Raw genomic sequence first — 144,179 nt, 5'->3', positions numbered from 1 at the left:
CCAATAGCATCCTCACCTACTGATGGATTCACATAAAACTCCTTATCCCAATTAGGAGCTTGCATAGCAGGAAGAGAACCAAGAACCTCTTTGATACCTTGAAAAACCTCTTCACATTCATTTGTCCATTGTAGAGGATCCAGCCTTGCTACTTGTTGTAGAGGATAAAGAAGTTGAGAGGACAAAGGAATGAACCTTGCCATATACTTCACCTTTTGAATAAAAGGAGAAAGTTTCTTTGTATCTTTAGGTGATGGGAGGAGCACCAAAGCCTTCACTTTGTCAAGATCCGCTTCAATCCCATTCTCTGAGATCATATGCCCCAAAAACTTCACTCTTGGTTGAGCAAGATGACATTTCTTTGGGTTGAATTGACCTCCACTTTCATCATATTGCTTAAATGCCATCCCAAGCTTTGCACAATGATCCTTTCTAGAGCTATAAACAAAAAAGTCATCAATAAGATCCTTCACAAACTTGCCAAGAAAGGGAGAGAACGCCTTGTTGACGCGCTTTTGATACCACGCACAGCCATTCATAAGACCAAAAGGAAGTACACAATAACAAAAGCATCCCCATGGCGTGATAAATGTGGTCTTCTTTAGATCTTCCAAAGCCAAGGTGAGCTGAAAATATCCAGAGAATCCATCACATACGCTATACCTCTCATGCCCTGCAATAGAATCAAGTATGTCATCTATGAAAGGAAGAGGGTATGGATCCCTCTTCATGGCTGCGTTTAGAGGCTTAAAATCAACACATATCCTCCACTTTCCATCCTTCTTGGGTGTGACCACAACAGGACTCACCCATTCTGCAGTGCTCACAGGACATATGAAACCTGCTTCAAGAAGCTTGTCTACCTCTTCCTTTAAAGCATTAAGTTGTACCTATCCCATTCTCCTTAGCTTTTGGCGTACGGGCTGAGCTCCTTCCTTGATTGGAATGTGGATTTCCTCTCCCTTAAAGCCTCTAATTTCCTCATAAGAAGTGATGAATAAATGGGAAAATTGTTGTATCATATGTAGGTACTCACCCTTCTCATGACTAGTCAAGTCGGAAGACAACATACCTTGTATCAGCTCCTGTTTGACATTAGGTTGAACTTTGGGTTGCATCAGCTCTTCAATTTTCTCATAAGGACCAGAGATATCCTCATTCTCCATAAGGCCAATAAATCTTTGTTTCTCATCATGCTCTTCTTCAAGAAACAAGGAGGAAACATCTAGATCACTATCGCTGCTATCTTCCACTTCACTGCCCTCATCCCCATTGTCTTCTTCTTCACTTGAGTACTCTTCTTCATCACTTTTCTCATCAAAATCAGCATCCAAAGGTTGCTTGCTATCCATGTCAAAACTCTTCTTATCACCCCTTCTATTGTAGAGAGTGATGGTACCATGTCCCCAATCCTGTATAGCTTTGGTTGCCTATAACCATGGTCTTCCAAGGATGAGAGGGAAAGCACCAATACCCGCGGGCATAACATGGAAATTGACCAGCACTTTAACATCAAATACATCCACCTCCAAGTCCTTTACAACTCCCAAGCACCTCACCCTTGATTGGTTGGCAAGCTTTATGCAAAAACCTGAAGTCTTCACCATGTTGAGTCCCAACTTTGATACACAAGCTTGAGTAATAACACATACCTGTGCACCTCCATCAATATAAGCCTCTCCAATGCACTTCCTCTTATGCCATGCATCCATAGTAGGACATATATCAAGTAGCTCATTCAAAGACAAGACTCTCACTAACCCCCTTGCAGGCTCCTTCTTCATGGGGTTGACTACGTGCTTCCATTGCCTCTTTAACTTGGGACACATCTCCATGAGTTGCCCAAATGTAACATCAGCCTTTCTACCCACCAAATCAGCCCTTAAACTATAATTTGGTTGCCCTTCCCCCAAAGGAAAGTCAGATGCATTGTAATGTTTCCTGGGCTTTCTCTTCTTCTTCTCTTTACCTGTACCTGTTTCAACCTGTTTCCCTCTTTTATGGCTGGGACTTGCATCACTCATGTCATGATCTCTTGTAACCCTCGTACCTACAGGCATGACCATAGCTCCCAAATCATCCTCTTTCTTCTCCAAACGGATTATGCTTACCACTTTTGTTTTTCCCTTCTCTTCTGCTGTCAATCCACTTGGTCCTGCTTCCCCTTTAATCTCAATACCATAATCTTGAGCTCGAGAAGGAATTTGTGGAGGAAGAGGAAGCATGTCGCCACCCATTCTCTTTGGCTTGTCACATTGAGGGCTTTTATGACCCCATTCACCACAATTGTAGCATTGAAACATATCCCCTCTTCCAGCCATGCCTCTTCCTCTACCACTGGTATAACCCTCATTGCTTCCATAACCACGTCCATATCCATAACTTTGACCTCTTCCACCTCCCATCATATGCACACTAATATTCTTCATAAGACCTACCACCTCTTGCATCTCCTTGCGAAAGGCATTCACATCATGAGAAGCTTGTTGATCATAACCTGGCTCCCTGATGAGGACCCTTGGTTGCTCTACCGCTTTCACTTCAAGCTTTGGCTCCACATTGATTCCAAGTTGATGAAGACGCTCTGCTTTCCACTCTTTATTCTTTGCAATTTCAACTGCCTCCTCAAAGGTCCTTGGCTGCTTAAGCTCTACCTTCAAGCGTAGGTTACTCCTCAAGCTTGCAAGAAACCTGTCCTTCTTCAACATGGCTGGAGGAATTTCAGCCCCCAAAGATGTACACCACTTTGCCCATAACGCAATGAATTCCTTGACAAAGTCTTCTATGGTTTGGCCTACATCTTGTACTAAGCCTTGAATAGACTGCCATACCTTTTGTGGGTCTTCCACCTGTTGAAAGTGTGTAAGAAAATCATGCCTTACCATTTCATAAGTCATAACTTGAGGAGGTTGGGCTGATTGTAGATCCTTTTCGTAGCCTTCCAACCATTCCCTAGCATCTCCTTTCAAACAGAAGTAGAAGATTCGTAGCACCAACGCTAGGTCTTGCTTGTCAGCAAGAAGGCAAGAAAACTCCATTCTCTCAATGAAAGCTTTGGAACTTTCATTTAATTTCCCACTAAACTCCGGAAAATTAAACACCATGTCTTCAAAACCTGTAAACTGAAGGTAACTTGAAGCGATTCCTCGGTGGCGGGCACCAAAACACTGTTGGGAAACAAACAAACTGAAACACCTCCATAGTGATGTCACCCAAGAGCGTTGAAAGAGAACTACAAGACACCAAAAGCTTCTCAAAATCCTTATGAAACACCACAAGTCCAATAGGAGTAGACCCTTGGGAATTTACTAGCCATCGCCCACCCAAGAGACTATGTCACATAGGAGCAAAACCCTGCCAAAGCATGGATTTACAACACACGCCGACCAATGCATATGAATACAAGAGCCTCTCCTTTCACAATCAAACATCACAAACCCACAACTTCAACATCAATTCCACAATTCATAGATACATGCCCTCTGAATCTGTCTACACACAATTTGCCACTAGGCTGCCATAGCCATAACCCTGCAGAGAACTAGTCGTAACCTGATGAGAACAACTCCAATTGGGGCACTTTAAAGCTTGAGAGAAAGCTTGAAAAATGACTGGTGATAAATATGAAGATGAATAAAATTGATTCCATACGCCCCCATGAGCAAAATTGACGCGAACAGAGAGCTGTCCCAGCACGACTACACGTAGAGAAGGCTAGTCGGGGCAAAAAACTGCATCCAAGAGCACCAAGGAGACAGAACGAGCTAAAACCTGCAAATTTCTGATCTTTGGCCGAACGTGTTTTAGTTTGTACATGAGTTTATGTTATATACAAGGCTCACTTCAAAAAACTCACTCACGGGCACTTACAGTAGCCCGAGAGCTGTCACTAGACTAGCGACTTGCAGTGCATGTACATGTGCTTGCTAAAGCAAGCTAAAAAACCCACAAAAAGAAAGCCCACACGCCCTTTTGACATCGGGCGTCATGTCCGTATGTACAAATTTACAAAAAACAGGGTGTCAGAAATGCGCCCAACAACGCATGTGCTCAATAGAAGGCTTTCTATCATGCCATGCTTCATATGGAGTCATAAACTTCAAAGCTTTTGTAGGATACCTATTAAGTACATAAGTGGCACACATGATGGTCTCAAGCCAAAATGAATGTGGCAAAGCTTGACTTTTGACCATACATCGTGTCATTTTCATAAGTGACCTGTTTTTTCTCTCAGCAACACCATTTTGTTGAGGCGTATAAGGCACTCTACATTGGTGTTTTGTCCCACGACTAGCCAAAAATGCATTAAATTCATGAGACATATACTCCCCCCTCGATCGGAACAGAGTGTGCCCATAGTACATTTTGAGACATTTTTAGCCATAGCCAGAAATGGTTTGAAGCACATAAATACTTCGGACTTTTCTTTAAGCAAAAATACCCATGCTTTCCTGGAGTAATTATTAATGAAATTCAAGAAGTAAAGGTAATTACCCAAGGACGGAGTTTGCATGGACCCACAAACATCACTATGCACAAGCTGCAACCTGCATGTTGCCGTAATTGAACCATCCTTTGAAAACTTTGAACGTTGCATCTTACCCAAAATATAGCCTTCACAGACATGTTTGACAGGTGATTCAAGAGGCGGCAAAGAAGCAACCATATTAGATTTTTGCAAACGCAGCAAACTAGCAAAATTCAGATGACCAAAACGTGCATGCCAAAGTTTTGCATGTGAAATAGCCTTTGAATCCACAACTGCATTTGCAAAATTCTACCCACACTTGTCATACAAAGTGAGCTTATACAGCCAATGACATAAAATGCCAGATGCAACAATTTCATCACCAAAACTGAGATCATGTATTGTACATTTGTCATCCACAAATTTGACTACAAGACCAAGTCTAGCAAGTGCAGATACAGACAAAAAATTATTCTTGATCTCAGGTACATAAAGTGATCCCAGGGACATAAAGTGCATCAACAAGTGTGAAGAAACTACCATTTACACCAGTACGCACAATCTTCTTGATCCCAGGTACATAAAGTGTATCAACAAGTGTGAAGAAACTACCATTTACACCAGTAAGCACAATCTTTCCAACTCCCTGAACCAAATAAGAGGCATTGTTGGCACAAGTAACTGAATTACCATGAGGGACAGATTCAGGAGAGGTAAACAAATCACGATGTGAGGTAATGTGCTTGTAGCACCACTATCAAAATACCACAAGTGAATTTGCAACAACTAACATACATGCATCATGGATAATAGGATTATAAGTACACTCTGCACTAAAAGCTCATTTTGCATCAACATCAGCATCACAGTCTCCTTCCCAGAATACTCAACACTAGTTGTAGTGGAACCAGCATTAGTAGTGGAACCAAAATCTTTGGCCTTCAACTTAGGACACTGCTTGATCAGGTGATCATTAGTTTTACCATAATGACAACGCATCTTATTTTTGCCCTTATTACGAGAATTTCCAAATGAATTGCTGACAGTTAAAGCATTAGGAACATGTGATTTTCCACTCACAGAAGAACCATGAGAAGTGGCTGCATTACAATTATCACCTTTTCTTTGAGCAACAATAAAGGCATGTTCAATTGCACACTGTCGTGAAGTTTGCAGTCTTGCCAGGAAAGCACCGGGCTTTTGGCTGTGAGAGTTTGTGAGAGAACTCCAAAAACTATATGAAGGAGTTATACCATAGATGCCATGAAGTCTAGGGTTTGGAAGAAAGTGTAATCAAAGAAACCCTACTCTTTCTCTCTTACACTCACACACACAAAGAAAGAACACAAAAGAGAATATCAAAACAACACAAAAATGAAAATATCAAGGCTATGGTCATACCTTATCATGGGTAATATGAAAGGGTTAATAGATGAGTTAATGGCGTTCAATCTTTGCCGACCAAACAGGCTACGAATTGTTCTTTGGAATCGTAACTTGTGCTTATCATAATATATATGTTTTGTCTAGTGATTGGGATTAATTGTGTGTACAAATTCTCTAGGTTCATAGCAAGATAACTACACTTATGTCAAAAGAAAAGTTATAGTCTATAAGGGGTAGTATGATGGGATCCGGTGAAATAAGTATTTCATTGAGCCTTTCTGGGCCAAAGAGAAACACTATACGTTGTTGAAAGTGTATTTTATGGCTAATCCAAATTTTAATTTCAATAGATAGCACAAAGAAAAAGAGATATAAATTCACATCGTGTGGATTATTCATCTAGGCTAACTCTAGTATGTGTAAAATGTAGATATGAGAGAAGAAAAGAGAAGAGAATTTTCCCTCCCAAGCCCTATTCTTGCTCGTAGGCAATAAGGATACTACGGGGAGAGATATACCTGTACCAAGGAGAACCTAGAATTTATAGAGAAAATGACTTTCTAAGAGTGAGAGAAATAGATATGGTTAGGGAGATGAAATTAGATATATATGTTGGATTAGAGATGAAAAAGAAAACAACAGGAAACCAACAAAGTATCAAAGTAAAACACATCTTGCTTGACAAACTCTTTGAGAATTATTCATCATTTTGATGGAGAGAGAAGAAGAGGGAAGACTTCAAGCCTTGATTGATGCACCAAGTTCAAGACCTTCTTTGATTAGATTGGCTAGTCTTCCTCTAGGAGCAAGTGTAGGCTTACACTTATGTTTATGGCTAAGTACACTTAGGCATCAATCCTCTCACTCCCTCATGAATGGTTTTCAAGGAAGAAGAGATCACCTTCTATAGGTGAAGGGAACCCCTAAGGGTTACACAAGAAAGAGAAGAGCCAATGTGAACATGAACATACAAAGTTTGAAATGAGGTATCCATGCATGATGTGGGCAAACTGTGGTCCACCATTTTGATCATATCTCCTCAACCGTAGCTCCAAATCAAAAACTAAAAATAGGGGCAAAAACTTAAGGTCATAAGCTATGACTCCCATTTTATATAGTTTTTCCAATTTGGATTGGAACCTTGTGTTAAAAAATCATCAAAGTAGGGTACATTTCTATCAATAAAAGTCTTCTTGTGGTCCCCTTAGGCTAAACTTTCATATTGCATGGATATCTCATGCAATTTGAAAGCATGACATTGCTCCTTGACAAAGTTTTGTAATCATCCTTGCAATAATGCATTAAAATAGGTGTATCTTTGAAAATCATGCAAGCTAGTGTCCCACTAGGATTTGATTCCTTCTTAGTAGCTATTAAAAAGAAATATTATAAAATATATTAAATACATAGAATATATAGAAGCGAAGCTATTGATGTTTGTTTCCATAGTACTTTCTAATGGCGGTAAAGTAAGAATATGTTACCCTTGAGATAAATATTAGGATGATATAGAAAGCTTATTATTTTTCTTAGATATGCATATGTATGTACATTATAGGAAATATACGTATGTATCTAAAATAATTTGTTATGGATGACCATAAACTCATTAAGTAAATGCTCAGTTACCTCATTGAGAAAATGAGTTCCCCGATCACTGAAAATTTCTATTGGCAGTCCATATCTCGTGAATACATACTCATATAAGAATGCAACAGTGGTTCGGGCATCATTCTTTTGAGTTGCTTTAGCTTCGGTCCACTTGGTCAAATAGTCCATACAGCTACAATGATATATTGAGCTTGGGTTCTATAAGCAGGTGGCTGTATTGGCCCAACAAAATCTATACCCCATTTTGCGAAAGCTCTAGCCCCCATCATTGGTCTTAAGGGCATGCTATCTACACGTGTGGGCATTTTTGCTCGTTGACAAGCATCACACCTTCGAACATATTCTTCGGCATCTTCAAAAAGTGTTGGCCACCGTATGCCTGCCATCAAGATTGCTCTTGCAATGGTCTCACTAGAAAAGTGGCCTCCAACTAATCCAGCATGTGCCTGTTCTATAATCGGAATGTATTCGTCTTCATTTGCACAAAGACACAAATGTTGATCTTTACCTCTTCGATACAATTGGTTCCCCAATAAGAGCATAGTCTCTTGCTTAAGTTTCAATTGCTCTTTGACAACGTTTACTCATATCCTCAGGAAATGTTCGGCTTGATAAGTAAGTAACTAGATAGTTACTCCACCTTGGAACAGGTGACATTTGAAACAATGTTACATGAGATATGGGTGTTTGTTTTTGACATTGAGAACAATCCTTTACAAAGATCGAACATCACTCCTTATAGTTGGCCAAAATACTCCAAGTCTCAAGATTCGTTGCATAGTTTGGCCTTCGCAAAGTGAAGTCCTACTATGGTAACATGTGCTTGACTTAGGTACTTTTTTTTTCTTCAGGATTAATGCATAAGAGCAATATTTCATCTCGATTTCTTTTGTATAGCCTACCAGCTAGTAATTGATACATAGCCGATGCTCGATTAATTCGATCGTAATAGGAAGTGGTATTTGTAAATCCACTTGAGCTATTGTCATCAATGATACCATGTTTTCTGACCATCAAGGTATTATTTCCACGGAGAACAAATAGGCATCTGGTAGATCATCGTCTACCCCTTTAGGTGATTCTCTTGAAACAATCCTTGACAAATGATCTGCTCGTTGATGTGTAGTGCCCTTTTTTACAACCACTGTGAAATCAAAATCCAGAAGAATGATGAACCATCTCACTATTCTTCTTGTGTTGCATTGCTTGTTGACCAAGTACAACAAGTATACAACCGATAGCAAAATTGGAAGCATCTACATGTATGTGGAATATCTTATTCCAATCTGGTGCTTTCAATATTGGAGCAGAGGTGAGAGCTTGCTTAAGCTTCATCAAGGATTCTTCACATGCCTCGGTCCACTCAAAGTGTGTAATCAAGCTATCCATGGGTTTTGCAATTATAGTGTACATGTAGATGAACTGTCTGTAATATCCACAATGCCCCATGAAGGCTTATACCCCCTTGATTGTTGTTGGTCTAGGCAAATCAGCAATGATATGAATTTTTTCAATATCAGTAGCTATGCCATTTTTAGACACTATATGTCCAAGAATTTTTCATTGTCTACCCATGAATGTACACTTTTCAGGATTTAAGTAAATCCTATAAAGTCTTTTTTTTTTTAATACTTTTTTGAGGTGTTCAAAATGATCAACTCGGATTGATGAATGTATGCATAGATCATCCATATATACTTCTAAGAATTTCCTAAGATATTCTTTAAAAGCATGGCTCATCAACCTTTGAAATGTGGCTGGAGCATTAGTTAACCCAAAAGGCATAACCCGATAGGCAAAAATATCCCATTCTGTTGCGAAAGCAATTTTACGCTGATCTTTTAGGTCAACCAAAAGTTGATTGTATCCCGAAAAGCCATCTAAGAAGTTGTAAGCTTCTTTTCTTGCAACTCGTTCTAAAATATGCTCAGTGATTGGAAGAGGAAAGTTGTCTCTAATGGTAGTTGCATTCATTTTTTTGAGATTAACACACACTCGTAATTTTCCATTCTTCTTGGGTACTACCACAATTGGACACACCCAATCTGTGTGTTCAATTTTGTAAATGAATTCGGCTTCCTTTAGTTTTTCAATTGCTTCTTTTATCTTTTTGGAAAATGTTTCATTATACGTGTATGGCCTTTGTCTACTTGGTTTCGTATCATCTCTCATGGGTATGGTATGTTGACAGATTTCTGGATCAACACCCTTGAGATCCTTGTAAGACCAAGCGAAGATATCTCAGTATTCTTTTAGCAAGCTCAGCAAGAGCTCTTCTTCTTTCTCTGTTAGGTCGTTTGCAATGTAAGCAGGTCTAGGCTCTTCTCCTTGTTCAGCCAGGTCTATCTTTTTAGCATTTTCAGGCCCTTCGTAGGACTCGCTCTGTTTTCGTAGTTCCCTAACAGGTTGTTTGACTATGATTTTTCGATCCTGGAGAGTATACTTTTTGTAATGGGATGGAACACTCATTACATCCTTACCATCCTCTTCCGTGGTTTCCATTTCGATCGTATATAACTCCTTTAGAGATTTTTTCAGCTCTTGATTTCTTTTTCCGTTCAACTCGTGTCATGATTGGCTTCTTATCCTGTTGGTTTGCTTGAGTATTCTTCCTTGTTTTTCTCGATGTGTTTTAAACATTTTTGGATTTTTGTTTGAAGGATATCTGCCAGTGATTTTGTCCTTGACATAATCATTTGCATCTATCTGCATCAGGAATTGTGCTCTACTGGAGACTGATTGCATAGGTTGTGTTTTCGCGTTTCTGGTATCTCTTTTTCATTTATACCATTTTCGTCTTCTTGATTTCTGGTTGGGAAAGTCAAAAAACTTTTCCTCTCCTCCTTTCAAGAGTAACTTAGCTCTCACATATTCTTTTTCTGACCCCGAATCTTCTGAGGTAGCTGATTGTTCATCTAACTCATCTGTTGCATGGTAGTAGAGGTCTAAAAATATTTGTTGAGCTTTCATCAAGTCCTTGGGTTCCTCATCTTTATCTTCAATGTTGAGGGTTGAAATCATTTGGATGGGAATTATGTCGTAGCCATCCTCATTGCAAAATTGAGTAGGCATACACATATTCACACATACATCCATTGTCGCTAAAATTTGAGTCCACTCAAATGGCTCAAAAAAATGCTCTGGAAAGGGTTTAATTACATAGGCTTCGTCTGTGCAATCCCTTTCTAAGATACATTCTTCTCGTTTAAAGCTTTCGTTTTTTGAAGCTCCGCACATCCAAATAGGAGTGTCTTTGTTTAACCAGGATGGAAGCTTAGTTTCAGCCGATGATACTGAATCAAACTCTTGTATGGGTGTTTTCAAGATATCTCTATAAGTGTGATCTTTTAGATTTACCCTTGTTATAGATCCCACTTGCTTCAAGTACAGATAATTGTTTCCGCAATCTTGGATAAGTTGTACCTGTCGCATGAAAGGTCTTCCCAATAGGATTTCATAATTGAGTTTTTTTCCAAAGTCTACTATGGCAAAAGTGTGTTGATATTCAATTCCACAAGAATTGACTATCACTTTTTCAAGCAGCCCTAATGATCTCTCAATGTGTCTGTCAGCCAATTGCAATTCCATTCGAGTTTGTCTAATGGTTGGTTGTCCCCAGGATTCCCATACTGCTTTCGTGGCTATGGCTATGTCTGCTCCACTATCCAGTATTGCCATGGTTTCAATGTCATTATATTTCATTGGGAGGGAGTTTCCTTCTTCCCCTTCGTAATATTCTCCGACTTTTTCATTGGAACAGATCGAATCTCTTTGTTGTCCATTTCGTTTTTCAAATTTTCCAATTTTTTTGAGATTAGCCCCATTATCCCCACCTTCTCTAGGGTTTTTTGTAGATCATTCCATAAATATAGTCTGAGTTTTAACAGTTCTCCCAAGGTAAGAGTGCATTGGATGGGTGTAGACATGATTTAATGAATGTTGTCTACTTCTAGGGTCTACTCAGCTCTTTTTACTTGAGTGGTCTTACGCACTATGGATTCATCTTCGTTATCTCCCAAGTAAGAGGGTAATGTTTTCAAGGTTAATGGTTTTGACATTCCCGAAGCTTCAGATCCGCAATCCCCATACAAGGATTGTACATCCATGTTCATATCAGAAGGTAGGTTATCCAACCAAACTTCCTCTATAGGAGCTGACTTTAGAGTTAAGCTCCCATCATTGATCTCTCTAACTTTTTCCCATAAGTGTCCTGGCCAGTCTTCCTCTACGAATGGAATTCTGTCTAAGGCATCTTCGCTGTCCGGCACTATAAGTTCTGGTTCTTTTGTTTAAAAAAGTGGGGTTCTGCCACCACATCGGGTTTTTCTTTAGTGTCTCTTACCATAAGCTCTTCTGGTTTTGCGATACTTTCAAGGTTGGGTTTTTGTTTTTCTAGCATTTCTTACATGATTCCTACCAAATTTTGATAAGCTTCCAGCTTAGCTGCTTCCATGTCTGGAGAAGGATAGTTTTTCCATTTGTTTTCCATGTTTTGCCCCGCTTTAAGTCTTGCTTGGTAGGCTTCCAAGGCTGCATTAATAGGCTCAAAAATATTATCAACCAAAATGGATCCTCCAGATTTCACGGTTGTTTTTTTTATTTCACTTCCAGTTTCTTTCACCTTTTCCTGGAATAGCTTTTTTGCTTCCTCCTCGATTTCAATTCATTGTTTTTGTTTTCTCATCTCATATCTTTTGCTTCTGCTTCTTTTGATCCTTTGAGAGGAAACTTTCGTACTTTTCGAATCATCAGAGGAGTTGTGTTTCTTTTTCTTGGTGTGGGCTCTAGTGATTACCTTGATTGGAACAATCGGTTCACCCTCTGATGAGCTACTAGGTATCACTTGGACTACGTTTACTACTGTTTTACCCTTGTTTAAAGGAATCTTAGGACAATCTTTTGGAAAGTGTCCTCCCTTTTTGCAACATTGTATGCAATAGGCTTCAACTAGCTTGAGGTTTTTGTCAGGCTCTGGACATTCATTTTTCCAATGGTCATCTGCACCACAATTGTGACAGTTTGTTGTTCTTGGCTTAATCATGGGTCTTACCATGGGAGGTCTGACACCTGGATTAGCCACATAATACATTGGTGCGAGCTCTGGTGGAGCATAAGTCACGGTTTCTTCCATTGGTGGTGGATGTGAATTATACCAATCTCCTTCTACCATTACTGTAGATGGACTAGGCTCCGCATAGGGTGTAATAAGCACTAATGCTTGTTCATCTATGACTCCTTCAGAGTGCATGTACGTTACAGGCACTACATTATATCCTGGGTAAGGAGGTACTTGACCCAACACAGGTTGAGGTCTTTCCATACCCATTGGTGGTCTTTGAGCTTGGGCCATTGAGCTTGGGCCATATTAGGCTGATATCTGTACATGGGTTGTCCTTGTGGCCTCATAGGCACGTACTGAACATTCCCATCATACTTTGGTCTGAAGTAGCACTCATGGGTCTCATGGTTGGTTCATTTACCCTCAATTGCACACCATTTTTGTGGCCTAATTGGTTGTCCCTGTTGAGGTATCCCTTGTCCTGGTCCTCTCATAGGTGCTTTTTGCATGTTGTTCATCATGTCGTTTATCCTTTTGAGCATATCTTCTATGGCTGAAAGTGGTGCTGCAGCAGCCATTCCCACTTGTGCTGGTAGTGGAAGTTGTTTTCTCACTTTGGTTATCCTTAGGGACATCTTCTTCGTTAAAAATATCACAATTGTCTCCTAAGTCAATAGCATCTGACACACACTCTTCTAGGGTTGTATGTTTTTTACTATAGAGTAAAGCATGAAGTTCTTTGTTTAGGAGTCCCTCTAGAAACAAGGATACGAGTCGTTCTTCTGCAGCTATCTCTAGCCCTAGGCATCTAGCAATGTATTGTTTCATTCGAGTTGCACAATCCCTAACAGACTCACCATGTTTCTGTTTAAAGCTCTAGATTTGAGCTACCGTATTATGTTTGATCCCCGTTTTGGAACAAGTAGCTACAAATCTTTGAGCTAATGTGTTCAAGTCCATCATCGACCTTGGTGGAATGTTTTGGAACCATGTCTATGCTTTTCCTTCTAATGTCATTCCAAACTCCTCGAATCGAGTATGGAAATCGAATATACGTTCTGCTCTTAGCACTTGCTTAAAGCTCGCTAAGTGGTATTACCATATACTTGTGGTAGTGATGTGTGTGAACATACTAGGACCGTCGGGGCATTTTTTCCCTCTTTAGGAGGTTTTTTCCCCCGAGCATTGTATATACGCCCATCACTCTAGGGCTATCTATCTTTCCATTGCACACTAAGTAACACACTCTCTATTGTGTGCCTTGAGCTTCCTTCGTCTTCTCCAAGCTGTGTGTGTCTCTATGCAACCCTAATTCCAACAATTGGTATCAAAGCAGGTTACGTCCTCCCGGGCTTAGTCGCCACCTGCTCCAGTACACGCCTGCTCACTTTCTCCGATTTCAGTGAGCTTTGGCAAGCGTTCGCAGATCGACAAAAATTTCGGGATAGCTCGTAGAGCTAAGTCTGCTCAGATTTTCGATTCGGGCTCATTTCGGCCTCCGTTTCCACTACAGGCAGTACTGCACAAGCTGTTTCGTCATTTTGTGCAGAATTTTTGTCAATGCCGTTTTTTGCATAATAGGTGCTTTATAGTCTTCTACGGTTTGTGCTATATAGCACAAGTTGTTCCCGCTCCATTTCTCCTATTTTCGGGCAGTTTTCACATCAGGTGCAACATTTACTATGGCTGACAACAACAACACAGATGTGTTCAAGATGTTTGTTGCTGAGGACAGGTTGGATGGGGACAATTATCCTATGTGGGCTTATATGATGCAACATGTTCTTGTGTCAAAGGGCATCTGGAATATTGTGCAGGGCATTGATGTACGTCCTGGTTCTGAGGATGTAGGCGATGTTGAGGATGTTAGAGGTCTTGCTGCAAGGATTGAAGCTATAAGAGTTGTTTTGCCTATGGCAGAACAAGCTCGTTGGGATGTAAAGGATGTGCAGGCTCATGCATTGATTGTGTTGTCTATGAAGCATACTATTGTTCCTCACATCCGTTCAACAAAATCTGAAAATCAAGCTTGGGATATTTTGGCTAGTCTTTATACAAGTCGTAATGAGGCTAAAATTGCTTTGCTGCGTAAAAAGCTGGAGTCGAAGATTATGCATGAGGAAGATGATATGGAAACTTTCCTTGCTAGTGTCAAGGATATCAATGCGCAACTTATTTCTGCAGGTGAAGTCATTTCAGACAGTTCCCTTGTGCAGACTATTCTTGATGTCTTACTAGATTCTTACCAGACTTTTGCGAGTACTTGGAGACTTATGACCCAAGGAAATCCTGAAGTTGTCAAGTTTGATGCATTATGAACATTGCTGTTGCAAGAGTCACTTTCCAAAAAAAACAGGACTAGGCAACGTGCAATTGAATAGGCTTTTATTGCTTCTCAAAGAAAGGGTGGTATAACAGCAATGTAGCCACTTCTTATGGTTCTGCTGCGAGTGGCAAAACTTCTGTTCCTAATGCTTTTGCTAGCAGCAATTCGTCTGGAAATTCTAGTGATAAGGGCAAAAAGAAGATGTGTTGCCATTATTGTAAAGCTAATGATCACTTGATCAAGTCGTGTCCTAAGTTGAAGGCCAAAGAGGCTAAGAAGAAAGAGGGTGGTTCCACTGCAAATGCTGGTTCCACTACAAATGCAGCCATTGTTGAGTCTTCTGTAAAAGGAGACTGTAATGCTGATGTTGATGCAGAATGGGCTTTTAGCGCAGAGTGCACTTACAATCCTGCTGTCCATGATGCATGCTTGTCAATTGCTGCAGATTCACATGTGTGGTATTTCGACAGTGGTGCTACAAAGCACATTACCTCACATCGTGAATTGTTCACCTCTCTCGAGTCTATCCCTCATGGGAATTCAGTCGCTTGTGCCAACAATGCCTCTTATCCGGTTCAGGGAGTTGGAAAGATTGTGCTTACTACTGCAAATGGCAGTTCCTTTATACTTGTTGATGCACTGTATGTACCTGGGATCAAGAAGAATCTCTTGTCTGTATCCGCACTTGCTAGACTTGGACTTGTAGTCAAATTTGTGGATGACAGATGTACAGTTCGTGATCTCAGTTTCGGTGATGAAATTGTTGCATCTGGCCTTTTGTGTCGTGGGCTGTATAAGCTCACTTTGTATGACAAGTGTGGACAAAATTTTTCAAATGCTGTTGCAAATTCAAGGGCTCTTTCAGATGCAAAACTTTGGCATGCACGTTTTGGTCATCTGAATTTTGCCAGTTTGCTGCGTTTGCAGAAATCTGATATGGTTGCTTCTTTGCCGCCTCTTGAAGCACCTGTCAAACATGTTTGTGAAGGCTGTATTTTGGGTAAGATGCAGCGTTCTAAGTTTCCAAAGGATGGTTCAGTTTGGGCCACATGTAGGTTGCAGCTTGTGCATAGTAATGTTTGTGGGCCCATGCAAACTCCGTCCTTGGGCAATTACCTGTACTTCGTGACTTTCATTGATGATTACTCCAGGCATGCATGGGTATTTCCGCTTAAAGCGAAGTTCAAAGTTTTTATTTGGCATATGATTTCAATGGAATTGTATGTTGGCATATCGATGGATCAACTCCTTTGAGGTCTTTGTAGGACCATGCAAACACATCTTTATACTTCTTGAGAAGTTGTGTTAGCAGTTCTTCTTCTTCAGACTCTAAATCAGTTGCGATATAGACCGGCTGAGGCTTTTCGCCTGGCTTAGCGAGGTCTATCGGTTTTGCATTTTTCGGCCCGTCATAAGATTCCTGGTTTGTTCTTTCCCTGACTGGTGGTGTCATTATGATTTTTCTGTCCTGGATGGTGAATTTTCGATAGTGGGATGGTACATTCATGTTTCCTTTTTCTAACTCCTCCTTACCATCACTTTCTCCCTCATTAGTCCATACCTCTCGTAATGACCGTTTTAGTTCTTGAGATTTCTTTTTACGCTCTAATTTGGTCCACTCTGGGTCTTTTGCTTTTTCTTGTTTTGATTGTTGAGATTTTTTTGATTTTGTTTCTGTTTTAGCCTCCCGTACTTGTCTTATTTCCTCTTGCGTTCTTTCCCTTCGAACTTTTGAGAAAATGCCTGATATTTGGTCTTTTACACAATCCTCTGCTTTGACAAGCATCAGATAGTGAGTTTTACTTTTTATACTGGGCATAGGGTTCTCTCTCGTTTTGTTTTCTGCTCGTTTTTTCCTATAGCATTCTTAGCGTCTAGGGTGCTAATTGGCAAAATCATAAAACTTGATATTCGTTGTTTTCTCCCCACGCTCGCTTGAGCTGTCTGAACACTCGTTGTCTGCATCGTTATTTACCTCCAGATGCTCATAGGAGTTATAAAACTCTTCTTGTTCTGGTGGTTCTACACTCTCATCTCTTGCTGGTATAAGGCTTACCATGTAATAGGGTAGCACATCATAGCCATCCTTATCGCAAAATTTTATCGTTGGGCTATCTGTAATGGTACAGACATCCAATGTTGCTAGTATGTGTTCCCATTCCAGAGGTTCTAGGGCATCTTCAGAAAAGGTTCCGGAATATAATCCTTGTCCTCAATAGCTCTTTCTAAGACGCATTCCTCTCTTTTTAAGCTCCCACAATGTGAAGCTCCGCACATCCATAGCTCTTTTTTTTGTCCTAACCATGCTGGGAGTTTTGACCCTGCCAATGTAGCTGAATCAAACTCTTCCACTGGTGTCTGGTTAACATCCTTGTAACTATGGTCTTTTAGGTGTATTTTGGTTGTAGTCTTACCATGTCTGAGGTATATGTGGTCGTAACCCCAATCCTGTACCATCTTTAATTGTCTCATGAATGGTCTTCCCAAGATGATCTCGTAATTGTTCTTTTTGTCAAAATCGACTATTGCAAACGTATGCTCATACTCGATTCCGCACGAGGTGACAATTAGTTTTTCTAAGAGTCCTAGAGGCTTTTCCATGAACCAATCTTCCAGTTGCAATTTCATTCTGGTAGCTCTCAAAGCTGGTTTTCCCCATTTTTTCCAGATTTCCTTGGTGGCGATAGCGACTCCTGCTCCACTGTCAAGAATAGATTTGGAAACTACTCCTTGGAATTCTACTGGTAGCGTGGTGTTTCCATCTTCTCCCTTGCAATATTCTCCAACCTTGTTTAAAGGTACTGGCCTAGTGTTTAGTTGAGGCTTGTCCAATTCTCTGATCCCTTCTTGAAGCTTCGAGGTGGGGTCTTTTACTCCAAATTTTTCTAAGAACTTGCTTACGGTGGTCCACATGTTTGGTCGTAACCTCAGGAGTTCGGCTAATGTGATTGTGCATGCCACAGGAGTGGACAATAACTCAATTAACCCTTGTGAATCCATCACTCTGTTAGAAGAAAGTCTTTGAGATGGGATTGTTCTCACCTTAGACTTGGCTTCATACTCCCCTAGGTAAGAGGGTAGAGTTTTCAGTGAGTCTGGTTGGTTGTGCCCCGAACTAATCGATCCCCGGTCTCCCCCTTGTGAATGCATATCAAAGTTCATTTGTGATCTTGCCTCAAATTCTTCAATAGGAGGTAAGATCTCATTTTTCTCTTTTCTCGTGCTATTCATTTGGTAGCTCACCCTGTTAGCTTCGATGGCATCACGGATTTGCTTCCACAGGTCATCTAGACCGTTACAATCCTTACCCATTTCTACCAATGTTTTAGGCTGAAAACCATCAATTGTCCCATCTATTGTATTTGGCACTCAGATAGGTTCTCCCCTAGACTCAAAGGCAGTTGTGAGTCTCTCCTTCGTTTCTACTTGTTTCTCTAAAGTTGGTTTGATAAGGGTTGGAGCTGGTACTTCATGCCAACTTGCAGGTTTACCAAGCGGATTTTCTATCAAGGATTGAGTTGTTTCAATCATCTTTCGACACATTTCCAACCTCTGTTCTTCTATTTCGGCATATGGATAAGTCATCCATCTTTGCTCTTGGGTTTGGTTGTTTTTGAGTCTGGCTTCGTAGACTTTTAAAAGTGCGTCTAACTGCTCATTTATCTTTTCTGCCAACACTGATCCTCCTGATCCTGCACTTTTGGGTTCTGCTATTTCCTTGGGTGTTATGGTTGCCACAGTGTGTAAGCTTAGACTAGCTAGATCCTCTAACCGCTCTAATCTATCCTTTGTGTGTTTTAACTCCTTGGATAGAGCCATTTGCTCTCGTTCTCTCTTGGCTTTCATACGCGCCTTTCTAGCTTTCCAAGTGCTTCTCTGATTTTTCATTTCTGAACTTGGGGCATCGGTTTTTGGCTCTTCAATTATGGGTTCGTTCGTCATTCTTTGAGCTTGGGCTGTGTCACTGCCTGAATAGGTATTACTGTCTCGTTTTCTGACCCTCCACTGGAAGGCACTACTTCCAGCATGTTCAGGGTAGTTTTTGCTCCTTGCTCGGGTTCTTAGGGAAATCGGTATTTAAATGAGTAACTCCACACTCGGCACAATATGCGTTGACTCTAATGATTTCATCATGAGGACAGTCTCTTAGCCAATGGTCTCAACCACACTTGTAGCAGGGTCCCTTAGGCTGTTGAGGTGCTCCTTGAGCTCCTCTTTGTTGGTATGTATGTCTCTGCCCGCCCATGCCTCCGTTGGCTATGAACAACAATGTTCGTTCATCCAAGCTATATCTTCCTTCTCCTGCTGCCTGTGCAGCTGTTGGTGGTCCTGCACTTCCCATCATGCTCCATGGTTCTGGCGTTGGGGGTTCTTTCGGTGGATAATAGACAAGATTTGCAGCATATCCATTGGGATCTTCATAATATGCATGCATAGGCACCAAAGCCTTCTCTTCTGGTTCTGGTGTGTATCTTATGCCGATTGGTCGTAATCCTGGTAGGGGTGGTTGCTGCCCCAACACTGGTTGTGGTCTTTCTACACCTACAGGTTCTGGTGGGTTGCCTACTTGATACCTAGGCATCGGTGGAAGTTGAGGAGATGCTACCTAAGTCTGGGAAGCATAAGGTCGTTCTCTCACATATCCCTTGTTATAATAACATTCCTACGTCCCATGGTTTATCCATTTTTGTTCAATAGCACACCACTTTGGTTGTTTAGCCTGAGGTTTCGCGTATAGGTTAATCTTTTTCAGCACTTCCTCTACAAGCTGCTCCTGGCTTACAGCTACTTCTCCTTTCGGTGTTGTCTTAGCGGACTTGCTTCCACTTTGTTGTGAGGATGAATCGTCATCAAGATCCTTGAATTCACCCTCCTTGTAGACCGCACAATTGTCTACAAGGTAAAGAGCCTCCTTAGTTAACTCATTTAACATCGTGCACCTCTTCATATGTAAGTCCTTCTGGAGATCTGCATTCCTTAGTCCTGGGATAAATATAAGCATAAGTCTGGATTGAGTTGGCAATTCTTCCACAGGGCAGAACTTAACATATCTTTTTAATCTTAGGGCTGCCTTTCGCACAGACTCCCCTTCTTTCTGTTTGAATTTATGGATTTGTGAGACTATATTATGAGCTATTCCCCTTTGTGAGAATTCCTCAATAAACTCATCAAACACCTCCTCCATAGACTCAAAGTCTCTATGTTCCACAGAGTCAAACCAAGTAGCAGCATCCTCCTCTAGGGTTAGTCCAAACCTTGCAAATTGGGTAGGGAAGTCTAACACCTCTTCAGCTCTAATTACACGCACAAAGGTTGCTACATGATCCCTAGGATCTTTGTTTCCCGTGTATTTCTTGTTTACCCATTTTTGCACTTGAGAAGGTCTAATTGTACGATGGTCTACAAATCTCATCATTGGATCTCCTTGTCCCAATCTATATACCTCCTCTGGCCTTTGGTAGTGGGCAGGTTCCTCTCCCAATGGTGCTCCTAAGCCATAATTTCTGACGGTTTTTGCAAGAGATGGTTCATCTCGTCGAACTCGTTCTATGGGTGGTCTTCTAGGCTCTGTTGACCCTTGAGTTTTTGGCTTACTCTCGCCTTGATACCATGAATAGAGTGGTGGTTCTTGTAAATCCCGTAGCCCTCATGCGGTTGGATAACCATCTCGATTTCGTTCTTGTTCTAATGTTGCACTCTGTCGAAGCCATGCCTACAACGATGGCTGAGTTGCTGGTTGGTTTTGGTAGTTGAACGTCTGTTGTCGGGTAGAATGTGAGGTCGCCTCATACTCTTCTAAAACTGGATTTTTTGATTTGCTAGGGGTGTAGGAAACCCTTGACACTTCCTCGGGGGCATATGTTGATGCTTCTGGAACTGTTGCCTTTTCTACCTCCTCTTGGAGAATACATTTGTATTCTCGCCCGTACCTATCAACAAAAACAATATCCTTCCCCATAGAAATTTCATAAGAGAATAAGTAAAGAACCTTGTCTTTGCTTAATTCGTTTGGGTAGGGTTCTTTGCATCGAAAGTAAGAGACTATTCCCTCGCTCTCATGCTTGTAAATCCCCACATTCTCATTATAGGTTGAGACCCTGGTTGTTTTCTTATCATACATAAAAAGAGCTCCGGGTCGATCAATGTTTGGAGGTGATTCTTGAGTTTCTGAAACCATTTTTTCCTTTTGCCACGTTATCTCCATATCTATTGTAATCCTCAAGGTTACTAACTATCAGATAGTGGTTTCCCTTTTCGTCTCGGAATCTATCTCCATCATCATAGACTCGAATTATCTCCAATCTCTGCGCAGGTCTTTCCTCTATACAAATACACTTGCGTCCTCGATAGTCAGAATAAACTAGGTCTCCCCTCGAGTTTGTTCCTTCTAAGAAGATTATAGTGAACTTGGAGTCGTTCAAAGGGTTTAGGGAGGTGCTTCCTCCTAGCATTGGTCCTTCATTGGAGAAACCTCGTGGCTGTTGACTACCCATCATGAAGAAGGATTTATTTGATGAAGTGTCAGTATCACTACCCTCCTCAAGGATCGGTGCTAGTGGATCTAGCCTTGCCTGATCAGTTACACTCTCTTTGGTGGACACTAAGCTACCTGATCACCTGCCACCTTTTGGTCTCTAAGAATGTGTCTTCCTGATCTTAAATTCATCAAACTTAGCAATGCAACTTAACACAAATCCAACCACTCACCTCGTAAAGGATCAGTTTCCGCACAACTTCTTGCTTTCTGAATATACATGTACACAAGCGTTTAATTTCGGCAATCGAATCAAAGCATTTAACCGCTAGAGGTGGTCTTAGTAATGATTGGTATAACTGGAGGGTTAACCTCAACCACTATTGTATTTTATACACTTCTAATGTTCTGGATTAGGTATGCTAATCTGGAACTGTACTTCCCTCGGATGTTGGTCAATTTACATGGAAAGTCTTAATTCTGTCTTTGCTTCGTCAAAAGGTCAAACAAGGTCCAAATTCACTTCTGAAAGAAGTTCTGGAACTCTTAAGTCAACTGGAACATCACCCCATCTCCTCAGTCAATTTTTCACTTTATTAATCCTCAATAGACATCCTATGCGTAGGATGTCTCCTGCTCTGTTTTGCCTGGTTTTTGCACTATGGATTCCCCCTGATGTGCTGAGTCCACAGCTGTTTTTACTTTTTGATTTTGTCACCTACAAGCTGGTCAATGGATCAGAAATCTATTCCAGCAGCCTAATGTTGGTCTGACCAGTCAAATCAACTCCAATTTGGACCAAAATTGACTAGGAGGCTTGCCTCAGGCTATACAACACCCTACTATGCCTACAGTCAGTTTCTGGCTTCAATTTCATGCATTAGACATTCTACACGTAGCATATCTAACTGATCAAAATAGCTTCAAATGCAAGGAATAGACTCCTCTTAAGGTGCTGATCACTTTGGTATGCTCAAAGTTGGGTTTGGAGTGCCAAATCACACAGAACACATCCTACGCGTAGGATGTCTATTTGGCCTGTTTGACCCCAGACTTGAGCCACAACTTCCCCTTGATGTCAGCAACTCGGTGCTATGCTTAGATTTTAGTTTGGATTTCAAAAGACCCCAATTTTAGCTATTCTAGCCTTTTTCAGTCAAAAATGCTAAAGTTTGCTTAAAACCCAATTTTCTCACCCAATTGAGATGGAACCTTTCTCAGTCACTCAATATATCATGCAGATCATGCCCATATATCCATCCTATGTTTTGGTCTTAAAATAATGCCTTGGCACAATTTAGGTAGGATGTCTGGCAATTTCTGTCTATCTGGCCTCATCCTGTCAAGGTATGGTCAAATTTCCACTTTCCATGTGAAAATAGGGTAAAACCTACCTTCTGAACACACTGGTCAACTCAAAATTTCAAAATTTCCACCAGATCACCTTGTAGACATCCTACGCGAAGGATGTCTCCTGGCTTAAAATTTATTTCTTTCCTGGCAGAAATGCTCCCAATGCTCTGCAGCTCTCTTAGAAACACTCACAGAAACTTTTGAACTTCACTTCAGCTTTCAAACACTCTTTTGCGTCTTTTACAACCTTGTGATGAACCTTACAGCAAGTATAACATGCATGAAGTGCTCCAGATCATAAATCATGATGTCCTACTTACCCTACTCCTATTTATCATGTGAAATGGTGATAATGGTGTCTTGGTTGCTTCCTGGCCTCTCCGGACTCTCAAGCTCTCCTCCCACTGCTTCTACCACTCAAACTCCTACTCTCTACACCACAACTCAACTAATACCTAAAACTACCTAAGTCTAAGGATCTAGACCAGACACTCGCTCCCTAGACTCCTCCTAAGACCTAGAGAGTCCTCCACCCTCTAATCCTATCTAAATTTAAAACGAGACTCTAGCAAGCCAGAGAATCCCTATCCTCAAGGACTAGTCTCAGTCACCTACCTAGGGTTTTCGTCCCCGGCAACGGCGCCAATGTTGGCAGATACGCCGCGACGGACGTCAGAACAGCGAGAACTCACCTAACAAGATTTGTCAGCTAAGGACGAAGCTCGACCCGCAGGCACGTGGAAGCAAGCATAGGGTGTCGATCTACACTCGATCGACTCTCGACTAATTCCTACAGAGGTCTCTACCCAATGTCTAAGCTACAGCCTTCAGGAGTGCATAAGAGGAGATTTCCTACAATACTTCCAAGAGCCAAATACCCATCAAACGTTCTCGAAACGCCACAGAACTTGAAGGAGACCCTACTAACACCAATAGGTCGCTCTCCCTAAGGTCCATGAACCAAAATCCCAACCCTAAACACCTCGTGAAAAATCACGTAGGATGTATGGCCAAAATTTGTAGGTCATCGTTTCCGAAAACTAAAGTGCCTAATGTGTAGCTCTACTCAATGCGAACGCGTGGATATGCTGAAATGCAAAAACGGATAACGTATGCTCATGAATCACCAGATGAATCTTGTAGGTCGAGCTCGCAAAACCAAACCGTACACTCGCAATGTAGGTATCGGCGCGTAGCTCTCGTCGGAGGAAACACGCTGCACTTCTCCGCACTCGATTCCGACCACCGATGCGCGCGTAGCGTCAAGATGAAACTCTCACTCTCTCTCGTACACAGTACGCTCACTCACAGACAGAACTCTTTTAAAAATGACAAAGGTTTTTTCATTAAGGTCAAAAGTGGTATAAATACCTTGCAATATCAAACCCTAATGTTCCAATTTAACCATCTACTCAATCTAAATGTCAAAAATGGGATACAATCTGGAAACTTCTGTAAGCCCCAATATTTACAAAGGTGAAATGTCGGTTTTTCTCAAAGAATAGTTACAAAAAATAATATTCCGCTGAGCTCCATAGGGTGTGTCCAGCTGCTAACATAAGCTCACAGGACATTTATGACACTTTGTTGCCTCTTTTTGGTGGTGGAAATACAAATGTAAGTTCCAATGAGGCAAATGTACAGCCTATGGGGGTTTTTGAAAATGTTGTAGATCAGCCTATTACTGATGCAGATGTACATGATGTACTTGATGAGGAAAGGGCTGAAAATGAGCAGGCTAGAGGTATGCCAAAATGGCTGGTGCACACTTTGCGTGACAGTAAATTGGATGCACCTTTGTCTAGTCGTACTCGTTCAGGCTCTCGCCATGCATCTTATGCATCAGATTGTTATGCTTTGGCTGTGTCTAGCTTACATGATGTTGAGGAGCCTCTTTCTTTTAATGAAGCACAAAATTCAAAAAATTGGATGGCTGCCATGCAATCAGAATATGATGCACTTATAGAAAATGACACATGGACTTTATGTGATTTGCCTCCTGGAAAAAAGGCCATTGGTATGAAGTGGGTTTACAAGTTGAAACGCAAGCCGGATGGTGAGATCGATCGCCATAAGGCTTGACTTGTTGCAAAGGGTTATGCACAACAAAAAGGCATAGATTATGAAGAGACTTTTTCTCCCACTTATCGTATGACTACTGTGCATTTTCTATGTGCATTGGCAGCTCATTTTGGTTGGGATGTACATCAATCAGACATTGTTACTGCTTTCTTGAATGGTGACATATTTAAAGAAGTTTATGTAACGCAGCCTCGCGGTTTTGTCATAAAAGGACAAGAGGACAAAGTGTGTAGATGTAAGAAGGCTTTGTATGGGTTGAAGCAATCTCCTTGTGCTTGGTATGATAAAGCTGACACTCATTTGGTCAAACGAGGCTTTCGTAACAGTCCAACAGAAAGCACATTGTATGTAAAGCGTGAGGGTGATGTACTTCTCATTGTGGTTCTTTATGTCGATGATTTGCTGATCACTAGACCAAATGAGAGACATATTGCTGAATTTAAGGCTGATTTGAATGCTACTTTCAAGATGAAAGATTTGGGGCTGTTGCATCATTACTTGGGTATATAGTTTAAGCAGTGTGATGGTGGTATTGCCTTGTGTCAGAAAAGTTACATAGAGACATTGCTATGTAAGTTTGGACTTGAGGATTGCAAACCTATTGCCACTCCCATGAAAACAGGTTTGAAGTTGAGTCTACATGATGCTGGGGATCCTGCTGATGTCGCTCTTTATCAAACTGTTGTTGGCTGCCTCATTTATGTATGCAACACGAGGCCGGATATTCAGTTTGCAGTCTCACAGGTCAGTAGATTTATGCATAGCCCAGGGTCTAAGCATTAACAGGTTGTCAAGAGGATTTTCTGCTACCTTAGTGGCACTTTACATCTTGGATTGTTTTATCCCAAGGGGGGATCATTGCCACCAGACTTACATGCTTTTTTAGACTTAGATTGGGCTGGTTGTTTTAACACGTGAGTGTCCACAAGTGGTTTTTGTTTCATGCTTGGCAGTTCATGTATATCATGGTTGAGCAAGAAGCAACCTACTATGGCCACTTCGAGTTGTGAGACTAAGTACAAGGTAGTCTTCACAGCTACGGTTGAGTGTGTATGGCTCAGACGCCTTATGGCTGATTTGGGTGTTGGACAGGACACTGCCAACACTATCTACACTGACAGTCCAAGTGCATTGGTAGTTGCGAGGAACCCATTTTTTCATGCTCACACAAAGCACATTGAGGTGCATTACCACTATGTCAGGGAGAGGCTCTCAGCAGGAGAGATCAGCTTGGCTTATGTGCCAACACAGGACAACCTTGCAAATCTTTTCACAAAGGCATTGTCTCGTGAGAAGCTTGAAGCTTTCGGCAAAGCTTTGGGCTTACTCCCCTTTGTGGACTGATCATGTCCTCAGGGCATGGCACTTCCCTTTACTCATGTTCCAGCTCTCGTTCACCGCATCACTCCATGGGGGATTTATTACCATATACATGTGGTAGTAATGTGTGTGAACATATTAGGACCGCCGGGGCATTTTTTCCCTCTTTAGGAGGTTTTTTTCCCCGAGAATTGTATACGCCCATCACTCTAGGGCTATCTATCTTTCCATTGCACACTAAGTAACACACTCTCTATTGTGTGCCTTGAGCTTCCTTCATCTTCTCCAAGCTATGTGTGTCTCTCTACAACCCTAATTCCAACAACTGGTCGTATGGATCCCCTGATCCACTGTATTTTCTGACCCATTCTTGAAAACCAGCTGGTCTAACGCGTGTGTTTGGTTCAACTCCCAGTCTCCTAGCAGTTGGTCCTGTTCCGAGTCCTTCAAACTAGTCTGTTGGAAATAGCGACTCATGTAGCCCTGGACTGGCCTTAGTGTCACCCGGTTTTCTTCGTGATGAGGTGGTTTCTGGTTTCTTAACATTACTCTCAGATGATCTCTCACGGTGTTCATCTCTTGGAATTATTTATGGTCCTTGTCCCAATATCCAATCCCTTATGGAATACCCTTGGTATTTGGTTTGTTCTACCTCCTCACGAGTCATCATAACAAAGTTGTTGTTATAACAATCCCTAAACAAGTAGGTTCGTAAATCTTTTGATCCCTTGTCTTTGATCTTGAAGATATAGATGATCTTCATGGTCGTTAGTTGTCCTGATTTGGCATGCGAAGTCCACATAAGATCTTTTACATTTCTATCCTCCCAACAATAGACTCCGATCCTAGTATTATCTGTACTAAGCCATTTCAAAGGTTTGAAATCTACTTAAATTCTAAAGTTGGTGGTCCTTCTTTTGCTGACATATTTGGGATTATGGTGTTTACTTCTAACCCCCATTTGTCTATCACATCAGGTTTTTCGGCTTGTACATACTAAGTTCCGTTTCTGTCCATGTACATTTTTCCTTGTTTGTTTGCCCTAATCTCTTCTTCGAACTCAATACCATGGTCATCAATGCAAATAGCATACTCCTCGTTAGGGTCTAGGTAAACATGAGCTCCATGGCAGCTAGTCTTATAAAAAGACAGTATATACTTATAGCGTATTGTCGTTCCGATTTCCGAGTGAGTCGAGTAAGAAGACATTTCAGATGTTGAGTCTGAAAAAGTGTACGAGACTTCTTCAAGGATTGTGTGCCAGGAATTTCCTTGATTCACGCTGTCTTCGGTGGACACTCTACTAGAGGTTTCTCCAAGTATGCCCTGATTTCCTAGTACACGACCAGATCTAAGGTTCATAAAGACTGGTGAAGCCCTGGATAGAGTACTTACCTTTGAATTGACTTGTCGTCAATTTTCACTTGACTTGATTGCAACCTCTGCTGAATTGCCGATTCCTCATCTGCAACCTGATTCCTGTACAAATTTGATCAAGTTAGCTATTCTTCTATAAAGACAGTAGAGTTTTTGCTAACTCTCGTGATTGGTCTATGTGTATCACTTCAAATCGAGCTATGGGAGTAAGCAATTGACTTTTAGATTTGACTTTAGCAAAAAATCAAAGTTTAATTTGCAACCTGGAAACTAAGTGATCATGTACCAATTTGGATCCGATTGAACCCAAAATTGCCCGGTGGCTTTGTATTATGCTAGTCTAGCACTTTACCAGTTCAAAAGTCAAAATTGATGTCCCTGGGTAGCAATAGTAAATAATCGCGATTATTTACACTTGCTAGTTTTTTGCACTTTTTGGCTTGGTTTGGCAAGTATACAACCTGTTAAAGTCCCTGGACAAGTTTCAACAAGTTTGGACAAAATCTGATCAAGTTTATCAACTGTTTTATGTCCACAGACTTTGATTTCAAGAATCTGGCTTAGGTCTCACTTTTGTGATCCAAATTTCACCAAAATTTATTTGTGGGGTCTCCTTGATATGCCTGACCTTGTGGTATACTCAAATTTGCAAATTTTCCAAGTTTTGAAGCATAAATAAATAATCGCAAATATTTACTTCAGCTAAATTTTTGTAAATTTTTGTCCCAACTTTGACACGTATTTGTTAAGCACCTGAAGTTAAGGTCCCTAGCCAAGTTTCATCAAGTTTGGACAATTTTTTGTCAAATGGTCATCAATTTTCTGTCCGCAGACTAACTTTGCAAATTTAGTCACAATTTTCAATCCAATGATCCAAATCTTACCAAATTTGGTTTGTGGGATTATTACAACATGGTAAAATTAGTGGAATGCTGACTTGGTCAAAATAGTTGAAAAATGGGACATATGTAAATAATCGCAATTATTTACAACTGATAACTTTTTGCATCTTTTTTGTCAACTGAGCATGTACACATGTTTATCACATCAATATAAGCCTATGAATCAAATTCCAACAAGTTTGGATAAATCTTTCATCAATTTACACTCAAGATTCAGAAAGTCAGTACAAACTTTAGTTTTTACCCAGCTTTTTGCCAGTTTGGTGATCCAAATCTTTTGTGCCTTTACAAAAGTTGTTTGTACACATGCAATGAGTCAATGGTATGAACCTTGGTCAAATCTGAGCTAAAATTTAATAATCGCGATTATTAACTTCAGGCTTGAAATGAACCAATTTTTGTAATTTTTCAATGGACAGTCTTTTTATGAGCTATTTTAAGCCTATGAATCAAGTCAAAACTTACTTTGGCCTTAAATGTCAAGAAAAAGTAAATAATCTGAGTTTTGGTCAACTCTTGAAATTTTTACCTCGAAGTGTCCTTGAGCTTACCCACTGGTTCATACAACTTTTAAGCTTTCTCTCTAGTCGGATTGAGTGGTTTCGAGTCTTTTGGTGCTATTTCTAGCTGTAGACACGAAATTCTGCAACTTCCAATAACAACTCACAATGATTCTTTCAAAGAGAGCAATGTTCTAAAATCCACCTCGGATTCTACTTACCCTACTCCTAGATTCTCATGCAATTGGGGTTGAGGAAAGTGTTCACAAACACCCGTTTTCTTGTCTTTTATGGTTTTCTGAGCATTGATCTTAAGACTTATCTTTTCTATCAATCATCCTCAAAATTCTAATATATTTCTACAATCCTACAATCCTAAACGCACTCAACAAGTACGATTACTTCCAAGATACCTCTACACAGCAAAAGACGACAATCTTAAGCTATGCGGTTTCTTAAAGAAAGTTTTGAACTCTACGTGATCCTAGAGGAAGTTAAAGGATAACTTCACAAGATGCTCATGTTTTTTCCTATTTTAGGTCTCTTCGATCCTCGGCAACGGCGCCAAATGTGGGACGCATGTCTAACCTCACCATCCTATCTTATTGCAGTATTAGCGAGAACCACGATTAAATTGTCAATCCATGGGACGAAGCTAACTCGACTAGTGCATAGAGGCTACAAGAGGTTGTCAATCTCTCGGAAAACAACTAACAACTCGTATCTAACTCAATCTACACTCAAGTGATTGAAATCGCCAAAAGCCAATCGCTCATTGGCAAATAAATCACATCCGTTACAGCATCAAATGATATCCAAACGTAACAAAACTTCTAGGACATGTTTATAAGACCTAAGCATACATGCTTAAGGTCTCAAACCCCACTTCAGGTCAAGTTCCAAAATCGCGATTATTAACAGCAGTGGATTTTTGACCTCGTCGTTTTCGACCCAGAATGCATCTAAATGCTTAGCAATGATGCCCCAATAGCCCGGCTATGCTTAGTTTTTTAGTTGAAAGTGTCAATTCCTAGTTATGATGAATTAGGTCGTAGATCGGCGACGCCAAAAGCTACGAAATACTATGATGTGTTTACGTCAATGCGTAGAGCTCTTACATGCGGTTGCAATGCAACAAACGCGACTGCAATGTGACAATCGAGGAGGGAGTAAGAAGCGCGAGAAAGAGAGGAGTTAGCGTCGTTAGCTCACGCTGTATATTTAATTCATTATTCAAAACTTAATAATAACTTACAAAAATTGGCTCTTATACCTTAGCCAAGGTTTTTGGTGGTCAAAACTAATAATTTGGGAGTTCTACCAAGGATGGATAATGATAGGTTGATACAATCTGGAAACTTATAGCCCCGACTCATTAATTATAGAGTTTATCCGAGAAAATAGGAGTTACAATATTCTCGATTTATCAAAATAATAAGTGTTTTACAATGAGAACTCCGAAAAATGGTATCCGTGTTAGCTTGCTGCTAACAATAGGCTCTCCAAGTGTTTGCTTCTTTCTCTTGATGATGTCAATAATTTCTTCATGGAATTCACGCTTGGCTATGCCTCCAAGTACCTCCCCCAAAGTCAACTCACCCTTGCTATTCAAAATCCTCTCCTCTAGAAATTTCTTCAAGTGTGTAGCAAGCTCAATGTCAGATTGTAGTTTGTAAGCTGGTCCTTTTGGTTTACCTTTTGTTGACTCCTTTTTCTTCCCTTTTGTAAATTGCTCCATGGTCACTTCTAGTGAAGGTGCCTCATGTGTTGGTGGTGCTCGCAAAGGTGCTGCATCATTCCTCCCTCCACTTCTTGTAGCTCTTTTTGAAGGCCCTTCATCACCATCTTCACACCTACGCTTTTTTTCTACAATGGCTTCATGGCTTTGGCAGTTTGTAATGTAGGCATGGACAGACATTGAATCCACTGGATCACTCCACCCTATTTCTAGACGTATGCAATCACCTGATTCATGTAGAATCTCTTTTGTAAGCTTTCCCTTTTTAGCTAATTGCATGACATTTGGCCAAAGTTGACCCTGATGGTCACTCATCTCTTCATCGCTAAGATCCTCAATTTTGACTCCATAAGTAGCTACCTCAACTGAAGAGGTGGCATGGTTAGTTTCCATATCTTCAACTAAGGTTTGCATTCCTCACTTCCCAAATTTAGTTCTCAAGGGTAGACGTGGATTTTACCATCCTTAGAAAAGCCAACATCTTTTGTCAAAGCATCATTAAAACTATCACAATCCCTTCTTACATGGTATGTACTATCACATCAAATACATCTATTAACAAAACCTTCTTTGGGTTGTTGTCTTTGCCTAGAAAGTGGCCTTGATGGTTGACCTTTTTCTTCAAGCTTTGCAAGCTTCACCTTCAAATCACGCATTCCCTTCACAAGATCATTTAGCATAGATTCATCAAACTTAGGAGCTTTAAAAGTAGTCTTTATCATTTTGTTAGAAGTTGAGGTGGAAGGACTTGTAGTGTTTACTATCATCTTGTCTCTTCTTCTTTGTCGTTTGGCAAGCAGTGAGACAACACCTTCAACCTCATTCTAGTCGGTTTTTAGTCCTTGCTCATTATCTTTATCTTCAAGAAGAAGCTCCAAATTTTATTGAAACTCTTTACCTGCAGCTTGTAAGAAAAGATTTATCTTCTCTGCCATCTAGTGTGGCCTTTTCTGTCCTTGTGAGTTGTGCATAGCGTCGCTCAAATTTCCTAAGTAGCTATGTTATTGATAGTCCTTGCTTTGGCTTGACTACCTATTCTAAGAATGTCCTTTTGGTCACTCTCTCAGAGTCCTCCATGAAATATTCCTCCTTTAAAGATACTTTGAGTTCTTCCCAATTTCTTCCATGCCATCTTTAATTGCACTAACATGTTCCCTAATTTCTGGAGCAACAACTAGTTCAAAGCTTTGAATAATCTCACCTTCTAACACACGATGCAGCTCCATCTCCTTCACATACTCACGTGTGTGCTTGGTTACATCTTTGCCATTGAACTGATCCATTTTGTTGACGACCGCTTGTATGGCTTTGGTTGCTGAAATCTCCATTCTTCCAGTGGAATGTTGTTGCTACATGAACATTGCAAATGCTTGAAACAATTGCATTGTGCTGGGTCAAAATGCATACCATGTTGCTCCGCATAATCACCCATGGTTACCCACAAACTCTCACCCTGGCAGTTTCACGTCGGGTTCACCAAAAATGTGTTGAGAAGTTTGCGGTCTTGCCAGGAAAGCATCAGGCTTTTGGCTGTGAGAGTTTGTGAGACAAATCCAAAAACTATATGCAGGAGTTATACCATAGATACCATGAAGTCTAAGGTTTGGAAAGAAGTGCAATTAAAGAAGCTCCACTCTTTCTCTCTTGCACTCACACACACAAAGAAAGAACACAAAAGAGAATATCAAAACAACAGAAAGATGAAAGCATCAAGGCTATGGTCGTATCGTATCATGGGTAATATGAAAGGGTTAATAGATGAGTTAATGGAGTTCAATTTTTGCAGAACAAACAGGCTACGAATTGTTCTTTGGAATTTAAATTTTGTGCTTACCATAATATATATGTTTTATCTAGTGATTGGGATTAATTGTATGTACAAATTTTCTTGGTTCATAGCAAGATAATTACACTTATGTCAAAAGAAAAGTTATAGTCTATAAAGGGTAGTATGATGGGATCCGATGAAAGAAGTATTTCATTGAGCTTTTATGGGCCAAAGAGAAACACTATACGTTGTTGAAAGTGTATTTTATGGCTAATCCAAATTTTAATTGCAATAGATAGCACAAAGCAAAAACGATATAAATTCACATCATGTGGATTATTCATCTAGGCTAACTCTAGTATGTGCAAAATGTAGATATGAGGGAAGAGAAGAAAAGAGAATTTTCCCTCCCAAGCCCTACTCTTGCCCACAAGCAGCAAGGATACTTTAAAGAGAAAATGACTTTCTAAGAGTGAGAGAAATAGATATGGTTAGGGAGATGAAATTAGATATATATGTTGGATTAGAGATGAAAAAGAAAACAACAAGAAACCAACAAAATATCAAAGTAAAACACATCTTACTTGACAAACTCTTTAGGAGTTATTCACAATTTTGATGGAGAGAGAAGAAGAGGGAAGAATTCAATCCTTGATTGATGCACCAAGTTAAAGACCTTCTTTGATTAGAGTTAATCTTCCAAGGATAGCTTACAAGATTGACTAGCCTTCCTCTAGGAGCAGGTGTAGGCTTATATATATATATATATATATATATATATATGGCTAACTACAATTAGGCATCAATCCTCTCACTCCCTCATGAATGGTTTTCAAGGAAGAAGAGGTCACCTTTTATAGGTGAAGGGAACCCCCAAGGGTTACACATGAAAGAGAAGAGCCAGTGTGAACAGGAGCAAGTTTAAAATGAGCTGTCCCTGCATAATGTGGGCAAACTGTGGTCCACCATTTTGATCATATCTACTCAACCGTGGCTCCAAATAAAAAAGCAAAAATAGGAGCAAAAAAATTAAGCGCTTAAGTTATGACCCCCATTTTATATACTTTTTCTAATTAGTATTGGAACCTTGTGTAAAAAAATCATCAAAATAGGGTACATTTCTGGTAGCAAAAGTCTTCTTGTGGTCCCCTTAGCCTAGACTTTCATTTGATTCCAATGGACACCTCATGCAAGATGAAAGCATGACATTTTCCTTGACAAAGTTTTGTAATCATCCTTGAAATAATGCATTAGAATAGGTGTATATTTGAAAATCATGCAAGCTAGTGTCCCCCTAGGATTTGATTTCTTCTTAGTAGTTATTAAAAAGAAATACAAGAAAAATACGAAACATACATAGAATATATATATATATTGGAAGTTACCCTAGATATAGGATCTAGCTAGGGTGTGAGATGATAATGAGATAGTAAAAAGAAAGAACCAATGCTTTTTGCCCCAAGTTAAAGAAGCGGAGCGATTGATGCTTTTCGCCGTAGTACTTTCTAACGATAAATTAAGAATATGTTACCCTTGCGATAAATATTAGGAGGATATAGAAAGCTTATTATTATTCATAGATATGCATATGTACATTATAGGAAATATACTTATGTATCTAAAATGTTGCAAGATAGATCTTGTAGCATTCATTCTCACTATGTACGTGTCACATCACGACAACGTTGTCTAATCCTATTTTTTTTGGAAAGCGACTCTTCCAACAACAATGTGCACAATGCATCAAACTTGACAACTTCAGGATTTCCTTGGGTCATAAGTCTCCAAGTACTAGCAAAAGTCTGGTAAGAATCTGGCAAGGCATCAAGAACAGTTTGCACAAGGGAATTGTTTGAAATGAATTCTCCGACAGAAATAAGTTGCTCATTGATATCCTTGACACCAGCAAGGAAAGTGTCCATGTCATCTTCCTCATGCATAATCTTCGACTCCAGCTCTTTACTCAGTAATTCAATTTTTGCCTCATTGCGACTTGCATAAAGACCAACTAGAATATCCCAAGCCTGTTTTGTAGATTTTGCTAAACAAATGTGAGGAGTAATAGTACGCTTCATAGAAAACTCAATCAATGCATGAGCCTACGTATCTTTTACATCCCAATGAGCTTGTTCTACCGTAGGCAAAACAACTTTAACAACAGTAATCCTTGCACCAAGACCTGCAACATCCTCAACATCGCCTACATCCTCAGAACCAGGACGTACATCAATGCCTTGCACAATATTTTAGACACCCTTTGACACAAGAACATGTTGCATCATGTAAGCCCACATATGGTAATTGTCCCCATCCAATCTGTCCTCATCAACAAACATCTTGAACACATCTGTGTTGTTGTTGGCCATGGAGAATGCCGCACCTGATGTGAAAACTGCTTGAAAAGAGGAGAAATGAAGCGGAAACAACACGTGCTATATAGCACAAACCGTAGAACACTGTGAGAGACTTGTTATGCAAAAAACGCCACTAACATAAATTATGCACAAAATGACAAAATAGCCAAGACAATATTTCCTATAGTGGAAATGGAGGCCAAAATGAGCTCGAATTAGAAATCTAAGCAGATTGCAAATGCTCGCCAAAGCTCACAGAAATCTGAGAAAGTGAGTAGGTGTGTGTTGGAGCTGCTGACGAGTAAGCTCGAGAGGACGCAACCTGCTGTGATACCAATTGTTGGAATTAGGATTGTAGGAAAACATACATAGCATGGAGAAGACGAAGTAAGCTCAAGCCTCACAATAGAGAGTGTATTACTTAGTGTGCAATGGAAAGATAAATTAGCCCTAGAGTGACGGGCGTATATACAATGCACGGGGAAAAAACCTCCTAGTGAGGGAAAAAATGCCCCGGCGGTCCTAAGTGTGTTCACACACATCACTACCACATGTATTTGGTAGCATTAGAAAATACCAAGATATCATCAAGATAGATCACCACAAAATCATCCAGATGCTCACAAAAGATATCATTCATTAAATGTTGAAAAACTAATGGAGCATTTGTGAGACCAAATGTCTTTTTATGCCTTTCTAATTTGTGTATTCTACAATTCTCTCATCCACAAATGTGAGATGTAAGCCATGCTCCTCTTTCCCCTCATGCAAGAATTACTCGCACAACAATTGCGAGCCAACATACTTCCATGGCTTCATGGTTATTGAGCTCAAGCAAATTGGAATGTTGTTCAAGAAGTATTCAAAGGAGGCAAGCAAGATGTGATGATTAGAAGAAATGGTTGTCGAAGTGTGTCATACTTCAAGGGAGACCGAGAAGGCATCGGGCGTGTGCCTATGAGGGATTTGTGAGAGATGAAGAAACAAGAGAGAAAATAGCAATTGACATCAAATTTAATGATAACAAGAGATGAAGAAACAAGAGAGAAAATAGCAATTGACATCAAACTTAATGATAAAAAGAGATGAGTAGCAATTGGCATCAAATTTAGTGATAAAACTATGTAGTAGAAACCATGTGATAGCCTTGGAAAAGGTTCCTTAGGTGTATACCTACCCATGTGTGGCATTTCTAGAGGTTATGGACTCACCTAGAGATAGTTAAGAGGTTCCTAAATTGTCTTGAAAGGTCACCCACAAGTTTTCAAGTTGGTTGAGCCAATCTGGGGCCTCTATGTGACGTCATGCATGATGCCAGATAAGATGACTTGTCTAGCTCTATATAATGAGCCTTCTTGTAGTCATTTTCAAGCAACATAGTAATCATTTTGTATCTACACTCTACTCCAATTCTATTGTACAATTATTGTGTGCTTAGGTGTCAATTAGCATGTTATTACCATGAATGGTTCTCTAATCTATCCTCCCTAAACTCTACAATTGGTATTAGAGCTTGCATGAGATTAAAATCTCCTAATGTCTTAGGTCCTAGGCATTTCTCCACAAGGCTCCCTATAAAAGAAGGGTGTGGGGGCCAAGTGGCTTAGCTCACTAAATTTGGAATTGAAACTAGGGTAAAGTCTATTGAAGTCCGAATTTCTAGCTCACCTATGGTGCAAAATAATATCCTCATAGCACACATAGTGTGTAAGACTTGAGCCTGAAGCTCTTCCAAGTGAGCTACCCTCTTGGTGTTAGGCACTGCAATTGTGCACGTTATGTGGTTGACACTCACATCAAATGAACCAACCTTTGAAATGAAGATCTCACTATATGACACTGCACAAAAAGCATGGCAAATGCTATACTGCAAAGCACAAAGACTATTTGTTACAGCTTGGAAAAGCACATTGACTTGGGTCTTAGTTTAGAGACCCTCATGAACAAAAAAAAATTGCACTCTAATGAAGGTTGTGAGGATGGCATATAAGTTCATTGCAGGACCTCTCGTGTATCGAAGGCAAGTCCTTTTGATGGATGATTGTGAGTCCGCCCACTACAAGAGGAAACAAAGGATACTGAGGAATGATTCCAAACATCGACTAGAGTACAATGTGCAAACCCAAAGTGAAAATTAAAGGAATGTTTAGGAAGATTCATTTTGTTGACATTACTCCTGGGAGGTTGGAGAGCAATGAGGAATATGTGGTAGAGTCAAAAGTCAGTGAGGCTCTTTGTGTGATATGACACATCCCAATTGCCTGCAAGGTAACATGTGGTGGCACAAAGAATGGAAAAAGAAGGTGCAGAAAAGGTCATAGCAGGGTGTGTCAAAGGAATTCGCACACCTTCATTTGCAAAAGTATCATAATGGACTTCAATGGAAAATGATGCAGTGCATCCTGATCATGTGATCCATTGTTATAGTGTAACAAAACATGTCCACCGTTCCATCCTCCGTCGAGCATATGACCAGTAGCTCTAGAGACTAATTTCATGGAGGAAGAAGTCAAGTCCTTTCTTGAGGGCGGGCACATGGTGGAAATAACCAATGTTGCAATGACAACAGAAAATGCACCCACAACACCTTCAACCAATGAAGGTACCTCTACAAGGGAGGTGGAAGTAACACAATTACACGTATTCGCAATGGGACTTGAGTGAGATACAAGCTATCAATCTCAAAGGAAGCGACCAAGCAAATAAGGAAGGCACTTGAGATGAAAGAGAGAATCACAAAGGAGGTCATGCGAGTGGAGAAAGCTCATGAGATTTTCAAGTTGCTTTTAAATAGTAATGTACTAGAGGGCCACGTCTACAGTGTGGAGATTAAAAAAGATCCATCTTGTACTTGCCCTAGCTTTGCAGAGCTTGAAGAGCAAGGAAAGCCTTATCTTCTTGTAAACATTTGTATGTTGTTTGTCTTTGTGTGCTGGGCTTGAGACAAAATGAGCATATGTTTTTTCACCAACCTATTCTATGAGCCGAGGAGGTTCACAATGTCCTCAACCAATCTTTTACAAAAGGCCTACACGTGCGCTCCAAAAGGAGACAGAAGGATAGTCACAAAGTGAAGAATAAAAAATTGAAAGGTATAGAGAAAGTTTGAAACTGAAGAATAAAAATATATATCATTCATTTCCTTTGAAGGCTTTCATGCTTTGGAGGAGAGGAAAATAAAGGTAGCAGACATAGAAAAGTGTGTCCAAGTCATGGAGTCAAAATATCTAGCAAAAGTTCACACGATCTCATGCCAGAAAGAGAATCCCAAGAGAAAAAATGAATTGGGGTGAGCCAATTGCACCTCTTTGAGGTGCAGTTACTCTACCCCCCCTTCCAAATAACAATAACCTTCTCCATCACGTGTGAGCACCACACCTAGCAGTCACTCTCTCCCATCTTACTAATTACCCCCCTATGTGTGGGGGTTACCCAACATCAAGTAGCTTTGGCTCATGTGGTTATTGAGTAAGTACATGTAAAAGCTTGATTGGACATACCTTTGAGGAGTAGCTCTTGTTCATTGGTTATTGAGTAAGTACATGTAAAAGTTGATTGCATATGCCTTTGAGGAGTAGAATATTCAGATGATCATCCCACGGTCCACCTTGAATACATGTGGGTGGAAAACCCTCATTTCCTTCTAATTTCCACACTTATTTGATGAACCAGACCTGCAATATTAAGGCAGGGTTCAGACGGAGGATGACATGAAGAACGTCTCTATGTCCCTTAATCAGCTATGTAATGGAAAACCCTCATTTCCACCCTTATTTGATGAACTAGACCTACAATATTAAGGCAGGTTTCAGACGGGGGGTTACATGAAGAACGTCTCCATTGTTCCTCAATCAGCTATGTAATAGAAAACCCTCACCTTTATCTGACGAACCAGACCTGCAATATTAAGGCAGGGTTTGGACGGGGAGTTACATGAAGAACGTCTCTATTGTCCCTCAATCAGCTACCCTTATTTGATGAACCAGACCTGCAATATTAAGGCAGGGTTCAGACGGGGAGTTACATGAAGAACGTCTCTATTGTCCCTCACTCAGCTACCCTTATTTGATGAACCAGACCTGCAATATTAAGGCAGGGTTCAGACGGGGGGTTACATGAAGAACGTCCCTCAATCAGCTATGTAATGGAGCCCATTTTGGGTTCGTAGCGTGTCTCGCTCAGAAAATCATGCTTCCATCAGCCTCTTCATCCTCTTCTGTGGACTGGGCGGAGTGGGTGCCAGAGTGCCTGCAACCAGCCATAGCCATAGCCAGCGAGCTTCCATACCACCACGACCACGAGGAGGATGAAGACGAGGACGATGAGGATGATGGCCATGCTGTAGACAATGAGCAGGATCCTCATCAGAACAGTCATGAGGAGGAGGAAGACGAAGTTGGATATCATCGTATACAAGAACACACACAGTTCCATCGTGTCCACCATCACCTTCACAGGCAAGGTGCAGGGGCTGCGTTAAGGTCAAGAGGACGCCAGCAGCATCAGCATCATCTCCAGAATCATAGAGGGGATGGAATTGTGTGCGTCTCTTGCAAGGAACTCTACTGTCCTCTTCGTGGGGGTGGTACCTGCTATGAGTGTTATGAGGAAGCTTCTGAAGCAGAGGCAGCCCTCAAGAAAGAGATTGAAGAGCTCAATGCCCGCATTGTCTTCCTCCGTACTTGGGCACCTGAAGCCATGTCTGAGCAATTCTCAGACCTTGTTCTTGAGAGCTCTGATGGTTCCAAAATTAGGGCTCATCGAGCTATTCTGGTTTGTCTCTCTTCTTTTAATCAGAATTTATTTGACTGCAACCCTTCATTCTTGTGTTTGGTGGTCTGAGAGCACATGATAAATTTACTTCCTTAGTTTTTCAGAACTGTGGCCAATGTAGATGTAAGTAACACTTCTGCAACAGTTTTTTAAGCGTGTAGAGTGTGATGATTTTTATAACCTTTGCAATGGCGTTCTTTTTGGCTTTTTTTGTGTGGTTAAATGGCTCAAACTAGTGGGGGGAGACATAAAGCTGGTTTGCTGGTTTATGAAATTAAGCTCTAATTAGGAACTAACTCCATACAAACCTGCATCTACAAACGTCGTAAGTAGGCATGGTGTGGGTGTTGTCCAAGCTATGCATGGTAAAGGTGATGGTTTTTTACTTCATGTTTGGACAAGCAGTTGAAGTTAAGATCGCATGTTATCAAGTATTGAAGATCATGTTTAACTTCGCTATGGATTTCTTCACTTGGGTTCTAAACGTTGTAGAATCTCATTTGAATCTGTTATTTATAGTAGGATTTCAGAATTGCTGCTTTTGTTTATCTTCATGTTGTATGATGTTGACATTTAGGAATGAAGTTTTTGCAGTATCTTATTCTTGATTTAAAATGGTCTAAAGTTGAGAGTTTGTATGAAGTTTCAGTCAAGTAAGTTTCTCGCTTTTTATTTTCGATACTTTATAGCATTTTGTGTGAGTTGTGCGTTTTTGTTTAAGTGTTGTTTTCGTTGTGTTGTATCCGCTCTTGAGGTTTGTTAGACCCTTTTTTATGTTGCAAAATACTATATACTCTTGTAAATAAAAAGTAAAATCTAAACATAATCACTAGGATAGATTCTATTGAGATGGATGCAGAGCTTGTCACAAGTGAATTGTGCCTTGATGTCCGCAAGCTGAGTTGGACTTGATTGAGCAATATGGTATGTTTTTGTTTCCTAAGCCGGCGGCTAGGTAAAAGGTCATTGGTTCCAAGTGGGTCTGCAAGGCTAAGTACAACTTGATTAGTTTGGGGGATATGCATAAAACTTGCTTGGTAGTCAAGGGCTTTGCTTAGCCGCCAAAATTGAAAATGATGAGACCTTGGTTCCAAATCGTGTCTATTGCCGTGATGTAAATCGTTCTTGTCCCACTGATTAGCGGTAGAATACAACCTACTCTTGCCCTCGAGTGATAATTGCTGGTCTGGACGTCAAACTCACGTTTCTTGACCGACGATGTCCTGACACATGCTCTGTACCGTCCTCATGCGGCGCAGCTGGGTGCTTTAAATCTTCTCAAGAAGTGCTATAAACTGCAACCAGTCTCCCAGTGTGCGGGTTGGACCTTTTGCCAAGGGACCCCATGTCTTAGGGTGCGGGTTGGACCCTCTGCCAAGGGACCCCATGAGACATGGGGTCTATTGCCAACCATGTGACCTTCCTTTGTATTGACCAAAGGGTTCCATGTAAGAGGTTGCCTCAAGCACTCCTTAGTACATGTGGGCTAGTGTTGCTCAAGTCTCGCCCTCAGCTGCTCCCAAGACCGAAGCAAGCTCAACGCGAAACGGTCCTCCCATATCCTGCTTAGGCCCACTCTGTGCATCTCTGTGAAAATCCAACGAGTGGATGGGCTCCAAGGGCCACTCGTCTGCGAGACTCATCCTCTAATCTGGTGCAACAAATGCTCCTTTGTCACGTGACACATCCAACCCTATGTGTCCGTGGACAAGCTACAGCATGACCAGGGTTCGGTTCAGTCAAGTCAGTCTAGAATAGGAAGTGATCTGGCACTTTTGTGAGTCTGTTCGCAGACCGTGCATGTCCAGACACGTAGATTAGATTCATATCCTCATGTTGCACACAACATGATCATCAGATTTCCATCAGAACCCATCAGGAGCATTTTTACAGTGCATAGACCTATTTTCCCTATTTTTGATATTTTTCACTTATTATTTTTAAGTGACTTTTGTTGGAAAACTGGGTAGGGCAATTTTGCTAAGTGACTATATAAGAAACCTAGCGCTAACACTTTCTGGCAGAAGAGGCAGCAAGAGCACTTGCTCAACAAGCAACTTCTCAGCAAGACCAACCCCCACAACTGACCTAGCGTTTTAGCCCAACGGAGAAGCTAGCGTTTTTGCAAGACAGATCAGTCCTGGTGTTTTGTACAGCAGATCAGCCCCGGCGACCCCAAAAGACAGTAGATGTTGCTAAATGGACTATTTTCTTATTTTCTTATTTTCTCGAGTAATTTCTTTTTATTGAAATTAGGATATTTAAAGATGTGCACTTGAACCGTAAGGTTAGGAACTGTAGGTCTACTGGAATTATTAAAAGCCATCAGGAACGGAAAACTCTGATGCGTCATATGATGGGTGACATTAAGCATCGCGAAGGGGTTTTACCGTTAGTTCGGTGGGAGAGACCGGGAAACGAATATTCTTGATGCGTCACGTGATGGGGTGACGGGAGCATCGAAAAGGGAATATCTCGTGGGTCTGGCAAGAAACCCGAATTGGAAAGAGGAATACGCGTAAAGACGCAAGCACAAGAATAAAGATGGGTTCTGAGAAGCTTTTCTTAAAAAGCGGAATATTTTAACGAGTTTTTCGGGAAGAGCAGACGCTTTCCCGTGAGGAATCTATGTTTGCATTGCATTCGTGCTTGTGGTTGCATCCAGGGACGCCTGGGAAATGTTGTGAAAGTCATTGTTTTTAACTTATAAGGTTTTATTGAGTTTTTGGGCAGGTTCAGACCAATTTTAAAATATGCCAGCCACCCACTTAATAAGTGGGCAGCCACTTAGAAAATAAAGCAACAAAACCAGCCAGCGAATTCTCTCTCCCTATTTCGGGTAAAGCAGCGCAAAAAAAAAAAAAAAAAAAAAAAAACCGGCCGCGATCTCTACGCGAGCAGCTATGCCGTGGCCAATGAGCTATAAAAGCACCACATGCCCTCACCCAAAGAAGGTTACCAACGTCAGCAAGAGAAGACTCTACCGCAAGAGATCGCGAGACTACGAAGCATGGAAGTCGCTTTTCCCACGCAAGAGCGACAGGTATCTATTGTGGATTCACCATACGAATTGTTGTCGTGTGTTTGTGTGTGTGTTTGCAGGTACTTCATCGCGAAGGAGAAGCGAGAAGGCTTCGGCCTACGCTTGGGAATTTCGGGAACGGAATTCGAAAATTGTCTGCGGAGTCTCGACTCCGAGTACATACGGAAAAAGGATTGAGAGCTCGTCTCTCGGATTTCCCTTACGGGAAGGAACGACCATTGAGTCGGAGATTTAGAACGGAGGGGTTTTCTGTGGTTCTTGTGCTTGTAAAAAGATTCTCCCTAATAAAGGATTCTCTTTAAGGGGGGGGGACCAACCCATCTTCTGGTTCCAAATACCGTGTCGAACTTCTCCCTCAACTTTGTTTAGTTGAAAGATTATTTATTTTCATCTTGTTGATTATTCGTGTCCGCTCGCGTTTGTGACAGCAGATTCCAAACAACAGCAGATTTCCACTGCAGGAAGAGAATTCAGCCTAGCGTTTTTGGATTGCAGTTCAGCCCTTAGCGTTTTGCAGTTCCATTGCGACAAGATCAACATGTAGACCAGCGTTTTCAGTTTCCAGCAGTCAGATACGGCATTAGAGTCACCGAACCTCGCAGATCTCACCTTGCCGCAACAGATCCTTGCCGGACGGTCAGATCCATCGAGGTTTGCAGATTCAGCCCGGAAAACGCAGATCGTCGTCATCGACATCGTCACCGACATAGAGTCAGAATTCAGCAGATAAAGATTTGCAGATTTTTGCCCTTAGCATTTTCAGATTTCAGCCCGTCTCGTTGTCGTCCTCATCGTCGTCGACATCGTCGGCAAGTCCAAAGCATTGTAGAGATTTGTGCAATCAATAGTAGACCGCTCTCCCCATAGAGAGTGGGGCCTTTGGAGGAGGGTTTGACAACATTCTAGTGTCATATTCTCTTCTCTCTCTCTCTCTCTCTCTCTCTCTCTCTCTCTCTCTCAGTCTCAGCACCTTCATTCACAGTGTTCACTTTGTTTGTGTCCATTGCACTCTCCACTAAAGGAACGGAAGGCTCTCCCTTCCATAAGTAAAAGGAACCTTGCACAGTTCGGAGCACTCATCTTGAGCAAAGTTCAACATTCACTTCCGCTGCACCTTACATTGGTATCAAAGCTTTGGCAGTGTTCTGCTGTATCACTCAAGGAAAGAACCACAAGAACCACATAATTTTTTTTGCTTGTTACGGTCGCACGTAACCCAAGTCCTCTTGGGCGTGTCGATTCCTAATCGTGTTTGAGTGACAGGAAACCCAAGAAAGAAGGGCTTTTCCAGCCTCCCCTTGCCTCTTTTCACTCATTGAGAGCGGACCGTGCACTTAGCGGCCGGCCAATCGACGGGAGGTGGGAAGAAGCAACCTTGGTGTGAGCGCAAGGCTGCCAAGGGGTGCGCCCGCGGGAAAGAGATGAACTCGGGTGAAGAGAAGATCCTTTTTTAACACAGAGTGCAAGTTAAAGAAGAACCTCAAGAACCTCAAGAACGGCAAGAACCTCCCGAACTCAAGAACCTCAAGAACCTCAAGCCTCAAGACCCCCAAGAACCCAAGTTCCTCGTGAACTTAAGAACCCAAGACCCACAAGAACCCACGACTTCAGTGGATGGTCATCACCCGAAGCGGAATGGATACTTCGGATGAAGGTAGTGAGCATGGGAGTGGCGAAGAAGAGTTTTCCTCACCAGGAGGTTTTTCCGACCCTTCCCCATCTACGCCAAAGATTGCACTAGATCCTATGGTAGCTTTCGACAAGATGATGATGGACAGGGAGTTAGAACGTAAAGCACGAAAAGCAGAAATTGATCGTAAGTACGAAGAAAGAATGGCAGCCATAGCGCGTGAGCGCGACGAAAGAGAAGCAAAATTTGATCGCGAGAACAAAGAAAGACAAGTAGAATTTGATCGCGCGAACAAAGCAAGACAAGCAATGAACGATCGACACATGAAAGGGATGTTGCGACTCTTTTCTTAAGTGCAGGCACAGATGCAAGAGATTCGGGAAAAGGAGACTCTCTCAGTCTCTTCTTCTCCCAAGCATGACACACATGATTTGCATGATGATGATAAGCATGATGATTTGTATGATCATGATGTGATTGTTCACAAGGATGATGGGTTAGTTGATGCTTTTTCTAGTGAAGCTAACCTCATTGCAGATTCGATCAATCACGAAGATCTGATCTTGGCTCTTGAGTCGAGGTCCAATGAACCCCCTCAGGAAGAACCGATCTTGGCTCTCGAGCCTAGGTCCAAAGAACCTCCTTAGGAAGAACAGATCTTGGCTCTTGAGCCTAGGTCCAAAGAACCCCCACAGGGACTATTATGTGTTCGAGTGATTAGTTAGCACACATTGTTCGAGTATTCCTGTATTTTAGTCAGCGTCTTTATGTGATCCCTTTTCATAGGCATGCCATATTGTACGTTGAGCACGATTCACTCATGAATGAGCACGGATGTATGCGGATTTCTCATGAAAAGCTGAAACGTATGCATTCAAGGAAGTCACATTCCATGTCTCTTCCTTGGCACCACACAATCGTAGAAAGAGCACAAGAAAGATTGAGCATCAAGCATGGGCATTTCCATTATGATTTGGCCATAGTTGATTGATTTAGATAAAAAAGTCACGATTCGACCTCATTCTTTGCATATGTTTGATGAACGGTTTGGCACTCTGTCACTTTGTTCATTTGCATTACATGCACAGTTTGTTCGAAAGAATAGTCTTTTTCCAGTCACTTTACATGGAATGGGTATGTTCATGTTTTTGTGTTGGAAAAACGTAGATTTCAGCATCTACGTTTTCAGCGTGTCGTCATTGCATCGTCGTCATTGACATCGTCACCGACATAGAGTCAGAATTCAGCAGATAAAGATTTGCAGATTTCAGCCCTTAGCATTTTCAGATTTTAGCCCGTCTCGTCGTTGTTCTCATCGTCGTCGACATCGTCGGCAAGTCCAAAGTATTGTAGAGATTTGTGCAATCAATAGTAGACCGCTCTCGCCATAGAGAGTGGGGCCTTTGGAGGTTTGACAACATTCTGATGTCGTATTCTCTTCTCTCTCTATCTCTCAGTCTCAACACCTTCATTCACAGTGTTCACCACTTTGTTTGTGTCCATTGCACTCTCTCACTAAAGGAACGTAAGGCTCTCCCTTTCGTAAGTTAAAGGAACCTTGAGCACAGTTCGGAGCACTCATCTTGAGCAAAGTTCAACATTCACTTCCATTGCACCTTACATCCTCCTAGGGCTCCTCACCTAGAAGACGACCTTTGACGATGAGCTTTTCAAGGAGGGCTCTACTCTACCGTGCTGGATCGATGATACCCAGTTCTCCCTGAGAGCAAGGTAGGGTGATGACCTGCCAAGGGACTTTGGCTCGAGTTGATTGCGTGTCTCTCCTTGACCCTAGAAAGTTCTTGATCAGCCTCTCTAGCTGGCTGATGCAAGAACTCGAGAAAATCCAGTAGGAAGTGATGTACCACATGGTGGCCAAGAGCACTTGGTTGGCTACAATAGCCATGCCACCAAGAGATAACAAGGCGGGGCTCCAATGCAACAGCTTCCTTCCGATGGCTAAGAGGAGGGTGTGCTGCTCTGGTGACAAGTCCAAACCAACTTGTCAGCCCAAGTAGAGAACTGGCGTCCTTGGAGGGATGCAACGAAAACCCTCTCGAGGTGACTAGTCAGGCGTGGGAGCATCACTAACCCAAAAAGCCACTGTCTGTCGCGAGTTGATCAAGCTCCCGACGCACATCAAAACACCTCCAGGGACTGCTCACGCTTGTGCAAATAGGCTTCAAAGCCCTCAAAAAACATGCCCGCGTCATCAACAAACCTAGCGTCCAAAAGCTCCTCTCTTTGAATGTGGTAACTGTAACCAACATTGTGTGAGGCCAGAAATCTGCTCATCACCTCTGCATAGAAAAGAAACAAGAAGGGGACAAGAGGGCAGCCCTGCCATACTGAGCGCGTAAGCATGTAACGCTTCCCTCGACCTCTTCCTAGCAACATCTGACCATAGGCACATCTGTAGAGAGAAGACACCCCTCCAATTTATACATCTGAAAAACCCATTGTGCACATATTTCCCTCAAGGAAGTCCCAATCAACTCTGCCTTCTCAAAGTCGAGAAGGAGCACCACAAGAGCCTCCCCTGCAGGCGGGCAAGGGCAGTCGCCTCCGAGGAAGTGAATATGTTGTCAAGGATATTGCGCTCCTTGACAATGCCCGATTGAGTCTCATGTATGATGCTCTCAAGTAGTGGCTGAATTCTCAAACTCAGAGCCTTTGCAAGGATTTTGTAGGCCGAGTTGAGAATGGTGATGGTTGCCACTGTTGAATCTCATTTGGGGAGCTCCCTCCTTGGGGATGAGGTAGATCAAACCCTCGCTCATGCTATTAGGCATCTCCCTAGTGCGCAAAATGTGCTGGTATGCACTACATAGGTCTTGTCCAAGCACCTCCGAGTACTCCAAGAAAAAGCTAGGAGTTTGTAATGGAAGGGCACCACGTGCCAACAGAAAATAACAAAAGGAACAAACAATAAGCACTTCAATCAAACGATGGTGCCCCTTTCGGTATTTCTTTTTATTGCTTCAACTCAATACACAAGAGGTGGCTCTCCTCTGCACTTGCTCCCGCAAGGATGCTAGAGGAGAGCTCACCCTCGTATTTAAAGGCCCTAGTGTCACAAACTACTGACGTACCAAGCAGCATATATGTGCTCTATCGAGTCTGTATGCAGTTTGGCATATTATATTGGATTGTGCCTACAGGTTTGATCTTAGCAGTTGTAGAGATGTGGCGGACATTTGGTTTGATCTCTGGGAGTTTTGCTCGAGTAGCTAGGTTCTTGTTGGACCCCGAAGGCTTCTTTGGCAAATATGATGCTCAAGTGACGACCTTTCATGTCTTCCTATTCTTAGCAGTCCGAGGCTACCGATGGTGTGATTCTCTTCGAGTCTCGAGCTCCATGAGATTCAGGCTTTGCTATTCAGTTAAGAGGAAGCAGTTTTACTCCAGGTTGTCTTAGATTTCTTTCTGTTGGTACTTATTTTCTTTTCCCAAGATTGAGCGGGAGGGGGACTTCCTATTCTTGGGGGAGTTCTCAGCTTTAGCTTTGGAGCTTTCAATGACAATGTTTGCTTTGTTCCGATGTGGGTTGAGTCAGTTGCTACCTCAGAGCGTACTTTTGTGAATACTTCTCGTCTAGAGGGGGCTTCCAGGTTATTATCTTCAGTCGACTACCAGTGCTCCATTCAACGGAGTACCATGCATGGCTTCTAGTCCTTGGTTTCTTTGCCCATTTCTTGCGGCTCTGGATGGTGTGCTTTAACCCACAGTGTAGTTAGTATCTTGGCATAAGTTTTCCTTAGCCATTTCGATGGTTGCCTTGTCTTTCGGATTTGTGGTGTGACGGTTACTCTTCCTAGTGCATCCGAGGAGTAGTTCCTATGCCCCGTCTTCGAGATTGATCCCTGGGGACTGTACCATACAGGACACACTTGCTTCCCTTATCCTTAGACTGGCATATTATCTCGTACAGGTGGATAGTGGTCCTTGGACTTGGAAAATAGCTCGAGCATTTTTTACATTTGGGGAGACAGTTTTCTTGGTTCTCCTAGATTTGGTTCTAGGTTCCATAGGTATATTATACTTCCTTTTCGGATCCACCTACCTTGGGTGATCCGGTTACACAGGTAGAGACTGTTGGAGAGTTATGATAGTTATCCATGGTTCGGGTGTTCTCCCTTCAGAGGGGGATGTGGAGCCGGCTTGGGAGTCAGTTTGCACAGACTACCTTGTCACGTGCACATCTAACCCTATGTGTACGTGGACAAGCTACTTCATGTCTAGGGTTCAGGTCATCTTAAGAAGTGTTCTGGCATCTTTGTGAGCCTGTGCGCAGGTCGTGCACGTCCAAGCACTTAGAGTAGTTGCATATCCTCTGGTTGCACACAATATGATCATCAGAATTACATTCAGTAGCCATCATGAGCATTTTCCACTGCATAGAACCCATTTTCCCTATTTTAGCCATTTTTCACTTTTATTAATAAGTGACTTTGTTGGGAAACTGGGTAGGGCAAATTGGCTAAGGATATATATAAGAAAACTAGCGCTAGCACTTTCTGGCAGAAGAGGCAGCATTTAGCTTCTGGCAGTGCACCTTCTTAGCAAGACCGGCAAGGGAACCTAGTGTTTTCAGCCACAAGGACCAGCCAGCGTTTTTTAGTTGCAGATCAGCTTTGGCGTTCATCTACAGCAGATCAGCCCTGGGGTTCTCCACAATATCAGATCACCTAGCATTTGCAGACTCCCAGATCAGCTTGGCGTTTTTGCAAACAATAGATCATCCTAGCGTTTTTGCAACATGTAGATCATCCTAGCGTTTTGCAGGTTCCCGGTGACAAGCACATCCATTGCATAACGTTTTCAGTTTTCAGCAGTTAGACTCCGCTCCGTAGCCCCCAGACCTCGCAGATCTCACCTTCCCGCAACAAATCCTCGCTGCACGGTCAGATTAGCCTGCGTCTGCGGATTCAGCCCGCTATTCACAGATTTCAACATCTGCGTTTTCAGCGCATCGTTGTCGCGTCGTCGTCATCGCCGAGATAGAGTCAGAATTCAACAGATACAAGATTTGCACATGTCAGCCCCTAGCGCTTTCAGTTTTCAGCCCGTCTCGTCGTCATCATCACCATCGTCGACATATGATCCGCAGTTTGCATTGCATGCGAACCTCGCCTTGTGAAATTTGTAGTGCTTCATGTGTCGTTCATTGGAAGAACACCTTTGTTGATTTTTCACAAAAAAAAGTCGTCGTTTTTGTGAAGAATTTTGTTCACTTTGAAGCTACCTCCATGAGGAGAAAAGAATTTTTGGAGGAAAACTTGCCTTCCTCCAAGAAATAAAAAGGAAGGGTGAAACTACTTCCTTGAAGTTTGAAGCTTTCCCTTTCCTTCTAGTTGTCTTTTCAACACAAGTATGTTATCTTTCCTTGTTATACACAACAAGGCTCAATAGCTTGATGATAAAGTGTTGGCCTCTTACCTTCATCGGGTGGGTTCAACCCTCCTTCATGCAAGGGTTAAGCGGGCCTTCCTACGTGCGCAACCAATGGTTCCAATGGAGCCTTCGGAGCCTCTTTGCTTCAAGAACTGCCCCATACAATTTGGCCAATGTGTGACCAATCATGATAGTCCTCTAGTTCCGTGGGTCCAAGGTGTCGCCAGATTTGTGGATAGGCACGATGGTGTGCATAGTCCACTCCTCTGGTAGTCCCTCAACCAGAGCGCAGTTGAAGAGACGTGCTATCAAGGGGGAGAGAGTGTCTGCTGCATATATCAGGTTTTCACTCTGTAGTCCAGTGTGATCTGTTGAGCGGCCATGCTGAAGGCGTCGGATGGCCCTCTCCACCATGCTAGATGTGAAGAAAGTCGAGGTGGAAGGTCGAGGATCAGATGGTGCTGGGATCAGTGGTTGCCGAGGTATCTGGTATAAGCGCTCGGCATAATCATGCCAGATCTGGGGGTCCTCCAGGGGGGTGGTGGTGCGTGGCTCTCTCAGAATCCTCCATGCTGTGGCGCAGTCTGTACTCATGAGAAGGTGGTATAACTCAAGCTCCTGCGCCTCCTCAGGCTCGCCGTTTACAGCGTGTGATGGCCTTCATTTGTTGCCTGACCTGCTCTCGGTGATCTCCTCTAAGGCTCGTCGAGCCTAGATCTCTGTACTCCCCGTCGTACCATCTGTCACACAATACGGGCACCATGTGCCAATAGAAAAGAACAGACTGAACAGACTTTTAGCACTAAAATAACAACTGAACTGAAATAGAGAGAGACGACACGCGACACGGAGTGGCGGAATTCCACCCCAGAGAGTATTGGCCCCAAACCTTGGCGCCCCTTTCGGTATTTCTTTATATTGCATCAACACAGTACAAGCCGGTACTCCAGACTCTGCACTTCTCCAGGAAGCATGCCAAAGAATGAGCCCTAATCTCGTATTTAAAGGCCCTTGGCCTAAAAAGCAGTTTACAGTAAAAAGCCTTCAAACTTAAAAGCATCTGGTCCACAAGCAAAGCCAAAAAAGCTGCCAGCGTAAATCACGGAAATCCGTACAGGTTGCCACGTCATCAACTAGCGCGAAACGCAGAAATCCGTACAGCCTGCCATGTCATCATGCCATCGCAATTTTCGAAAATCTGCCACGTCATCAAATTTTGCGTGTGTGTGTACAGGTCCTGCTTTATTTTAATCTTTGTCACTTGGGGCTTCATCGGACAGGGTCCCCATAAGTTGGTAGGACTTCTTCTGTTGCTTGTTCTTCTTAGGGTTTAGGCCCCGCGGCGACATCTGTAAGTTGGCTCCATTCTTTAGGCTTTGACAGGTCAGCAGTTTGTTACATCTTCCCTTCTTGAAAGAGAGTAATCGTCCGCGATTACAGCATATCTGCAAAACAACTCAAGTTAGCTGAAAAATTTCTGAGGGACATTTCGAGGGACAATCAATTTGCTCTTTTTATTAAGGAGTTAGCTTCTCCTTTCTGCTCTTTTGATCAAGGAGTTAGCTTCTCCTTTCGGTTGTTTTGATCAAGGAGTTATCTTCTCCTTTCTTCCCGATCGGAACTCTTGATATTCCGGCGTAGTAAAAGTAGCCATCACACCCAGACCGTACTGATCTTCCACGGGTGTCTTGATGCACTAAAATTACATACCCAGGCAATCTCATCCAATTAGGAATTTTCAGTATTTGGCACATCACAATGAAACACAAATGCTTACATATGCATGTTACAAGACATAGAAACATAAAGCTGCCGATGAACACTCCCCCTGCAAATAACCATCCAGGTCCGGGCCATGAGCTGTTCAACGACTCCCTCATCACTCCTCCTGCAAATAACCTAAAAAGGTCCGGGCCATGAGATATATAGGCCTTTTACAACCAAACGCCCCCCTGACCGCAGCCTGCGTCGTTTGGAGGTGCTGAGAGTAACCACTGCTAAGACTTCTTAATACTCCTCCCGCATAACCATCCAGGTCTGGGCCATGAGTAACAACAACAATACTCCCCCCCTAAATAACCACAAGGGTCTGGGCCATGAGTAAAAACAACACTTTTCAATCATTCAATACTCCCCCTGCAAATAACCACGAGGGTTCGGGCCATGAGTATGAACAAGCATTCTCAAACATCGTTTCTCACTTCTCCACCCGGGAGTAAAATCACCAATCATTGAAACCAGTATCAAACCAGAGTCAAACAATTCAAATCGGCACCAAAACAGGTTAAAACCAGATAACATCCATCTCAAAAAAATTCCAAACAGGATCACCAAACAAGATTAAATAGAACTCAAACTTAAAAAGCAATCTCGACATCAGTCGAGCTCGAAAAGTCAATTGACTTTCCATCCTGAAACCTGCACAAAAAATTAGGGTTAGGTTTCTTTCATAAGGTCGTAGCCGAGCACAACATGGTCCATCAGCTCTTGGACAAACAATGTTTCTTTGGCGGCGATGGTAGTCCCAAGATAGCAATCGCATTGGACCTCCAAGGTCATCTGATCGTGAAGAGACATCTACTGAGAGATGTCGTGAAATTTCAAGATATAATCTGCTAGGGTTTCCATGGCAAGCATTTCAGGATACCCCACTCTGCCAGAAGTTGCACTCCGAAGGAAGATGTCAGAAACCATATAACTTCGGGCATTTTTTTTTTCTTGAAAGCTTGCCAATATTTGGAGTATGCTGCTTGGTAGCTGTAGACATCAACATCTGCATGGCACTGCTTCTGAGAAAACAGTGACTTGAAACAAATCTGAATCCTTCTCTTGCAAGTGATCTTAATTGGCTTATGCCCTGTAAGACATGAGCGGTGAAGACGGGAGCGCGTCCGATGCGCGATGAAGTAAGGGTGGCTCGGGTTGGAGGGCGAAGATACCTCAAACAAATTCCAGAAGTCTCTGGTTTACTCTGTCTGCTCTTTTGTGGGACCGGTATGCTTTCAGAAAAGCACACGCTTGATGCTCTGATACCACAGTCACAAGACGGGCACCACATGCCAATAGAAAAGAACAGACTGAACAAACTTTTAGCACTTCAATAACAACTGAACTGAAATAGAGAGAGACGACACGCGACACGGAGTGGCGGAATTCCACCCCAGAGAGTATTGGCCCCAAACCTTGGCGCCCCTTTCGGTATTTCTTTATATTGCATCAACACACTACAAGCCGGTACTCCAGACTCTGCACCTTCTCTAGAAGGCATGCTAGAGAATGAGCCCTAACCTCATATTTAAAGGCCCTTTGTCACGAGGACGTGGCAGTTATTAACCATGTCACAGAGATGTGGCAACTGCTAACCTTGGTTGTTGGTTTCTTTCCAATGGGGTTTATTTTATTTGTTTTGAGACCCTCTTTTTGAAGTAGCAAACGGTCGGACATTGTATGGCCAATGTGAACGGTACATTCACCCGCAGATGGGAAGTGGTTGGCACTGGAATTCGTATGGTAAGAGGATGTCTAGGCTCATAGCAAGATCATATAGGTCCCCCCGTCGCACTTAGCAAGTTGGTGGATACTAGGAGGTGAACTCAATTAAGGCCTAAAGTCAAGGTGGGACTACCAACAAAAAGTATCCGACAGTTGGGTCACATTGCACTTTTGGATGCGGTCCCAATGAGGATAGGTGGTCAGAAGACCAGTGGGAGCCCAACGGAAGCATCTCCTAAAATTTAGGGAACTGCTATTTTGGGCCGTGAAATGTGTTCGCGTCATTACCTCCGATATGACTAGGGGAACATTTTATAACTTTGCCGTGAAGTCAACTGGGCAACCGGTCAAGATATTTTTAAGCGGCGAACCCGAAACGGGCAAATGCTTGTAAATGCGCCAAGTGTCGAATTTTCATGCACTTTCCTCTTGCAGAAGAAGTGGCGGTGAATTTTATGCTGGGAGAGGCCTCATTTCAGTTTTTGTCATAGGTTAAGAGCTATGGAGTGCTTCCTTTCCCTCTCATGTAAAGTGTGGTGCTAGGAGTGATGCCCTGCACACTACACACTGCTCTCTCTCTCCCCTACGTGCAGTTATGTGATGCCCCACAAGAGGGCTATTCATTTGACTGATGTACAGTTGTGTGGGTTCATGCTTTTGTGCTGAGGCAAGAGCCTCCTTGAGCAGGAACAGGGGTAGCTAGCTGCTGCTCCAAAGCAGGCACTGGTGAGGGTCATAACCTCACCATACAGGTGCAAAATCAGCGCTGTGTATGCGCTGTAATTTTACTGTTTTTCAGCCATACGGACGCTAGGACCATTGGGAATCGTGCCCCACTAGCAGAGGACAATTAGGGGACTGTTTGGGGCTGAAAACAGGGCAAAAACCAGTAAATACAGCGTGCTGAATTTACTGTTTTTGGACAGGAATCAGAGGGTATACGCCAATGCAAGTGAGTTCTAGCAGGGGAATTGGTTCCGTGCAAGTTTTGGGGCTGTTATGGTGCCGAAATTTGGCCAAATCAAATGGTATCTAGGTGGATACACGTGAAGGATTCCTAGGACCTTACCTTGTAATTTACCCTCCTAAAGAATAAAGAAATACCGAAAGGGGCGCCAATTTTGGGGCCTACAGGTTATCGGCGTCCGCTCGGAGCATTCTAGCTTTCGAGCCGTGTGTGTGATTAAGTGTTAATTCCCGTTACAGGTCTCCTGTGCAAGTGGTCTGTGTGTGTGTGTCTAAAGTAAAGAATTTCGGGTGAAAGCCAACGCCTACCGCCCTACGGGCCGGTTTCACCCTTGGCCTAAAAAGCAGTTTACAGTAAAAAGCCTTCAAACTTAAAAGCATCTGGTCCAAAAGCAAAGCCAAAAAAGCTGTCAGCGTAAATCACGGAAATCCGTACAGTTTGCTACGTCATTAGCCAACAAACGCGGAAATCCGTACAACCTGCCACTTCATCATGCTAGTGCAATTTTCGATAATCTGCCATGTCATTAGTTTTTGCGTGTGTGTGTATAGGTCCTGCTTTATTTTATCATCGTCACTTGGGGTCCCATCGGACAGGGTCCCCATAAGTTGGTAGGACTTCTTCTGTTACTTGTTCTTCTTAGGGTTTAGGCCCCTCGGCCACATCTGTAAGTTGGCTCCATTCTTTAGGCTTTGACACGTCAGCAGTTTGTTGCACCATCGGTTCTAGGGCATCGTCCGAGAGGGTGGGGGTCCGCCACTATGGGTAGTGTGTGGAAAGTAGCCGAGGGCTGAGGTGTGTAAGACTACGGAGAGCTAGCTTGTGAGTGTAGAGAGTGGTTTGTCTGGATCGAGGGTGTAGATCCCCTCATATACATGTGATGAGTAAACTTTGGCTAGCTCATGTGTGAAGTGTATAGTGGTGTGTGGTGTGGATGTAGGTGGTGTATGTGAGATGGGTGAGCTAGTGAGAGATAGGGCGAGATATGCGTGGTCAGCCCCAATAGGTAGTGGTGGGATAGTGAGGGATGTGAGCAAATGGGCTCTCTCTCTGAAGCTGATGATGTAATCCACTGTGCTACCTGCGCTGGCTACTGATGGCGGTATACAAGTCAAGCCGCGGATGATGGCCATTGCGCCATTCCGTTATAAATAACGAGACGGTGCTGTGATCCCAAGCGAAGTAGGTGTCTCCCATATGGTGTGGGTGTGGTGGTATCTCTAGAGATCCTCTTTGCCCCTGTGTCCTCCATGGTGGAGAGTAGCTCTGGATCGTCGAAGTCGTAAATATCACACTGTCTACTTTGTGTCCTGGCGTTGAAATCCCCTGTGAGGAAAACTTCACCCAGTCTAGAGTACTCCATATCTCCTCCCTGAGACATGCATATGGTGAGTGTGAATCATCATCCTCCTCTCCTCCGTGTGTGTGGACCTCCTATGTGTCTCCTCCATTTGTCTGTGCAAACCTAGAGCCGCTAGGTGCAAAGTAGCATATGGCGATGTAGAGGATGTGCTCCTTAGATAGCTCAATCCGTATCCACATGTAGCGTGCCTCTGGATCGCGTGCCACTATCTGTATCCTGCTATGAACTGAGTGGCGGTAGAGGACTGCTACTCTGCCATATCCGCTGGAGGTGGTGTCGTGTACACTTCTTGTGTGTAGACTCCCACTGGTAGTCCTGTACTCGGGGTAGACCTCTCTCTGAGCTCTCGTGTATCTCTTCGAGTAGAATGATGTCTCTACCATGCATCACCTCTTCCAGTCTCCTTGGGTGTGTCCATAGAGAGCCGTTGCAGTTCCAAACTGCCATATGTATCTCCTCGTAGAGTGTCCCATAGGCCGCGAGTCCCTATGCTACCCCCTTGCCATCAATGATGACTTGGCCATCTCTGTATGAAGCCCTCTTCCCCTCCTTGCGAGCTTGGTGTACTCTAGGCATGCGCATGCGCGTCGGTGTGCCACTTGCATTGGTGTGAGATCGTCGTCTAGGTAGATAGGTGGTCCACCGTCCATTAAGCCCTCTCAAGATCACTCTCTTGCGAAGGAAAGTAGACCGTGCTTCTTCAGAGGAGAAGTGTAGGATGAGGGCCCTCTTCCTTGTCAGATCTTTACCTGCTCTCCAAGCTTTGAGGAAAGGGGGTGATTCCTCTTCCTTGTATCCGAGTTTCTTGCATAAAGCCTTTCCATCAAGCTCGGGGGTGAGGCCTTCTTTTTCTAAAATGCCCGTGACGCGAATGTTAGGCGTCGGGCTTGTCTCATCTTCTCTTCCTCAAGGGTAGTGTGCACAATGAGGACTTCCTCCTTTTGTGCCTCCTCTCTGCCTCCTCCTTGATGTTCTTCTTGACTACTTCGACCCACCCATTTTCAGTAGCTTCCAATTTGTCCTCGATGCTAGCGGTCAAAGCTTTGGTGAGTTCTTCTTTGAGGGCTTCCTTCGTGCCCGTGTGCATCTCGCCTTCTTCGGGGGTGAGGGATGCAATCGAGGCTTTGAGGAGCTCGATTTGCTCCTTCATGTCTTCTCTTTTTTTGGCCCATTCCTCTTGTTTCTTCCGCCATTCTTCCTTCTCTTGCTCCTTCTCCATCTCTCATCTCTTCTTCTCTTTCTTCCATGCTTCCCTTTCTTTGATATAGGTCTCCCCTTCCTTCTCGAGTTTGGAGATCCGGTGGATAATGGTGTTTAGAGTGGTATCCGATGACTTCTTGTATTCCTTGATCTTGTCGTGTTTGCTCATCTCCTTCCCCATTTCTTCCTTGCTCACTCCCTTCGTCATTGTTGAAATCTTCTCGCTTTGTTCACTTCATTGTGTATGTGTGCGTGAGTGTGTAGGTGCATGTGGGAGAGTGTGTTTATGTGTACGTGAGTGGGTGGGCTAAATGTGTATGTGGATTGTGGTGTATATGCATGTGTGAGTGAATGTGGCTAGATGTGGATGTGAAAATGAGAATAAACGTGGCTGTGATTGTGTGGATATGTATGTGGCTAAATGTGAGTGTGAATGTGTGTGTGTGTGTGTGTGTGTGAGATTGGGGGCAGCAGGCCCGGTGCAATTGGCAATGCTGCAACAGTGAATGGCAGCGGCAGCGGGTGCTACAGCATTGGTAATGTGCAGTGGCAACAGGTCAGCCACAGCGGGTGCAACAACAGTGGCAGTGGCGCGCACAGGGGGTGAAACAACAGTAGCGGGTGAAACTGCAGCAGCGCAGGCCTCCACAGGGTGGCGCGTGGGCAGCTACAGCGGTGCAGGGCTGGCGAGGACGGTGGCGGGCTGGCATGGCGAAGCGTTTCACAACACACACACACACACACACACACACACACACACACACACACACACACACAGAGAGAGAGAGAGAGAGAGAGAGAGAGAGAGAGAGAGAGAGAGAGAGAGAGAGAGAGAGAGAGAGACCAAACGAGACATAGGAAGGCAGAATTCCTTCCCTAGAAGCGTTGGCCCTCGAGACGAGCGCCCCGAAGGGTATTTTTGCAAAAGATGGCCAATATAAGTTGTTGTTACAAGTGTCAAAGCCTTCTTGATCTTCACAAGACTCAAGCCTTTGTCGTCTTCAAGAAATGCTCAAAGAGAGAGATTGCCCAAAAATTGATGATCCCCACAAATGCCCTCAAGAGGTTTTTATATCATAGTTATCCGGAACGCGGAACAGGAACGGCGACGGGCCTCCCTACGGAACGGGGGAACGGGAATGGGTCCGGAACGGGAACGGGAGGCTTAAAAATCACCCAAATATTGTTTTTTTAGCGTTATGTTTTTGAATAGAAGTAGTACTAGAGTCCTTTGACTCTTAATACCCACAAAAAACACGATTCGAAGACCATTCAACCTTATTATGACTTGATTGGGATGTGCAACGCCCAGAGTACATAGCACATACACAACATTGAACAAACACAATGCCCATACACAATTGTCAATAACATATGTAATTACAGATTAGAGCTCTCAAATAATTGCAAGAGTAGCAGTCAGAGATAACACTTTTCGTTTAATTATGGCTAACAAGGCCCGCCAAGGTGCTACAAAAAAACCAAAGGTGACATACCATAATGAGAGTCGAGACTACAAGGGGGCCAAACCAGTGACCACAATACCAAAAGACTGAAGGTGACAAATACCATAAAGATGCTAGTAGCTACAAATGTCAAAGAGGGCAAGGCTCAAGCAGCTATACAAAAAGGTAAGGATAATGGAAGTCCTAAAGTCGCAACTCTCGAGCCTCAAGACTCAAGACTCAAGAGCCACTAGCCTGAGAGGCCTCCCAATTCGTAGTAGCTGGCTGTAAATCATGCACATCCTCCCATTCCTCATCATCGAGCTCTAGGCCCGGCTCGATCTCAGCCACGAATGAAGTACCTGGTGTTGGTGGATGTACATCTCCACCTGCTTGAGGAGCCTCTTGCTCCATCTCCCACTGTGTAAAAGAATCTGTCTGTTTGTCTGTACTCTTGCAAAGCATTTTTAAATTTGCGTTTACAAAGACAAGATCATTAGCCTTCTCCACTCCAAGCCGATTCCTCTTCTTGGAAGCAATGTGGCTAAAGGTACTCCACAATTGCTCCAAGCATGAGGTACTAACTGACTGGCTGAGAATACGGATCGCCAATCTTTGAAGCTCAGGGCCATCATAGCCATAGTCCTCCCACCATAGCACTGAATCTATCATCTTGCGATCAATCTGAGCATCTGGATTGCCAAATGACCCCCGCATCTCTTTGTACTGTCTCAATTGATCTTTGACAATGCGTCGCCCATCTATGTCTAGAACCATCTTATTTAAGATCTCTGTAAATTGGTTCATGACTTCTCTATCTGTCTCTTGCTCTGCACCTTGGAACTCTGGATCCACCATGTACGTTGCCCCATGTAGAGGAGAGGCATATGAATTCCACCTCGAGCTGCAAAGCGCATGGATCTCCTCATATCGCTCTACTTTCGGCTCAAGCTGTGCAAGCTGCTCGATCATGCGGTCCATTGCCTCATAAATCTTGCCAATGCAAGGATCTATGCCATCCAGAACTCAAAGCAAATGAACCACCGGTTTTACTTGTGCGTCTAGACACTTGAGCTCCTTCCAGAACTCAAGATCCTCTGCCTTATCCTTGCACAAAATCCCTGCAACTGTCTTTGCATAGGGGGAGGTGGTGAACTCATCACTGATGAAGACCTGTTGGACCGCATTTTGACATTCAGACAGCCTGCGCATAAGAAGAAAGTTGAATGCGAAGCGTGTGTCTGAATACTTTAGAAGCACTTTGCCGCCCGACCTCTTGAGGTATTCACTCCGAACCAAGTTGTGATTGTTGATGAAAGTAACAATCTTCACTGCATCAGCAATGACTGGAGCGATCCAGTCTAGCTTGCCGATGTCTTTTAGAAGGTTGTTCAAGCAGTGTGCCATGCAAAAGCACATTGTCACATGCGGATAGTGGCCCTCTATGATAGCCGAAACCGCGTTCCTTGGTAACTCTGCTTATATAGGTAAAAGCCTAGCCTTTTGGGTGCCCTTGACCCTTGGCTTTTCAATTGTCTGACCTTTGGCTTTTCATTTGTCCAATCCCTTGGCTTATAAAAGGAAGGGCACCCCACTTTCCAGGGTCGATTTTGTCAGTGTGTGCAATGGAAGGTGAGAGAGAGACTGAGACAATGGAACGACAGAGAGAGAAGAAGGAGAGGATGGTGGAAAGGCTCGCAGCCCAATAACTCCAGCTACATGGGTAAAACACAGGCCAAAAACGTTGGCAGTGCATAGGTGGAGGAGGAGGTGCTAGAGAGGAGAGCAGCAGAATATCCCAAATCGACAAAAACTCTGGCCTGCAGTACAAACGCTGGCAGCCAGAAAACGTTGGTGAAAGGGGAGAGTATTCTTCGCGATGAAACTCTCCGAAAGGTCCTCCAGAGGAAGGGCAATGAAGGGAAACGCGGGAGTAGAAGCAACACCACAAGAAGCGCAGATCTGAATGCTGAAAATGCAGCCCAGATAAGGAAAAAAGCTAGAGATTCAAAAAACGTAGGTGGCTGACTGCAAACTCTTTGCGATGGAAACCTTCAGATGGTCCTCCTCGTTGATGGCAATGGCAGATCTAGCACCCTTGTGCTCTGATACCATGTGAGTGTGCAACGGAAGGTGAGAGAGAGAGAGAGACAATGGCACGAGAGAGAGGAGACAAATGGTGGAAAGGCTGGCAGCCCAATAACTCCAGAGGGCAAACTCTAGACGATGATGAGACAATGAGAAAGAGGGTGCCCCTCCTCCTATATATAGGAGAATAGGGGCTGGTCGGGCAATAATCCTCAATATAGCCCAATGACCTAAAAATATGACCCTCCAATATAAATGGGGGAATATGTGACCAAAACAGGTCTAAAGTGGGAAATGTGTTGAACAACCCTAAGTGTGCCTGAGATCCCTGCCCAGTAGGTGTACGGGTGGCCAACCCACAACCAAGGGCCAGTGCACGTAAGTGGTGAGGAGCCTGTACAGTGTGCGAAGCATCTAGAGATGAAGAATCTAACACCCCCCCTAAACAGCAGATGCGGAGAAGCTGTCGAAGAGAATGCAACACGCCTGGTAAATATGGAGATGATGTAAATCTCCGGAGAAAAGGATGAGGAGCGCGAGCCAAGCAACACGACAATCCGTACAACACCAATGTGATGATGACCAAGGGTGAGGAAACTCCGATCAAGTCGCATAAGGAAGCTGATGGAGTGGCAAGCTACGGAATTAAGTCGCTGAAGAGGATATATATAGGGAAATGACCTAAGGTGAGCGTCCAATAGCCCATCGGTGATGATCACCAATGAGATAGAGAAACCCAGTGTAGCAGCATGAAACAAGATATCCTGAAGAGGAACACTCTGACCACGAGGAGAGAAAATTGCCGAGGTGGAAAACCTGTAGCATATCCAAGTCAAAGAAGTTCGAGCAGAAGAGGGAGGAAGAGCAGGACAAAGAGGCTCAATAGGGAAGGCATCGTCCACCATAGTAGACAAGATGATAGGATAAGCAATCCATCCATGTAGAGAGTGTAGTATCTGCAATCTTTCGGGAGAGGAGTCGTCTCAAGGGTATATATAAGCTGCAATATGATCTGTCGTTCCATGGCAGACACACAATATCGGACAAAAGAGTCGGAGGAGATCCTGGGGAAAGTCAACCTGTGGGAGCACATCCACCATCGGGGTTTGGACAAAAAATCCAAGAGAGTCTGCAAGTGCAAGTCGTGAAGACACGCGACATGGGAGAACTCCCCCTCGGGGAAAGTAATGGAGTGAGGTGAGGTTAAGAACGGCTGAGAGGATGCAGCGGGATGAATGGCCGGTGACGTAGAAGTCATAGCCTTGCAGTAGACTAGCAAAGCAAGGATCATCCAGGAGGTCTTCACCGTGTAAGTAGTGCATAGGTACATCCAAACTGCAAGTGAAGGAGCCACAGAACCAAGCAGAAGCAAGGAAGAATCTCTATTAAGTAGAGGCAAGGCAAAAGAGGCACCATTAGGCAGTGTGTCGGAAGAGACCATGCAGGAATCCAGATGCCAAAGGATTCTCACATCTAGGAGTACATGTCCAAAAGAAGTGTCTCACGTGCCAAGAGGCACGGGTCTATCGTACAGAGAACCAATGAAGGAGTTGGATAGGGCAATCCCAAATAGAGAGAGAACAGTTGAGGGAGAGGGAGGGAGGGTTACTGAGGGAGAAGAAGCAATGGAAAATACAAGCCACGTCCACATAAGTACCTGTACCAATCCAATCCCCTGCATCTTCCCTAGGGCAAGAGAGCCGTGAGGAGGGAAGATCTATAATGTCGAGGGAGATCCTATAATGTCGAGGGAGATCCTTCTGTTGTGCCAGAACCTATATTTGAGTCCACGTCTTAGTGTCGAAGAAGGAGCAAAGTTGAAATGCGATCTGAAAACACGCCGTGTAAGTGCCACAACGGTGCGGGTCAAGGTTGTTTCCGTACGTACGTACGGTACGGTTCCGTACCGTACGGTATCCGCACGGTACGTCCGTACGGTATCCGTACGATTCCGTACGTACCCCCCCCCCCCCCCCCCCGCCCCAAAAAAAAAAAAAAAAAACCTCTGGAAAAAAAAAAATCGCCAACGGTGGCTATTCCCTGTGGTCGGATTAGGTGGGCGAGGCCTTTAATAAGTCCACCTATCCTATACTGGTTATTATCACAACAGAGAATCAGAGAGTAGAACAAAGTCTCCACAGTGTCTGCACAGAGACCAAGGAAGGATTTGCCGCCACCGATAAGGTTCTTTCTCCCTCCCTCCCTCCCTCTCTTTGTGTTTGGAGTCTGCAAGGAGGCACTCTAGAGTCCTGACCTCGCGAAAGATTGTAAGTTTTGTATTCAACTTGGAAGTGTGCGTTAATTGTGTTGCAGAGTTATCTAGCGGTTAGTTAACTTGTGGGGTGATTTTAAGTGTTTTCTGAAAGTTGTGGCTATGTTTAAGTATTGTGCAGTGTTTTTAAACTAGATAGGTTGTATATAAATTTGAAATTCTTTGTATTTTTAGCTTTTAAAAAATATACTACGAATTTTACGTACCTTATGGCCCAATCCATACGGTACAACGTACAGTACGTACCGAACACGTACTGAATACTACGTACCTTACAACCTTGGTGCGGGTAGGGGGTAAAGACCTGTGAATCAGGAAGGGAATCCGAGAAGTCACTGACGAGGCCAAGGTAAGGTGCTGGCCATGCCAAAAAAACGCAGCAAAGGGGGCAGGAAATGCTGTTGTAAACAGAGCATTCAACCATCCACATAGTGTTGGGGGACACCAGATGCCGAAGGTTTGGGCCAGAGGACTGCAGGCGCACCAACTGGCTGCTGAAAATTAGAGAAAAAACAGTCCCAAATCTGAAAATAGAAGGCCTAGATGCGGTACCGGCAGCAAGGAACACCTTCAGCAGACCAAGGAGATAGAGCTCCCGCTGGGAAGAAGAAGGCGAAAAAGCTGCATGTACCAAATCCGTAAACGCAAGGTGTGTAGGGTCTCCACGTACAAAAATGCAAGCTACATGGGTAAAACACAAGCCAAAAACGTTGGCAGTGCATAGGTGGAGGAGGAGGCGCTAGAGAGGAGAGCAGCAGAATATCCCAAATCGACAAAAACTCTGGCATGCAATAAAAACGCTGGCAGCCAGAAAACGTTGGTGAAAGGGGAGAGTATTCTTCGCGATGAAACTCTCCGAAAGGTCCTCCAGAGGAAGGGCAATGAAGGGAAACGCGGGAGTAGAAGCAACACCACAAGAAGCGCAGATCTGAATGCTGAAAACTCAGCCCAGATAAGGAAAAATGATAGAGATTCAAAAAACGCAAGTGGCTGAATGCAAACTCTTTGCGATGGAAACCTTCAGGTGGTCCTCCTCGTTGATGGCGATGGCAGATCTAGCACCCTTGTGCTCTGATACCATGTCAGTGTGCAACGGAAGGTGAGAGAGAGAGAGAGACAATGGCACGAGAGAGAGGAGACATGAGAGGAGACAAATGGTGGAAAGGTTGGCAGCCCAATAACTCCAGAGGGCAAACTCTAGACGATGATGAGACAATGAGAAAGAGGCCCTCCTCCTATATATAGGAGAATAGGGGCTGGTTGGGCAATAATCCTCAATATAGCCCAATCACCTAAAAATATGACCCTCCAATATAAATGGGGGAATATGTGACCAAATCAGGTCTAAAGTGGGAAATGTGCTGAACAACCCTAAGTGTGCCTGAGATCCCTGCCTAGTAGGTGTACGGGTGGCCAACCCACAACCAAGGGCCAGTGCACGTAAGTGGTGAGGAGCCTGTACAGTGTGCGAAGCATCTGGAGATGAAGAATCTAACACCCCCCCTAAACAACAGATGCGGAGAAGCTGTCGAAGAGAATGCAACATGCCTGGTAAATATGGAGAAGATGTAAATCTCGGGAGAAAAGGATGAGGAGTGCCAGCCAAACAACACGACAATCCGTACAACACCAATGTGATGATGACCAAGGGTGAGGAAACTCCGATCAAGTCGCATAAGGAAGCTGATGGAGTGGCAAGCTACGGAATAAGTCGTTGAAGAGGATATATATAGGGAAATGACCTAAGATGAGCGTCCAATAGCCCATCGGTGATGATCACCACTGAGATAGAGGAACCCAGTGTAGCAGTATGAAACAAGACTGTAGCAGTATGAAACAAGACATCCTGAGGAGGAACACTCTGACCACGAGGAAAGAAAATTGCCGAGGTGGAAAACTTGTAGCATATCCAAGTCAAAGAAGCTCGAGCAGAACAGGGAGGAAGAGCAGGACAAAGAGGCTCAGTAGGGAAGGCATCGTCCACCATAGTAGACAAGATGATAGGATAAGCAATCCATCCATGTAGAGAGTGTAGTATCTGCAATCTTTCGGGAGAGGAGTCGTCTCAAGGGTATATATAAGCTGCAATATGATCTGTCGTTCCATGGCAGACACACAATATCGGACAAAAGAGTCGGAGGAGATCCTGGGAAAGTCAACCTGTGGGAGCACATCCACCACCGGGGTTTGGACAAAAAATCCAAGAGAGTCTGCAAGTGCAAGTCGTGAAGACACGCGACATGGGAGAACTCCCCCCCGGGGAAAGTAATGGAGTGAGGTGAGGTTAAGAACGGCTGAGAGGATGCAACGGGAGGAATGGCCGGTGACGTAGAAGTCATAGCCTCACAGTAGACTAGCAAAGCAAGGGTCGTCCAGGAGGTCTTCACCGTGTAAGTAGTGCATAGGTACATCCAAACTGCAAGTGAAGGAGCCACAGAACCAAGCACAAGCAAGGAAGAATCTCTATTAAGTAGAGGCAAGGCAAAAGAGGCACCATTAGGCAGTGTGTGGGAAGAGACCATGCAGGAATCCAGATGCCAAAGGATTCTCACATCTAGGAGTACATGTCCAAAAGAAGTGTCTGATGTGCCAAGAGGCACGGGTCTATCGTACAGAGAACCAATGAAGGAGGTGGATAGGGCAATCCCAAATAGAGAGAGAACAGTCGAGGGAGAGGGAGGGAGGGTTAGTGAGGGAGAAGTAGCAATGGAAAATACAAGCCACGTCCACATAAGTACCTGTACCAATCCAATCCCCTGCATCTTCCCAAGGGCAAGAGAGCCGTGAGGAGAGAAGATCTATAATGTCGAGGGAGATGCTTCCTAAATGGGGGAATATGTGACCAAAACAGGTCTAAAGTGGGAAATGTGTTGAACAACCCTAAGTGTGCCTGAGATCCCTGCCCAGCAGGTGTACGGGTGGCCAACCGACAACCAAGTGCCAATGCACGTAAGTGGTGAGGAGCCTGTACAGTGTGCGAAGCATCTGGCGATGAAGAATCTAATAGATTTGTGTTATGTGCCTAGTCTCTTATGCCACAATTCCGTGTGTGAAGCAACTTCAGCAACAACAAGAGACTTGCCAGGCAAAGCTTTGCATCGAAGATAGTACAATGTACTTCTTTTAGACTCTTCCGCAACAAGCATAGAGCCCTTAAGCAACTTCCATGAACCCCCAACAAAGATGGTAGTATTATAGTATAACCATTTGCATCTATTTGGCCAACAGATAACAGAATTTTCTTAATGCCTAGTACAAACCTAACATCATTCAACACAAGCTCTTGACCATTGTTAAGAGCTAAATGCATAGTACCCATTCCCTCAATATTGCAAGCAAAATTATCACCAAGGTACACCTTGCCATAATTGCCTACAACATATGTAGCAAAACACTCCAAAGATGGAGTCACATGGAATGAAGCACCAGAATCCACTATCCAAGACTGGGATAGGCCATCATTAGGACTAAGCAATGCATCAATGAGATCTTCCTTCTGTCTTCTGCATTAGCTATCACCAAATCTGAGGGGCATGAAGCCGCAACCAAAATTTCCTCAACATCTGACAACTCCTCAATGACCACACTAAAGGATACATTTGCATTCTCATCATCCTTGGAGGAATCATCTGCTAATTTTCCCCCTTTCTTCTCATCTTTCTTCTTCTTATCTTGCGTTTCCTTCTTCCTTTCTTGCTCTTTCTTGAAATACCTACAATCGGGTTTCTTGTGACCCTTTCTGCCACATTGATAACAAGTGACATCCTTATCCTTTGTCTTGCTCTTACTTCTATTTTGAGTCTTGTTGCCCGCATTACGCTTTTGATTTCTACCTCTTGTAGTGTAGCAGAACTGCCACCTTTCCCACTAGACTTGCGTCTAATCTCTTCATTGAGAATAGACCCTCTCACATCGTCATACGTGAGGATGGGACTGTTGCTCAAGGAGAAAACCAATGTTTCCCAAGTATCTGGCAATGTCATAAGCAAGAAAATAGCTTTCAGCTTCGAATTGCTGAAGCCCACTGTCCTGCAACTGACTCAACACACGTGTAAAAGTACTCAAATGCTCAGAAGCTGACTTCGAGTCATCAAGCTGCATATTCAACAACTTTTGCATCAAATGCATCTGGTTCACGGGGTGGTGTTTTCATAATTGGACTTTAGCTTTTTCCATATTGCATAAGCGGAGTCCAAACGCTTGATGTCCGTCAAAATGTGATCATTGATAGCCATTTTGATGTTGGCCATAGCCTTCTTATTTAACTTGGCCCACTCTTCGTCAGACAAACCTGGCGGCTTATTCTGTTCCAATGCATCTTCACAATCTTTTAAGAAAAGGATACCTTGCATACGTTCTTGCCAAAGATCGAAGCCTTGACCATCGAACCGTTTGATTTCCATCAAGCTTTTAGTGTCAGATGCGGAAGAGGAAGAAGCCATCTTAATTCAACCACAAGTGTGTAGAGAGATGCAATAGGCTGAAAATTTCAGCAAATAGGAGCAACCACAAGACCTTGCATACGATAGACCACAATTTCTTTACATGAAACTGTCCAAATCTGAAATTTCAGCTGAAATGTGTAATTTCAAGCACCTGTACTCAGCTTTTCACTCAATGTGTCGCGACAAACATCAATACATGTGATCCCACAACTTTGGTACACCTGTGTATTGTTGTTTTGACCTGTAATACGCTCTAAATCACATGTTTTGACCTAAAAACAACTTGTTTTGGGCTGTTTTGACAGTTTTGGTGACCTTTTCGACCCCAGAAGCAAGGGGCTTCGTGATGGAAGCGAAAATTGTCGCGGGATTTGATACCAATTAAAAGCGCGAAGCAGAAGGTGCCGATAGGTGCGGGTCGCGATGTAGTGCAGGATTGGGGCAAGAAGCAAGAGGCGGAGTGCAGTAGAGAAGAAGCGCTAGCAATCGAAAACAGAGAGAGAGAGCTTGCACGTTTTTGGGGAAAACTCAATAAGTGAGTTTTGGGTTTTTCCACTTTTATTATAAGTGACTTAAAAAAAATGTGTCGAGGTTCAATATGAACTTGGACAAAGTATAAAAATGTACAAAAAGGGGTTATTTAGGCCTTTAACCCAACACTTCTAGCATAAACTCTAGACGATGTACAAAAGCTTATGAGAAGTTTTGCTTGCATAGTAGGCTGATTGTGAATGAATATAAAACAAAGGTTATGCTTGTGAAAACCTATCACCGGGAAAAGCCATGCATTGTGTAGAACAATGAGACACTTGAACTTGTTGAGAGCTTTAAGTACTTTGTCTTGAGGTTCCGACCAATCAGAAGTCACATGAATATGCTATGTGTGTGTGTGTGTGTGTGTGTATGTGGTGTGTGTTGTGTTTGGGAGCATATGTTAGTATCTAGTTCTACACCCACTATTGGGCACTGACGATGTTAGTGGGGATGTCGTGGTATTTACTCAATACTATGCATGATAGAGCTACCATGGGTCTATACCTTGCACTCTCCTTTAAGGGTGAATCTGGGCTTATCCTGGATTCATCTAGATATACTTTTTAGTCATATGGCAGACATGCAAACTTCACATTGTGAAGTTTTTATCCGAGTTACGACCAATTGCTATTGTGCTAATTCTTTCTATCTTTGTGGTGCGTATGCCCTATCAACTACCTCATTTTTGTGCTAATTTTTCTGATTTAATGCTTCTATTAGTGTTAGGCTTCATTATGGCTGAGTTTGCCCTTGATTTCCGGAGTCACGACAAAACTCAGTACGCTGAACTTTGTGTTCATGTATGCTCATGTGTGTTGTGTTTGTGAGCAATGTTAGTACCTAGTTCTACACCCACTATTGGGCACTAGCGATGTTAGTGGGGATGTCGTGGTATTTAGTCAATACTATACATGGAGTTGATGGTTATATTGTCTTGTGGTTGACTACCATGAGTTTGTACCTTGCACTTTTCTTTAAGGGTAATCTGGGCTCTTGGATTCATCTACGTATATATGCCATGCGTCGTTTGGTAGCCGGAAAGAGAGTGTATTATGCATTTGAGAACATGTGTAATACGGGAAACATCAAGTGTTGGGTTCGTAAGAAATACTTTTTTGGCACATTGGTGACACTGGTTCTTCTTTATGGAGTTGAAGTGTAGGGTGGGAGCATCTCAAAGTCTACTTGGAAATAGTTTGAGAATGTCCAAAAGCGTTTTTTTACAAACTTTCTCCAAATTAAGACACAAATACCATATACGATCCTACTTCTTGAGTCGAGATCTCTTCTAATTGAGGTTATGGACATAGAAAGGGTCGGGAAGTACATGATAAAGATGCATTAAAACCCCACATCGACTTTCTACAATTGCATGAGAAGCAAGCAAAAAAGTTTAAAAGACACATAAAAGCAAGATTATGAGCACGGGATGGATGTAAGACATAAAGGAGTGGTTTGGGAGATGGGATGCATTACACTTGCTACATGATGCCTCAATAGACTCTCAAGTGAATGAATATATATACTCAGCAGAGGTTCATGCGGGCCTTTGTTGGCTTGACCCATCTTCATCATTTTCCGCACTCACCCCCGAGATCTCATCCGTCTTACACCAGGACTATACTACATAACCGTCAATATGATGATGAGTGCAAAGGGCTTTACCGCCCTACGAGCACAGAGCTCTTGGGAAGACTAGAGAGGAGGAGGCTAGAAGACAGATGAAGCCTCTCACAAGCTGCAAGTGGGAGTTTTCGAGGAGGCAAAGGAGCTTCATGAGCATTGATAGGGCCACAACATGGTGGAGTCTTAAGAGAGCCCACCTGACCACACCCATTGAGGACCCATAGGCATGGCATGATTATGCAGAGAGGTTGTATGAGGTCCCTAGGCAGCCTCTGATCTCAGAGCCACTTGAGCCACGACCTACAATCTCCACTTTCTTTACCACAAATGAGTCATACGTTGACTACAACATCACAGATTCGCTGCCACACAAGATCTAGAGTGAGCACCTCATTTACACAACCGACACTATAGCCTTGCTGATTGTACACATCTTCAACAAGGCTATGGTAGAGGGCCTCCCAAAGGAGTGGACTAGATACACTATTGTGCCTATCCGTAAGTCTGACAATGGACCCAAGGAATTACAGGTTCATCATGTTTGGCCACACCATGGCCAAACTCTGCGGAGTAGTACTTGAGGCAGAGCCAGTGCGACATAAAAACGCGTTTCATGCGGATGAAACCCCGAAACCCCGAAACCTATGAAACGTTTTGCCGAAACGCATGAAACGGACAGGCATTTTTTATGAAACCTTTAAAATTGGGGCTTTTTTTCAAGAAACTTTGTTCAATAGAAGTACTTTTCTAAATGAATCAATGATGCATCAGTTATGATTCATGAAACTAGTGGCTGTGTTTTAACTTTCATCAATACTGAACATCTCTTTGATCGTGCTCGCTTGAAGTCGCTTCTAAGCAGTGAGCACTGAGCAGTGAGCACGTCTCTCTCTCTCTCTCTCTCTCTCTCTCTCTCTCTCTCTCTCTCTTGTGGACATTAAAGTCTAGAGTCATGTGTGCTACATTATATACATATTTATCATATTTTATTAATATATAATTTAATGTCGTTTATGAAACGTGTTTCATGTTTTTGACGCTATGAAACGAAACGTTTCAAAACCTCGAAACCCCGAAATGACCGAAACCACGAAACGTTTCATGTCACACTGGGCAGAGCTCAGCTCATATGGAGAGGAGGGACTAAAAGCCCCCGGCCAGGCTGGTTTCAAACGAGCTCTCTATTATTGATCACGTCTTTGTTTTGCGTTGCCTCCTGGATGGGGCAGAAGCGTGGAAGAAGAGACTACATTGCTACTTCGTGGACTTCCGCAAAGCATTTGATAAAGTTTTGCGTGAGAGGCTCTTTTAGCGACTCCAGAGCTTGAGTGTACCTTCACAAATCACCCCGGCTATATCCATACTAATATATTATGGCGGAAGTGGGAGCCCTTTATACAAGTCGACATCTGCGAGTTGAAGACTAAAGTCCAAAAATAAGACAAGCTCTTGTGCACGCGATAAAGAGGCCGTACTATATGCTTTATATGTGCAGGTGATGGGGAGAGTATGATGCCACGGTGGCTTATCAGATCCTATTACTGACACCATTGGTGTGAAGTATTGTCTACTCTCCTTGACCCTCTTTGTGGCGAGGGTGCAGACCTTGGAGTAACCCTAATACATATCATGCTTTATGCTGACAACATTGTTTTGATCTTTGAATCACAAGAGGGCTTGGAGCGACACCTTGAGGCTCTTGACGACTTTTGTACATAGAGAGGGTTGACAATGAACCTCGGGAAAACCAAGGTGATGACAGTTAGGAGTGGGAGCCTTTATGGCTGCAGGTGGAGAGGTAGAGGTGGTGGAGTCTTATGTATACTTGGGACTCACCTTTGCCAGCCCACCCGCTTCACCATGGCGAAGGTGGCTACGGACAGTCTCTGTAACGGGACGGCACCACGTGCCAACGGAAAAGAATAGACTGAGCAGACTTTTAAGCACTTCAAACAATTGATATGAAAGAGAGAGACTTCATACGAGATACAAAGTGTAGTTCCACCCCGTGAGTGCACTGGCCCAAACTGTGGTGCCCCTTTGGTAATTCTTTATATTGCTTCAACCAAGTACAACGCCCGTGTGGCACTGCTTTGCATCTCTTGCGAGTAGAATGCTAGAGAGTGAGCCCTTGGACATATTTAAAGACCCTTGGCCATCCAAAAGCAGTTTACATGAAAAGCATCAAGTCTAAAAGCCTCTGGTCCCAAAAGCTACCGCCCTACGGGCCGGTTTCAACTAGACATGGATCGAATGCCACCCTTCTAGTATGGCCCAGACTCGACCTTCATCCAGCTTTCAAAATTCATACAATTGAGAGGAACTCAGTACTCAGACAGGACTATGGCAGCTCTACGTCAGAGAGACATGGATCACATGTAGACAACCCCTTGGAAGGTGCTGTATTATTAATGAGCACTTCTTGACCATGCCAGACGAGGGGTTCATCCAGAGACCATGCCACATGGACACATACATGCCACAAAGTTCATGAGTGGCAATTGCTCAGCTCCAAGTATCTTAACACTTGCTAGACATAGAGGCAAGAAGAGCTGTTTATAACAGCAGAGCTGAGAGGTTCTATCAGGTTTGCATAGAAAGGGTGATGGAAGACGAGGGGCACTTGTCTGTGGATGTAGAGCATATGCATGTTTCAGAGATAGATATGAGGCTCTTTTCAGAGGACAATCCACCCTATGATAGATGGAAGACGAGGGGCACTTTGTCTGCGGATGTTTCAGAGACAGATATGAGGCATGTTTCAGAGACAGATATGGGGCTCTTTTCATAGGACAATCCACCCTATGACAGATAAGGAAGTCTAGAGAACAATGCCAGTTTGGCTGTTTTCTAGTGGAGATACATAGACATAGACACTACTTGCACCTGTAGCGGCATTAGAGTGTGGCAGACAGTCACACTGCTTACAGACGTCTTCCAGAGGACCGCAACCCTATTGCCACTTGTCACACAAACACAGAGAGGGGTCACCCTACAATAGGTTGAGGCAATCAGAGCTAGGAGACGCCCTCAAGCTCCAGGATACATTGCTCCAAGTCTCCATCGCAAGTAGACCTAGGAGATCCAGACTCGCCACCACAAGGCAACTCAGGGGAGATCTGCTTTGATGCTATAGACCCTGCCGCGATCATACACACAACCCTTACACCACACCCACCCACTTACCAGATCTAACACCCCCAGTTTGACACACAACCTTGTAGGAATTGGTACCCCTGAAATATGACAATCATAGGAAAAACCACGAGTAATACAAAGTTACCAAAGATGGGTGTACATCAAAGGCTAGGGACAAAGGAAGGAAGGACGACTGTGGCAGAGAGCTGAAGCAGAAAGAGGCCACATGGACTTGTGAGGAAGAATCCAAAAAGCCCACCAAAGAATCTCCAATATCAAACTCTTGATCTCCAAGGCCAAAAAGTGTACACTTAGCAGAATCCGCATCACCAACCACACATCCACTCTTCATCAAATTCCGAGGCGGAGAGAGCCTGAAGCCATCCATGGCAGCAATCAACAGGACTATGACGGTCTTCAACCAAGGTGGATAGATACGTTAAGTACAACATTGTGTAGAATGGGTAACCACTACCAATACGAAAAATTTGCTAGGTATTGAATACAAATAGACAAACATATGACTTATGCACACTTGCATACAAACAAATGCATCTATATACGATACACACGTATGTACATGCATTATATACACAATCCTAGATACATGCATGCGTACACACATGTATTTGTATTTGTGTGAGTGTATAAAGAACAACTAGTATGTAAAGTACTGAATACCGGTACGGTATGAGGAGACTGATAAATATGCGTTGGGAATGCAACCTTGTCTTTAACCTACAAAAACAGAAGCATGGTGCCCACCAAAGAATCTCCAATATCAAAATCTTGATCTCCAAGGCCAAAAAGTGCACACTTCGCAGAATCTGCATCACCAACCACACATCCACTCTTTATCAAATTCCGAGGCGGAGAGAGCCTGAAGCCATCCATGGTAGCAATCAACAGGACTATGACGGTCTTCAACCAAGGTGGATAGATATGCTAAGTACGGTACGAAAAAAACATTGTGCAGAATGGGTAACCACTACCAATATGAAAAATTTGCTAGGTATTGAATACAAATAGACAAACATATGGACTTATGCACGCTTGCATACAAACAAATGCATGTATATACTATACACACGTATGTACATGCATATATACATCCTATATACACAATCCTAGATACAGGCATGCGTACACACATGTTTTTGTATTTGTGTGAGTGTATAAAGAACAACTACTGAATACTGGTACGGTATTTATCGTACGGTATGAGGAGACTGATAAATATGCGTTGGGAATGCAACCTTGTCTTTAACCTACAAAAACAGAAGCATGGTGTAGGACAAAGCTGAAGAAGTGGCTGTAGACCCCATCCACCCAATACCACCACCTTAGCCCTCCCCAGAATCTTAACCCTGACTATGCAAAAATAAAGAACGAAACAGGAAAAACAGGGAAGTAACAAGTAGCATGGAGCCATACACTCAACACACCTCTCCCACATGCAACCGAGCAGCCTCATGCATAAACATACAAGGAAGCAGCAAGAAAGCGTACAACACATGCAAACAAAACAGACAATCGATAAAAGGAAAGCAAAATCCTGCGCAGAAAGACTGAGGAAACAAGGAAAAATGCCGCAGGCCAGAGAATAGCATGGGGAAAATTAGGGGGGAGGGGGCACTATGGCTGCAGGACCATGTGTCAGAGGAAACATGCCTTCGCGCGGGAGGTGGACTGCAGCCGGGAGCTGCGCAAGCAGCGCATGAAGATCACGCGCACGCAGGGGAGAGAGGTTACCGCCATCGTAAGAGATCCACATCCAGGTCAAATTCTTCATGACGTGCCCCCCCCCCCCCCCTCGTACTCTCGACAATGTTGACTACCTTACAGTTCGCCAGTGTTAAAAAGGGTGTTTGTTAATTTCCATTATCCTTTTGATGTATGACAGAAAAAAGTAACTTGTTGCTATTACGTATATTATTCTATCAAATGTAACTTGCTGCTATGCCGTCAATGCTCATTGTGAGTTCCTATTGTCGATGATACTGAATCTGTACACTTTTCTATGCTGTTTTTGGTTTTCTTTTTCTCTTTTTTGAGGGGAACAGGTAAGCCGCTCGCCAGTCTTCAAAGCCATGCTAGAGAGTGAAATGGAAGAAAGCAGGAGTGGCATCATAAAGATCACTGACTTCTCTTACGAAATTTTGAGACTATTTGTTCACTATCTATATACAGCTGAAATTTATCCTGAGTCGCTGGAAGAATGTGCTTTTGATCTTCTGGCATTAGCAGAGAAATACAATGTAAAACATCTGAAGGCAGTCTGTGAGCGATTTATGACCTCCAAAGTGAACTGCGATAACGCCTTGTTCAGCTTTGAGTATGCGTGCCAACATGGGGCCAAGACTCTGAAGGAGGCTGCTCTAAGCGCCATTCTGGACAATATTGAAGAGCTTCCTCACAAGATTGAGTATCACGAACTGGTGGACCGAGATGCCAAGCTTGTCGTAGAAATATTTGAAGCTTATCTTGCCAAGAAATGTAGTGTCAAACAATCGAGAGCCTGACTCCTATACTTGCCTCAATGGACTGCCATCTTTCTGCGACCGAGCTGGTCAGCAGTGTGTTTCTCAGAAGAAACCTTCCAACTCTCTAAACGTTGTGGATGGGCATTTAATAATGTACCAAAAGGGTTGTAAAGACTTCTTAGCTGTAAACATATAGAACCAGTTTAGTCACAATGGTAATGCTAATTACGTCTGCCGATTACTGTAATATTTTAGATCATGTGAAGGACTCTGTACTTCGTGATTTGTATGATAAAAGTATTGGCACGGCTTTGATTTAAAACAAAAAGATCACGAGATCCTGTAGTCAATGTGCCAAGGTGAGGGTGGTGCTTTGTGAAGTCTTCATCCAATTTGTGACTTTTAAGTAGTGTTAATTCTTTCCAGATGCGCTCTTATCACAAGTACCCTTCTTTTTTTCTAGTTCTCTTTATTTGATGCTTTAATTTTCTCTAGGCGTTCATTAAAGCCGACTTTGCCTTGTATTTCGAGAGTTGGTATAAAACCAATTTTGTAGACCTTTGTATTAGTATGTGCATGTGTATGTGTGATGTTTGGGGAGGGAGCATGCATATCGATACATAGTTCTACACCCATTATTGGGATTTGCCATTGTGGATGATGGTGTTGATGCTTACATTTGTTGTGGATGAGTAACATGAGTCTGTACCTTGCAACGTGCATTGAAGTTACACATGGGCTCTTCTTGTGTTAATCCTATATAATACATAGAAGAGTTTTCATTGTCGAGCTCAAAGATTGCGCTGTGAAAGGGTGGAACAGTACCCCAAACCTAAGGTTAAAACATGATTTAGAACTATTTTTTTTTGCAATGGGGCGCCTGGCTGTCTTGTCCCTCTTTGGTGGTGAGTGGGGCTCAGCACGGCAAATTTCTGCACTCGGGCTTGGCGGCTGCCTACCTCTCCTGCGGAGGGAACTCGTGTGCCTGGTTCTTTTTCGATTTGGTTTTGTGCGGTCCGGATTCGTCTTGGGGCGACATATGTTGAAGGTGGCAGGGCTGGCAGCTGGTGTGTCCCGGCTCGGAAGCTACTGGTTATGTGGATCTGATGCACGCGAATCATGGAGGCTTCATGCATGTGGGCTTGGAGTTCTTCATGATGACAGAACCCTTTGATGGAGCTTGGCCCTCCATAATGGCCTGTGGTGATGCAGTTCTGGCGGTGTTGGTTCTCGTTGTGGGGGAGTTCCTGAGGAGGATGGGGTTTGGTGGCAGCTTCCTCCATACTTCGTGTCACTCAAGGCCTCGCTCCACTGCTTGCTGGTGTTCGGATTGGGTCTTCTTTTGGCGGTCCGTTTGAGGTCTTTGGTATGCTGGTCTCCTCCATTTTGTTACTGGTGGTACCTCTGGAGTCCAAGATGGGTGATGGGGTCTATGGGCCCCTGCCCCTCTTCGGCATGTAAGTTTTGTTTTTCTATATCGAGGGTGGCACCCTGTTCAGCCATGGTCATTGATGTCGGATCGGTCATTCGGGGTGGCTCCCCTTCTATAGCCGATGTACTTGGGGCTCATGTTTTTGTGTCTGTTGCTATGGTATGGTTGTCTGCCAAGTTGATCTAGGCACCCTGGCTCGGTTGTGAGCAGGGTTGTTGTCTGTAAATATTTTGTTTTCCGTTAATACAATATCACTCACATATTGTGAGCTCTGCAAAATAAAATAAAATGATTAGAACTATTTTTTTTTGCAATGCTGAAGTGCAGCATGTGCGTACGTTTCCAGGTTCACTTATTTTATTATTTCCATTTTTGGAGCTATCTTATGGAGAGCGAAAAGATCTGTAGATTATCTAGTATGGGATGGTGGCAAGGGCAAGATGTGATGCTGGAGACAATCATAGTCATCGGATGAGAAGCACATCTTTGAGGGAATGAATTAAAGGTGCAAAAAGATACATGATCGTCTAATAGCATTCTATGTATATACCTCTAATGTATTTTCAATTATGCATTTACCCTCAAGTTTGATGCTATCCCTTGGAGCAGTCATTAACACTACTTTTGTAGATGATGAGCGAGGAGTCATTTCAAAAATTCAAACACACATTGGTATCAACCCTGATACTAAAGTCACCCTCATTTGCATGTCGATGCATCACACTTTTCTTTTGGTTGTGTGTTGACTCAGCTAGGTGAAGGTAGAGGGGTAGACAATGAAACCAATTCAATTGTAGTCTGATCATTCTTTGAAGCCCGTGGGTGGCAATCATAGTCAAACTAAGAATTTGCATAGGTGTTACATGTTTGTAGACTATTCCCAATAGTCATATCGTCAAAATCTGATTTGAACAATTTTGAGGTGCTCCTTGGGGAGAGAAGCCTTTACTCTATATTCGATTGTTATCTTGGTGTGTGTTTCATGATATTGATATATGTGTGGGTACATATAGATGTGTGCTTCGTCTACCTACACCATTTTGTTGAATGTGTTACGTGCTTGTGAGTGTGTATCTTCTCATGCACAACCAAATAAAAAGGTATTTTCTCACACCAAGCACGTGGAGTTTCTTGTAGCCCCATAAAAATGTTCTTTTTAGCATGCACACCTTGTTCTCTTTCCCTTTTTGGTATAAACCATGAGGATGTGCTATATACACTTAAGCAAATCATTCATTTTTTCAAGCAAATCATTAGGCTTCATGCTAGCCACCACAAGCCACCAATGCACAATTGCTATGAGTTGTAGTCATAAAGTGGAAGCAAGAGTCTCATCAAAATTAGTTTCCTTGTTTTGAGCATAGCCTTTTGCCAATAGTTTGCCACATAATGATCAAGACTACCATCAAGCTTACACTTCTATTTGAAATTCATATCCAATGTGCATTTTAGTCAATTCATTTTTGGAATTTCGTGCTTCCTTAAACAACAAAGGTTCTTTCTCATCATATATACAAGGCACAATCAAAACATAACAATTTGATGCATTAGAAGCATGTTAACAACTTGTACAAGTACGTACAACCTGACAATTTACCATCATGTAAAGTGCAGGTGCACGAGCAATTTTGGAAAACCTTTAGTGTGTACATTTTTACCCCTATCCTCATCAAATACATCGTGTACATGTATGTGTGCAAGTAATTGGCTGATCTATCATGCATCCTTGTCAAATACATCTTTGATGACGTGTGTGGACACATACATACTTAGGCCCACCAAGACACTTTTTTCTAAGGAGCAACAAGAAGGATTATACTAGTCTCCATGTATCTCACTATCTCCTAATGCTCCTTGCATTGCCATGTGCCACAAGCTAATGCAAGGAGCGTTCCAGATGTGAGGAGTGGAGGCTAAGGAATTTTAATCCCCCCCCCCCCCCCCCCCCCCCTTCTCTCTCTCCCTCTCCGCATGTTCTCTCCCTCTTTCCCTATTGTTGTGTTGCCGCCCCCCACCATCGCCTGCACCACTCCCCCTTCCACAGTTGTGTAGCTTGGCGTACCTCACCACCCTCCACCATGTCTCCTTCCAAGGCCATTAAAGCCCTCACTCTTGCTTGCCTTGCTCTCAGGCATGTCTGTCTTCACATGGTGCAAGCAGGGGCAGGACTTCAATAGCAAACTGTGTGTCCATGAGCGAGCTTTCACTATGTGGGTTCGACTCAACAGGTGCATTTTTAGCGAGGAGGACCTAGGGGCACCCTCCCTCCATTATCAACAACTCATAAATTTTTTAAGCCCATGTCAGCACCTCGCGTAATACCACAAGCCTTCGAGATGTAAGCATAGCCTTCAAGACCAAAGCATAGGTGATTTCATCTTTTTGCCCATGTTCTTGCATAATGGCACATCCCTTCAAGAACAAAGCATAAGTGATTTTACTTCACATCCATTGAAAACAGTGCAGAGCTTTGTGGCCTTGCCTCGCTGTTGGGCACAACCAAAAAATCAGTGCACAAGAGACGACATCCCGCAGAGGCAACTCGTTAAGGATCTTTTTTTTGTGAAGTGCACAACATTTGGCATACATGTCGACCAAGGCATTTCCAAGCATGATGTTTTTTTCTCAACAGCCCCTAATTAACAATATCATTGTGAATTCTTTTGCACATATTAGTGTCTTACATAGTGCCACATGCCTTCAAGTCGAAAGCGTAGGTGGCTTCATCTGGAGAGATGTCCTTGCATCCGCTGAAAATAGCCCAAAGCTTCCTCGCCATGCCCTTGTTTGGCATATCCCGCAATCGGCACATTCCAAGAGTCGACATTTCGCACAGGAATCTCCTCAAGCACTTTTCGTGCTTTCTAAAGTGCACCACACTTGGCATACATGCTGACCAAAACAGTGCCGAGCGCTAGGTTTTTTTTCAACAACTCGACTTATAATATCATTGTGAATTCCTTTGCTTATATCGATGTCTTGCATAGTGCCACATGACTTCAAGATGCAAGCATAGGTGATTGTAACTGGAGAGATGCCCTCGCTTTGCATTTGCTGAAAACAGCCCAGAGCTTCCTGGCCTTGTCCCTGTGCAATCAGTGCACTCCAAGAGACAACATCTTGGGTAGTCAGCTCCTTAAGCGCTTTTGTGCTTTCTGAAATAGACCACATTTGGCATATATGTCGACTAAGGTGCCAACCACCTCGTCTTCTTTCAGCAGCCCATGATAACAATATCATCATGAATTCTTTGGCCTGTATCAACATCTTGAGTGGTGCCACACGTGACACGCCTTCAAGATGCAAGTGTAAGTTGTTGCATCTAGAGAGATTCCCTCGCTTTGCATCTGCTGAAAACAGCCGAGAGCTTCCTAGCCTCGGCATGTCTTGAAATTAATCAAAGTCCAAGAGACAACATCCCGGACTGGTAGCTCCTCTAGCACTTAGGCCGTGCTTTTTGAAGTACACCAGATTTGGCATATATGTTGACCAAGGCATTGCCAAGCATGACGTTCCCGACTAACAATATCATTGTGAATTCTTTTCCCCATATTAATGTCTTGCATAATGCCACATGCCTTCAAAATGCAAGCGTAGGTAATTGCATCCGAAGAGACACCCTCACTTTGCATCCTCTGAAAACAGCCCAGAGCTTCCTGGCCCTACCCCTGCCCTTGTTGGGTATATCCCGCACTTGGAACAATCCAAGAGAGGACATCTCGGACAGGCAGCTCCTCAAGCAACTTTTGTGCTTTCTGGAGTGCACCACATTTGTCATACATGTCGACCAAGGCAGTGCCAAGCATAATGTTTTTTCTCAACAGCCCTTTATTCACAATATCATCTAGAATTCTTTTGCACATATCATTGTCTTGCATAGTGCCACATGCCTTCAAGACAAAAGCGTAGGCGGCTTCATCTGGAGAGATGTCCTCACTTTGCATCCGTTGAAAATAGCCCATACCTTCCTCGACGTGCCCCTGTTTGGCATAGCCTGCAATCAGTGCATTCCAAGTGTCAACATTCCGGACAAGAACCTCCTCAAGCACTTTTTGTGCTTTCTGAAGTGCATCACACTTGGCATGCCAAGCACTAGGTTTTTTCCAACAGCCCCCGACTATTAATATCATTGTGAAACAATTTTCCCATATCAGCGTCTTGCGTAGTACCACACGCCTTCAAGATGAAAGGATAGGTGATTGCAACTAGAGAGATTTCCTCGCTTTGCTTCTGCTGAAAACAGCTCAGAGCTTCCTGGCCTTGCCCCTGTTGGGCATATCTGGAAATTAGTGCACTTCAAGTGACACATCCCGGGCAGGCAGCTCCTCAAGCAATTTTTGTGCTTTTTGAAATAGACCACATTTGGCATACATGTCGACCAAGGTAGTGCCAAACACCACGTTTCTTTCAACAACCCCTGACTAACAATATCATTGTGAATTCTTTTGCCTGTATCAGCATAAGTGGTGCCACATGCCTTCAAGATGTAAGCGTAAATGATTGCATCTGGAGATATGCCCTCGCTTCCCATCCACTGAAAACAGCCTAGAGCTTCTTGGCCTTGCCCCATTTGGCATATCTTACAGTCAATGAATTCCAAGAGACAACATCCCGGACAGGTAGCTCCTCAAGCGCTGTCTGTGCTTTTTGAAGTATACCACATTTGGCATACATATCGACCAAGGCAATGGCAAGCATGATGTTTTCTTTCAACAACCCTTGACTAACAATACCATCGTGAATTCTGTTGCCGATATCAGCGTCTTACGTAGTGCCACATGCCTTCAAAATGCAAGTGTAGGTAATTACATCCAGAGAGATGGCCTCACTTCGCATCTTCTGAAAGCAGCTCAGAACATCCTTGGATTGCCCCTGTTGGGCATATCCCGCAATCGAAACACTCCAAGAGAGGGCATACGGGACATGCAAATCTGTCAAAGTCGACGATGCGGGAGCATAGAGACTAAGGGGAGAAGGCACGAGAGAGAGAGAGAGAGAGAGAGAGAGAGAGAGAGAGAGAGAGAGAGAGAGAGAGAGAGAGAGAGAGACTGCTGAACCAACCAACCTTGGCAATGAAATGATGATAATACAATGAGGGCTGAGGGTTGTTGACAAATAAGTAAAATAAATACCTAAAAGCCAAACTAAATAATGGAATGACATTGGAAGTCTTTTGCCTGTATCAACATCTTAAGCGGTGCCACACGCCTCCAAGATGCAAGCGTAAGTGATTCCATCGCTTTGCATCCACTGAATACAGCCCAGGATTTCCTCGCCTTGCCCCTGTTCGGCATAACATGCAATCCAAGAGACAAAATCCTGGATAGGTGGCTCCTTGAGCACTTTCTGTGCTTTTTGAATTACATCACATTTGGCATACATATCGACAAGGCATTGCCAAGCACGACGTTTTCTTTCAATAGCCCCTGACTAACAATATCACCGTGAATTATTTTGCTGGTATCAGTATGTGCTACACATTTCAAAAAAGAAAAGATTAATGAGCATCATCTGAAGATGCTGTCCCATTGGAATTCCAAGCAGCGACTTGGAAGCAAAGGCTCTCTCTCTCTCTCTCTCTATTGTAGCTTTGTGGACTTCCGCAAAGCTTTCGACACGGTACCCAGAGCTAGACTGATGCGCAGACTACAGGAAATGGGAGTACCCACAGAACTCATTTGGGGGATCATGGCATTGTACAGATCAGTAGTAGGACATGTACGCACCCCGGAGGGACTTTCTACACCGGTTCACTCCACTATTGGGGTGAAGCAGGGCTGCCCGCTCTCTCCTACTCTTTTCGGTATGTATGTGGATGAGGTTTCTGACTACATTGACAGCGATGGGGATAAAGGTGCTCAATTGGCAGGGACATGGATTCCACTTTTGTTATATGCTGATGACATAGTGTTGATCTCCGAATCCCCAGAAGGAATGCAACGTCAATTGGATGCTTTGCATACGTTTGCCCACGAAAGTGGTTTGTCTGTCAACCTGGGTAAAACCAAGGTTATGGTGTTTAATACCACCCCACAGTGGATCAGGAGGTCAGCACCTACATTCACATACGGCCAGGAGACTGTGGAGTACACAGACGCTTACACTTACCTTGGAGTGGTTTTTAGCGGACCTGCATTCTCACTCAGAAGAGCAGCAGAGACTAGACTTACTAGAGCCCGCGCAGCATTGGGTAGATTGGAGAGGATGTGTTCGCAGGTTCAGATTCAGGAGCCCCGGATGAAGCTCTGGCTCTTTGACACCCTGGTGGCTTCAGCATTGCTCTATGGGGCTGAGATATGGGGACCTTCACTGGATCACCACGGGAGGCCGTGTCGCTCAGACGGATGGGGGAACATGGAGAAACCTCTCGTCTCTATGATCTCGCGGCTCATTAGAGCCAAGGCATCAGTACCACGGGCCATTATCCGAGCAGAGCTAGCGGCCCCCCCTCTAGTGGTAGAGGCGCTCACCAGATCAGTCTCCTTCATAAACCGCACATGGGAACTTCCCAGAGACAGATATGCCCGCATAGCACTTGAGTCCTCTCGACAGTTAGCCATACAAGGAGATACAACATGCTGGTATGGGGAGATGACATCATGGTTTCAGGCGCATGGGTTCAGCATAGACAGGCTACCACCATTCTAGTACTCATTGGATGCACCATCTCTCATTCTTACACAGTCGGAGATCACCAAGCTCATCCGCCAAGACCTGACCCAGCTAGACACCAGGAGGACATGGATACAACCAGCACAAGAACTGGGCACGAAGATGGCTTTCTACAGATACCACCTTCTCCAGCTTACAGAAGATGGTTTTGTGATGAGACCCAGATACATGGATACCCACCTTTCTCATGGGATACGGTGTGCTATTGGCCAGTTACGCACATCGTCTCACCAGTTGCGGATTGAAACTGGGAGATACAGCGGAGTACCAGCAGAGGCCAGGACATGCCCCTTGTGTGACATGGAACCTGAGACAGAGCTGCATTATACATGCCACTGCCCCGTCTACTACGAGATACGAGGCCGCTTCCATTGCTTGTTCAGAGAGGGTTTTGGACCACTCTCAAGAGTAATGGGATACGAAGATCAAAGATGCCTGGGTTTGTTCTTGCTCGAGCTGCGCAGACACAAAGAGAGCCTGATGAATGGCGAGGCTAACCAGTCTCAAAGACAGATTACAGACTTCTTCAGAGCAGACACAGGACATCCGCAAGAGCCACTCCCACAACAGAGCTCCCCCCCGGCTCACACCAGAGGCACACTGATTGACCGAGCGATTGAATTGGGGAAATCCAGGCGCCCACGACTGCGCAGGACTACACAGCATCGACGGAGGCTACGTCAAAAGATTCAGAGCACGCTGGCCAGGCATGCACGACGCCCGGTCAGACTACTAACCATGGAGGAAATTGATGAGATTCGCCAACGACAGATGCTAGATCTTCTGTGATTCAACTATCCCAACTAGCCGCCCCCCTTATATCTTCTGTGATTCAACTATCCCAACTAGCTTAGTTTTCAGCTTAGCTCACATAGACCAATCTAGAATCCCATTGTATATATCTTTGTTTTGTACTGTTGTTAGGCTATTTGGTTACTCTGACTTTGTGTCAGATCCACCACCTTGTAACTTTCTGGTCTCATAGGTCACTATGGCCTTTTGAAGACGTTAATATAACATTTCATTTCATTTCATTTCTCTCTCTCTCTCTCTCTCTCTCTCTCTCTCTCTCTCTCTCTCTCCTCAAGCACAGGGATGGCTACTCCAAAGACCCCCGCCAAAGCAAGACCGAGCTTTGCAACAGTACTGGCAGCCCCTAGCAAACTTGATCGCATCACGCAGTTGCAAGCAACTCTTGATCGAGTCTTGGAGGAAAACTTTGAACTCAAATCTCGCCTGAGCAAATTAGAAGAACAATTCAACTCTATGGCTGGCCTCACCACCGACAAGGTAAAGGAGGTAGAGGCAAAGGTTAACCAAGTTCACTCAACAACCATCGCCCAAGTAAGGACGTGTGTAACAAAGGAAATCTCCGAACAAAAATCTCAAGAAGATAATGCCCTCAAGGTACGCATCGGTGGGCTCCCCTTGCAGTGGTGCACTGTTGAGGACACCCTTGAAGAGGCAATCATCAAACTCAACAATATTATTGAGCCAGTCAACATCAAGTCAGAGAATGTCGCTTGGATCAATGACACACATCGTCATGTACGTCCCGAGCATTGTGTCCTTACCTTCAAGAACAAAGAGGAGCGGGTAAAGTTTCTACGTCAATCCCGCCTTCTCAAAGAAACCAAGCTTTGGATTGCAGAAGAACTGACCATGAATCAACTCAAGAGTAAAGCGAGCGAGCTTAAGAAGGTGCATGAAGCGCGTAAGCAAGGCAAATGGGCAGTCTATCGAGGAGGCAAAGCGATCATCCAAGAATTCCGAAATCCCAAACCAGCTCTCTCCACAGCCGACCCTTAGGTTTTTGTTTGTTTTCTCCTTTTTTCCTACCCTACTCTCTTGATGGACCCTCAGTCCTTAACTGATATGTATCAGCCCACACTGAGAATGAATCGTTGTAATGTCTGTGTTTTTGGTCCCATAGGTCATATATGACCTTCGTGGACGTTAATCCAATCTATCTCTCTCTCTCTCTCTCTCTCTCTCCATTTGCATGCTAGCGACCACGTGTGGCTCTCTCTCTCTCTCTCTCTCTCTCTCTCTCTCACACACACACACACACACACACACACACCCCAAAGCTCTCTCTGCTTAGAGCACGCACAGGAGCCTTGGGATCCTTGCTCCTGCAGTGTGCGAGGGACTCTCTCTCTCTCTCTCTCTCTCTCTCTCTCTCTCTCTCTCTCCACCTACTGCCTACTGCCTCTCCCTCTCGCCACCTACTGCTGCAGCCCCTCACGCCCCTCACCCGTTGCAGCCCTCACGCCACCTACTACTGCTCTGTTTTGCGCTGCCCACGCAGCCCACTCAGTCCCACGCGCTCTCTCTCAGCTGGATAGCAACGTGTTTACTCTCTCACAGCAACACGTAATCAACTGGACTGCGCCCCCCCCCCCCTCCTCCCCCTTACTCGTGGCTGGACTGCGCCCCCCCCAAGTCCGTAGGTGCATTACAGGGCAAAAGCGCGCAGTCACACCTGAAATTTTTCGGACCTTTTTCGAAACTGCAAAATTTATTCAGACCTGCAGATTTAGAAAATACAGAATTTACATTTACATTTTTCACGAGTTGCAGACCTGCAGGGAAATTTCAGAATTTCAGAGTCACATCAATTTCAGCATTGACAGAAATTTGCAGAAAAGGAAAATCTCAAAAAATGTATGATTGATATGGGGAACACACATGTATGCATTATGCGGGACAGGGATGTATGTGTGATGTGGACATAGTGGGTTGACCTGTCAGAAGTGCAGATTGTATTTTTTTTTTGATATTTTTTGATGGAGGTCATGACTGCTTCGCCGGTATGTAAGTTGTGCTTACAAACAAGCGGATTACACAAATGGAAAGGGAGATGAAAGACTGGAAAGCAGATATGGAGGGATGGTGGAAAGAAAAGGCCAACCTTCTTCAAATGTTTCTCAACGAAGGTGCGCAGTGGAAGAAAGAGAAAGAGGACCTGCACGCAGAGCTACAAGCACTTAAGGCGGACTCCAAAGCACTTAAAGAAGAGGTCTCAGCTCTCAAGCGAGAACTTGCTGATAGAGCGAGCAGTGGACTAGAGGAGGGGGAATTCCAGCCTTCGGTAGTAGAGGAAATCAAGGTCATCAAAGAGCAAGTATGGATGATCAAAGAGGAGGAGAAACAAAAAATGGTAAGGACGTCTTCGTGGATGGATGTGATCACGAAGACGCAAAAGAAGGCGGATGAGGCCGAGAAGTGGATAGAAGTCGCTAAGAAAGGGAAAGGGAAAGAAACCACATCTGTCCCCACTCCTACAATCATCAACATGACTCTAGAAGAAGAACAACAAAGGAAAACCAGAGCTTTGCATATAAGAGTAACCGGTCTAAAAGACCGAGATGAGGTGGAAGGGGAAGTTGAAGAACTTCTCCGCATGATGGGTAGTGAGGCTACTCATACAAAAGCATGGAGGGTGGGGAAGAAGACACAAGGCAATGGGGAGACTTCAAAAGGGAGAGCTCTAATCATCCGTTTCCCATCCATGGAGGCAAAGAAGGACTTCTTGAAGAAGCGTCCTACACTAAAGAAAACGGGCATATTCCTTGGAGATGACCTCACTCTCACACAGCTTGCGCATATGAGAGAGGTAATGCCAGAGATTCAAGCGGCAAGGGAGAAGGGAAAGACGGCCTTCTATAGAGATGGCTGGGTTGTGATTGTAGAGTGGCGCTCCACATGATGGTGCGAGACCCATGGGACCACCCTCAAAGTTGCCATGTGGAATTGTTATGGATCTATGCGACTTGATGTGGGCGCCTTTGAGGATAGTTTCAGGGGAAGAGACATCGTCTTCTACTCTGAGACACATCACGCCCCTGGGCAGTCTATGCCTCACATTAGTGGATATAGATGGGAGACTGCCTATAGACAGGAGACACGATCAGAGCGCAGAGGGCGAGGATCAGGAGGAGTGGCAGTGTTATTCAGGGAGGAGTTGCAGCCATTGATACATATAGCCCGCAGAGATGAGCAAGCTAGGTACATGTGGGTGAGACTGAGAGCAGAGACAGACATATATCTTTACATTGCTACTTGCTACTTTCCCCCGAGCACGTCAGTGTATGCACCACCCAGAGGACAGTCCCCTTTCTCTATTTTGGATGATGACATATGGGAGTTCTCTAGAGATGGTGACATCATCATCCTAGGGGATTTCAATGCTAGGACTGCCCATCATCAGACAGTAGTTTATGATACTTCAGAGGAGATGCTGAGAGAGCTGGATGCTGCAGAGACGGGCCTATCCAGACTATCACAAGATGGAGAACACACTGAGTATGGACAACACTTGATAGACATGGGGACTGCACATGTATTGGCCATCTTGAATGGCCTACAGAGATTTCCCGCTTCAGGGGGTTTTACATGCTTTCCACACAAACATGGAGCCAGCACAGTGGATTATGTCATGGCACAGCCGAGCCTCATCTCTAGTATCCAGGATCTCACGGTTGGACCCAGACCTGTTGGTGTGGCAGTGGATCATGCATGCTCTAGTGTCAATGACCATCGCTTTTCAGTTTAGTGTAGCACACAGGCTACGGACAGCAGCCCCTACTCGCTACACCTTCACGCGGGAGACAGACTCTGTATACATAGATGGGATCTACAGACGCCTATGCAGAGAGGAGCCAGGGTGACCTCTGGAGGAGCTTACTACTATATTGACACAGACACTACATGATGCAGTAGCAGAGACATACCCACATACCCAGCCTGAGCAGAGACGCCGTTCGGGGAGCATGCCCAAGAACAGTTGGTATGATGAGGAATGCCGGGACACTAGAGCTAGACTTCAGAGGGAGGTGATTTGGGGGACATCACTCACAGACAGTCACAGATTGACTTCCGACGCCTAGTGAGGCGAAAGAAGAGGGCATTTTTGGCTCGACTAGAGCAGGATCTATGTCAGTTGTTCTTGAGTCAGGACTCACGTGAGGCATGGCGGCTCTTTCAGGAGCACTCTTCCCCCCCCGCCATCACTTCTACAGAGGATTGGGGCCAGTACGCATCATCTCTGTACACAGTTCTTGAGCAGCCCCCCATTCCCGCCCCTCCCGATCCATGCCCACACACATGTGCTTTTTTCACCGCGGAGATGGTGAGGAAGGCCATTGACAGGATGAGGACTGGGAGAGCATACGATCATGATGGTTTAGTGGCTGAGCATTTCACGCATGCCAAATATCTACTAGCAGAGCTTCTAGCAGTGATGTTTAACCGTGCCATTTGTGAGGGCTTGCCTGATACTTGGAGCCTATCTACTATTGTACCTATCTTCAAGTCGGGAGACCCTATGGAGCCTGGGAATTATCGCACTATCATGATTGGACACACATTGGCATGGTTGTACGCATCTATTCTTGAGCAGCAGCTGAGTAGATGGGCAGAGAGGGAGGGGATACGCGCAGCCGGGTAGGCAGGGTTCAGGAGGGTTTTTTCTACTCTTGACCATATCTTGACACTCAGAGCCATCATTGAGGAGGGTAGATCGCGTGGGAGACGGATCTATTGTAGCTTTGTGGATTTCCGCAAAGCATTTGACACAGTGCCTAGAGCTAGATTGATGCGCAGATTACAGTAGATGGGAGTACCCACAGAGCTCATTTGGGGGGTCATGGCATTATACAGGTCAGTACTGGGGCAGGTACGCACCTCAGAGGGTCTATCCACATCGATTCACTCCACTATTGGGGTGAAGCAGGGCTGCCCGCTCTCTCATGGGACATGGATTCCATTATTGTTATATGATGATGATATTGTGTTGATCTAGGACTCTTCGGAGGGGATGCAACGTCACTTGGATGCTTTGAATAGGTTTGCTCAGGAAAGTGGTTTGTCCGTCAACCTTGGTAAAACCAAGGTCATGGTATTTAATACCACCCCACAGTGGATCAGGAGGTCAGCGCCAGCATTCACATATGGCCAGGAGATTGTAGAATATATAGAGGCGTACACTTACCTCGGAGTGGTTTTTAGTGGGCTAGCATTTTCATTGAGGAGGACAGAAGAGACTAGACTGACCAGAGCCCATGCAACATTGGGTAGATTGGAAAGGATGTGTTCACAGGTTCAGTTTCAGGAGCCTCGGACGAAGCTCTGGCTCTTTGACACTCTCGTGGCTTCTGCATTGCTTTATGGAGCTGAGATTTGGGGACCTTCATTAGATCACCACGGGAGGACAGGCCGCAGTGATGGATGGGGGGACATGGAGAAGCCTCTAGTCTCTATGATCTCGCGGCTCATTAGAGCCAAGGCCTCAGTACCACGTGCTATTGTTCGAGCAGAGCTAGCTGCCCCCCCACTAGTGGTTGAGGCGCTCACCAGATCGGTCTCCTTCATACACCGCATGTGGGAACTTCCCTGAGATAGATATGCCCGCCTTGCACTTGAGTCCTCTCGACAGTTAGCCATGCAGGGAGATACAACATGCTGGTATGGGGAGATGACATCATGGTTTCAGGCGCATGGGTTCAGCATAGACAGATTGCCTCCCTTCCAGTACTCACTGGATGCACCCGCTCTGACTCTTACACAGTCCGAGATCACCAGGCTCATCCGCCAGGACTTGACTCAGCTAGACACCAGGAGGACATGGATACAGCTAGCACAGGAGCTGGGCACGAAGATGGCTTTCTACAGAGAGCATCTCCTCCAACTTACAGTTGATGGTTTTGTGACGAGGCCCAGATACATGGACACCCACCTGTCTCATGGGATATGATGTGCTATCGGCCAGATACGTACATCTTCACACCAGTTGCGGATCGAGACTAGGAGATACAGCGGAGTACCAGCAGAGGCCAGGACATGCCCCCTGTGTGACATCGAGCCTGAGACAGAGTTGCACTACACATGCCACTGCCCCGTCTACTACGAGATACGAGGCCGCTTCCATTGCTTGTTCAGAGAGGGCTTTGGACCATTCTCCAGAGTCATGCAATACGAGGATCAGAGATGCTTCGGTTTGTTTTTGCTCGAGCTACGCAGACACAGAGAGAGCTTGATGAGAGGAGAGGCTAGCCAGTCCCAGAGACAGATCACAGATTTCTTTAGAGCTGCCACTAGACACCCGGAGGAGTTACTACACAGAGCTCGTCGTCTCACACCAGAGGCACACTGATTGACCGAGCGACTGAGCTGGGAGATCTAGACGCCCACGACTGCGGAGTGATCTAGCTATCCCAGCTAGCTGCTTAGTTCACACCTAGTAGTTTAGGATTCCATAGTATTTTATTGTGACATTTGTCATTTCATTTTTGTCATTGTTGTCATCTTGTTACTTTGACTCTGACTTTGTATCAGATCCACCACATTGTAACTTTCTGGTCTCATAGGTCACTTTGGCCTTTTGAAGACGTTAATATAACATTTCATTTCATTTCATTTCTCTCTCTCTGTGGATGATAAATCAATCTGTCTATCTCTCTCTGGAAGGACATGCAAAGAAAGCATTTATATGGTAAGTGCAGGCCTTGGCGCCTTGTATTGACAACCTATGGCATTAGGTGAGACACATCTCACCTAGAGATCGCAATTTGCCCTCAAGGGAGGAGCAGTGGTACTCGGGCAGAATCTGGTGTAGGAGGCTAGAGAGAGAGAGAGAGAGAGAGAGAGAGAGAGAGAGAGAGAGAGAGAGAGAGAGATTGCTACCTCATCTCTGCAAGCACAAGCCAAATGGCGCAGAGTCGTGTGCAGGAGCACGCTATATGCCAATGGGAGGAGGGATGACGAGAAGAACAGAGCAGGAAGGTAAATGGCATACAGGTGGACTTGGGTGCAAATGCAAGCATGCGCATTGTGGACGATGGCTGAGGCAGCACAACCGAGGTAAGGACAAGGACCAAGCGCCTGTGGCAAGGAGGGGGAATAAAGGAATCTTGAGACTAACGAAATTTCATTTCATTCTTGCCAGTATGTATCTTAGATAAGTAAATATTGTAGATTTTTCGTAGTGCCACATGCCTTAAAAATGCAAGCGTAGGTAATTGCATCTTGAGATATTGCCTCAATTCACATCCTCTGAAAATAGCCCGAACCTTCCTTGCGCTGCCCATGTTGGGCATATCCCACAATCAAAACACTCCAAGAAAGGGCATACGGGGCAGGCAACTCCTCAAGCACTTTTTGTAATTTCTGAAGTAGATGACATTTGGCATACATGTTGGCTGGGGCATTGCGAAGTACGATCTTTTTTTTTTTCAACAGCCCTTGACTAATAGTATGATCGTGAATTCTTTTGCCCATATCAGTGTCTTGCGTGTGTCACACACCTTCAAGAAAAGAATAGGTGATTTTATCACGTTTTCTTTCAGCAACCGTAACAAACTGTTGACGTGTCAAAGCCTAAAGAATGGAGCCAACTTACAGATGCCGGCCGAGGGGCCTAAACCCTAAGAAGAACAAGTAACAGAAGAAGAAGTCCTACCAACTTATGGGGACCCCCAAGTGAGATAAAGGATTCAAATAAAGCAGGACCCGCGCACACACACACACACACACACACACACACACACACAAATTGATGACGTGGCAGATTTTTTGAAAATTGCGCTATCATGATGACGTGGCAAGCTGTACGGATTTATGCGTTTTGCGCTGGCTGATGACGTGGCAAGCTGTACGGATTTCCGTGATTTACGTTGGTAGCTTTTGGCATTGCTTTTTGGACCAGAAGCTTTTGAGTTTTGAAGGCTTTTCACTGTAAGTGCTTTTCAAGCCAAGGGCCTTTAAATATGAGGTTAGGGCTCATTCTCTGGCATGCTTCCTGGAGAAGGTGCAGAGTCTGGAGTACCGGCTTGTACTGTGTTGATGCAATATAAAGAAATACCGAAAGGGGCGCCAAGGTTTGGGGCCAATACTCTCTGGGGTGGAATTCCGCCACTTTGTGTCGCGTGTTGTCTCTCTCTTCCAGTTCAGTTGTTATTGAAGTGCTAAACGTCTGTTCTTTTCTATTGGCACGTGGTGCCCGTCTTGTGACAGCAACCCTAACAATCTCATCATGAATTCTTTTAGTAGCCCCTGACTAACAATCCCATCATAGATTCTTTTGCCTGTATTAGCATCTTGAGCGGTGGCACACGCCTTCAAGATGCAAGCGTAAGTGATTGCATCCAAAGAGATGCGCTCGCTTTGCATCCGCTGAAATCTGCTCAAAGATTCCTGGCCTTGCCCCCGTTTAGCATATCTTGCAACCAACATATCCTGCAATCAATGAATTCCAAGAGACAACATCCCGGACAAGTTGCTTCTCAAGCACTTTCCGTGCTTTCTGAAGGACACCACATTTGGCATACGTTTCGACCAAGGCGTTGCCAAGCACAACGCTTTCTTTACATTGCTCTTGATTAACGTAAATTCTTTTGCCTGTATCCACATCTTGCATTGTGGAACACGCCTTCAAGATGCAAGCGTAAATGATTGCATCTAGAGACATGCCCTCGGTTTGCATCCGCTGAAAACAGCCTAGAGCTTCCTGGCCTTACCCCCATTCAACATATCCTGCAACCAATGAATCCAACAGACAACATCCCCGATAGGTAGCTCCTCAAGCACTTTTTGTGCTTTTTGAAGGACACCACATTTGACATAAATTCTACCAAGGCCCGTGACTAACAATCTCACCCTGAATTCTTTTGCCTGTATCAGCATCTTGAGTGGTGCGCCCTTAAGATGCAAGCGTGAGTGATTGCATCCAGAGAGATGCCCTTGCTTTGCATCCATTGAAAAAAGCCCAGAGCTTCCTGGCCTTGCTCCCGTTTGGCATATCCTGCAATCAATGAATTCCAGGAGACAACATCCACGACAGGTAGCTCCTCAAGCACTTTCTGTGCTTTTTGAAGGACACCACATTGGGCATACATTCGACCAAGGCATTGCCAAGCACGTAGCCGGTGACTAACAATCTCATCCTGAATTCTTTTGCCCGTACCAGCATCTTGAGTGGTGGCACGCGCCTTCAAGATGCAAGCGTAAGTGATTGCATCTAGAGACATGCCCTTGCTTTGCATCCGTTGAAAACAGCCCAGAGCTTGGTGACCTTGCTCCCATTCAACATATCCTCCAATCAATGAATTCCAAGAGACAACATCCCGGACAGGAAGGACACCACATTTGGAATACATATCGACCAAGGGCCCTAGACTAACAATCTCATCATGAATTATTTTTCCAGTATCAGCATCTTGAGCGGTGGCACACGCCTTCAAGATGCAAGCCTAAGTGATTGCATCCAGAGAGATGCTCTTGTTGTGCATCGGCTGAAGTCTACTCAGAGCTTCTTGGCCTTGCCCCCGTTTGGCATATTGTGCAATCAATGAATTCAACGAGGCAACATCCCGAACAGGTAGCTCCTCAAGCACTTTTTCTGAAGGACTCCACATTTTGCATACATATTGTCTAATGCATTGCTAATCACGATGTTTTCTTTCAACTGCTCCTGACTAACGAGAATTCATTTGCCCGTATCAGCATTGTGAGTGGTGGCACATGCCTTCAAGATACAAGCGTAAATGATTGCATCTAGAGAGATGCCCTCACTTTGCATCCGTTGAAAACATTTGTGGCCTTGCCCCCGTTTGGCATATCTTGCAACCAATGAATTCTAAGAGACAACATCCTGGACAAGTAGCTCCTCAAGCACTATCTGTGCTTTCTGAAGGACACCACATTTGGCCTACATTTTCCCAAGGCATTGCCAAGCCCGACATTTTCTTTCAACAGGCCGTGACTAACAATCTCATCCTGAATTCTTTTGCCCGTATCAGCTTCTTGATTGGTGGCACACGCCTGCAAGATGGAAGCGTGAGTGATTGCATGTAGAGAGATGCCTTTGCTTTGCATCCGCTGAAAACAGCCCAGAGCTTCGTTCAGCATATCCTGCAATCAATGGATTCCAAGAGACAACATCCCAGACCGGTAAATCCTTAAGCACTTTCTTTGCTTTTTGAAGGACACTACATTAAGAATACATACGACCAAGGCATTGCCAAGCACGACATTTTCTTTCAACAACTCATGGCTAACAATCTCATCCTGAATTCTGTTGCCCATATCAGCATCTTGAGTGGTGGCACACGCCTTCAAGATGCAAGCGTAAGTGATTGCATCTCGAGAGATGCCTTTTCTTTGCATCTGCTGAAAACAGCCCAGAGCTTCTTGGCCTTGCCCCCGCTTGGCATATCCTGTAATCAATGAATTCCAAGAGACAACATCCCAGACCGGTAGCTCCTCAAGCACTTTCTATGTGTTCTGAAGGACACCACATTTGGCCACCAAGGCATTGCCAAGCATGACGTTTTCTTTCAACAGCCCCTGACTAACAATATTGTTGCGAATTCTTTTGCCAGTATTAGCATCTTGAGTAGTGGCATTCGCCTGCAAGATGCAAGCATAGGTGATTGCATCTCGAGAGATGCCCTTGCTTCGCATCCGCTGAAAACAACCCAGAGCTTCCTAGCATTGCCCTTGTTCGACATATCCTGTAATCAATGAAGTCCAAGAGACAACATCCCGGACAGGTAGCTCCTCAAGCACTTTCTATGCTTTCTGGAGTACACCACATTTGACATAGATGTCAACCAAGGCATTGCCAAACGTTTTCTTTCAAAAGCCCTTGACTAACAGTATTGTCGTTAATTCTTTTGCCCATATAAGTGTCTTGCGTAGTGCCACATGTCTTGAAAATGCAAGCGTGGGTAATTGCATGGTGTGAAAAACAGTCGACAGCTTCCTGGCCTTGCACCTGTTGGCATATCTTGCAACAATTAGAACACTCCAAGAGAGGGCATCCTAGGCAGGCAACTCCTCAAGCACTTTTTTGTGCTTTCTGAAGTAGACGACATTTGGTATACATGTCGGCCAAGGCATTGCATTCCCTCTTTCCCTCTTTGCCTCTCTCGCTCCTTCGCTCACTCAATCGCCATGCATGTCACCCCCGTCGTCCGGAGGACGAGTCACACACTCATTGGATTAAAGCCCCAATGGTGGGCCATTAGGGAGTTGGGGCATGTCCCAATTTAAGGGCACTTTTTAAGGTCAAGGTTGCCCTGATAAGTGTACAACTCCGAACGACTAATGTGGTTAGCATGTAGACGCCAGCGTCATTTCAATCTTTGCTAGAATCCATTTTTTATTTATTTTTGGAGAGGGGTGAGTGATATATATTTACATTACTTTTTTGAGCTACAAATAAAAAAACTTGCAAACAAGCTATTCATGAACTTGCCACGGACAAAGCCGTCAAGTTCCTTGCATTCTATCAATCCTTGCCACAATGTAATATATGTAAGGGTGGGGTAACTGTTTTGATCCCCCTCCCCTCAATAACTTTACCTCTTTGAGGTAAAGTTGGTATTACACCTCTTTTCTTGCACGTGTGTGTGAGAGAAATGCCATCTCATCCAACACTTCATCCCTTGTCTTGCGGTCACCCCCCATCCGTGTTGGGAGCTGGTCCCGTTGGACGCTTGTGGAGCATACAACACAAAGCTTGCATTAAATGAACCCTCGTCCCCCTATATGCGCTACAAAATTTGCTTTGTTTCTTGTTTTTTGTAGCGCATGTAGTGCAACGGCCGTTGCACTCTATGCCCTGCACGCACCCAGTGGGATGCAGCTCTAAGCATGGAACTAACGTCTTAAAACAGGATGAAGCTTGTTTCAATCAACACCTTACATGAGATAAACAATGCGTGCCTATCCATGCACCACAATCATTAAAAATTGAGAAGACATTCTTAAAGCAATAATGGATGGAGCAAGATTACATTGGTACAAGAAGGTATCTTTCTTGAAGGGAATGAGCATATTTGCTTCCCAAGTAAAGGCAAGCTTTGTGAAGGCCTATACACTTCAAAACAAACAAAGGCAGAAGCATACTAGAGTTTTGAACAATTGAAAATGAGCAATACGAATTTTGGAAGGATGAACAGATTGCATGGGAATTCACAACCCACGAGAGGAAATCTTCTTGTTTTGGTTTTCTCCATTGCGAGAAATTCTCTCGTCATGCTGGGGCTGATGAGCAAAGCAAATACGTATGTGTGTGTGTGTGTGTGTGAGTGAGAGAGAGAGAGAGAGAGAGAGAGAGAGAGAGAGAGAGAGATCATACACGGTCACTGTTGAGGGTATTGGAAGAAGCGGCAAATGATGGAAAGAGGCACGCACCACCACCACCACCTCAGGCTCAGCCAGCCTTCCAGCACTGCTTTTAACCCAAGCTGATGTAAATCGTTTTCAACACTCTCGCGTATCCTTTTCGATCTGCTCATTGACTCCCTGTTTCACACCTTCATTCCTTTCGGTACTCGAGTTGCCATTGAAACTTTTGACGTACATTCCCCTTGTCTATATCCCACGGGGTCCAAGCCGTGGGATCGGTGGCCCATATTCAAATTGGAGCTATCGTCGGATCTCGACCATTAGATCCGTAAAAACTAATTTTGAAATTTTGGTTTTTTCATCCCAAGATTATACTTTTTGAAATTATAAATGCATGATCCCACATTTAAAGCAACGTATGCATTTGGACGTGATGGTTAGGGTGTCGAGCTTTAACCCTATTCACGAGGGTTCAATTCATGGGTGCAAGGCGTTTTGAGATTAAGCCCTCCATCTCGAGATTAGTTTTTATTGCACTAATCTTGGGATGGACGGCCAAGATTCAACGGCGACATGAATTTGAATATGGATCGTCGATCCCATGGTTTGCACTCGTGGCACTTAAAGGGAGTTTTGGCACCCCCCACATGGAGGGGGGTAAAATATAAGAACATGCCAAAAGACAAGAACTGAAGTGGTTATCTTACAATTTTTTTTTAATAACTTTTTTTGTAGCTGAAAACCACAATCCTCCCTTTTCTTTTGTTAGAGGACAGGCTTGTGATGCTTGGAAACCAAAGCCACCACACTGCACGAATTTACTGACCTTGTTGTTTGAGGTCAAACTAATGAGAGAACCTGGATCTATGACAAAAATCCAAGGTCTTTTCCAGGATGTATCACTAAAATGCTCAACTTTTGACTGAGAAAGCCTTTTCCTTTTCAACCAAGAAATTCATACTACAAACATGGATAAGTGAGCATTGCTTACAACTTTAAGAAAAATTCCTTGCTATCATAATGTATCCAACCTTATGACACCACCAAATATGCAGAGTGCTTGAGGCCATTGCCAATAGGAGAAGCCCAAATGTAGGTGGGACCCTAACTTTCAAGTTAGGTGAGGTCTTGTTCATGGGTGAAATAGGACTGTCAGGACACGGGTCCTGTACCCTAAGAACTAGGCTAGGCAAGGACTACGGCAAAGGCCCGGGCTAGGCAGTGTGGACAGGGGATCCGTCTAGGGCGAGGGGCTAGGAGCCCACCTATAAAGGGAGGTTGGCAGAAGGATCCAGTAGAGCCTAGTTGCCTAGTTTCTTATATTGGTATCAGAGCTTCTGGCTATGGAGGTGGAGCACAGTTTCCGCTTCTTCTTTGTCACGCATGGCAGACATGGAGTATCTCTCTCTCTCTCTCTCTCTCTCTCTCTCTCTCTCTCTCTCTCTCTCTCTCTCTCTCTCTCTCTCTCTCTCTCTCTCTCTCTCTCTCTCTCTCTCTCTCTCTCTCCCCTCTCACAACGTATGGCTATGGAATGCTTTATCTTCGCACGTTTTCATGCTCGCGAGTCACGACTATCGTTTGCTGCCTGCAAGAAGAACAAAGAGAAGGACGTCCTTAGCTTGCCTCAAAAAAAAGTCATGCTTATTCGTGTGGCTCTTCTTGATTTCCTGTAGCGGCAAGCTTTGGCAGATGGTGCATGCCTGCGATGATAAAGCATCCGCATCAGTACGATGCCAGCCCATGGATGCACGATAATCAAATGGAGGTGTGGAAAAGCATCGCCACAGTATATACGAGAATCAGATGAAGGCCCAGAAAAGCTAAATTTGTTTTCTCTCAGGCTGCTCTTCGGGTGGACTTACCCTCAAAATCACCACAAGGTGAAGAAGAAAAACCTGATTTCCGCTCAAATCGGGCCACTGAGGCTGGATTTGCGATCTGGATCACCAAGAGGAGGACCAGAAAATCATGTCTTGCGCTCCATATCACCAGGCTGCCTAGTGATCTCGGTTTTGCTGCTCAGGCCAAGAGAAGAGAGAGGGTGCTAGTGGCGCCCAGATTAAAGCTTACACAACCCAAACTCGCTTGTGAGGCAAGGGCGCACTCATCAAGCCCAGAACTGCTGCGTTTTCTTCCCACAGAATTTAATTTCGGGCTTATATGTGTAGGCGGAGCTTCACGCACCAAAACTGCCGAATAATTGCAAGAAGCATGCAAAAATTTTCCTCTCGGCTGAGGCACTCCTTCCTAAATGAGCATCAGAGTATGCAGATCTTGGCTTGCAACCTCGGCTCATGACATGTAGTCAGCGTTTCAAGCTGGAGCGAATCCCAACTTGGTTTTGCACTCGCGATATCTGCTGAAGTAATTCATTTTCGGGATGTCTATAAGATGATCCTTAATGGAGACAAGCACATTGCTGGTTCTTGGCATGTGACACCGACATCTCCACCAAGTTATCTATCCTGGTATGCTCTTAATTTCATGCAGGAATCGTTTTCTTTACGAGTTCTATTATGCATATCTTAGAGTAGGACTCCGTGTGTCAGGCATGTAAGACATGTCTAGACAACATGTACGACATGCCTTGGTGTACATGTGTACCTACAATTTTTCTATGGTAACCCGCCTATAAGGAAGAAGCCCATTCCTAGGAGGATTATAGGCAACTTATGGCATGCACGGCATGTTCGTATGTTGATTGAGTTGATTAAGCAAGCTTTCACAAGGTGTGATCCATGCATACAAGGCATATTTTTATGCTTCCAAGGGATTTGGACCTCATCAATAAGTGTCTACGGCATGGTTGTGAGTGTCCGTATGTTATGCTTGTGGCACTAGGTGCACTATTTGTTCGAGTCAGAGTAAACTATTGTATGTGGAAGGTTACTTCGACCTACTCTGTCTGCATGGTGAGGACATGCCCTCACGGATTGGGCATAATCTTGTATCCTTGAGGCAAGTATGCATTTGGATTCATGATACGGGCATGTCCCTAGTTATTGCATGAGCCATGGTCTACTCGCTCATGCTCTTTATGAATTTTCCACGTGTGCCAATGAGCCATATATGTAAGGCATATACAAGCTCTTGATGGTATTCCCTTACAAGGTTGTACGGGTAAAGCAAGGCCGGTTTTTGAATCCATGAAGATTTCAGTGATATCCCAAGGTAACGCAAATCCTACTACCATGACGGCAAGGCCGGTCGTGATAGCATGCCGTAATCACATGCAGGTAAAGTCGCTTGTCAAAGCATGAAGGGTTGGCAAAGCTTAGCATGCATGGCATGCATGAGGGTCCGAAGTTAACCATCATGTCACTCGCATGATATGGTTGAGACTCATTACATGTTGCTTGGGACTCTCTTGGTTGCCCGAATTGGTATCCACCCTACTCGCATGACAAGGCATACTCTGCGAGTTGAGCATGACCTCGTATGTTGAGTGAGGGTACACCTTTTTGATGCCTGAAGATGCTAGCTCGCCTGTGATTCCATCTGTGACTCCAGAGCTACAGGACACACTGCTACGAGCATGTGTTAGAAATTTCAACAGGGAATATGCAAGGCGTAATTCCAGTGGTTGTCCCATTGAGACTTTTTAATACTTTGATGAGACACGCTTTCTCCTCTATGTGGGAAAAAAGAGTTGTGTTCAACTCTCTTGTCTTTGAGATAACCTCTCATCAAGCAAAGTTTGTATGCTAGGTATACACCACATGTAAGGCATGTGGGGAGTTGTAAGATGCAACACTAGAGCTGCTTGAGTTGTTGTTATTTCTCGACTTGTGCAAGACACAACTAGGATTTGGTAAGCAAGGCTTGTCCGACTTCAAGCTAGGCTAGGAGCCATGAACTTCTCTTGTGAACATCTAGTTGGTTCACTGCAGTGTTGGGATTTAATGAATGTCTACCCTCATTATGCACAAAGTTGCAAGTGTAGTATACACTTGAGGTGTTTTGTCCTTACATGCAAGGCATGAGGATCAGTTTAGCAGATTGATGACACTTTGTCTTGGTGGTTCTTTTACCATAATTTTGACTATGAGTTACGCTGTGGTACGTCACTTGGATACGACTCTCATGCCTATGAGTCATTCCTGTTTTCTTGTGAGGTGTTTCTCTTCTCAATGCCTCACAGATAGTGTCCTTTTTCTACACGACAGATCAAGGTAGTCCTAGTCGGGAGATCAAGGTCACGACATCTTGTCTATAGCATTCTATAGCCTCAGGTGGTTATGATGCTTTGTGGTCACGGTACCACTATTTTGGGGTAAGACCTGGCGGGTGATTGTTACATCACCCCATAGGCATTAAGGATCATAGTTTGGTCTGCATTAAGGATTACAGTTGATCTCTCCAAGGAAAGAATTCCGTAATCTACCACACACGGTAGCGGACGGACACACTTTTCAAGTTCATTCCAATCATTCTGTACACGGTTGACTATGTTGGTTACCGTTATCTGCTAGTTGAGCAGTTTCTACAAAGAGTCTTACCAAGGGGTTTGACTACGTAGATTCTAATCCAAGGGCTTGGATTGCAAAGGCAACACCCAGGGTTTCCAGTGCAATACTGTTTGTTTTTTTCAGGTAGGGGACGTGCTCCTCTCCATTCGAATAATACAGGTAATTACGTTCAAATCTCCAGGTACGCATCTATTGGTTTGGTATTCTTCCACTTTTAGTATGCTTTGATTGGTTTTTTCAAGACGTCTAAGTACGCTTGAATGTTACAGAGCCATGCCAAGGGCATGACGGCACAAAGTATTTTGGGCCAAGTGTCCAATCTATCTTTCTGCTTTATGCTGTTACGAACCTACTTGTAGGGTTCAATTTGGCACATGTTGTCACATGGGATACAACATGGTCTAGGAACTCAAGGAGTTAGGTTTAGCTAGTGTGGAGCAATGAATGAGGGTCCCTCTCACTCTTGTCGTAAAGTGTTTAGAGCTACTCCACGCACAAGTACATCTTGTACTTGTACGATGTTCTTTTTCAGACATCCTTAGTTGAGACATATTCCACACGTGGCGAATATGAATCTCTGGACTAACACTGGCACCATTATGTCAATTATGTGTCACGACAAAGTCCCTAGGTGCTGGTCACATCTGTTTTCTAGACCATTTTTAGCACGATGTATCAGGAGCAATTTCATGGCCAGAAATTGTCGGATACTTAGAATGACTTGTTAAGATACAAGTACTGCTAAACAACATTACAGATGGTTGTTTATACATATAGCAAGGCTATAAGCTGTTAATGAAAAAGTTTCATTGGAATGCATCTAGAAGTGATCAATGTTTCACCTTTTATTGTGATTCGGACGTTTCAGCAAGGCTTGCAAAATATTGCAAACTAAAAGTATTTAGTTTCTTTTCAGAACTATTTACATTCTTTTTATTGCATGCTAGGCGTATCACATTTGCCATAAGTATTGGCAAGCATCATTATGGATATACAGGCTCGGTTAAGTTTTGCTAAATGCATGCATACTAGGTGTTATGGGCCCTAGTGTTTAGCAAGGGCTGATTTGGAACGGCATGCATATTCCACAGATTGTTGCTTATGAAGCATTTTGCACTCTATGTGCACTATCTCTTTGAGATTACTTTTGGATCCACTAAATCACCAATAGAGGTCATGGCTCGGTTTGGGCGTTTGTAGATTTTTTCAAGTTAACCACGATGGTTATTTCGGACATTGTTGATTCTTCACCAATGTTAAACACTACTGTGATTTCCCGTTTACCAGTCATCTGGGACGGCTGTTTGTAAACCGTGAGGAAAACACACCTCAGTACTGTCAGTTATCCAAGGGGATAGGCAGATTACAAAAATTACAAAGAGTAATCTTCTGCTAAAGGATCTGCTAAGAGCATACGTTAACACAACGCATTTCTAAATAGATGATTTTCTCCCTATTTTAGAATTTGCTTAAGTACGATTTTCGACTTTGAACACCTCTTGTGGTGGGGTTGGAGATTGTATCAATACTTTCATACCTCAAGGACTTACCAGGTGTGCTGACAGAGCATGTTGGCAAGTAACCTTCATTAGGGATGAACATGTAACGGACTGTTCAAGATACTCAGGCGAGTAGGAAATCTGGCTCACAACTGCATGGAAAGTTACGCCAAGGTTTCCTTGCATTATTACAATACCTTTAGAAGATCTGAAAACTGGTTATGCCTTTGGACAACTCTTAGTTGTGGTTCCTCCTTTACAGTACTCAAGTGAGTTATAAATGGAGTTACCATTTACACCCAAGTGACTCTTAGTTGTGGTTACTCCTTTACAGCACTCAAGTGAGTTATAAATGGAGTTACCATTTAGACCCAAGTGGTTGCAAATGGACAACAATGTCGAAAATCAAGATATTCATCTTGGTTTCATTGAACCTCCTCATTGCACCAATTATCGGTCATACAGACAAATGGCTCACTTATGGGACGTCAATAAAAGAGAACACCAGTATTCTTAAGAAGATGTTACTACATGTGTTTTCGAGGACGGAAAAACTCTTCCTTAAGGGGGAAGTAATGTTAGGACACGGGTCCTGTATCCTAAGAACTAGGCTAGGCAAGGACTACGGCCAAGGGCCGGGCTAGGCAGTGTGGACAGGGGATCCGTTTAGGGCAAGGGGCTAGGAGCCCACCTATAAAGGGAGGTTGGGAGGAGGATCCAGTAGAGCCTAGTTGCCTAGTTTCTTATAAGGACCTTGTTGGACTTAATTTAATTAACACTAAAATGGTAACATGACATTTTTATGTCCTTGGACACTTTTGTGTCCTGTTAAGTGACCATTTTGCTTGAAGTATTTGAAGAGTATGAGAATGAATTTCTAGGTGCTATATATCAACAAATTTATCTTATGAGCTGAAAAAAACTTGACTTTTTTTTTTTTTTTTGCAATATCGATCTCACCATTAACCTTACCATCGCACAACATTTTTGAACCTAAACTGTGTGAAAAAATGGGTCCTGTTTTTGGCTTTTTTTCAAAGTTTTGCAACTATAACACTCTAAACTTCATGTTTGTGAGATTTAGATTGCTAGAGTATAAGCCTTCATAGTTCTCAACATGTTCTGATGCTTCTAGGAAGAATTAATTGTTAAAATTGAAAGTTATGACCAACTTACAAGAATTGCATAATCCTGTTTTTGGCCAAAATTAACACTTTCATGATTTTTTTGGTGGCTTTCTTAATATCCAAATGCAGTTTTTATTGTGTAAGTGGCATGTATAACATAAATCTAATCTTCCTTGAGTTTTGGGGGACCTAATATAGCATAGTATATGATGATGGTTGAGTTTTTTGATTGCTGAAGAATACAAGACATTTTAGTATAGCAAGCATAGCTTTCTCAATATTGCTAGTTTGTTAGGCCAATTGTGTGTATTTTGTAGAGTAACCATATCTAATCATAAACTACAAATTTGTCTAGATATTGAGTAGTTTCTATGGGATTCTAGAGGTCATAATGCTAAACCCAATTTTGACATGTTTGCTATATTTAGCACTTCATCATTATTCCCAAGATTCCACTTAGTAAGAGATCCATTATTCTTTGACATGCTCCATGGCTCCTTTTGAATACAAATCCCCAAAGGGAACTAAGAAAACATGTATATAGTATATGTATTGAGCATGACTATAGAAACTTTAATGATAGGTCCGCAAAATGGCAAAAATATAACTTTTTTGTACCTTTTTTTTTGCCTCAAACAAAAATAGTGAGGCAAAAGCAACCATATGTTTTGATCACCAACCCATTGAAGTTAACGATGCATTTTATCTCATGTCCTACAAAAATCCCCACTCTTACTTATATGCAATCAACCGTAAGGAATGGATGTTTTGGGCAAAATGCAATGGTCCATAAACTTTGGAGGCTTGTTGTGACCAAGAGATGAGAAATTCTATAAGTTTCTCATTTTTGCCATATGTGGTAGTCCTTGAACTATAAGCTCATAAAAGATTTTTTAAAATGAATGGATCTACTATGGTTTTGGAATTTTTCCAAAACCCTGAAATGACACTTTTATGTCCTGTTAGGTTACCAAACTAGTGGTAAACCTTTGGTTTGGATAGGAATTTAGGTTTATTGGTAGAGCATAAGGCATAAAGTATTACTTTGTGAGTTGAGAAGCATAGATTCTTGAGGGTCCCAAGAAACCATTAACAACTAGAATATTCTTAAATTATATTGTATTGGAGGAGAAAAGATTTCATGTTTGCTCCTACTTACTTGAGGACTAGGTGCTATATTAGCAAGGCCGGTCACAAGAGTCATATGTCTCTGGCCGTCTAAGCTCCACCATGGAAGGAGTGGTGGGCAAAGACATCAACATAAGTGATTTTGATTGGGGATTGAAGGGTTCTTGTGTCTTTTTCCTTTTATTGTGCCCTTTTATAGGTCTATTTTGTTTAACCCATTTCCATAAACTATGGCAATGTAAATCTTGCACGATGTTAATGTTGTCTCACCAATTCGGAGCGCAACAAGGGCAAGACTTGGAAAAACATAAAATGTGAAGGCTACATAAACTAAAGTGGCATATTCATTCAAAAATTGGAGTAGATCTAGTTTGCCAATCCAATAGTATAATGTGGGACACTAGACTTTACCAAATACTAGTTAGGTGATACAGTTCATGAAGAAAAATTTTATTCTTGTTTTCTAGGACTTCAAGAAAATATGCTTGGGTCCAACTATTAAGAGCCCTAAGCATCTTTATACTCAAATAGCCCAAATATGATGGTTGCTCCCAATGGAAATTCTCTACAAACTTCACAACATAGATCTATTCAACACCCTTGTTACAAGCTCTTTTGATAATGTATTAAGATGGATGTAGCAAACAACTAAGGTATCTAAGATGTGTAACATGCTGATTAGTAAGCAATGAAAAATCACACAAGGTCTCAAAATTTGAAGAATCATTTGAGAGAAGAAAGGTTAGTTAATGAAAGGAAACAATGGATTTTTCTTTTTCAGCCATACTCACAATTGTGAGCCGAAGAGTTATATTATCATTGAAAAAAATGTACAAGGGAATTGGGATTTTCAACCTGGTGGTGCATGTGGAGGCCCAATGGCCAAGCTTATAGTGTCACTAGTGAACCAAGATCAAGCCTGGGCCATTATGGCATGGGATATGATAGATAAAGTAAAGCTTTGCTCCCAAGGGGGCCCATGGAAGGGAGTAGGACAAACTATTTGCTCCACACGCTGGGCCAACATAAAGCTTGGCGGCATCACATGTGAACTAGAACACAATTGTGCCAAAGCAACATAAACTCTAGAATGGGGGGAATCAACCAAATGTTTCAAGGACTCCATTGACCACTAGTCCCCTTGGTTATCAAAGATTGGTTGAGGCTCTCTTAATCTCTTCTCAAGAAAAGCAACTAAAAAAGTCAATAACAAAGGTTTAACACATCTAAGTTAGTTTTGTAACCAAAGAATCTTGAGCTACAAGTGAGTAGATAAACTACCAATTCAACCTCAACAAAAACGAAAGACCTACTGGCCAATAGAGTGGCCTATGAGGAAGCGAATGGAGTCTAGGAGGGCCTCTGTATTAACAGTTTAAGGGAGTCAAACCTTTAGTATTTAGAAAGCAAACATCGAACATGAATTCTAACAAGCAAAATCGCTAGTTTATTTGAATTCAAATTTCCCCCCCAAAATGGATCTTAAAATCTAGCTCGTAAAACCATATCATGTAACATATTTATGTTGGAATTAGGGTTGCAAGGATGCACACACAACTTGGAGAATATGAAGAAGCTGAAGGTACACAAAAGAGAATCTATTTCTTAGTGCGCAAATAGAAAGATAAGTTAGCCCTAGAATAATGGGTGTATATACAATGCATGGGGGAAGAAACCTCCTAGTGAGAGAAAAAGTGCCCCAGTGGTCTTAAGTGTGTTCACACACATCACTACCACATATATGGTAACAATTCCCCCTTGGGAGTGATGCAGTGAATGAGATCTGGCACATAATGTATAGGGAATTGCATATGATCAATCCACAAAGGGAAGCAAGCCCAAAGCTTTGCAAAAAGCTTTGAACTTCTCATGAGGCAATGCCTTTGTGAAGAGAGATCTGCAAGGTTGTCTGGTGTTGACACATAAACCAAGTTGATCTCTCTTGATGAGAGTCTCTCCATGACATGGTGATAATGCACCTCAATGTGCTTTGTGCGAGCATGAAAAACTAGGCTCATCGCAGTTGCCACTGCGCTCTGATTGTTGTCAGTGTAGATGATACTGGGAGTATCTTTTCTAATACCCAAATCAGCCATAAGGTGTTTGAGCCATACACACTCAACCATAGCCGTGAAGACTTCCCGATACTTAGCTTCACAATTAGAGTTGGCCACAATAGGTTGCTTCTTGCTCGACAATGATATGCATGAACTGCAAAGCATGAAACTTAAACCACTTGTGGACACTTGAGTGTCATAACAACTAGCTCACAATCTGAGTCCAAAAAATTATCCAATAATATGATGGCAATGATTCCCACCTCGGAATAAAACAACCCAAGATGTAAAGTGCCACTCAAGTAGCAAAATATTCTTTTCATAGCCGCAAATTCTTAGACCCTGGGCTATGCATAAATTTGCTGACCTGTGCGACTACAAACTGAATATGTGGCCTTGTATTGCATATAGAAATAAGGCATCCAACATCCATTTGATACAAAGTGACATTAGCAACATCTCCAACATCATGAGGACTCAATTGCAGACCTATTTCCATGGAGTAGCAACATGTTTGCAATCCTCAAGTCCAAACTTACATAGTAATGTTTCTATGTATCTTACTTGACACAAAGAAATACCTCCATCACACTTCTTTAATTTGTATGCCCAAGTAATAATGCAAAATCTCAATTCTTTTATCTTAAAATTAGAATTCAATTTAGCCTTGAATTCAATAATGTTAGTCTCATTTGAACAAGTAGTCAGCAAATCATCTATATACAATACGACGATGAGATATACATCTAAGTTTCATTATACTCTATACATGATACGTATAATATGTCATATACGAGCATACTATATATTATCCCATATTATACGGGCGTATTATACGATGTCACATCAGCAAAAACGGGCAACCATATATATTTTTTATTTTTTGATCGAAAAATATATTGTGCAAAGTTTTTTTCGTTCGAAGAATACACTGATTGAAAAAAAAACTATATACAGCGCCAGTGTGCCTTGTTGAGACCATTATTCAGGTATTTTATGTCCTAATCATAGAAAAAAATAAAATTTTTTAATGATTCAAAAATCATTGAAATCTAGAATAGTTTAAAATTACTTTTGTTTAAAATCAAATTAATTTTTTATTAAAATTTGATTGATTTTTTTTTTTATAGGGTCAAATTATGTAAGCTTTGTATATTGTGTAGAGCTCAGACTCTCACTCATACAAGGTGTTTATTTTATAAGAGTCACTTGTCAGTTTACTGACATGTGGAAGTGATTCGTGATATAATTTAGAGGTTGTCGTTGTGTGCAGAGTGTGTACTCTCACATGAGGTAATCAGCCTGCCAAATATAATAGAATAGAGGTTAGTTTTATTTAGGTTTGTTTGATTTTTACGTGCATATATTTTCTCACCTCAAAGTGAACATAGGTAGAATTTTTTTTGTCATGTGTAGAGCCGTCACACTATGCTCTCATTGGAATTGAAATTTAAGAATCTCATGTCCAAATACATTGATATTTAATTATCTTTATTTGGATTGCTACGTCTATCGTACTGTGTGATCGTACACGTGCAACAATTGCAGATAGATAAGCGCTCAAACATTTACCGTGGAGTGTGAGAACTTCATGTTCGTACTTCAGATAGATATGACAATCGTCAAGGTTTGCAATTAATCCTCATGTTAAAATGAGAATCAATTGCAAGATTTGATTAATATTATCAATTATTGTAATTTGTGAAAGCTGTAAGCTTGCACTTTAGATAAATTGATATACTGCAACATGATAATGAAATTTATTTGTATTATTTTAAATAAGTGATTAAGATTATCGATGATCTTAATGTGTGAAAGTCAAAAGATTGCACTTTAGATAAATTGATGTGTGTAATGTGAGCATTGTGATTGAAATGTTTTGTTTTAAGTGATAAAGCTATTTTGTGTTTGAGAAGATAATTTGATTGACATGAGTTTATACATGAAGAACGATAAGACTTTCATTGCTTATTGTTAATTGATAATGTAGCACGAGTCTAAATGATAACATGGATAGGTTTTAAACAACAAATCCTAGCATAACTAAAGTTAGTAAAGCATCATCGAATGGAAAAATGCTATATGAAGCATTAGATAAGCAATGGTTGCTTGAGTTGCACTTGAAATGGATGCAAGCTTTTGTGGTGTGTGGTATACCATTCAATGCTATGCACAATCCCATATTTCAAGATGCTTTAATGAGCATATCTAGAAAAGGGTTTTATGCTTCTTGATTATAATAAGATGCGTACAGAGTATCCAGATAAAGTGAAAGACAACACTGAAGTCATCCTCAAGTGCACGGTGGTAGACTTTGTTTTTTTGCATATCGTTGCACCATAGCATTGGATGGATGGACCAATTGTCAGAGGAAGCCGCTAATCAATGTGATGCTTATCAACCCTAGAGGATCCATGTTTGTAGAAGCCATTGACACCTCTTTGAAAGAGAAGACCAATGATTATCTAGCAAGGATATATGAGCGCGCCATGACAAGGGTAGGTGGGACAAAGAATGTGATTGCAATTCTCATAGATAACACATCCAACTACAAGGCTGCAGGGAGGGCTATCCAAGTTAAGTACCTAGAGATTACTTGGGTACCATGTACAACGCATACTCTTAATTTGCTATTAAAAGACATTGGTAAGATGATCGTCATAAAACAAACACTACTGGATGCAGATCATGTGCTGAAATTTATTAGAGAGTATCAATTTTTTAATGCTCTTTTTCAAACAAAATAACCCAATAAAACTTTACAGATATTTTGTGTGACAAGGTTTGCAACCGCATACTATGTTCTTGCCACCTTGCAAGAAGTGAAGCCTCCTTTGATTGAAATAGTAGCCGATAGATGATGGGATGCATGGCTCAACAAGTATCCTAGCTACCAAGAGGTAGCTACAAGATGTGCACAGCTTGTGAACTCGCCAATTTTTTGCCGCAGTGTAGAGAGAATTGTCACTCTGGCCAAACCATTTGTAGATCTTTTGCAAATAGTCGACAAAGACTCTTTCATCTTTGGTCGAGTTTATTGGTATATGTCAGAGGCATGATGCAAAGTAAGAGAGCATGTTGGCTTTGGTGCAAAGGACAAAGTTGCCATAATCATAGTTGCCAACAAGCAATGGGTGCAGTTGAATACACTGTTGCATGGTGCTGCATTTATATTGGATTCCAAATTTCAAATGCATCAACAATTAGCCAATAAAGAAGTCATGAATGGATTCAAAACATTGTGCTCTCAACTATTGGGACAGGAAGATGGAAAAACTGCTTTTCATCAGTGAGTTGATTATGCTAATAGAACTGGCATGTTCCAAGATCGATGGCATATAGATGTCATTGCACACACAAGTGCGCCTCTATGGAGGAAGGAGTATGGTGGGAAAGTGGAGCTGCAAAACATTGCAGTTAGGGTTCTATCTGTTGCAGCATCAAGTGGAAGTTGTGAGAGAAATTGGTCGGCATTTAACTTTATGCATACCAAGAAACGAAACTAAATTTACCCTAAATGGACTGCTGATTTGGTCTATGTTTTTTGCAACATGAGGCTTATCCATAAGCCAGTGAACATTGCAACAAGAGTAGCACAAAAGGACTACGGTGTCTTCCAAACCCATGAAGCTATAGCTGTGAAAGTTGACGATGACGATGATATGGCATGGGAGATATCTTTAGAATGCTTTGATATGGATGAAGTAGATGATATGGTTGGTGTGTTTGATGCAGATGGAGATGTGTGACTTAAGTCCTATAAGTTTTGTCTGGTGTGACTCTTGAAAATTATGAAAGATAGTCGTGCTATACTACTTGGCGTTCACCTCTCTCTCTCTCTCTCTCAAGTTACTTTTGCAATAAGAGTCATAAAGGCATTGGGTTATTGGTGTTACTTGCTGCCACTTTCTCTGCAATCTGACCATGCCCAACGCCAGAATTCTTTGGGTGTGGTCTGACCAATCTACATGCCTCCCAAGGATATTGTAAACATAGCATTGATGTATAAACTAGAGTGCCATCTGGTTATCGTTTGGTATAACTCCCGTTGTATGAATATTTGTAGCAATACTCGTGCGAGCCCTTTGTGCTACAAATCTAATAGCTTTACTGGATTTGATTCCTTTGCATTGTCGCTGATTCAAAATAATTGACGCATAATGTGGTTTGGACATAACTTTCTGCAGTCTTTGAGGCTGAGAGGCTCACCTTGCAACCCGGACTCGTCCTCTTTGATTCTAGGAATAGCTTTGAGGTCTTTCTCTTGGCCATAGCACTCTCTCTCTTCTTTGTAGATCGCTTGTGCTTCAACATGGTTAAGTTCTTCTTCCATATCTGCAAATCAAGCAAATATGTCATCATTAGAAAGACTTATTGTGAAGTTAACAAGTCACCACATTTAAACCGCTCATTGAATATTACTTATAACCTTGAAAGAAAAAGACAGGATAACTTAATCATTCTGCAAGAAAGAGACAAAATATTTTTCACTATGTCCTTGGAAAGAGACACGGTAACTTGATCAATTACATAATTTACATTTGCAACTAGAGAGAGGACAACAATCAAATCATCACTTTAATCAATGTCTGGTCATAGACCAAAAATCATTACAATGTCATAGCCCACTCTATGGGCACTGTTTAGACATAAAGAAATATTAAAAGCGTCAGGGCGGGTTGAGGGATTGTTTCGCTTGCCACTCTCAAGGTGGGTAAGTACATTGCTTAAAAAATCCCCTTTTTTTTGCTCTTGAGTCACCAACATGCACTTTAAGAGCCGTTTACAAGTATGACACATGGAGAAGATGTCCATGGCTTTATTCCAGGGAGGGGGATTAGTAGATATGCATTTTGGGGCGGCCCATGTAAAATATTTCTTGGCCTTCTTTCTAATTTCTATTTGCAAGTCACGGAGAGGAGGAAAGCATACTGTTGTTTTGGTCTTTGTATATGACCCCCAATCCACAATGCCTGCATAGACCCCCTTTTGTTCAAAATGAAGCATCACATTGAGGGAGTGCAGTTCATTGTGGAGATAATCGTGCGCATGTAGATACATCAGGGTTTGAAGAAGTGCGTTAATTATTGCAAAATTTTATTTTGAAATAGCTCTACTATTCCTGCAGTGGTCACATAATCGCGAGTGGAAGGTTGACTGATATCTGCCTTGCACTCTTTTATCCATTTCTCTACATGGATGCCATTCCAAAAAAGAGGAATTGAGCATTGGACGCTCAACATGGCAGACCATGGCAAGTGGATAAATAATGCCACAATGAGCGATGTCTAAAATTGTGGCTTCGTCTTTAACCTACTGATCCACTGTGGGTCCATGCAAGTGGACTTTGAAGATCTTTGTTGCATATAGGGGATCTTTAAATGTAGGATGGGTGATACCTACACGCTTTACGTGTGCCCATCTCCCTTCTCCCAGCTGTGGAGCCTGTATGTTGAAGATTGCAGTATCTGGTAAAAGATGCAATACAGGGGGGCGTTGAGACCTATCTAGAGAGAGAGAAAGAGAGCGGCACTAGCAGCAGGCTCTATTCTAATGGTAGCTCCTGGATCTTCGGTAGTACCCAAAGAGATGGCTTCCACTCTCGTTCGGTTTGCTGCTCTTTCCAACTTTTCCTTGCTCTTAAACTCAGTATACAATTGTTGCACAAGTTGAATGCGAGTAGCTATGCTTGGCAAAGTAACAATTTCATGATTTTTTAGGTCTTGAAAAATCTTTGCAATCTGCCCAATGGATGCTTGACCATGTTCAGTAATGAACCTGATGTCATTAGAGATATTTCAAAAGCAGCGGACGTAAATATGAGTTGGAGTTGCTCAAAATACAAACTTTGCTAAGGTCTCTGTGAACTGGTAATAATGCTCCGGAGCTGAAGGATTTAGGCAACGACAAAGCTCAGGCTCTGACATGTGACAAAAGTGACATACTATAACTTTGAAGGTAAACTTTCATTGATGTTTTTCCAGCTTGGTGTCCACCTATCTGTAAGATATAATTTTAATACATAAACATTATAAGATGAGACGACAAACTATAAAAATCATGTCATGACCCTAAACCATAAAGAACTGACATAATTTGTAGCAAAAAATGATATATCATGATTGCAAACCATACATTGTACAATAAATGATTGAAAGTTTAAGAAAAAACAAAGCACACACAAAGAGAAAGATAGAGAGAGGTGAATAGGCTAGGAGTGTGAGGGACGCTCATCACAAGAACTGGACCTTGTTTACGTGCGTTAGAGAATACACGTAAACGATTGGAGTGTACATGTGAACAAACTAGCTTGTGTGAGGTACGCTCAACATAAGTCTTGGATGTTGTTGTAATGTTGATTGATAGTTTAATCAATCTAATCCCTGATGAAGTGTGTGGAACGGACAACACAACCATCAACGAGTAGTTTAACAATCTCAGATTGTGGCCAAACATCGTACGTACAACACCAGGTCATCTAGCGATGAGTGACATATTTACGGATCAGAAAGTACAAGGGCAAGGAGCGTCATGCTAAGATGAAAAGGGCATAGGTATGCATCTCTCCACTCTTAGGTAGACAAACTTAATCCTCATATTTCTATGTATTAAGAACGATGATGTGACCTAATCCAATCCCTGATGAAGTGTGTGGAACTCACAACACAAACGTCAACAGACAACTTAACAATCTCAGATGCATGCCAAATATCATATGTATTTACATCAAAGACAACACCAAGTCATCTAGTGATGAACAATGGCGTGCCTTTGGAGTTCAAAGCACAAGGGTAAACAGTGTGCCACACATAGATGAAGAGGGCATGAAGTATGCACCTCTCCACTCTTTGTTTGACGAGCAATACTCTTGCATTTCTATGGGGTACAAACAATGATGTGTCTTGATCTAAAGTTGAGAAACCTATAGGTCACTCTGAAGTGAGAGGTGTAGCATCATGCCTACTGCACTCCACGAGTCGCCCACTAAATTCTAAATCATCTCTATGGTGAGAGATATACTATTGCACCACACGAGTGAGAATCTAAGTCTGTCCTAGAACCCTTCCCTATAGTGAGCCAAGTGGCTACACATCATGAGAAGAGCGACTAGATTCTACTCAGTTCTGGAGTGAGCCGGATGGCTACACACCACGAAGTGGCATATAGCTTGCAAGACAACTTTGTGGTGAGAGAAAAACTGCTACACCACACGAGTCTGGCACAACACAGAAAAACAAGTTAGTATACATAAGCAAGTGAAAAATTATACCTCAATAGTCTCTATCTGACGATAAATGCAATGGATCTCTCCAAGTGGGTAGTCTCTCAAACCTTTGCAATGCAAAAGACAATCACTGATTTCTATCAAAATCGGCGATTGTCTTTATATAGGCAGTTTTTTTGATCGAAAGATCTTTTGAGCAAAGTATCTTTTGATCAAAAGATCCTTCGATCCAAACCAAAAAAATACGGGTATTCGGTGATTATTCAGGATTTTGGCGTATAATAGCCTTTTATATGTATAATTTTTTCAATACAGGCGTATAAATGCAACCCATATATACATTACCCTCATGTTTGACATACACAATACTTTTAGTTGGAGTATTATGAAAGCCTTGTTTAACCAAGTGAGGGTCAGCTTTCTCATACCAAGTACGAGGAGATTGCTTCAATCTATACAAGTATTTCTTACATTTTAATACTTTGTTTTCTTGTCATTTCTTGAAAAAGTTGCGAGGCTGCGTTACATATACTCCTCAAATATATCACCATTCAGGAAATCAGTGCAATATTTGATTGATGTACATTCCATATAAAAGGTCATGCCAGCTTCACATAGAAAATAAACAGTAGTCATACGATAAGTGGATGCAAAAGTCTCTTCATAGTCCATGCCTTTTTGTTGTGTATAACCTTTTGCAACAAGTCTAGCCTTGTAGCAATCAATCTTACCATTTGGCTTACGTTGCAACTTTGTAAATCCACTTCATACCGATGGCCTTTTTGGCAGGAGAAAAATCACAAAAAGTTCATGTTTCATACTCTAAAAGTACATCATATTCTGATTTCATTGTGCAACCATCCAATTTTCTAAATTATCTGCTTCATTAAAAAAATGAGATTCCTCTTCTTCACATAAACTAGAAATAGCCAAACCATAACAATGTGACACATATGATGCATGGCAAGAACATGATTGAGTACGACTAGACATAGGTGCATCCAATTTACTATCACGCAAAGTATGCACCAGTCATTTTGGAATTCCTCTAGCCTCTTCATTTTCAACCCTTTACATCATGTACATCTGCATCACAATAGGGTGATCCGTAGCATTTTTAGAAAACCCCATAGGATGTACATGTGCCTCATTGGAACTTACATTCAAGTGTCCACCATTAAAAAGAGGCAATAAAGTGTCATAAATGTCATGTGACCTTACATTACTATCTTTGGTACATGATAACAAAGGCTGAACAAAATCTTCCACAAATACATCTCGTGAAACCAAGATACGCTTTGTTTGCGGATAGTATAACCTATAACCTTAACTTTCAGGACTGTTAGAAAAAAACATTGTACAACTTAATCATCCAATTTTTTGTGCTGCATTTGTTGAACCAAAGCATAAGCTAAACATAAAAAAACACGCATGTGAATTTATAACTACAAGGCTTTGTTAGGACGCCTCTTAAATATATTTATAGTGCACATGTAGCAAGAAAGAGAGTGTTTCATTCCTTTGTCAAAAGCTTGTGTCTGTACAAGTGGTATGGTGCTACCTGCTCTATTTACAAAAAGTGCAACATCCCTGCCTCTATAGGAAAAGAGAACCTTTTTTTTAGGAAACTTCATAGTGCAACCATGCGATCAAACCATGGTGCCCCTAGGATAACATCTTCATTCTTGAGTGGGGTGATGAAGAAATCTTCTTTCTCTACATAGCTTTGCACACGAAGCCTTAGATTTCCAATCAACAGAGTGATCGAGGTCTCTTTCCCTTTGAAATCTCCATATGATTTCACCACATCCTACATCTCAAAGTCATGGATTTGTAGCTTAGTAGCTAGCTCAATAGAGATAAAATTGTGGGTAGAGCCAAGATCAAAAAGTATGAAAGCATGATGTTGTCTTGCTTTTCCCCAAGCATTAGAAAGTGGCGATCCTTTGTAATGGCCTTCCTCTTTAGAGCTTCCACCATGGTAGCTTTGGGAGGGTCATTGCGTTTACTTCTCTTAGGCCATACCCATGAAACATGCCCTTGCTTCCTACACTTGAAGAACTTTTTATCCTAACGATAAGACTCTACCTTTTCAGGTGAAAGTTTGATTTTACCTTTGTAGTCTTTGTCCTTTCCCTTTGCTTTGTTGTTGTTGTTGTTATTAGCCTTGGAGAAATTTTATGTCGCATTTCCCCCCCTTTTTTCTCAGTTTGCTCCTTCGCTTTTGTAGTCTTGGGGCCCTTCTTATTCCCTTGCTAGGAATGAATCCTCAAGGCTACCATTGTGTGATGTATGACTGTTGGGATAGTTTTGGAACTTTATGAATTGACATACTCACTCATCTCTTCAGAATGGCCGACACAAAATTGTTGCTTTTGGTTTACAAATTCTATCTTGTTGTATATAGTGGCTTTGAGATGTATCTTCCAAAACTTATCTACGTATTTTTGAATAGACTCATAATGTGTCATTTTGAAGATTCACCATTCCATGAGGACTTTATCTTTGGCATCGATTACAAGGAATTTTTTCATAATAGCAATCCTCAAGGCCTTCCATGTCTTTGAAGCTTTGCCTTGGACATGTAGGCTTGCCTACCATTGACGCGCTAAAGGTTGTGCTAACTACTACAAATGGCAGTTCTTTCACACTTGTTTATGCACTTTATCTACTAGGGATAAAAAATAACCTTTTGTCTCTACCTGCACTCGCAAGACTTGGTCTTGTTGTCAAATTTATGGATGGTAGATTTACACTTCATGATCTCAATTTTGGTAATGAAATTGTTGCATCTAACATTTTATGTTATGGGCTGTATAAGATCCCTTTGTATGACAAGTAAGGGTAAGATTTTGCAAATGGACTTGTGATTCAAAGGTTGTTTCAGCTTTGGCACGCACGTTTTGGGCATCTGAATTTTGTCAGTTTATTGTGTTTGTAGAAATCTTATATGATTGCTTCTTTGCCACCTCTTAAATCACCTTTAAATATGTTTATGAAGGCTATATTTTGGGTAAGGTGCAGTGTTCAAAGTGTCCAAAGGATGGTTCAGTAAGGGCAACATGCAGGTTGCAACTAGTGCATAGTGATGTTAATGGACCAATGCAAACTCCATCCTTCGGTAATTACCTATACTTCATGGCATTCATTGATGATTACTCCAAGAATGCATGGGTGTATCCGCTTGCTAAGTCCTTTTCAAGAAATTTCATGTTATGGCTGAAAATGTCTCTAAGACACTAAGTAGATGCATGCGTTCTTAAAGACATAGAAAGTAAAACTAAAAAAAGAGCTAGAATTGTCTAATTTCCTAGATGAATTTCAAGATGTATTTATGGATGACATCCCCAAGGAGCTACCTCTCAAAGAAGGCAAGATGATCATACCATAGAACTTTTACCTTGTATTTCATGATCTATTACCTCACCTATGCATAAAATGCAGATTTGATATATAAAATGTGAGTTATGAGCAAATTTAGGAAGAGGTTAATGACAACAAAATCAAAGATTTGTCGCGAGAAACTTACAATGTCGCGTAGAGCTTTCACTTGCGAACGCAATGCAAGAATTGGCACCTCAAATAGAGGGAGACACGAGCTTTAGACAGAAGAGGGAGAATACAAATTGTTCTCTGTAAAAGCATGTAGCTTCATTATCCAAAAAACTCTGAAAACCCTTACAAAATCTGGCTTTTATACATTGCCATAAGGTTTAGGATCAAAAATACGGAATTGAGGGATCAAGAGTTACAATCTGGAAGCTTACAGCCCCGCTAGAATAGACTCATAATCACATTTTCAATAAAGTACTTTCTTCAAAAATCAATAAATTACAATGTCTCATGGCTATAAGTGTCCAGAGTGTATGAAAAAATAAAATAATACATCCTTATTGGGTCTTTAGTTCTTTCGATGTTAGCTTAGCAGCTAACCTTTCCCCCTCCTATTGTGGGTTGTCCACGACACAGCTTTAAGGAATGGGATAGTGGTCAGGCTTCATAGATTTTTGTCACTTGTTTAGAGCCTCTAAGGCTTCATAGTAAGCGTTTTTTAGCTTCTTGTTGGATTTTGTCAAAAATTGCATGTCTATAGGGTGGTTGAGCTCCATAGTGGTGTATGCAAAAGGTCTGCATATAGTATGAGGGCAAATAGATGACCTGGAAAAAACTTTGTAGAGTATTTTGTCACTTGGTTGAGTAGAGACATTGTAGCATAGCCCTTGATTCCCTTCCAAAAAAGCCATCCATGGTGTATCACTTTGTTATGCACGGTGGAAGGTCTCTATGCATGTGAGAATCATTTTGGTTATCTTGATCATCATGATACATGCAAGATCAGAGATATGCTTAAAGATCTCCATGGCTTCTATGAACGTCTCTATTACGTAATCCTCATTTGCTTGTCCCTAGGGTCGGGTGAGCCTTGGGTAATTTAGCTAGGTAGGATGTTTATTCAATAGTTGTTGATGGCTTCCACAACTCCTGACTCTAGGCATCGGGAAAAAAATAGGATCCTTGCAAATCTCTAGTGGAGCTTGAGTTTAAAGGATTGTGTACCTTGGATGCCTCTTTAACCAAGTCTTTCTCCATAAGGGATGTGGTTCTGATGCATCCGCATTCTAATCCTTGAGCAATCTTTCCTTCACTTTGAGCACCTTGTACTTGATTAGTGGACAAGGAAGGGATTTCTTTGATGTCATGTAGTAGTTTTTTATTGTGAAGTGAGTTGGGCCATGTTAGTAGAGTGTAATATTTGGCCTTCCCGCTCCATTGCTTCCTTCCAGATATTTGCAGTCTCCTGGACTATTTGAACCTTAAGTTCCTTTTTGGCTTCTGCTGTGATATTTTCCAGTGGGCATTCAGATGCTAAATCCACTTTCTCTTCTTCAAGGGTAGATGTAGAAGATTCCATTGGGTCTATACTTTGGAGGAACGAAAGGGCTTCCATTTCCATTGCAGGTTCATTGGTACCTTCTTCTATGTGAATAGCTTTGTCTTTCGGTATTTTGGCAGCTTCCTTCTCTGCTTGCAGTTGTGCTATGTGCTTCTGATATTTCTCTTCTTTGTTCATGAAACTGAGGGACAACTCCATTCTTTGCATCCATTCTAGTTTCCACTCTATCTCTAGACCTTTGCACTGTTTCTCTATAGCCTGATATGCTAGATAAAAGCCTTGAAGTGTGAGCACTTTGACGGGTTTGCTTTCAGCCTTGTTAACAGCTCACTTTGGTCCTTGAGTCTAGCTTTCATGTGTGCCACTTGTAGGTTGGAGATATTCAGCTGCATTTGTAGCCACTTAGCATGGGCGTTTGTATTCGAGATTGGGACATCTTGTTCTTTGATCTTCTGCTCATGTGATTCATTCCCTACTGTTAGTTGTTCCACTAAACCTAAACCCTCCCCTTTACCATATCCATTTGGAAATAGAAGGGTACTTGATAGGTCGCTAGGCCCTAATCTATTAAGAAAAGCATAGTCAAGATAGACAAGATTTCTAATGGACAGACTCTCATCACCAAGTAACTTGAGTCCGAGCCATTGAAAAGGTTTCCTAGCCCTGTCTTGCAAGGAAAGCATGAACTAACACAATAATCTAATGTTCCTAATTCTCACCTTCCAAATAGAGGAACCCAAAATTCCTTTTTCCCCATAATTTTCAGAGGCACGTACAATTAGGGCTTCTCGACTCTTGGCATGTAAAGCATGGGTGACTAGACCCTGGAATCCAGCTCCCAACCTCCCACTATATAGGCAGGCTCCTAGCCTTTTTCCCTAGTTGGATTACCTTGTCCACACTGCCTAGTCTGGCCCCTGGCCCAATCCGTGACTCCCTGGCCTTGACCTTGTCCTGACATTACTCCCCCCTTAAGGAAGAGTTTTCGTCCTCGAAAACAAAAGTGGGAAACTTCTTCTTAAGAGCACTAATGTTTTCCCGCACCTTTCTTAGGTCGATCTTTGCACTTGATTAAAGCTTGTCGACGTACATGATGACGCATACATAGATCATGATAGTCAAGAATTCGTTCAGGTTCATCCGGTAAGGTAATAGGTTCAACATAATTGACCAGAATTTGTTGGTCAATGACGTTGTTATTCCCATGTAGTCTCTTACATAGACAGCTTACATGAAACACCAGATGGATACGAGAATGTGTAGGTAACGATAGTTTGTAGGCACGATCATCCACTTGATTGAGTATTTTGAAAGGCCCACAATATCGTGGAGATAATTTAGGTGTTGGCCCAGTTTTCAGACTTTCTGAATGCTCTGGCACACATAAAAATACTTCCTCCCCTTCCTCAAAGGTAACTTGCCGATGTTTCTCATCAGCGTACTTCTTATACAGATCCTGTGCTTGTCGGACGTTCTGACGAGCGAGTTTGAGCATATCCATGTGGTCTTGGAGAAAATCCTTAACTTGTTGGATTTTTTCAATTGCCAACCCTACCGTAATAGGTGACCTAGGTTGAAAACCATACATGAGCATGAAAGGACTAAATCCAGTTGTGACATGCTTAGCACTGTTGTAAGCCAACTCAAGAAGAGATAGATATTCTTCCTAGTCTGTTTGTTTCTTGCTAACGTATGCGTGTAGCATATCCTCTAGCACTCGGTTAACTCGTTCAGTTTGACCATCCATTTCTGGATGATTGGCTGTACTGAGGTTGAGTTGTGTACCCAATCATTTAAACACAGCCCTCCAAAAATGAATGTTAAACTTGGGATCACGATCATTGACAATGTTACTTGGCAAGCCATACAACTTGTATAGGTTGTCCACAAATAACTTAGCTAATTCTGGAGTCTTAATTGTTGATTTGGTTGGAATAAACTTACATAGTTTAGTCAACCAATCTACGACCACCCATACTGAGTCATGACCTCGTACAGTGGTTGGTAAACCCACAATAAAATCCATAGAGATACTTTCCCATTTACCATTGGGAATCTCCAAAGGATGTAAGAGTCCTGCTTTCAAGCACTCTACTTTGTTAACTTGACATTTTTGGCAATGTAAAACATAATCTTGAACAAAGCCATGTAAATTGGCCAGTAAAACCGTCGTCATACGAGAGAATAAATCTTTCTAATACCCGGGTGCCCTGCACTTGGATTGTCATGACATTTATAAAGAATTTGGCACCGAATGTCTCTGTCAGTCGGTACACAAACTCTCCCCTTATGAAGTAGGTACCCATTGTCGATGGTAAAATTCTTCTATTGATGTAGTTCATCACTCGACAGAGGAGAACTGGGTGTGGAGATTAACGATACACTACCATCATTGGAGTGAGAAGGATCCCTCATTTGTACATGGCTCCACACTTTGGAATATGCGTCATCATGCTCGTATTTGCCCCTTAGAGAATCCAAAAATTCACTATGAAGTTCCGTGAACAAGAGAGAATTGATCTCAGGCATACGACTAAGATTGTCAGCCACCACATTGTATTGTCCTTTACGATATCGGAGCTTTGCGTCATATTCCTGAAGAATCTCAGCCCACCTGGCTTTTCGACCCTTCAAATCGGTTTGTTGTGTAAACCATTTAATGCTTTCATGGTCAAACACAATCTCAAATTGAGTGCCATACAAATAATGTCGCCATGTTTTCAAGGCAGGCACTATTGCATAGAGTCCGCGTTCATAAGCAGAATAATTTTGTTGTGTTGAATCAAGCTTCTTGCTTTCAAATGCAATTGGCCGCCCTTCTTGTAGCAGGACTTCTCCAATAGCACGGTCATTGGCATCCGTTTCCAAAACGAATGGTTTCAAAGGATCTAAAATAGCTAGAATTGGAGTTGTAGCTAATGCATCCTTGAGCATATCAAAACTATGATGTTGAGTGGGTCCCCACTGAAAAGATTTGCCTTTGCCTTTCAGTTGGTCCATCCTGGGAACAACAATATTAGCATAGTTTTTAATGAACCTTCGATAGAAACCTGCAAATCCTTAAAAAATCTGTACTCTTCAAGATTTTTAGGAGAAAGCCATTGCCGAATGGTATCCACTTTGGATTGATCCATGTGTAGCCCAGTAGCCGAAATAACATGCCCAATATAGTGAATTTCCTCCTTCAAAAAATTACACTTAGATTCCTTGGCATATAATTGATTTGTTGTAACAACTCGAACATGTGCCTCAGATGTTGTAAGTGTTCTTCCTTAGAAGCACTGTATACTAGAATGTCATCGAGAAAAACGATGACAAATTTGCCCAAGTATGGCTTCAAGACACTATCCATAAGTTTCATGAATGCTGCAGGCGCGTTGGTTAACCCAAAAGGCATAACCAAAAACTCGTAGTGTCTAAACCTTGTTCGGAATGCAATTTTGGGTATATCAGCAAGTCAATTACGTACTTGGTGATAACCCGACTGCAAGTCTATTTTTGTAAAAATACAAGCATGAGTAAGCTTGTCAAACAACTCATCCACCCGTGGCAATGGGTACTTGTTCTTAACAGTAACCGCATTTAAGCCACGGTACTCTACGCACATGCACATACTACCGCCTTTTTTTTTCACTAATAGGATAGGAGAAGCCCACGGTGAAGAACTGGTTTGGATAAAACCTTTGCAAAGATAGTCAGGAAGCTGACATTCCACCTTAGCAGCTTGAGAGTAACTCATGTGGTAGGGTGGTTTACTGATTGGTTTACTGCCTACAACCACATCGATGCTATGTTGCACCGATGGTGTCGGCGGTAATCCTGATGGCAAATCATTAGGAAAAAATTGTGAAATTCCTTTAATAAATTTTTAAAATCACTACCAACCTTTGCTCGTTGAGAAGTAGCCGTTGGTGGAAGAGATGAGAGAGAAGCATGTGGCATTGAGGAATGTTCAACAGATTCAATGTTAGACAAAAAATGAGACAATGAGTAACACAAGAAAACTTGATCTATTTCATTATAAAAAATGAGCTGCATAAGCTCAGCTGTACATATCACTGGTGAAGAAGGCACATCCTTCTCTCCTAACAACAACACATGTTCACCATGGGATTCAAACATCAAGCTGTTGTGCTCATAGCTACACTTCAGTGATGGTCCTAGGCTATGCAACCATTCCCTACCAAGGACCACGTCTGCCCTCTCCATGTTCATAACTTGAAAATCCAAGGATGTAAGTTGTACTTCCAATGGTACAGCTCGGACTTGAGTATCCCAGATTTTGGCATCATATCCATTCATCATTGCTACCTTGTAGTGGTGGGAACTCGGAGTTTGAGGCAATTTGAGTTTTTTCACCAATCCATAATTAGTGAAATTATGAGTAGCACCGTGAGTCTACCAAGATGCACACCTTGTGCCCTTGTAGAGATCCATGCATACATACTAACTCATGTGGTCCAAAGGTCCGTTGCCACATGGAAGCTGTGAGACAGCATTCATGCACCACCTTGGTGTGTGTTACTTCCACCGTAGAGAATCGTGAGGAAGACTCAAGAGGCAACAGTTGCACCGTGTGTACTGCTTTCTCCTTGCCATGAGCAGCAGATTTCCCCTTGGGACAATCCTTTTTTCCATGACCGCTTCCCAAGCATTGAAAACATAACTTCTCTTTTTTAGCCTTATCGAATACCTCAGGAAAGAGAGGACCACGGGACCCCTTGGGTTTTTTTGCTGCTTCATTGTTGGCTACTATAAATTTCCTTTTATTGTGCCCATACTGTGTGCGTGTATTGCCATGTGTATTAGCAGGCACGTGATTATTATGTGATTTCTTTTCATCTGGATCATCATGAATGTGTGCTTTCACTATGGCCTCCTCAAGTGTTTTAAAGTCCTGAGTCTTGACGTGCTTCTTAAGCTCAGGCGTCAGACCGCGGATAAACCCATGTACTTGCTGAAAGGTATCTAGTCCTTCCAACTTGAGGATAACATCTTGATAGTGAGAGATATATTCAAGTAATGATGGGTGTTGGTGCATGGAACACGTGTCCCAAGCCGTCCAATTGTGATCTGCTTCATTTGTAGGCAGAAATTCTTTTCAAAACATAGTATCAAAGGCTGCCCAACTCTGTGGTATGATATTCTTCTCCTTGAGAGACATCCACCATTTGTATGCCTTCCTTCCAGAGTTAAACTTTTTTTGCAGTGCTCTGACTGCATCCGGAGTACGCCATAAGGCATGAATTCCATCCCACTTGCTGAGAAAGATATTCATTGCATCCTTATTGCGATCTCGGTCTTTGCCCTTAAAAGTCGATGGTTTGGTGTTTTCAACAACTCATCCACCTCCTTGGCAGTGAGAGTGTGCAAAGAATCTGGCGATGGACCTTGTCCATGATCAGAAGGGCCTTGCCCCTGAGTAGCAGCGTGCTCATGCATGTGTGTGTCAAAAGGGCCCTTGGCCTGCTGCTGTGTAAGTTGGATCACTAATGTGGATAATTTAGTGACGTTTTCATTTAGCGATGCAAAATTTCCTTCCATTACTAATGGGCGTGTCTGAAGTGCATGAAATTCTTGAATCTCAAGCAGTTCATAAGCGTCGTCATGTACCGTAGCATTGCGGGCACTCTCCGTGAGAGCATCTAGTTGCGAGCCATCATGGGCAGGATCAAGCATATGATGCTCGAAATCAAAAGTCATATTGATATTTGAATCCATGGCGACACTGTGCAGTGGAAGGAATAGAAAAAAAAACCTTGAGTTGAAAAAGAATCTCGTAGTCCTAATTGGCAGCGCAGTCAATAATTATCCTTGCTAATTATGTTGGAGACTGATGTGAAAGAGTCGTCGTCAACGAATGTTGATGCGATGCGACAATTTCTGCAGTTTTAAAGGAGGAACGAGAAAGTGATTTTGTTTGAAGATGTTTGCAGCGTGTTGGCGAGATTATGTTGCCCTTGCTGTACCGGATTTAATTGCAAAATTATGCAGCTTATTTCTTCTTTGCCTCCTGAACCGGATGCTGTGAATCGAGTCTGTGACTCCCTTGTGATATGTCGAGATGCCTTTTGTCTCGTAAGGGTGTGTGCCAGGGTGGGCATGTACCCTAAGTCCAAAAAAAAATTGCCCAATTTTGTGGGCCTTAGGGCAAGTGTGAAAAACGCTTACTATAAACGGCTATGGCCGCTGCTCTACAGGCCGTCGAATAGACGATGGAGCTCGTAGCACTCTGTGTTGTGCTCAAACGGGGTCGCCGAAAAAACATTTTTTGATCAGCAGAGCCGCACACACCGTTGAAGGCCGAACTCGAGCCGTGCCGAGAAAATGCTCCCATCGTCAGCCTTGGTTGCAAGTGGTGTTGCCCACAGGCTCCTTCTCGTCGAGGCCACGGTGGGGAGAAGGCACACCTTCATGCACATGCAAGAGAGCTCCAAAAGGGTGGGGCTCTCCATGCCCTTGTGTCCCAAAAAAAAGAAAGTAACTTGGCTCTTGATACCAGTGTAAAGCATGGGTGAAGAGACCCTGTAATCCACCTCCCAACCTCCCACTATATAGGCCGGCTCCTAGCCTTTTGCCCTAGTCACATTCCCTTGTCCACACTGCCTAGTCTGGCCCCTTCCCTAGTCCGTGACTCCCTGGCCTTGCCCTTGTCTTGACATGGCACAATGAGTCTCTAGTTTTGTTTCTTCTATCAATGAGGAGCGGAGAGTTTCTTGACTAATCGAGACCACCCATCCTTAACTGGCAACCTGAGCCAGTTCCCACTTTCTACCCCCACACTCACACTTTGTTTTGCTTGTTTTCTGATTACTAAGACATGATTGTTCATACATAAAGTTTCTTTTTATGGTTTCCATCACAAGTTCATTAAGACAACCCTTCAACCATTATCAAATCAGCACCAAGACATATTTTCTAGAAGAAAAACAACATACAACTCTTCTTCATTAAAATATCCAAACCCCAAGAGTTCACTCCTCTTGGCGAGATTTTATTTCTCTCGGTGTCTTTAGTTGCCCATACAACTAAATTGTCCTGCAACCTGGGTACAAACTTGCAGTGACTAACTTGCAACCTGGGCACCAACCCGCAAGTATTATCTTGCATTCTGGGCACCAACCCACAAGATGTGTGCAACCATATGCACTGCTTTAACATTCACTCCGATAAGCTCTCCCCCCTGGATATCAAAGGGAGTTTTGACTATATTAGTATAGGATTTTTGCATGAAGAAGATTTGAGAGTTCTTCTACTAAGCAAACATTTCTTTCCTATGAGCAAATAGACTACTTTCCAAACAATCTTTCCCTATTAATACAACTTAAGGTCAATTGATGCGGTTTTGAATTGGGACTGACCCAACGTTTAGGTAGTTTTCCCCTTACTATTTACTCGTGATGCAAGGAACAAAAAAGAAAAACTTTCTACCTGTCCTTGAGCAATAACATCACTTTGTGGGATAAGTGGCCCATCATCATTCATCAAAGCCTTTCCTTTGTCTTTACCATCACTGGTTCTGGATTTGTGATGGTGTGATCCACCATAGCGATTTCTCTTGGGTGCCATTCCCACTACTAGATACTTAACTTAACTTGAGAAGTTGTAAGCTAAAGTATAAGAATCCAATGGAGGTAGGGTAAACGATTATAAGTGTTTTAAGTCCAAAATATATATGGTTATTCCACACATCAGACCAAAAACATATGCTTCCTTAACTCTACTATAATCTTATGATAAACATATGCTTCCTTAATCCTACCATAATCTTATGATAAACATGCGTTATAACCCATACACTAATCACATGATTAATCTCTTATATCTCCTTGCAAGAACAATCCATCATTTTAGTCAAACAAAATTCTTGAATATGATTAGCTAATTCATCCAAGCATCCAAGTTACATTGATGAAGAATTGTGCATGCAGTCAACACAACTGATTATGTAATCGTGCAGTGAGACCTTCATTACTTTGTAATATAGAGAAATTACCATAAAGTAGGTATAATGAGTGTTGATTTCCAGGTAAATAAGAGTCTAGAATTTGATAATAGAGTAGTAATTGGAAAGGATTCAATTGCATAATAATATGGTAGTAATTGGAAAGGATCTAATTGAGTAATAATATGATAGTAATTGGAAAGGATCTAATTGAGTAATAATATGATAGTAATTGGAAAGGATCTAATTGAGTAATAATATGGTAGTAATTGGAAAGGATCCCAATTGAGAGAAGAGATTGATAATAAATTGATTAAATAATTGATTTACATTACCCAAATGTGCTTTGGAGTTATTGATCTCTCAAAGCTTTGATGTGATAGTCACCAAGTTTTTTGCCACAACACCAGACTTTATCTGGTTCAACTGAGATACATTTGGAAGCTATAATAAAGCCAAGATAGGTGACTTGGGAAGAACAACAGGTACATTTACTCTTCTTAGCATAAAGCTGATGTTGTCGTAAGAGCTCTAATACTTTATGAACGTGCTCTTTATGATCTACCTCATCTTTAGAATAGATCAAGATATCATCAAAGAAAACCAAGATAAAATCATCTAGGTAAGGTCTAAAAATATCATGCATTAGTCGATTGAAGCTTGTAGGAGCATTAGTAAGACCAAAAGACATTGCTGTGAACTGATAATGTCCATACCTAGTATTGAAGGATGTCTTTAGAATGTCTGATTCTTTGATCCTTGTGATAATACCCAATAGCTCATCAATCCTAGGGATGGGGTACTTGTTCTTAACAGTAACCTAATTAAGCCCACGGTAGTCTATGCAAAGTCGTAAGGAACCATCCTTGTTCTTTTGGAAAAGGATTGGAGCACCCGAGGGGGAAGTACTTGGTCGGATAAATCCTTGCTCAATAAGTTGCCTAAGTTTCTCTTTGAGTTCAATTGCTTCAGGGAGTGACATTTTATATGGTCTCTTTGAAACGGGTTCATAACTAGAGATAGTCTCAATTTTGTGATCAACTTCTCTAGGTGGTGGAAGACTTGTAAGATCCTCAAGGAACACATTTGAATACTCTCTCAACCAATCAGGTTGAAAGTTTTAATCTGTGTCTTCTACCTTATTGAGTTTAACTGCATAGATCTGCTGACCCTTTCGTAAACCCTTAGAAGTCTACTAGCCTTAACTAAGTGAGAATTAGGTTTCCCATTCTTTCCTTGAACTAGAACTTCATTCCTTAGTTTGTCTCTAAAGGTAAAATTACCTTGTGCACAGTGAATATAAGTGTGGTTTTGTTTCAACCAGTCTGTCCTCAATATCCCATCGTAAATCCCTAGAAGTAAAGTACGAAAGTGATCAGAAGTAGAGTATCCCCTAATTTAAATTCTACATGTCCTAATGTATGTTGAGTTAGGACTTCCTTTCCATTTTCTAGTCCTACAATTAGCCTTTTAGTAGGATACTAGTTTACTTTTAGCTTCCTCATACATTTAGGAGAAAGAAATGAGTGTGTGCTTTTGCAATCAATTAAGAATTTGATTTGTTCACCTTGGCAAGATCCTGGTGCTAGATTTACTGTATATTTCTAGCGAGCATTAGGGTTGTCACTAGCGGCATGTAAAGTTGCTCTCTCTTCAGCAGCTTGATCTCCTACTGTTGGCTCTTCCATAATAATGGCATGAGTTTGAACCATCTCTCCTCTTCCATGTCCTCTTCCTGTGTTCCCTCCTCCATGAAGAACAGGTTGGACTCTATTGTTGCTACAAGAATGGCATTTGTGGTTGTTGCTATGTTTCTTCTAGGATAATGACTCTTGTAATGACCTAACTCATTACACTCAAATAAATGAACATTTGGATGTTGTGGTTGAGTTACTGCAGTTGTTGCTACTACAAGGAGAGGTTGATAAGCTTGGTTTTTAGGTCTAGAGCTCCAATTGTTTGGCCTGGCCCTTTGGTTTCTAAAGTTTCCTTTTCCTCTAGATGTCTCTTTAGCGAGAGGTGTTGCCCTTAAGAGAGCATCCTGAAGTGATGTGGATCTCATTGATTCAAGACGGGTATCCAAGAGATGATTCAATCCTTGACAAAACCGTGATACCTTCTATTCAATGGACATTTTTGGGGCATATCTGCAAATTTGGAGTAGTACTCTCCCATCAATAAATATAACTATTTTAGAGCAAAAAACTCATTCATTTTGGCATCTCGATTAGCGGGTGGAAGATATCGTGTTGTAATCGCTCCTTAATATCGTCCCAAGACTGGGAAGATCCTGAAACACCCAAGTCCTTGCAATGATGTTTCCATCATATTTTTGCATCGTCAATAAGACAAAACACTGCAAGCATAGTTTGGTTTACAGGTTGGGTTCCTGCAGCTTCAAATTAGTCTTCCATTGCCTCAATCTAGGCTTCAGCATCGCACTGAATATGGGCTCCCTCACCTTTGAATGTGGGTGGTTGGGCTTTTCGCAAGAGAAGCTTTCTCTCCTAAACAACCGTGTATAAAGCATTTAACGGTACCTAGGCAATAATACGCTTGTCGATGGTCTGATTAAGACTTAACGCAATACCGAGCGCTTTAAACTTCCACACTCAAGACACAATTTGGAAAGCAACTAACTTTATGAAATTCGAGATGCCATAAATTAACTTATATCAAGATATGTACAAAGTTGAGATCTCATGGATGAGCATCTTTTTATTCTATCATAATATATACAAAGGTCTGCGTTGCTAAAAAGCTATATGATTCTTAGAGCCGGATTCCCAGGGACATAGTGGTACAATCGATAGGTATTTTACAATCTACTATTTCGTCTCAGTAGTAGCTTTTATACACATCTTTGCGGGGTTCATAAAATACAAGACTCTTATTTTGAGGAAAGATATCAAAGACAGAAATGGGTTTGATCCTTTAAGTAGGGATCGCCTTCACCACTTGATTGAAAACCCATTCATTTAAGTTCATATCAAGGTCATCTTCAGAGATAACATTGTAGTCATCCCTAGTAGTACCAAGGAAGTAGTAAAGTTGGATAACTCGCAGCTCTTCCCCCACCAAAGCTTCTTTAGATGAGAGGAGAGGCATCTGAGCTTCCTCACATTGATGTATAAGATGCCACCTTTGTAGTCCCATGCAAGTTCCCATCCCCTTTGGATTCTTGGTGAAAAAGGAGAGAAATCTTTTATCAAAGTCTTCATCATGTTGCATCAAAAAGAAAACTTTGAAGAGCGACAAGCTTCAAAATACATTATCTCAAAGGTTTTGAACTTGCGATACTCAGCAACGGCATCTTCCGGAAACATCGATGCTGGTAAGTTCTCAAAATTAAGTCTCCAATTCATTTTTTCAAAGCCTTTTTTTCCCCAGTTTCCTAACCTAGGCTGTGATACCACATGTGAGGTCCCCTTTACCATATCCATTTGGAAATAGGAGGGTACCTCACAGGTCACTAGGTCCTAATCAATTGAGAAAAGCATAGTCAAGATAAATAAGATTTCTAATAGACAGACTCTCGTCACCAAGTAACTTGAGTCCAAGCCATTGACAAGGTTTCCTATCCCTATCTCCTAGGGAAAGCATGAACTAACACAATAATTTAACATTCCTAATTCTCACCTTCCGAAAGAGAGGAACCCCAAATGCCTTTTTCTTCATAATTTTTAGAGGCACATACAATTGGGACTTCTCAACTCTTGGCACAATGAGTCTCTAGTTTTGCTTCTTCTATCAATGACGAGTAGAGAGTTTCTTGACTAATCGAGACCATCCATCCTTGAGTGGCAACCTGAGCCAGTCCCCACTTTCCACCCCCACGCTCACAATTTGTTTTGCTTGTTTGCAAGTTACTACAACATGATTGTTGAATACACAAAGTTCCTTTTTATGGTTGATTGCCAGAAATGAAATTCCATATGGGGTGACCTCTACATCACACCTAGCCTGAACACTCCCCAGGCATCATCTCAAGGTAGGAGTGATCCTATGGGTAGGAAGGGGCACCACCTAGCATAAATGCGGCTAGGACGCAGATATCCATGACCTAGGGTAGTAAACATGAAAATTCTCTGTAGGTAGTCAACACGGAATGGTAATGTGACAACCGTTCACATGTAGAGAAATGCCTCATCAAAAATCATTAATATATGCACGAGAGAGATATGTGAAAAGCTCGTAACAGGGTACACTGACTGGCGGAAGAGATTGCACATGACGGAACACGAGTAGGGTGATATAAAAGAGAGGAAACATCCCGTAACTATGGGAATTCAAAATAGAGGATGGACCCCAAGAATCAAGAAAAAATTACACCCCTTTTACTGGTGATGAAGATACTTACAAGTGGTGGTCTTGACGACTACAGACCTGGCTCTTGGCATTTGGGGTGCAACATAGGGATATGAGTGCCATATGGTGCACAACGAGGTTGGAGATAGCGGGAGGATTAGTTGAGGGAGAACAGCAAGACGATGCAACCACCGTCTACCTCAATCACCAACATTGAGAGCGGGCTAAGGTGGCATGGTGTTGATACCTTCAATCCAAGCGTGCTCATGTTGTTTGGTGGGAGAATAGCGAGTACTTCACGTGCATGGAGTGATTGTGGTTTGGCAAATCATCCTTACCTATTGGTCATTACAAATATCCTATGGTCGTAGTAGAAGGCCTAGATACCTCTCTAGTAAGAGAGACAGAGAGAGAGAAGGTAGAGATAGAGAGAGAAAGAGTGGGATTGGGGAGGGGAAGTTTTTTTTTACAATCCACTAGCCATGGCTAGGTTATTAGGGAAGAGTGAGGGTTTTAGGGTATTTACATGGGTTTTGCCGAATGGTTTGGGTGGTTGGTGTGAGGTTTTAGCGATGCTGGAGTCGATTTTTGTCATGAGAAGCCGAGATTGTTTGAATTATCCCCCTTTCGGTGCTGGCCAGGGCATGCCTTCGGTGCCTTTGCTCCTGTTTGTGTTGGCGAGGCGTGATCTGGGTGTCCCTTTTTTGTCGATGTCGGCGGATCCTTCATCGTTTTGTATTATATATTTTTTATATGTGTGGTGCGTGCGTATATGCGTGTGTGTGAACGTATGTACGTGTGTGGGAATGTGGGCGTTTATATGCATGTGTGTGCACGAGCGTGAGTGGGAACGGGGGGAGGCATTTATATACATATAAGTATATATATATATAATTTTTTAGTTTTCTTAGGTGGTTCTCTGGGCAACGCAGAGGCGGGGAAGGGAAGAGATGGAGTGAGAGAGAGAGTGTGTTCGTGGTGTGTGTGTATAGAGCATGTGAGTGTGTGTGTGTATGAGAGTGTGTGTGTGTGTGATACTGGCACTGCATGGGCTTAGGAAAAGAGAGCGCGAGCGTGTGTTTTACTGCGCCTTTATAGGCAGGAACGTGAGAGAGATAGAGTGAGAGAAAGGGGCGCTGTACGTGAATTGAGGGGAAGGCCGCATGTTGGCAGGTGAATGCAGAGCGCACGGGAGGGGAGGAGAGGGTGTGGAGAGGGGGGGAGGATAAGGGGTTTGTGGTGTGGCGTCAATCGACGCCCGTGCCCGGCTCATGTTGGGTCTGGATTGCGCAAAAGCGGGGTGAGCAGTGGGCCGCCCTGAACCGAGAAGGGGGTTGGCTTTAGTCAACGAGGTGGTGAGAGATAATATATTAAAAAAAATAGAGACTCCCCCTAAGGTGGGTTCCCGCCATGGAATAAGGCAAGTGAGAGGGGAAATGGGAAGTTGTGAGGCAGGGTGAGAGGGGGTAGGGATAGGGTGTGTAGTGGGGGGAAAGGGTATTGAGAGAGAGAGAGATTCCTTGGACATGGTCTACGGGGCCTGCTTTCCCAAGAGAGCACGAGATAGAGAGCTAGAGCTAGGGTTAGGTGAGGATAGGGGGGGGAATGGTCTGCCAGGGTTTGGGAAAAAACAGAGGGGGGGATATAAGGCCGAGGGGGTGTGGACGAGAAAGGGAGAGAGGGAGAATATCTGCAAGAGAGAGAGAGAGAGAGAGAGAGAGAGAGAGAGAGAGAGAGAGAGAGAGAGAGAGAGAGAGAGTGAGAGAGAGAGGATATTTACGAAACTGGCGGCCTACTAGGATGTAAAACAAGAGGAAGAGAAAGAGGGTGGGTGAGGTGGAACCGAGAGTATGGATGAGCTGGGGCCGTGAGGTGGGCTCGGGCATTGCCGAGTTTTCCGACAGTGTTGCCAAAGCTCCGACAGAGGAATTTTTATTTTTTAAATATATTTTTATATTTTTTCTTCTTTTTAGAAAATCAGCTATCATTAGCCCTTCCCCTTTGGCTAGAGGCATTCATGTCTTTAGCTCATCTGTTTGATTAGTATCGTCGGAGGTGGCGGCTGATGGTGTATCCTCATCTGGAATGTCAATAGGTGGAGCCTGGTCAAATCGAAGAAAATAAGGTTTAAGTCGCCAACCATTTACCCTGGTTTTATGAAGTGTTCCATCAGCCTCCATAAGCTGGTAGCTTCCATTGGCATACTTTTTCCTGATGATGAAAGGGCCTTCCCATCGGAGTGGGAGTTTCTTATCCTTGCGCGTGTCGAAGAGATTATTGTAGTGGAGCACCAACATTCCTTTCTTCAATTCTTTCTGCCGGAGATGCTAGTTAAAGCTAAGCCATCTATGCTTTGCTTGTGCCGCATAATAATTTATTGCTTTTTCTCTGTCTAGCTGCAGTCTTTCCAAGTCGATGATGGGATCTCTAAAATGCATGTTGGGCTGTTGAAGTTGGCTTGTCATTACTCTAAGACTTTTTAGTTGCACTTCAATGGGCAAGATTGCTTCCTTACCAAATACTAGATGATACGGTGTGAATCCCAAGGATATACGGAATGAAGTTCTGTAGGCCCATAAAGCTAGTAGTAGGTACTTATCCCAGTCTCTAGGATGATTGTTTACCTGCTTGGTAATAATTTTAGAAACCATTCATTTACCTTTTCAACTAGGCCATTGCATTGAGGGTAATATGGTGAAGAGTGCCTCCTTGTAATGCCCAGTTTTTGCATTAATTCTCCTACCAAGTCTGCTCTGAAACCTGGCCCTCTATCAGAGATGATCTCTAAAGGTGTGCCAAACCTACAACATATGTGCTCGTAGATAAATTTAGCTACCTCTACCACTGTGATTCTAGTGGTGGCTGTAGCCTCTACCCATCTAGTCATGTAGTCGACCCCATGATAATGTAGAATTTTCCTGAGTTGGCCCTAGGTAATGGCCCAATGGCATCGATACCCCATTTTTCAAATGGGCCATATGAGAGAATAGGTGTCTGTGGTTCAGGCATAAGTGACCTAGCGCTGGCCTTTTGACACAACTTATACGTTTTGCACCAGTGGTGTACATCACGGTTGAGGCTAGGCCATATGAAGCCCGCCTGCAAGATTTTCCTACTTGTTATGTCTAGGGCAAAGCGACCACCACAAACCCCGTCGTGACAGCTAGCAATTACTCCTGTGATTTTCTGAGAGAGAGGGACCTTTTTGAGTATTTGGTCCTTACCCTTACAGTACAAACCATCATTGATGAGTCGATACCTTGTGGCCTTCCGCGTCAGCCATTGCTTCTATCCCTTTGTTAAATCTGATGGGCATTCCTTTGTTTCCAAAAAATGCATGATGTTAAGCAAGGAGTCACAGCCTTGAAATAGAGGGAGCTTTAGCTTTATTGCTCCAACCACCACTTCCTATAGTCTTTTACTTGCTAGGGCATTCGCTTCTTGGTTTTGAACCCTTGGGATATGGTGTATTTGAACTTCTTCAAAATTACCCAACAAGGTTTTTACACCACTTAAGTGAGTCCTTAAACTAGGATTCTTGCATGTCCATGCTCCATTTACTTGCCTTACCAGAAGTAGAGGATCCCCAAATACATTAAGGCATTGTACACCTTGCGAGACGCACCATTGTAGACCCTTGGTTAGTGCTGCATACTCAGCTTCATTGTTAGAATGTGAATCTAACAATTGGCCCAACAAAATAACCTTTGTCCCTTTGTCATCAAAGACCACTATGCCTGCAGAGCTGCTTTGTCGGATGCTCGCTTGTAGGCTCCATCAAAGTAGAGAGAGTATGCTCCTTCTACCGTCAGTGGTACTGGAGGTAATCAGACTTCTCCTCCCTTAGATTGCTTCTCCTTCCTTTCAAAGACTTGGTAGGTCATGAGTCCCCCCAAACTTGCCCTTGTCGTGCTTTCTACATGTACCGTGTAGTCAAACTCTTGCATACGAACTAGCCATTTAGTAATCCTAGTAGACACATCCATGTGTTGTACGACATAGGGAAATATTTCATCCGTGGTTAGTATCACAAATTGCTTAGGCAACAAATATGACCTAAACTTTGTAGTTGTGAATCTAAGAGCTAGGACTAAGTGTTCCACATGGGTGAAGCCTTTCTCTCCTGCTGTCATCATTCGACTAGAGAAGTAGATTGGCCTCATGAAAGATGTCATCGTATCTTTTTGGAGTAGCACAGCCCCCAATGAGTCTTTGGAATGTGGCAGGTGCATTTGTGAGACCAAATGGAATAACCCTGTATGCAAAACAACCCCATGGCGTGATAAAAGTGGGTTTTAGCTGATCTTCCAAGGCTAAAGTATCCAGAATAACCATCACAGACGGTATAGCATTCAAAACCCGCTACTTCATTCAGAATTTCATCCAAGAAAGGGAGAGGAAAGTGGTCTCTCTTTGTAGCTACATTTAGTGGTTTGTAGTCAACACAGACCCTCCACTTACCATTCTTTTTAGGCATCACCACTACGGGTGAAACCCATTCTAAGTTTTCTACAAGATAGATGAATCCCGCCTCCAGCAGTTTCCTTACCTCGGCCAAGAGTGCCTTTTCTTGTATGACCCCCAATCATCGTAGCTTTTGCACAACTGGTTTTACCCCTTCCTTCAGCTTAATATGATGTTCCACCACTGTAATGCCTGTGATTCTTTCATAGTTGTCAATGAACAGGTTAGGAAATCCCATCAACATTTGCAAAAAAATATCTTTCTCCTCAAGTGTTAATTCCGTGGACAACATACCCTTCAACCTACTTTCTCCTAGGCCAGGTGATTTGCTCTCCTCTTCATTGAGTTACCCTTTTGGTGATGGATCACCAGTTGTGTTTACCCTTTGCGGATCCTTCATAATGATACCCATCACATCAATGGAACTTTCACTTTCATCGGTGGATGTGGTCTCCTCCTCAGAAGTGGAAGATTCGCTAGTGGTTTCATCTGCCGATGTTTCCAGATTCATTTGCTTCTGCTTGCCAATCCCCATGTCGTAGTTGATTGTCTCCCCTTTCTTACCGGTCATGTGTAAAAGGCCAGTACCCCAATCCTGTTTTGCCTTCATGGCCATCAACCATGGCCTTCCCAAGATTAGTGGATAGACCTCCCCCTTAGTAGGCATTCAAAAACATCTACCTCTACCTCAATGTTGAAAGCTTTTATTTTCACGGCACTTACCACACCCACACACTTTACTTTTGCGTTGTTTGCCATCTTTGCCTTGCATGGAGAATGCCTGTCAACCTCGAGCCCTAATTGAATGTTAGAAGTTGGACACACCCCACAACATCTAACTACTCGGCGGACTATTATTTTCTGTAATTATTCATTCGTTAAAGAAAACCCGATTTTTCACCTTGTAAATATTAGAACTTACAGAAGTTTCCAGCTTGTATCCCAGTTTTGATAGTTAGATGGAGTAGATGGTTGATTTTGGAACTTTAGGGTTTGAGAAGTTGTAAGGTATATATAGCACTTTTTGACCTTAATGAAAGACCTCTTGTCATTTTAAACAAGTTTTAAGTCTGTGAGTGAGCGTGCTGTGTACGTGAGAGAGAGTGTGAGCTTCGTCTTGAAGCTACATGTGCTACGGTGGTCGGAATCGAGTGTGGAGAAGTGCAATGTGTTGCCCCCGACTAGAGCTACAAGCCGATACCAACATTGCGCGCGTACGGTCTTCTTTGGGAGCTCCTTCTACGAGCTTCATCGGTTGTTTGGGTGAGCATATGTTATCTGATTTTGCATTGCAGCATATCCACGCGTTCACAATAAGTAGAGATACACATTAGGCAATTCAGATTTCGGAAACAAAGACCTGCAGATTTCGGCCAGACATCCTACGTGTTTCTGCACCGGGTGTTTTGGGTCGTGATTTTGGTTCATAGACCTTAGGGAGAGCGGCCTATAGGTATTAGTAGGGTCTCCTTCAAGTTCTATGGTGTTTTGAAAGTGTTTGATGGGTGTTCGGCTCTAGCAAGCATTGTAGGAAGAATCCTCTTTTGCACTTTTGAAGACTGTGACTTAGACAAGTGGTAGGGACCTCTGTAGGAATTAGTTAGGAGTCGGTCGAGTGTAGGTTGACACCTTATGCTTGCTTCCACGCGCCTGCGGATCGAGCTTCGTCCTTAGCTGACATTACTTGTTAGGTGAGTTCTCGCTGTGCTGACGTCCGTCGCGGAGTACCCGTCCAACATTGGTGCCGCTGCCGGGGACGAAAACCTTAGGTAGGTGATCGAGACTAATCCTTGACGATTGGGATTTTTGGCTTGCCAAGAGTCTCGCTTTACATTTAGATAGGATCAGAGGGTGGAGGACTCTCTAGGTCTTAGAGGGAGTCTAGGAAGCGTGTGTCTGGCCTAGATCCTTCGACTTAGGTAGAGGAGGTAGACTTAGGTAGTTTTAGGTAGTAGTCGAGTTCTAGAGTAGGAGTGGGGGTGGTAGAAGCGGTGAGAGGAGAGCTTGAGAGTCCGCAGAGGCCAAAAAGCAACCAAAAACATCATTATCACCATTTCTTCATGATAGGTAGGAGTAGAGTAAGTAGAACATCATGATTCAGATCTAGAGCATTTCATGCATGTACACTTGCTTGGTAGAATCATTACAAGTTTGTAAAAGATGCAAAAGTGTGGTTGAAAGCCTAATTGAAGTCCAAAAGTTACTGTGAGTGTTTCTGATAGGTCTACAGAGCATCATAAACATTCCTGTCAGAAAAAAAATTAATTTTAAGCCAGGAGACATCCTACACGTAGGATGTCTACAGGCCAATCTGGGAGGAATTTTGGGATTTTGAGTTGACCAGTGTGTTCTGAAGGTAGGGTTTACCCTAATTTCAATTGGAAAGTGGAAATTTGGCCATCTCTTGACAGAATAAGGCCAGAAAGACTAAAATTGCTAGACATCCTACCCAATTAGTGCCAAAACATTAACTTGAAACCAAAACAATAAGAGGGCTGCATGAGTGTGTCTTGCATGATATATTGAGTGACTAAAAGGGGTTTCACCTCATTCAGGTAAGAAAATTGGGTTCAAAGTGGACTTTAGCACTTTAACAGCTGAAGTTTGGGACCTTTGACATCCAAATCAAAATCTAAGCATACCACTAGGATACTGACATCAAAGGGAAGCTGTGGAACCAATCTGGGGTCAAACAAGCCAAAAACACATCCTAGGGGTAGGATGTCTTCTGAGTGATTTGGGACTCCAAACTGAAATCTGAGTATACCAAGGTGATCAGCAGCTCAAGGAGAGCTTAAGTCTTGAGTTTAAAGCCACTCTGATGAAAAACACATCCTACGCGTAGGATGTCTAATGCAAGCAAATAAAGCCAGAATTTGACTCTGAGCAGTGTAAGGTGTTATATAGCCTAAGGCAAGCCTGCTAGACAATTTTGGTCCAATTTGGAGTTGATTAGACTGATCAATACCATCAACAGGCAGTCGGAACATATTTCTTACTCATTGACCAGTTTATAGAAGTCCAAATCAAAAAGTAAAAGCAGCTGTAAGCTCAGCACAACAAGGGGAAACAACAGTGCAAAAAATCCAGGCAAAATATAGCAGGGGACATCCTACGCATAGGATGTCTATTGGGCCATACTGCAGAGAAAATTTGACCCGGCCTAGACAGTGAGGTTCCATTTGGCTTAAGGGTTCCAGAACTTCTTTCAGAAGTGAATTTGGACCTTGGTTGCCCATTTGACAAAGCAAAGACTGAATTCAGACTTTTTCGCGTAAATTGGCCAACATCAGAGAAAAGTACTGTTTCAGATTAGCAACCTAATCAGGAACATCAGCAGTGTATAAAATACAGTAGTGGTTGAGATTAACTCTCCAGTTATACCAATCATTACTAAGATAACCTCTAGCAGATAAATGCTTTGATTCAATTGCCGAAATTAAAACTCTTGTGTACAGGTATATTCAACAACAAAGCAAGAAGTTGTGCAGAAACTGACCCATTGCCAGGTGAGTGGTTGGAATTGTGCTAAATTTCATTGATAAGTTTGATGAATTTAAGATCAGGAAGATACATTGTTAGAGACCAGAAGGTGGCAGGTGACCAGGGTAGCTTAGTGTCCACCGAAGAGAGTGTAACTCAGGCAAGGTTAGATCCGCTAGCACCGATTATTGAGGAAGGTAGTGATACTGACACTTCGTCAGACAAATCTTTCTTCATGATGGATAGTCAACAGCCAGGAGGTTTCACCTATGATGGACGGACCTATGCGAGGAGGAAGCACCTCCCAAAATCCTTTGAATGATTCCAGGCTTACGGTGATCTTCTTAGAGGGAACAAACTCAAGAGGATCCCTAGTCTATTCTGACTATCGAGGCCGCAAGTGCATTTGTATCGAAGAGAGGCCATCACAAAGATTGGAGATAATCAGCGTGTATGATGATGGAGATAGATTCCGAGACGAAAAGGGGAACCACTATTTAATAGTTAGCAACCCTGAATATTACAACAGATATGGAGATAACGTGGCTAAAGGGAAAATGGTTTCAGAAACTCAAGAGCCGCCACCAAACATTGATCGACACGGAGCTATTTTTATGTACGATAAGAGAACAATCAGGATTCCAACTTATAACGAGAATGTGGGAATCTACAAACACGAGAGCGACGGTATTGTCTCTTACTTTCGCAGCAAAGAACCATACGTAAACAAACTAAGCAAAGACAAGGTTCTTTACTTATTCTCTTATGAAACTGCTATGGGGAAGGGCATAGTTTTTGTTGATAGATACGGGAGAGAGTACCAACGTATTCTCCCAGAGGAAGTAGAAAGAGCAACAGGTTTTGGAGCATCAACATATGCCCCTGAGGAAATGCCGAGAGCCATCCACACCCCAAGCAAGTCAACGAATCCATTTTCAGATGAGTATGACACTACATCACATTCCACCAGACAGCAAATATTCAACAACCAAGACCAACCAACAAACCAGCCATCATTGCACGCATGGCTTCGACAGAGCGCAGCAATGGAACCACACCGAAACCGAGATGGTTATCAAGCCGCATGAGGGCTCAGGAATTTGCAAGAACCACCACACTATTCAAGGTATCAAGCAGAGAGTAAGCCAAAGACACAAGGGTCGACCGAGCTTGGAGGACCACCCATGGAACGAGTTCGAAGAGAAGAACCACCTCCAGCGAGAACCTTTAGGAATTATGTCTTAGGAGCACCGTTGGGCGAGTAACCAACCTATTACAGAAGGCATGAGGAGGTGTATAGACTTGGACGGGGTGATCCAATGATGAGGTTTGTAGACCATTGCAGAATTAGACCTTCTCAAGTGCAAAAATGGGTAAATAAGAAATACACAGGAAACAGAGACCCAAGAGATCATGTAGCAGCCTTTGTGTGTGTAATAAGAGCCGAAGAGGTGTTAGACTTTCCTACCCAATTTGCAGGATTTGGACTAACCCTAGAGGATGATGCTGCAACTTGGTTTGACTCTGTGGAGCGTAGAGACTTCGAGTCAATGCAGGAAGTGTTTGACGACTTTATTGAGGAATTCTCTCAAAGGGGAATAGCTCATAATACTGTCTCACAAATCCATAAATTCAAACAAAAAGATGGAGAATCTGTATGAAAGGCAGCCCTAAGATTAAAAAGATATGTTAAGTTCTGTCCTGTCGAAGAACTGCCAACTCAGTCCAGACTTATGCTGATATTCATCCAAGGACTAAGGAATGCAGATCTCCAGAAAGACTTACATATGAAGAGGAGCACGACGTTGAATGAGTTGACCAAGGAGGCTCTGTACCTTGTGGACAATTGTGCGGTCTACAAAGAAGGGGAGTTCAAGGACCTTGATGACGATTCATCTTCACAGCAAAGTGGGAGCAAGTCTTCCAAGACAACACTGAAAGGAGAAATAGCGGTAAACCAGGAGCAGCTCGTAGATGAAGTATTAAAAAAGATCAACTTGTACGCCAAACCCCAGGCTAAACAGCCCAAGTGGTATGCTAATGAACAAAAAATGGACAAACCATGGGACCGAGGAATGTTACTATAACAAGGGATATGTGAGGGAGAGACCTTACGCTCCCCAAGCTCCTGTAGCTTCCCCTCAAGTTCCACCGATGCCTAGATATCAAGCAAGCAACTTACCAAGACCTGTAGGTGTAGAAGGACCATAACCGGTGTTGGGGCAACAACCACCCCTACCAGGTTTACGACCAGTTGGTATAAGCTACACACCAACGATAACTCAATCAGAAGAAAAGGATTTGGTGCCTATGCATGCATATTATGAAGATCTCAATGGATATGCGGCAAACCCTGTCTATTATCCACCGGAAGAACCCGCGACACCAGAACCATGGAGCATAATAGGGAATCAAGGACCTCCAACTGCTGCACAGGCATCAGGAGAAGGAAGATATAGCTTAGATGAACGAACATTGTTGTTCATAGCCAATGGAGGCATGGGCGGACAGAGACAGGCTTACCAGCAACGAGGGGCTCAAGGAGCACCTCAACAACCCAAGGGCCCCTGTTACAAGTGTGGCGGAGACCATTGGCTGAGAGACTGTCCTCATGATGAAATCATTAGAGTCAATGCGTATTGCCCAGAATGTGGAATTACTCATTTGATTCCTGACTGCCCTAAAAACCCGAGCAAAGGAGCAAAAACCACCTTGAACCTGTTGAAAATAGTACCTTCCAGTGGAGTATCGGAAAATGAAACAATCATACCTGTTCAGGAGGTAACACGGGCCCAAGCCCAAAGAAGGACGAAAGAACCCATAATAGAAGAACCAAAAACAGATGCCCAAAGTTCAGAAACGAAAAATCAGAGAAGCACTTGGAAAGCGAGAAAGGCGCGTAGAAAAGCCAGGAAAGAATGAGAGCAAACAGCCCTATCTGATGAGTTGAAACATACAAAGAACAGATTGGAGCGGTTAGAAGATCTAGCTAGCTTAAGCTCACACACCACAGCAGCCATAGCACCTAAGGAAATAGCAGAGCCCAAAAGTGCAGGATCAGGAGGATCTGTACTGGCAGACAAGGTAAACGAGCAACTGGATGCGCTTCTAAAAGGTTATGAAGCTCGACTTAAAAAAAACCAAACCCAGGAGTAAAGGTGGATGACTTATCCATATGCGAAAATAGAAAAACAAAGGTTGGATATGTGTAAAAAGATGATTGAGACGGCTCAATCATTGATGGAAGACCCGTTGGGTAAACCGACAAATTGCCATGACGCACCAGCTCCAACCCCTATCCAACCAACATTAGAGAAACATGAAAAAACAAAGGAAAGACTCACTAATGATTATGAGTCCAGAGGAGAGCCTATCATAGTGCCAAATACCACCGATGAGGCAAGTGACGAGGTCCATCCTAAAATATTGACAGAAATGGGAAAGGACGGTAACGGTCTAGATGATCTGTGGAAGCAAATCCGAGAGGCCAACGAGGCTAATAGGATGAATGACCACATGAATAGCACGAGAAAAGAAAAGAACGTGATCTTAACTCCTATTGAAGAATTTGAGGCAAGATCACAAATGAACTTTGAAATACATTCACAAGGGGGAGACCAAGGATCTATTAGTTCGAGGCACAGCCAACCAGACTCTTTGAGAACTTTACCCTCTTACCTAGGAGAATATGAAGCTAAGTCAAAAGTGAGAGCACTCCCATCTCAAAGACTTTCTTCTAACAAGGTGATGGATTCACAAGGATTGATTGAGCTGTTATCCACCCCGGTGGCATGCACAATCACGTTAGCAGAACTCCTAAGGTTAAGGCCAAACATGTGGACCACAGTAGGAAAATGCCTAGAAAAATTTGGAGTGAAAGACCCCACCTTGAAACTACAAGAAGGAATCAGGGAGTTGGACAGGCCTAACGTAAACACTAGGCCAGTACCATTGAATAAGGTTGGAGAATATTGTGAGGGAGAAGACGGAAACACGACGCTACCGGTAGAATTCCAAGGAGTAGTTTCCAAAGCTATTCTTGACAGTGGAGTGGGAGTTGCTATCATCACCAAGGAAATCTGGAAAAAATGGGGAAAACCAGCTTTGAGGGCTACCAGAATGAAGCTGTAGTTGGCAGATGGGTTGATGGAGAAGCCTCTCGGACTCTTGGAAAAAGTAATTGTCACTTCGTGCGGGATCGAGTATGAGCATACATTTGCAATAGTCGATTTCGACAAAAAGAACAATTATGAGATAATCTTGGGACGACCATTCATGAGACAACTGAAGATGGTCCAAGATTGGGGCTATGAACACATATACCTCAGACATGGTGAGACGACAACTAAAATACACCTAAAAGATCATAGTTACAAAGATGTAAACCAAACACCTGCGGAAGAATTTGATTCGGCTACAGTAGCAGGATCAGAACTACCAGCATGGTTAGGGAAACCAAAAGAGCTATGGATGTGCGGAGCTTCACATTGTGGAAGCTTAAGAAAAGAGGAATGCGTCTTAGAAAGAGCAATTGAGAACAAAGAGTATATTCCGGAACCTTTTCCTGAAGATGCCTTGGAGCCTCTAGAATGGGAACACATACTGGCAACATTAGATGTCTGTACCATTACCGATAGTCCAACAACAAAATTTTGTTATAAGGATGGCTACGATGTGCTACCCTATTACATGGTAAGCGTTGTGCTAGAAAAAGAGACGGTAGAACCTCCAGAACAAGAAGAGTTTTACAACTCCTCTGAACAATTGGAAGTAAATGATGAGGTAGATAATGAGTGTTCAGACACCTCAAGTGAGCGTGGGAATGAAGCCGAGAATATCAAGTTTTATGATTTTGCTAATCAACACCCTAGACACCAAGAACGCTATAGGAGGAAAAGAGCCAGAAGGCAAGCGAGAGAGAACCTGATGCCCAGGATAAAAGGTAAAACTCACTATTTGATGCTTGTAAAAGCAGAGGATTGTGTGAAAGATCAAATATCAGGGAAATTCTCAGAAAATCGAAAAGAACGAACACGAGAAGAAATAAAACAAGAAAGAAAAGCTAGAACCGAAACAAAATCACAAAAATCTGAAAAATCAGAAAAAGAACCAACAAAAGACCACGAGTGGACCAAACTGGAGCGTAAACGGAAATACCAAGAACTGAAAAGGTCTTTGAGAGAGATATGGACTACTGAAGAAGATAGTGATGGTAAAGGGGAGTCAGAATAGGGCAACATGAACGTACCACCACACTATAGGAAATTTACTATCCAAGATAGAAAAATCATCATGACACCACCAATCAGGGAGAGAACCAACCAAGAATCTTACGATGGGCCTGAAAATGCAAAAAGAATAGACCTCGCAGAACCAGGTGAAAAGCCTCAACCGGTCTATATAGCTAACGATTTACAGCCTGAGGAGGAAGTGCAGCTAACACAACTTCTCACGAAGTATAAGGATGTGTTCGCCTGGTCCTATAAAGACCTCAAAGGAGTTGATCCATTGATATGCCAACATACAATTCCTTTAAAATCGGATGCAAAACCTAGCAAACAATGTCCTTATACATATAATGATACATTTGCCAAACGCATCAAGGAAGAGATTGATAAATTGATGGAAGCACAGTTTATCTATGAAATAGAACATACAGATTGGGTTTCACCCATTGTGGTAGTTCCCAAGAAGAACGGAAAACTGTGGGTGTGTGTAAACCTCAAAAAG

General features: G+C 42.9%; 3 protein-coding genes across 4 annotated transcripts; 2 read left to right on the top strand and 1 right to left on the bottom strand.

The window, feature by feature from the left end:
• The first annotated feature begins 38,768 nt into the window (after positions 1 to 38,768).
• On the top strand, positions 38,769 to 74,948 carry LOC147462609 (BTB/POZ domain-containing protein). Its single transcript, XM_086484504.1, has 2 exons — positions 38,769 to 39,492; positions 74,193 to 74,948. Exons 1-2 carry the CDS (start codon positions 38,908 to 38,910, stop codon positions 74,649 to 74,651), a joined length of 1,044 nt encoding a protein of 347 aa, XP_086340630.1. The 5' UTR covers positions 38,769 to 38,907; the 3' UTR covers positions 74,652 to 74,948.
• A 3,043-nt stretch (positions 74,949 to 77,991) lies between these two features.
• LOC147462607 (putative pentatricopeptide repeat-containing protein At3g13770, mitochondrial) lies at positions 77,992 to 96,053 on the bottom strand. Of its 2 annotated transcripts, none has more exons than XM_086484511.1 (2): positions 95,861 to 96,053; positions 77,992 to 81,517 (listed from the first exon to the last, which is right to left on the bottom strand). In XM_086484511.1, the coding sequence occupies exon 2, from the start codon at positions 80,172 to 80,174 to the stop codon at positions 79,707 to 79,709; it is 468 nt and encodes a 155-aa protein (XP_086340637.1). In that variant the 5' UTR covers positions 80,175 to 81,517; positions 95,861 to 96,053; the 3' UTR covers positions 77,992 to 79,706. The 2 variants fall into 2 exon arrangements, with proteins under 2 accessions (XP_086340637.1, XP_086340641.1); XM_086484515.1 differs by having other exon boundaries at positions 77,992 to 81,474.
• On the top strand, positions 83,809 to 85,099 carry LOC147462608 (uncharacterized). Its single transcript, XM_086484509.1, has one exon. The coding sequence runs from the start codon at positions 83,812 to 83,814 to the stop codon at positions 84,523 to 84,525; it is 714 nt and encodes a 237-aa protein (XP_086340635.1). The 5' UTR covers positions 83,809 to 83,811; the 3' UTR covers positions 84,526 to 85,099.
• Positions 96,054 to 144,179: the final 48,126 nt, after the last annotated feature.

Source organism: Adiantum capillus-veneris, chromosome 2 (genome assembly GCF_014529385.1).
Source record: "Adiantum capillus-veneris isolate H3 chromosome 2, ASM1452938v2, whole genome shotgun sequence".
Classification (NCBI taxonomy): domain Eukaryota; kingdom Viridiplantae; phylum Streptophyta; class Polypodiopsida; order Polypodiales; family Pteridaceae; genus Adiantum; species Adiantum capillus-veneris.
The sequence above is the reverse complement of the archived record's forward strand: the minus strand, read 5'-3'. Positions and strand labels throughout refer to the sequence as shown.

Bases quoted from the DNA above. Each gene is read 5' to 3' on its own strand.
- LOC147462608 (XM_086484509.1), top strand. From the start codon at position 83,812: ATGGCTACTCCAAAGACCCCCGCCAAAGCAAGACCGAGCTTTGCAACA.
- LOC147462609 (XM_086484504.1), top strand. From the start codon at position 38,908: ATGCTTCCATCAGCCTCTTCATCCTCTTCTGTGGACTGGGCGGAGTGG. The intron at 39,493-74,192 runs GTTTGTCTCTCT...TGAGGGGAACAG, and splicing joins GGGCTCATCGAGCTATTCTG to GTAAGCCGCTCGCCAGTCTT.
- LOC147462607 (XM_086484511.1), bottom strand. From the start codon at position 80,174: ATGATATTAATAGTCGGGGGCTGTTGGAAAAAACCTAGTGCTTGGCAT.